Below are 144,179 nucleotides of genomic sequence, written 5' to 3' on the forward strand. Positions count from 1 at the left end.
ATGTAAACTAATACAGAAAGTAGCAAATAATTGTAATATGGTCATGACTCTGATGATTGTTCTAAGGTGACAAGGAGAAAATACAACAGAAAGTAAAAGCTCATTGTCACAAAACTAAATGACTGAAATTTTACCATCAGATTTTGTAGTAATTTTCCGTTATTTTATACTGAGAAGGCCTTTCAGAGCTTTGGGATGTGACCAACTAATCCACTTAATACTTATTTAATTATCTCAGCACTCTGTTTTACAATTCTCAATGAACTACTTAGATGTGAACTGATACCTTCTCATCACAGATCTTAGAATACAACCTTCACAAAATTTAATCAAGGGGAAATTAAAGTAGAACAATCTTAAAAAAATTATGTCATCTATATGCTACTAGTTTTGTTCATTTACAGTTATTCACAGAACATACATGAATAACATTTGACATATGAACCTCAATTTTGTGATACATTTTGAAGATATAAAGGCTCTTAATAATTGAAATCTCAAGCATAATTGTAAATGGAAGATATAGGAAATCATAATGGTAGTAGTTTATATATATATATTAATACAGGATATATTAAATAGCAAAGCTACTTTTTTTTTTAACAAGTATATATTATCTTCAGTATCTTGACCCCTTACAGTTAAATTATAAGGTCAATAGTAAACACTGCAAGAGCACTCTATGAGTGATACTGATGTGATTAACCCTGTTAATATAATAGGAAGTACACCTAATACTGACGTTGAAGAGGGGTATATCATGTAGATGTCAAGTGTTTGACCACTGCTTCAGCAGTAAATGCTGGATTGACATGAAATTACATACACCATGTGCTGAAGACCCACAGGAACTCTATGATGGGGAAGAGTCATCTCAAGTAATGAAGATTCCATGAACTTTTGTAACTGCTGTAGTTTAATTAAGATAAATTATGCATTGCAATGGTGTTTTTAACACACATGTCTGTAAGACTATTCTATCATTCTGTCTTTAGGTAACAAAGAAAATAATCACCTCTTAAAAGTTATATTCCCTGCACCCCTTGTCATCCTGTCTTCATTAAGAACAACCAAGAACATGTAGTTTCAGAGATGCGACCAGAGTCCCATCTAAGACTTTACTTTAAAAAATGCTAAACCCTAAGATTTTTGTTTTAATTTATTTTTTTTATGACTATGAAATTGAAGTTAAAACCTTTGTCATCACTGTGGAAACCAAACTGACTAATTTCATTAGTGAACTACTATGAAGTATTGTTAAAATATAGCATAATTTGCATGATTTGAATATTACTTAGATTGTTTTTCTTCTGTTCACTAGGAGTGACTTGATATTAATCTGGAATATGCAGCTTCAGGAGCTGTTCTTCCGTCTTCATCTCCGGCTTTCAAGAGCCACAGAACTACAAGATTCCTCTATTTGAGTGCATATTTTAGAAACAAGTGTTTTCTACATATTGCTAACAGTTCAAAGTATGTAGAATGTGTATTTATTGATTTATTGATTGTGTTTTTCTCCCCCACTGGTCTTTCTCATACTTTATTTTGGATTTTTTTTTTTTGCCCCCAAAGGAAAGATTCAGTTCATATGTAGATGATAAGAAGTTTAATCTATTTAAACTGGAAATGTACATTGTTCAGATCTCAAATGAATGTGTTTGGTTTCATTATGTAGTATACTACATAATGAAACCATACAAATTCATTTCCCCCCCTTCTTACTGGTTTAAAAATCCTGATAGGGTAATGTTTAGAGTTGCTGGCTGGACTTACTTTTACTCTTGTAACTCTCTCCCAGGGGAGAAATACACCAAGAGGAAATGAGCTGGTGGCTGATTAGGGTTAAACAAAGACAATCCTTACAGAAGGTACAAAAGTTCCTATATCTGCAGATCATCTTTCAAAATGTTTCCTGGATAGTTCTTAGCCTCCCTGAAATCATCATCAAATGCGGGTAGGCGGGCATACTGTAACTCATGGACATAAGTGTATGCAGCCAAAATTCCAATGGTGACATAGAGGTATTTGCTCTGGACAGTATTTTTATCTGCAATTGCCGAAACAGAAGTTGATTTATGTTCTCTACTGTAATAAGTGAAGTCTAAGGTCATGTCTTTTCATACAGGATCGTCAAAATATTTAGAGTAGAAAATTCAGACACTGATCATAAAAAGAAAGAAATTCCCTACATAATCTCTCTTTACAAATCTGTTTTTGTGGTTGTTTTATTTTTATTTTCCTTTATTCCCAGAATTATCCTGCTTGCAATATCCATTGTCTCACAGTCGTTCCTCACTGTGTGGACTGCATGTCCTTTCTTGCCTATATCCAAATGGCGCAGCACTGCATCCGTAAACGGTGTGTCAGAACAACCTTGCAGAACCATAAATGACACTGAACTTTAATGCTAAGCTTTTACTACTGTTTCTTTCATTCTGCAGTTAAGACACCAGCTTTCATTGATAACTACCTCAATCCTGCATGTAAGCTGTCCTTGACTTTTATAAACAAATTCCCTACACTGTGTAATGCTTCTCGTTTGTATGTTGATCAAAATCTTGACCGTAGCCATGAATGTTATCAAACACCTTACCAGGACTTCCCTCATTCCAAACACCTAATTATAGGAACATATCCTGAATTCTGAACCTTTGGGTCTGGTATAACTTTTCATGTTCTTGAGCTTAACAATATGTTTTTTACAGAACACCTGAATAAAAAAATTAACTGATTTTACATATGTCCAATTTTTCTCAATCACATACAATAGGGCTTATATATTTAAAATAGTCTTTAATAAGTATCTGTATTCAACAAAATATCCTATTTTTTCATGCTTTGTTAAAGTGAGAGAATGTCTAACATAGTTAGGCATTGCAGTGGGAGACCTAGTTTTAAATTGAAAGTATTAGACTATGCACCAGATTCCATAATTTTCAAAATTCAAGTGATTTTTTTCTCTTAGTTATCATATGGCACTGAAAGAGTTAATTAAAGCATCGAATTCACTCTCTCATCCTCTGAGGAGAGAATGACATGTCAAGAGAAAGAGTTGTATGAATCTATTTATTTTAAGTGCTTGACAAGAGCTCCATTTAAAAAATAATGAGCCACACGTGCCACTATGTTGAAAGAAAAACTGGAATCTCTTGGATGGGAACACTGGAAACAGACTGTCTACATTTGGCCCCCTGAGATCTATGCATTACTTCAGGCTTGCTGTGCTCATGTTTGAATGATTGTGTGTTTCAGGGTCATGACTCCAAGTGTTCTTTCTATATTTTTCTGGCAATAAAAGTTTCTTGGTAATTGTATGTGATATGGTACTGTATGTTTACTTGATTAAAATCTCGTGTACGAGAACTGAATTTTGCTTTCCAATTTATTTTTTTAAAAAATCATTTAATATTTGAATTGTATCTATTTTTACCTCTTAAATCAATACCAATCAAATGATACAGAGGGATAAAATACACTTCCATTCAGCAGTGTTATTTTATTAACATTTAATTGATTTAATCTTTGTTTTAAAAGTGGGATATAATACAAATAAAACAAATCAAGTATCCTCTCCTTCAGAGAAGAGGCAGTGAGAGAATCATGATGACACATGCAATCTCATTAACAGGCTATCAAACAAAAATAACTTAGTCTCATCTGTCTCAACTGTATGAGTGTGTGGCTAGGGTCTATAATTAAGTTTCAGTTTCTAGAATGCAGCAACTCTAGAAATCAAGAATCAGAATTCTAAGTTCAACCTTCTGATGTGATTTAGCCTATTATGACCACTGCTCGCTAAAGAGATTGTATTCTTTCATTTTCACTCTGGTCAACACTGGTTTATGTGGATAAGATTTTGAAATAAATACTATCTAGATTTACATCCAGTTTTATCTGAATCACTAAAATTTGAGAACACTGGAGAAAGAACAGCTTGGAATTTGTGATGAAATAAATTTTGTCAAAACACATCTATTAATTCAGACTGAAAAAGTTAGTGGGAGCACATAAAATTCAAAGGGTTCTTTTTCTTTTTAAGAAAGCATTTTCTAGCCACAATAAATGAGAATTATAGATAGAGCCTGAACCCTCAAGCATCCAATAGCTTCAGTTAGAGCAGCTAGAGTAAAAGTTTGACCATGTCTTTTATTAATATACATATCTTCACATGCATTTCTTTATCAAAAAATGGAATGATCTCCATTTTGTTCAGTTACTGAGTGAATTGCAAACTTCAGTAATTTTTCCATAACAGATTTTCTGATCAGCCTTAATAAATTTGAAGTCTTTATTTTTGATATACTTCCAATTCAGAGGGTTCTGGAATGTTGCAAAACACAATGGGTGAAATTTGCTTGGGTATTCCTGGCACAGATGGACAGCTAATGTGTCCATATTGACAAAGAGATTATTTTTTAAGGAGAGATGATAAATTCATAGACCATTTGACCAAAATTCTGTTTTATCTGAAACGTGGTTTAAAAAGAAGCAGGAATGTATTCGCTTCATGTTGCAATACATTGACATAAAGGGGGAACATTTTTTTTGAGAGACTCCTATAGACATAGATATAGATTACATATAGATATAGATGATACAGATACAGACATAGAATAGATATAGACATAGATATAGATGATATAGACAGATACAGATCTGCCATTACATATTTTCACTTTTCTGAGAGGAATAGAAGTAGCAGATTACAGTGCTGTAGCATTTTTAGCTAAGACATGTGAATCCTTCAGATTAATTTCCAGCTTTTGTGGAAAAGCCCTGACACTGAAAGCCTTTGTGCAGTGCACAGGACTTGCACTCTACCTCAAGTGTGAGTGGAAGATACACCTGAGCTCAGAGTAAAGCACCTTTATCCTCTGAGATCAGTGTGAAGAATTCTGAGGCTGTTTTCTTCTAGACACTACCTTTATTTAGTTGTTCTGACAATACAAACCCACCCTGATGCTGGGAGGAAAGACATAGTAAAATTGTCCCTTCACCTTGGTGATCAGGCACCTCAACACACACTTCTTTTGCTGACACTAGTGAGCAGCTATGATGGCTTCTCAGCAGCCTCCAGCATGTAATAGTAGATTTCTCTGCCCCACACTTCTACTTCTGATTTTACATCTGTGCCTCTTTGATTACACTTTTATGCCCCATTGAGTTAAGAAGGATCAGTTTAACAAATAATGAACTGTGTCAGCACTTCTACAAGAAAAAAGTATTTATTCTTTATTTAGGGCAGGACAGCCTGATTTTTAACACTATTTTTTTGTTTTGTTTTGGTTTGCTACCTAAAGAGAGAGTATTTGAGACTGTATTTACCTTGGTTGGTTCTAGACTATTTTTTTTTTAAATCTTCGATTTGAAGTTTAGACTTTCTAATGCTGTAGAGACCAATACTGCTATGAAACATGCAGCTTTATGAAAGACTAAATAAATTAGAGAAAAAGATCCAGGAAGAAAGGTTCAGGGTGCCTTTAGCAGAAAAATTACCACCCACCTCCCCACACCCCCATCCACACAGATGTGTATCTAATGGATTTAATTAGAAAAATGTTCAAACTGGATTTCTCAATAGAATCAGCTCTTGACACTGAGATTATTTGAGATGTAATTCTCTGATCAGCTTTACAGTTTTTCAGTACAATTTGGTGGTGATATGAAAGTGCTACCTTGCCTGTCCTTTGAGCTACTGTAATACACAGGTGCTACTATACTCATCTCTATTGCTTGTCCCTTAATCCTACAGGAAGAGTTGATTCTGCATGTCCAATCAATGAGATGACAATTTGAAGCAGGTGCACACACTTAGAGAATGCAGTACCTGTCAGTATAATATTGGCCTAAATTAAAGTTAGGATTTAAGAATTACTTCAAATCATCCATAAACAAATGACAACAGCATGGCAAGAAAAGCCTCTCTTACAAATAATGCATTTCTTACCAGCTTGGTACTTGTGTTTTTTCTTAAAATGCATATAATGATACATCCTCTGATTTTAACTTTCTTTCTATGTTGACATTTCAAAAGAGTGAATAAAGAAGAAAATTGCCAAGAAGAACTTGATGGCTTTTCTTACTGCTGGGAAGTACTAAGTACTTAGTACTTACTAGCATTCTGGGAAGAGAAAATAATGTCTGCTATGTTTCTGAGTAAAATACATCAATGGTGTATTAAAGGCTAGTAGTCAGTTCACAAAAGAGAGGTTGCCTGGCACCTGAAAAAGTGGCTTGATGGTTATGTTTTGGAATTTAATGGAAGAACTCACATTTCCCTGTATTTGTTTTGGATCGGGCAACAGAAGGTCGATTCCTGAAGACATTAGAAATACACAAATATAAAAGAGTCCCATTATATATTTTTTTAATTTATTTAGATTATTGATTTGTTTAGATTATTGATATTTATATAATAGATCACCCCATATGTGTCCTAAAGTAAGGGAGGGAGTATCTCTGAGGCAGAGTACTTAAAAAGGCACCCACGTCTATGGACTCAAAATTTCTGGCTCTCATTTCTGACTTAAACATTGACAAAGGAGTCCTTATCCCCTTACACAAACCCTAAACTCAAATGAAAAAGACAGGTACTTCCCAAAGAAAAGTCTTCTTACCCAAAGCCAGGTATCTGAGACAGAAAAAAAGAACTGGATTCAAACTTTCTTTATTAGTTTTGGAGATCTTATCCAAATGAAGGAAGAAAGGAATTTAACACTAATTATGTGACATAATGAATTTGGCTGCAATGAAATTTTTTCTACCAATATAAATTCATTTATGAATTTAAAAAAGCTTAAGTGTAAAAAATTAATTTCCCCACCTCAGAAAGCTCCATAATAAAAATCTGCAATATATAAAAATCTAAAATGCTTTTGAAATAGGCACTTAAAACATTACATTACCAGTATTATTGTTAATTTAAGTGAATACAGTTTCAGAACATTTTTATGAGAAAAATTATCATAGAAACACACAATAAGCTGAACCAGAAAGGACCCAAAAGGACCATTGGGTCCAACTCCCTGCCCTGCACGGCACCATTCTCAAGAATCACACCTTGTGCGTGAGAGCACTGCCCAAATGCTGACTGAACTCTGTCAGGCTGGTGCTGTGGCTGCTTCCCTGGGGAAGCTATTCCAGGACCCAACCACCCACTGTTGTGAATATCCAACATGAACCTCCCCTGACACTTTAGGCCACTCCCTCAGGTCCTGTCACTGTCACCACAGAGCAGAGATCAGTGTCTGCCCCTCCTCGTCCCCTCATGAGGAGGCTGTAACTGCAGTGAGGTCTCCCCTCAGTCTTCTCCAGACCAAGTGACCTCAGCCACTCCTCGTATGTATTCCCCTCAAGGCCCTTCACCATCTTTGTCACACTCCCTTGGACACCCTAATAGTCTTTCTTGCACTGTGGCACCCCAAACTGCCCCAATGACTTGAGGGGAGGCTGCCCCAGTGCAGAGCAGAGCAGAGAGGGGCAATCCCCTCCCTGGCCCAGCTGGGGATGCTTTGCATGATGCACCCCAGGTCACGCTTGGCCCTCCCAGCTGCCAAGGCACTGCTGACTCATAAAACTTTCCACCATTGCCATGAGAATAAAACATTTTCAGGATTGATGAAGAGCAGTAAAGAGCATGTCTGAAGCAGCATTTTTAAATTCCAGAAAAAAAAATCTGTAATATGACAATAATATATTTGATTTTAATCATTTGGTAAATAACTGGAACATTTGTGTCAAATTTATAGCGTCAGTTGAGCATCACTTTTTCAAAACTAGAACACATTAGACATCCAGCTGGGATAATTTAGTGTTGAAATGGTCTTTTCGCAGTGTTGCTTAAATAAGATAAAAAAATTTTTTTAGAAGCAACATTTTTTAAAAATTATTTCTGTGCTTGAAGATGTCACTTTCTGATTTTTTTTTCTGGTCATAGCCTCAAATGGAATGTTATTCTGGTACAAATTGCAATAAGTAATTAATGAGAGCTGTTAGAATTATGGGAGGGTGTTGGGCAGAGGTAGACTGTCTGCTGAACACCAAATATTTTTTTATCCACATTTACTACCAAACTTATTCTGTAGTTTTCTGGTGGATTTCTGTTCAGCTCCAAACTGTTTCAACGGATGTAGCCTATGTCTCTGACTTTCCTTGAAGCTAGAATTTACAGCCACAGAGAATGTGATATTCTTGGTAGAAGCAAGAATAAACTAGACAATACAAAAGCTGAAGGACTTCCCAAAGTGGTAACGTCCTTGGAGTTTGACTATGGGTTACCAGGAAAATACAAGGACAAGATAGTGAGACCATCTGGATGGTAAGAAAACCAGTCAGGTTAGATGATCACAGGAGATGGAAATTTTTGGTGGGAAAGGAAATGTTGATTTATTCCTTCCATTCAACATCTTCCTAAGAGAGACTGTACAGACAAAGCTGTGAATATAAAATCATTAGAAAGTGTCAACAGCTCAAAGTGGGTTTTGGGATGTTGTGGTTAGAGAGTGTTAAACAGCATTATCTTTGCTCTGAAAATGGGAAATGGAGAGACTGATCTGCTCAGTATTATAAAATGAACCTCTTACTGAATCAGGAAATGAATACTGGTCTCCTGAGGGCAATACCAGTATCTGACCTACAAATCTTTTTTTTTCAATGAACATTTTCTTTTCTTCTTCTGCACTGTTTTAAGCCTTATTACAAATTCTTACACCTTTGGTGTCCAGTCAATGAGGAAATCTGGGTATCTGAATGTCATATACAATCTGGATTTTTGCACATGTGTTCTTATGGATTTTTTGCACAAATATTCTTGTAAAAGCATATTCTGTAAGAAACTAAGAATTTCCAAAATATGATATAATTTGCCTTAAAGCCTGAGTCTTTAACTGGATGACAAGAACTTTCAGTTCCATCAGCTGGAACACTTGGAGTTATTTGAGCTCATGGTCAGCTTAGAATGAAACAATATATTACCCTCCCAGATATTAATTCTGTGGCTCATATTAAAGACAAGTTGTTGGAATGAGACCTTTACTGATCCAACCCATTTTTATTATTCAAATTTTGAGAGAGGATGAAAGGTACAGGAATACCTGAGCCATCTGGTCCCTCAAATGTTTATTAAAAATGGTCTTAATCTGTAGACTCATGAATCTTAGGTTCAACAAGAAAGGATCTTGTTCAGTTTCATTTTCAAATACAGAAGAAAATAAACCATGTATTCATGTATTAATGTTTAGTATTGAAAAATAGTTTTCCAGCTAATCATGCAAATTGTCTTGGTGATTATATTGCCATTGGAGGAAGATAGGTTCCAAATAAAAGTTTCAGATTATATTACAATAAATTTACTTCAGGCTAGTTGTCAGTATTTCTAGATTCATAATTCAGTAGGTAATATGTTCAAAAATGAAATTAAGAATTCTTGCTTGAGGACATCAATACAAAGGAGTAGAAATTCAAAGATGCCTAGGACAACCACCTCTGTGTATTTGTGATTGTGTTTGCCTGAAAAACAAGATATTTTATGGCCTGTATTCAAATTAATGTTGGAGGTTTTCTTCCTTTCAAACATCAGTGCTTCAGAAGCTCTATGCAAGTTGACTTTAGTGACAGAATAAGAGGTTATGTGAATTCAGTCACCATATAAAAACAACTTTAAATACTGTGACTGTGCATTGTCATGATTTATAGATTTCAAGAGAATGGGACTCTTTTTAAGCTCAGACTTTGTCTACTGATGCTCTAGAAATGTTTTATGGTATGTTCTACTGCACAGGGAAGTGTCAGTTCACACTGAATACATACTTGAGCTATACTGGAGATTGTAACAAAGGTCAAAACTCCCTTGCACAACTCAAGATACATCTTCATACATATGCTGTTTCGTTTAAATCTAGGTCTCAATTCATAGAACCATAGGATATGCTGAGTTGGAAGGGATCCATGAGGATCATTGACTCCAGCTTCTGGCCCTCTGCAGGACACCCCAAGAGTCACACCATGTACCTGACAACATTGGCCGTATAGGTTTTCTTGCTGTCATAGGTTTTATTGATAGGGTGGAGAACCTGCATCTTCCAGAATGATCCCCTTGAAAAAGAGAAAGAAACTTCACTCCTTCCTGAATACGACTGGTTTTGGTTTATTACTGATCAACAGTGACATTTCCATGAATTGAAGTATGTGAACAATCTGTCTTCATTCATGAATAGCTGACCATAAGTATCCAAATAGACACTCTGCTATCAGTATCTAGCCCTAGCCAGATGTTTTTTCTCATTTCATACTCTTTACTGCATTATTTTAGACCATGCATAATTTTGACCCACCTTATAATTTTTCAGTCAATGTACCACATAATAGTAGCTTTTGGCCTGTCACATATATGAGCAAAATATTGCAGGTGGATTAAATTATTTTTGTAGGTTGTCTCAAACCTACCTATTCTATTCTATTCTATTCTATTCTATTCTATTCTATTCTTTAAATATATTTCGTGGCTTAGTGTTCTGTGTGCCACACTGAAATTTCTTTAGCCATAGGAAAACCACACAGAACTGAGATAAGATTATCCCTCTGAAAATAAAAGGTTTCCACACTACTGCATTGCTGCATTGGTTACATCCATACAGATGCTGGAGGGATCAAGATAGAGACCTTGAACATTAAAATTGTCACCCTTATCACCTGATGAAAATGAGTAATTGTCCTAGTGTGAACTTCAAGATATCATTACTAGAATCATCTCTTAGATATAATCATATTCACAATGCCTGTATATTGCATAAGTGCTTCACTAATTTCACACTCCAGTACCTTGGCAGTGTGAATCTGTGAAACACTTAGGAACCACGTAATTTTTTATATTCATAATTATTATGCTGTTTTTTGCCAATCAATTAATAGCAGGAAAAAGTATTTTTTGCTTGTTATAAAATCATTCTCCAGCGAAAATTTAACTCTACTATTGCATCTTTAAAAAATTGTATTCTTATGTATTCTTCTGCTCCTTAACTGCTCTACCACATTTTGATAGTATTTAAAGAATTTTATACAGTATTTCATAAAATAAGACTTTTATTAATTGCTCCATTTCAAAATAGCTCTCCTTACATGGGAAACCTCTAAATATTTACATGAACTTCACTTCTGATCCTGGTACTGGTGCAATATGGTAGCATTGGAGCTGCAAAGCAAACTCAGTTTTATGCCGAGCTTGATTTTCAAAATATTTTTATTTTCAAGATTTCTTTAGTTTGGATTTTAGATTGCTATTGTTTTCAAAATCAAAGGACAGCAGTGGAGCAATCAGCACTGAAAGAAGCAGCTATTTCTTCAAGTATTTTTTTGGTTTCTATGCAGAAGAGTCCTGAATTTGTTTGCGTTATGTTTCTCCTTGACATTCCTGACTGAGAGCTTTAGTTAATATCACGTTGAATTCCATGGAAACTGATACGATCAGTACCCATTAAAGTAAAATTTCATGGTTGTAATATGTTAATTTTTATTCACAGGAATTCTTTAGAAATGGCTGGGAACGCTCTCAAACAACTGTTGCATTTTAATGTATGTTAAAAGATCTGAGGTCTTAGAGAATGAGTTCAAAATAGGTTATTGCTTAGACAGCCAGGTGAAACTGAATAATTTCATAACATTATTTTTTAGTCATAATAAAGAGAAACACCTATTATTTGTTCCTTAAAATACAGAAAAAACCATAATGTTTTCTAGAATTCAAAACAAGCATTTAAAATATACTTCATGTGTTTCAATCCAAAGGAAGGAAAATTTGTTACAAGCTGAATGAAAAAAGCTGAACTGAGAAGCAAGTTCTGACTTTACACATTACACTCTTAATATCTACTGCTAAGAAGTAATCTCTGTTATTTGTTTTACTACTGGCTAGAATGAGTCTGTAGATTTTTGTGGGGTTATTTTTGTTGTTGTTTTTGAGGTTTTTTCTTTCTTCTTTTTTCTCCTTTTTATCTTTTTTCTTTTTCAGTTTTTGATGAGTAAGAAGATACAAAGAGCAGGGAAATAATTAATTCAAGTTTGGTTATTTAAATTTGGGTTTATATAGTGGATTGTCATCAGCCATAAATCTCATAAATGTTATTGAATTAAATACTACTCAGGACAGCACCAGCAAAAGCAAAATCTGTGGGAATGATGTATCAGTGCTGACTTGTGGAAGTCAAATTATTGCAGTCAAACAAGCCCACAATTAATGACATAACAAGACTTTTTTTTTTAATTACTGTATGATTTTAGAGAGAAAGAAAAACAAATGTTTTACTGTCTGGTAAATGGATTCTGGTTATCACATTTTCCACAGCCATATTTCCTCTCTGAATGTAAGTACAGACAGCTTATGGTCAAATGAATCCTTTACCTTATTTTGTAATTCTTAAGCAGATTGAACTTCTTGGGAATAGTCACAAAAGCTGACTTCTTACTGGAATTGTTGCTATGCTCTCTATGCCAAAAAAGGCAAAGGAACACTGTACCAGAAAAATTTTAAAGCAGTTCCTTAAGATTAGCTGTAAGATTTATTTCCTGATGCTTAGATACGTTTGCAATGTTTCTTGGTACTTGTTTTTCAATATATGAGTGCCCTTTTTAAATTGAGGAGTACAGAAGTAGCCTTCATATTCCAAGAAAGACAGGCTGAATCCTGCACAGGCCAGGTCTGTATTAGGCTCTTCCAGGCAGAGTAGGTTGCTGTTTATCATCCCCAAAATTTCAGAGTTTTAATTCTTAGGATAGAGGTCCCATTTTACAGGTGTTCTTTACACTGTTGTCCCCAGATACATAATTTTCCTTGCCTATAATAAATAATTGTTTATACCTGATATCTGGTGGATTACAACAGCTTGTCAGCAATCTTTCCTTTTCCTCATTTATCCCTCCTCCAGTTGCTGTGTTATCCTTTTTTTTTCCAGAAATAATGCTGTTATACTGAGGCTGCAAATAAGGCAAAAAAATAAGCCCTCTGGCATTTTTTTAGAACACATGCTCATTGATAATTCTTTAAATACAGTATATTAAAACATACATGCTAGAACATTTTATTCAGTTTAGTATGTATAATGTTGGTGTTTGCAGTTTCTTCTTTGCTAATCAGCATGTTCAGTATGAAACAAAATGACCTATAGAAGTAAAACAAGATCATCAACATCATCCTTATACAAGTTCATTGATAGCTTTTCCTGATCAGCGTACAAGCAAGTTCAAAAGAATGTCTTTCCTATAAGCCCATGCTGATTGCCGTTAATTATATTATTCTCTTTTAATAGGGTATTCATCAAATCCCATATCTCTTGTTCCATAATTTGTCTGGGATCAATGTCAGGATGACAGGCCTATAATTAGATGTCCCCTTTATACTTTTAAAATATTGGCATAACATTACCTTCATTCCAACCCTTTGGAAATGCTCCAGTGCTCCAAGACTTATTGAAAATCATCACTGATGATCAAGAGATCTGCTCAGCTGACTCTCTACAGCACTTGCAGGCAAAATTATCTGGACCTGCTGATTTAACATCTATCATACCATTATTTAGCAACCTTGTTATTTCCCATTAATATGTAAAAAATTTTACAATTTAAATCTCATCCAACTACAAAAAAAATAAAGTTAGTCCCTCGTTCCCAATGCTGTAATTCAAATTATCTGTCTGGTTTTTAGGGTTTTCCCCTTCTAGAATTTTTCTTCTATTCATCTTTTTTTTCTTCCTCCACGTATATATATTGGATATAGTCTTCTAAGCTTTTGGAAATTTACCTAAGATTATGAAAATGATTCTGTAATTCTGTTAGGTAAACTGTGATTACATGCCTAATTTGCTGTATCTTTGAAAAGGCAGATTGACTCTGTGCAAGGAATACACAGGATTCCTGAAATTTGGTTGTGTTTAATACCTCAAATCTAGTAAGTAATATTGATCACATTGTGCTTTCTGCAAGGTCTAATCTGATATATTTATTAACAAAGTTAAATACAAAAGAAAAAAAAAAAAGAAAGAAAAAAACCCCAAAAAAACAACCAAACAAAATTTGTTTTGAAATGTTGTGGATGAGTTGCTTGGCCACTTTAAGAAACATTGTCAATGGTATTGTCAAAAACAGGGTTTGTTATGAATTTGTGAAAATACAGTTTCACAGAGTTCAATGGCAAGGTTCACCACTCTATTGCTTGATACAAATACTAATACAAGGAAAGATCAAATCAGAAGTAATTTTGAATTATTTACATGGAAGCCAGGAATGGAAAAGTAGGTAAGAGCAAAAAGGATTTGGATGAAAAGATAAGGGTACAAAATTGTGTAGGAGCTCTTAACCATTGTGTACAAAGTGATTTACAACATTTACAAAGTGATTTGGTAGATTTCACTACAGTTATAGCAATGACTTAACTATGGATTTGAAATAGTAACATTCTGTCATGTTTAACCTCTGCTGTCAACCCAGCCCCAGGTAGCTGCTTGCTGACTCCCCCAGCAATGAGACTGGGGAGAGAATCAAAAGGGTAAAAGAAATCTCCTGGACTGAGATAAAGAGAGTTCAATATGGAAAGCAAAAGCCATGCACACAAACGAAGCAAAACAAGGAATTAATTCACTGCATACAAACAAAGCAAAACAAGGAATTCACTGTTTCCAAGGGGCAGGCATATATTCAGCCTTCCCCAGGACATTAGGGTACCATCACATGTAATGGTGACTTGGGGAAACATATGTCATCACTCAAAACATTCCCTCTTTTCCTCCTTTTTCCTCCCCTTTACATACTGGGTATATTGTCAAAGGATCTGGAATACTCCTTTGATCAGTTTGAGTTACCTGTCCTGGCTGTGTCTCCTCCCAGTCTCTGATGCAACCCCAACTTCCTCACCAGTGTGGCTGTATGAAAGGCAGAAAAGACCTTAGCTCTGTGTAAGCCCTGCTCAGCAATACAAATATATCTCTGTATTATCAACCCTGTCTTCAGCACAATGGGAAGAATGTTAACTCTAACCCAGACAAAACCAGCACATGTTCATACAATAATCAATTCACAGACACAGAGGTAAAACGACCTGTACAGCTATTTCTATGTGTGGAAAGGTACCTACCAAAAATTCCCCTCAGGTTCAGAAAAACACTCCCCTTACTCAAATCTGTTGTGTTTCCACACAGACAAGGGGGGACATCAAGGATTGTGGAGATGAGGGCAGGGACTATCAGTCCAGGCCTCCAAGTACAACCAACTTTGAGAGCTCTGAGAGGGGTCACAGTCAGAGGGAGGTGATGGCACAGCCTCCTGTGGTCCCAAGGTTACTAGCTTCTGTCAGCAGTTTCTATCCTGGCTAAAATGCAAATTGGCTGTTACTGGGCTTTTTTCCCCAAAGTGCAGTAACAGTGCTCCTCTGAGGCTACAGTTCACAAGGGTGCCATACAACTCAGGCTACAATTCAGGTAAATGGTTTACCAAGGTAACCAAGGATAATTGCTTGTCCTTTGTTTTCCGCCTTGACTGGGAGCCTGATGATTCTGGCTGTTTCCACCTTTAGCATGTAAGAGCTACTGGTCAATCAGGGAGTGACTCATGGCCCAGCTGATCCAATCAAGGGATGCTTCACTGTTCAGTGAACTTGGTCAAGGTTTATCAGGAGCTTCTGAGATCACAGGGCAGGCCCAGGATGTTCTCCACAGACACACAATCTTCATTGGGACACAGAGACTCTGACGCCAAAATGACTGTAATTACACTTTCTGGCACTTGGTCTTCTTGATTTTACTGTTTCCACAGTATCCTCATTTCTTTGTTTTCTGACAGTGGGAGTTCTACTAAAAGAAGCTGTAGACTGTTGTATAAGAACACATATTAGAGGATGGGTTTTTTCCTTATATTCACTAATAAAACAAAACAAACAAAAAACAACAAAAAACCAAAACCAAAACAAAAAAAGGCAAAAAACCCCCAAACAACAAACAAACAAAAGCAAAACCAATTAAAGAAAAGAGGACTTTTTACACAATTTCAGAAACTTCTGAGACAATATTGAAGTAGCTGGAAGTCTGTAGAAGAAAAGGCAAAGTCATTACTAGTGAACTCAATGAATAACAAAAATATTGGTTGTTATACAGACAACTCTGTGCTATTCATCAACCAAATTCACTTGCCCTTTAAGACCTTTAAATGCAAAACAAAGTAACCAACCAACAACAAATGTGGGAAAACTCAAATATCTTTGAAATGTGAGTAGTCAGAAACTACTTTGAATGTATCTATGGTGGCAGACAATATCTTCAGACTATTGAGTCTCAATAAGCAAAAGACTACTGAGTAGAAAGAGGGAAATTGTATTGCCGCATTAGGGAGGTCATTGCCTGAATACTGACTGTGTAAAGCTCTTTAGAGGAAAAATGGCAGATTGAAACAGGTTCATAAAACACAAATAAAAGTATTCATGGTTGGACAGTGACCTAAACAGAGACATGCTTTTCGGCTTATCCAAGAGAATTTTCAGAGGTGACTTCATCATAAATGAAACATACTGAAAATTGAAGTATAACTGGTTTTTGATTTAATGAGCCATTGCAATAACTTATGAAAGACCAGGACATATTCTGTTTTATATGTCATTCATTCAAGAGAACTGAATTTTGTAAAGAGGTAGTATAGCTGAAAGTAATGAATGCATTACAAAAATGAAGCAAAATTATATGCTTTATGCTATGCAACATACTAGATTAGCTGATTTTGTTAATTTCGTCATGATTTAAAATCTGTGAGTCTAGTGAAGAGTTAATATTTGAATTATACAGCTAGAGGGGAGTATTCCACTTAACAGAGAAATAGCAATAAAAATTTTACTTTTCTAGAGATGAGCTTGATACTGGACTGTTGCTGCCAATGAGAGGATTATTTTTGAGTTCAGTGAAGCAGCCTTCTGTGAAGGCACTCATTTGGGAGAAAAAGAAAGATTACAAAGGCAGAGGCTCAAGTAATGATGAAAGGAGGAATACTGGGTGGAACAGAACATAAACAAAGTCAAAGGTAAAATTAGGGAATATTGTCAGCTGCATTGTTTTCAGTTTATTAAAACTAGGTGCTACACTTTGCCTGTGTTCTGACACTGCACATTTGTTTAAGTTTATGCTGTCCATAGTCTATACAACTTAATGAGAAATATTGCCTGCGTTGGATATTGGATGCTCATGCTGACAAGGAAATGTCACAATCAATACCAAGGAGCTAAGCTTGAAGGGTTCACCTCCAAAGAGAATGTTGACTTCTGGAGGTTTGCCACATATAGAGTGAGCCAAGGTCCTGCATTTTCTCAGTGAGAGATTTAACTCTACAAACATTCTGGCAGTTTTTCATAAAAAAGTGTGGTCTTTTTTTTTTTAAATACTTTCCACTCACTTCTGATATAAAAAAATAGCTGCTAGTAATGTTCATGTGCTGCAGAAGTCAGACACAATTGTCAGGCAGTGGTAGCTTTAATGCTTTAATAAAAATTAGAAATTTTCAGGGTGAAAAATTAATTTAAATCCATGCTGCTCGTAATCCAAGAGGTAAATGAGCCTAGCATGCTGATTCAGTAAAAGACTGAGCAGTACCCTCTGTTTCCCAAAAAAGAATCACAGTCATATCAATAGAGAGATGATGAACTCAGCTTAGTGTTGGATGAATGGGAGTAATAATTTCTCCTAAGATTTTGAGAGAAGAGGTGTGAATTTGGTCTGGTTGAGGTTATGATTTTCCACATAACAGCCCTTATAGTGTTCTTTGTAACTGGAAAGGTATTGATAACACATCAGCATTTTGGCTTCTGCTGAATAGTGCTGGCACAGCATCAGCACTGTGTCACCAGCACTGCCCCCTTCTCCATCAGGCTGGGGTTGGAGAAGTTGGTAGATGAGATAGTCAGGACAGCTCCCTCTAACTCACCAAAAGTGATATTCTATACAATGTGCCATTTCTCTGTAACAGACAACATGGTCCATTTATTGGGGTCAGTACAAAATTTTGCATGAATTAGTTTTACCACTACAGCAGAGACATTGGCAATATCCTTGAGATTTTTCTGTGGGTTAGACTATGTGTATATTTATGTGTCTTGGCCTTCTACTGAGGTGGTTATTTTTTTTTTAATGGAGTGGGGATGTTGTGTATCCTAATGAATGTGTGAATACATGAAACATTAACAATTAAAATGAAATTTTAAATTGTTAAGGAAACTTCCCAGAATGACCATTCTGGAGCCTCTCTGGCAGTCACACTCCCAAGGCCAGAGACTTTCACTGCTGGGACTGGAGCCCCTTGGCAGCAGCAGCTCCAGTGCCCGAGGGGAGCCCCCTTGACTCCCTGCACTCCCCACTCCCAGCCAGGCAGACCAGGCTTCCTCACCGCTTCGACCGTGGGTTCCCATTGCAGAGTCTCAGATGTCTCATTCCATAAAGCCATTTATTCATGGTGCAGTGACACAGAAACAGCTCCAGCTGGTGCGGCTGAGGAGGGACCCCCAACAAAGGAACCCCATGGCTTTTACACCCTCACAGTGTCTGCAGGTCTCACTCTTCCTCCTGAGGCCCCTGTCCTGCCTTTCTTCATACCCAACCAGCTCACTGGCTGTCATTCCCTTTCATCTCTTCTGTTACCCAAAAGATCAGCAACTCCAAGCTCCAGCTGTGTGTGCCAGTGTCCATTTACCTGGCTGATGTCACGAGTTTACATGCCCTTTGTTATCTCAAAGTTTGACAGTTCACAGCCTCTTGTCTCAGACTCCCACCCAAGTCCAATCTGCATCTCCATCTTCAGCTTTCAAGCCCAGCTACCTGGACCAAATATATTCCTCAATAAATTGTGTATGAGATTTCTTGCAATTGAAAAAAATCTAGACTTTCTGCTAAAAGTTATTTTCTACAGCAATTCCTGGAAAGCATCATAAGCACAGCAGAAGTGTGCCTGTCGCTTTCTTGGAATCAGTTAACTGTTTGAAAAACAAAATTTGCAACTAACATAGTTTTTGTCATAGTAATATTTTGATGTCGTTTTAGCTTACATGACACATCCAAATGAAAAGAAACACATGCTGTTCTTTTTCCAGGTAAAAAACATATAAGACGTAGCTCAGGAAAAACTCTTGGTACCTCTGACGAATATTGTTTGATGTCTCTGTAATGAAGCAGAAACACTTTGTTAGACATACAGCCTCTTATTTGTTGGAACTACCAACAATACCTAGAAGCTCACTGACAGTTAGGATTGCTATGTAACAGAAGTAACATGGAAGGATGGCCAGAGAAACATTTCTTTTTTTAAAAGACATTTTTGGTATTTCAGACTTTGTCTTCAATAGTAGAAACAATTATATTTTAATTAATTTGCATAGATTTTAGTGAGTCCTGTGACAAAGCTAGGAAAAGTAGGCAGCTCTTACAATTTATTTTACTTCAGCTAGAAGATTTTACATTAGCTAATATTTCTTTTTCTCCCCCTTAGAATTCTTAGCTGCATATGTCTCCCATGTATCCTATTATTGCAACTTCACTGAAAGCCATTCATAAAAATGCACAGAGAATGTCTTCCAGCCTGGTAAACACTTGTTTTATGTAAACCAATCTCTGCTGAGTTTTAAAGTTTTGCCCCAAGGAGCTCAGCTGCAGTTCTTGACATCTTCGGGGAAGCAAGAGGAGAATTATTTGCTTTCTCATATTTAAAAATTAGATTCTTAATACTTTTCTTGAGCGATTCCTGTAATGTCTTGTTTTGATATTCTTGATATTTTTTCCCATGGCTTAATTGTACTACTAATTATCTAGTTGATTTATTCACCATATGAGTCAAGAAATAATGTAATTTCTCATTCAGTAGCATAAACTTTGAAGTAGGAAATATTTTCATCTACTATCACAAACTACACAACTAAAAAATTTTAAAGTTTGTTTACATAAAAAATGCTTTTACTTTATTTACATATAAAAAGAGAGGATAGTTAAGGTGGGGTCTAATGTTTCTTTTCTTTCAAGATGTTTCTCTAATTTATTTCTAATTTACTTTTAATATTCTTCCTATAGAAGGAGTGAAAAGAACAGTGCTCCAGAGTCCCTGGAACTGCTTTTTTTTACAGAGGACTCTCATTATTTGAGTATCAAAAGTTTCTTTAGAAAGTTTGTATTGTAACTTGCTAACAAGTGTTGAAGGTAAAATATGTAAGATAAATGAAGGTAGAATATATAAGACAAATGAAGCAATACTTTTTAATGGTATCAGGGAAGAAGGAAGAAATATGTTCACCTGTGCTCCATATCAAGGTAATAAATCACTTGGCTTTCATAGCAGAATCTTTCACCATTTTAAATGGTAACACATAAGAAATATATCTTGCACAGATTGAAAGGACAGAATTCTTTGAGCTGCTTGCTTTCATAGTGCTGAACTCCTTGAAATGAAGCTCCTATCATGAAACAGATTCTGCTGTTAGAGAGAATGGTTGAATAAATAACACAATTCTTTAAAATAATGTCTGCTTTAGAAAGAATATTTGACCTCGTTATGTATCATGTGACATTTTCTGAGACACTATTGGCCAAGGGAGCTTATTACCTGTGCAGCTTGTTGACTAAGGCATCATGTTTAAATTAATATCAAACACATCTGTCAGAAGTGTTTCATATCTCAGAAAAACAGCATTAAAATGCATGTTCATTCACTGGGAATTGAACATCAATGAAGATGTTTTTAGGAAGGATTTTTTCCTCTATTTTCTCCTTTATCTGTGTAGGATCAAATAATTTTTTTATGAAGCATTTTAAAAACCCCAAATATTTATCTTTCAGAAGACAATGGCCCATTTAATCTCTCTCTGTTGAGGAAGAATTATACAGGAAGAAAAAAAAAAAAGGTAGAAAAAAAAGTAGTTGCAGCTGAAGAAACCAGTGAATTATCATCTCTTCTTCCATGTCCACTATCAAATTTCTCTTAGATGAAGCTATATGCAATAACTGCTGCACAGATTGTTTCACTTCTATACTTTGTGGTTCTTTAAAAATTATTTTGACAATGACAGCTTTGACAGCAACTTTTCTGTCATCCTTTGAGCATGATTTTCTACTTTCATAGGAAGAGCAGCATTGGAGGCCGAACATAAAATTGTCTCCCACCATCTGTTGGAGGCAGACACTGTAATAGGGAGATCTGAACAGGAAGAATCCAGGGAGGTTTCACTAGGTTTATACAGTGGCCTTCCAGAAAAGTATTTATAGATACTGTCCAATATTACCCAAACATTCGTTTAACAACCCTTTCAGGCGTTTTATCCAGAATTTTGATTTTTCAAAAAAAGAGATGGCAGACTTCTATGACTGGTATACTCTTTAGAGGGAAAATCCCAGAATATTTGCAAAATTTCATAAAGTACTGTCCTTGATACAACTAAAAGTGGCATATAGAAATTGGCCTTTATTCACACTTACTCAGAAACACAGATTTTGATGATTCAGTAAGTAGTGGCCTGTTTGCTCTCAAAGCACCTAAAAACTGAGAGTTCCAAAGTAGATACATGTATTTGATGGAAAGTTTGTGTTCTTCTCTTTTATCTAAATCTAAAATAAAAGACTTTTAATTTTTCATTAGAGTCCTGTGGCTGCTCTGGGTGAATGTAAAACTGGACAATAACATCCTTGTTGTGAATTCAATAAAATATTGTCCATATATAAGTTGTTTTAAAAGAATATGATCCTAACACATCTGAATACATTTTTATAGTAAGGAATGGTGCACTAACATCCATATAGATTGTACAGAAATTATCTCGAGAAAGTTATTCTTTGATACAACCAAAAACAGGAGTATGACTTACTGAAGGAAAGCAGAAATGTAAGTGACAGATTGGAGCATTTCTTTAGTATTCAGATAAATATTGGCTGTGTATCTGTTCTTCTGTGAAATCTGACAGAACATCCTTTTTTTACAATCTTTTGTCTTTAAACAACTAGTCCAAAGATGCTGAGCATTCTAATATTAAAACAGCATTTATATTAGGTGGATGATTCTCTTATATCTATTGTGATATGTAAGACAGAGCTTCATTCTTTATTTGTTGCTAATTTATTTTTTATTACATTTTTTGGTTTGGGCTTTTTTTGGCATTGAATTTTCCATATTTTTTATATTGCACAAGATAAGTGAAAGATGTGATGCATGCTCATTCCAGAAAAGCAATTTGCATAATTTTTTTGTGTTTTTCTGTCTTTCTAAAGAAGAATAAGTTAAAGAAACATTTTCATAATATTAATTTTGATTTTTCTAATAGCATTTTGGACAATCTTTTACACAGAAAATTTGGCTACTGCTGTTGCTATTGTCAGTTCTGCTGATGCTTTACTCTCAACTCTAAAAGTGCAGAATGAAAAAGCTTGTAAGAGGGTCACACAGAATTTAGCGAAATGCCTTGTATTTTCTTTTGCTGTTAAACTCATTGCATTGGGTTGACATGGCAAGGGAAGCCACTGAAGGAGTGGCTTCTGTGAGAGGAAGCCTGGGGCTGCCTCATGTTGGCAACAGCAGGTTCCAGCCAGCTCTGAAAGACCCCAAAACTGCACCAAACTGAGCCCATGATCCAAGCTGATGCCCGTCTGTGATAACATAATTAAGAAAGGGTGAAAAATGGTTGTGTAGCAGTTGTGAGAGAGAGGAAAAATAAGTGAACAGCTCTACAGACACCAAGGTTAATGAAGAAGGAGGGAGAGGAGGTGCTTCAAGTACCAGAGCAGAGATTCTCCTGCTACATGTGGAGAAGACCAGGCCCATGGAGGAACACGGGAGCAGGTCTTCTGCCAGGTGCTGTAGTCTTGTAGGGAACCCAAACCATTCCTGAGGAATGGTACTCCATGGAAAGGACCTTTCTGGAGCAGCTCATGAAGTTGGTGGGAAGGATCCACACTGAAGAAATTAATGAAGGGCTCTATTCCATTGTTGAGGAACCCACATTGGATTAGAAGAGTGTAATGAGGAGGGAGTAACAGAGTCAGAAGGTTACGAACTGACTAGAACCCCCATTACCTTCCTGCCTGTGCCACTCAGGGGGAAGACTTAGGAATTCAGTTGAGTCTGAGCAGAAAAGCAGGCTGAGAGGAGGTGTTTTTAATTTTGTTTTCATTTCTCATTATTCTAGTCTATTTTTAATTTATGGTAAATTAAATACATTTCCCTTAGTCTAGTCTGTTTTGCCTGAGTCAGTAGTTTGTGAGTGATCTCCCTGTCCTTATCTCAACCCATGACCCTTTTCAGATTTTTTTCCCCTCCTGCTCTGCTGCTAAAGGGGAGTGAGAGAATGGATGGTTTGGCAACTGGCAGTCAGCAAGGTTAACCCACCACACTGATTCATATTCCTCCTTTAGTTATGGAAGGCTGATTTTGATTAAACCAATTTTTTATGATTTTTGAGTAAGGCTGAAATAGTGTCTGTTTGTGATCTATTTTGCTGTAATAAAGAGAGGCTCATAGGGAAAGGTAATGAATGTTAAAGACAGGTATGTGAAAATTATTTCTGTATAAGCATATCTTCCCCTATACTGCTTACATATGACAGGATTTTATTTTCATTTATAAATACTGGCTGATGAAAATTCTATTCAATTAATATACTAAAGCTTATCTTAAATAGATTTAACATTTGATTTTCTTTTGTGTGTGTAATTAAACTCTTAATTTACGTTAGCATCTGAAAACACTGATATTTGGAAAACAATCTGTTTCAACAGTAAATAACTTGGGAAACATTGAATGCAATTATGCAATTTCTTCTACTACCACACAAATTAACTGCCAAAACAAAAGAATTCTCTACTCATATGAACTATACCAAAGACCTGTTGCTGGTGGCAAGGTTCCAAGAGCTTACAATTTGGTTTAGTTCTTGATATTCCACATATTTTTGCACATGCACAGATTATTTCTCCAAAATTTTAGGACAGATTTTGCAGTCACACTTGAGCAGCACTGGAGAACTGACAGCAACATGAGACAAAGTGAGTACCAATCACACGTACACTTTCATGGATCAGGAAACATTGCCAGCCTCTACAGGGCTGGGCCATCTTGCACAAGGTTAAATTTGTATCACATTCTTCCATCCTAGCAATCAGTATAAAACATGCCAGGCTTAAATGTAAAATGTAAAAATAATGAAATGAGTCAGAGATGCCTGAGATTTGACAAGCATGACCAAATCATCTTAACAAATCTTTTTAAGACTCCCCATTCTCTCTCACTACCAATGTCATACTGCATCCTCAAGGATGTACCTTCAGTTAAGGTCAATAATGGGAATATAATACTGAATTCTCTTTGACTGCAACATTTGGGAGTAGGTCATATGCTCTGGGTTCCTCCATAATGTACATATCTGTCATTGGTAAATGGGAACATTTCTTATACAGGAAAGGAGAAAAAATGTCTGTTCATTCCTCTCTCTCTTTCTCTTTCTTTTTTCACAGTAAGGCATTACAATGTTTTTAGGTTTTCTAATTCTTGAGAAACAGCCTTGAAGTCCAGTTTGAATATTCACAGTTTGAAACAGCATTTTGTTACATATATTGCAAAAAAACCACAGGTATTTTCAACTTCCCTCAGGTGTTCTTGGCATTATATTTTTTTATTAAAAACTATATAACATACATGATTGATTCATAATATCAATGCTGACAAAACCAAATGTTAAACAAAACACATGATCACTGTAATTTTGTTTGTTTCTAATGACTTTTCCAAAAGATGATCTAGGGACAGCCTATAGCACAGCTGTATTTGATTGAATTAGGTTGGTTTGAATTCTAGCACTGTTTTCAGCTTAGTGGGGTTTATGTTATTCAGTGCTGTGTGCTGCCTCCTGTGGATTACCATCACTAGAGCCTATCCTGTCATGGGTAACATCAATGCGTATGTCAATAGTCTTGTAGCCTGATTCAAATTATTTGACTGTTCTTCTCCTTTGCATACACGAGAAAGCAGAGCTAATCACAGGGCATTGAGCCCTGGAACATTTAAGACAAAATGAATGAACTTGCTAAAGTGAATTGCAGTGACTGAAAGGATTCCCAAAATTAAACTTATGGGGGTGCAATTGCCATCACACCAATCCCAAAGGAAGCATCACATTATTTTTGCCTTATGTTTTCACCTGCTATGCAAAAATAGCTTGGTTTACTCTTTCTTTGTTATCAAAATATTTTAAATAAATATCACCATAAAATGAAGAGAACTATTACTCATAAAGATTTTAGAGATTCAAAATAGATTTGCTGATATATATTGTGCAGAAAATGTCAACAAGCTTTCAAATATTCACAAAATTTAGACAAATTACATTAGATAACAATATTTTTGTAAACTGCAATAAAACTGTCAAACCTGAATACTGACCAATCATGTTATTTTATCACATGAAATAGACCTGTTGATAGTGACAGTACTTTGTGCAGATTGCTGGTAGTTTCAGGACATTTTATTCTTAATCTTTGAAGACAATACTTGGACATTATATGATAAAGAACAAGACAGTTTTATATTTACAGAAACCCAGATAATTGTTGAAGCCTGAGAGTAGAAAGAAAATCATTGATATTGACTTGGATTTTCCTCTCAGACCCAGTGATTCCAATTGCATAAGACTTTGTTAAGTGATATAAAAGAGTGATATCAGGATTTATGTCATAAAATATTATTTATATTTATATTTATCAGAAGCATTTTCTTTTAAAGGAGAATTTAATTTGAAGTGTAAGTAGATGAAATGGAGGAAAAATATCTTAGCAGACATGTTAAGAAAATAAAATGCTTTGAAGAACAAAAAATGCGAAAAACCCGACAACTTCTTATGGCATTACTGAAACTTATCACAGCTGAAAGTATAAACCAGCCTTTCAGCTCCTAAGATGAGAATTCTTATATCCTGCAATGTCAAAGAAAATATTCAAGGCAATATCTGCTCTTGTTCTTGAACTTAACAAAATTAAGCCACTGGTTATTGCAGCAGCTTGTGTCAAAGACAGATTTCAGGACTAGGTGAATCTTGTTGAGGTCTTTGCCCTGGTAGTTTCACCCTTTGTCAGTCACAGTGGCTCCAGGTTAAATGCCTCAGCTGGAGCAGTGGCACACAGGTAGTTGCCATTCCCTGCATTTGTAGTTAAAGTAAGGTATATTTGAAAAACTTTGTCTGCCCTTTGGAACATTTTTTATGGAGCACAGTGTAGGAGCAAGAGCAGGTGACCTAAGAACACAGGACTGATATATGCCTTCTGAAATACTCCCATAGGAACATGCAGTCTCATCCTGCCAGACCGCCTCGGTAAGCACAACTGTATTTCATGAAGCTGTGGAGTGCTTTGTATCATTCCTGCTGTGTGGCTTTGTTTTGTGTTCTCTTTACTAAACAACTCTCCAGGTCTTACCCTATGTCTGGAAAAAAAATATTGCAAGTATCAATACAGTGTGTGTTTCAATGCAGGTGACCCAGGTCCCTGATCCCTGATCCAGACAGGAAATGAATGCATCTCACAAAAGGATGGAGCTCTGCAACTCTACACACTACAAACCACTTTAAAAATAGTGATTCGGAGCTGCTGACAGGTTTTTGTCATCTAGAAGCAGGGAAGGCCTAATTATCATCCAGCTAATCCCATATGGAGACATGGTTTAATAGACTATAATTTTGTGCACTTCACAGTAGCTGCACAGCTTGCCTTAGTTGCTCACTAGCTCTACAAAGTAGCTTGCACAAAGCTATCCCCCTTACAATAAAAGCCGATGCCAGCAGAAAGAGAATGAAGAATGGGTTCAGGTGGAAAGGTCTAATCAGGAATGTACTGTCAAGTCCTTTCAGTTATATTCCTCCAAAGGAATTTAGGCATTTCAAGTTAGCTCTCTCTCCAGTATTCATTGCCCTTTTCCGAGCATCTGGAGAAGAGAATTGACAGTTATGTCATGCCACATACTGTGTATTTGGAGGACAATTTACAGATGGAGCTATAAACTGCAAAGGAAGGAGCATTGTGGGGACAGAATGTATATACATACACAACACACGTGGTTCAACAAATGCTCATTTGTGTTTTTACAGTTATGTGCCTGGCTATGTATGAGTTCTTTGTTATCTTTGCTACTAATCAATATAGCTGAGAAAATAAGATTCAGTAAATATAAACAAATACTTATTTTGCTTGATAACATGTGTACATTTGAAGATTAATTTTGTTCATAAAAGCCTTAAAATATTAATTATTTCCAAACTTTGGTGATTTATCTCTGTGTTGTTTTGGTTTCTGCCTCTCAGGGGAAATGATATCACTGTTAAGGTATATTAAATGACTGAAAGTGAGATGACCATAAGATTCAGCTAGGTCAAGTATTTAGTATCAAGATCCATATAAAAATGAAAGTAGATGCATCTGAATAACTTAAAACTATTTGAATTAGTATATATTTTCCCAGTTATTCCCATGTTCTGCTCCTTTGTTTGCCCTTGTTTCACTGCCTGCTGCTTACCCTCTCAGTAAATTTGAGTGCTAGCCTAAGAAGACATTGGAGCTGATCGTGAAAGATGAAGAAAAGGGAATTTAAGTTTAAAAGCAATAAAATAGTATGAGAAAAAAGAAATTGAAATTAAAAAAAATAAGATGTTTTGCAGTGTAGTGCTATTCAGGGAATAATTCTAACAGAATTAAACAGCCACAGTACAACAGGGGCTTGTTTTATTGAAGGCTTTAAAAGATCCTTTAGGGTCTTGAGTGTGCAGTAAATGGGGCCCATCTCTCTCTCAGGAATATCAGCAGGGGTTTTGATGTTGGTATTAGTGCAAGTAGGACTGACCCAAAGAGCACATGGAGGGGAAAGCTATGCTATCCTTTTTAGCAATGGCTTTGATTTAATATTTCTAATTAAAGTCACCATTCAGAAATTAGAGCGTGCATGTAAATCATGGGCTCCCTAGATTCTACCTGAAATATGGCAGCTATGGAGAGCAAATAAATTTTTTGATATTTATCATATCCAAATGAAAGCAAATATCAGAAAACCTTATGTTACTTTACTGATGCCTGCCAGACAAAATGAGAAATTTCTCAGTGGTAAAATGTATGTCTGTAACTCACATATATGGATGGATGTACCAAAGAGAGAAGTTCTTCCCAGGTTTTGGAACTTTATTAAAACAACAAATCAGCAAAAATGAAGACTAGTTGTAAACATGTGTTGGATAAGGGTCCTACAATAAAGGTTTTGAGCAGGTCTCAAATTCCTACTATTTGGAAACTTTTGTTATGAGATATTTCTATGCAGACACCAAGCTTGATCTTGTGACGCTAGTGTTGTGATGAGGCTTTTAAGGGCAGTGTCACAGCTAGTTTTTTCCCTAATCTGAATGAGAAGGCTTCTTGCAACACTTGTCCCCTTAATGTTGTTTGTAATAGGAGTGATATAAAAAACATATATAAATTTGTTAAAGTATGTACACTAATAAAATTATTCTTATTTTTTAGCAATACAAATATTAAAAAATCTATTACACATTGTAGGCCCTGAGATAGCCTCTTGAGATGAGCAATTGCATCTTATTTTAATTTTTATCCCAGGGTCATTTTTGTGAATGAGAAACATCCATGTCTCTGCTGCATAGGTTTAAGGGGTTATGTCTTTCTTTTCACAAGAGACCTGAAAAACTTTGAACTGCACAGTGACAGAAATTGAAATGATCTATAGAGTTCAATTCTAAAGCTATATATCATGGTGGCAGGGACTTCTGGTCAATAAGCTCATGTGAACTTGTTTCCATTTCTAACCTGCATGTACTTACATCATGTGTCCCACTCAAGTTCTTTGTCCTGCTTTAGGGACTTCAACATTAGTTCACAGACAAGATTAAAAAATAAATGTATGCTATGGAATTTTCACCACAGATGCTGGGCAAAATTCCCCATCAAATAGAAGCATGGATCATTTCTCATGATTACAAGGAATGGGTAAAATTAATGAGAAATGTGACATAAAGCTGCAGTCAGATCTATGGTATAATATACTTGTGATTTCTGTAAGAGTTTTAAAATTGTGTAAACCCAAAATAAATGTTCCAAATTTAAGGAAGTGAAGATTTATAAAAATATTGACTTGAGCCTATTCACTTCAAAGTAATAATACATTTATCATTTACAAGTCTAATGACTGAGATAAATGATACAGATTACAGAAAATATTTACAAATAACTCCCACACTCAATAACTTGATACTGTTGTTTAAACAAGCTTCTTTTGTCTTTTTTTTTTTTTTACATAATATTGAAGATAATGGTTCTGCACAGGAAAGACAAATATTCCAATAATTTATTTTGATATCATGTGCCAAATGCAACATTTTCTGAACTGAACAGGTTTTATTTGGATTTGGATTGTATTTTCTGAAATACATGAACACTCAGTGATTTTTTCTTACTCTATATGATGTCTGACATTGACTTCTGAACTCAAATAAAGAGGTGTTTGGCTGTGGCATAACAGCATCCTTTCGTCTGTAGTGGAATGAGATTATGAGGGGACCTTAAAATCCAAGGGGATTTCCTTTATATCAAGTGCTTCTTGATTGATTTCTTATAGAAGACCACAAATTAAATTGCAGTCTAATTAAAATTAGATATATCACTACCTAAACTTCTTGCTGTAATTCAAACAATAAACGTCATTTTAAAAAATAATTCCTTCCAAGATTCACATATCATTCTCCTTGAAATAACCACTACTATATAAAATTTGTGTCTGAATTATGATATTCATAGACTTACAGATACATATAACTTATAAAATTTTTCAGTCTTCATTTTTTAATATCTTTCTTGACATCAAAGTAAGAAAGTTAAAATCCATCCTGCTCTTTCACCACATTTGCAAGCTTTTACAATCCTAAAACATTGTAGGTGATGAGTGTTTTTCTCAGATGGGAATGCAGGTAGTACCACTGGCTCATGAATGAACAGGTAACTCTGTAAATATGTGTCTTCTCTCTCCATGATCTCACACAATGAGCACAACAGGGATTTTTGTTGCAAAACAGCAAGGACCAAACCTTGTTGTAAATGCTCTCATCTAATTCTACCTCTTTCATCCACTTACTGATTTATTGTTAGTGATCAGACTCAGCAGTTCAGCATCCAGCAGCCCCTCAGGGAAAAGTTCTTATGAAGTTACCAGTGGCTGACGGGTAAATTATATGAAAACACCAGGGTCCTATTAATCTGAAGTGGCTTCAAAAGAAGAATGATGGAGTTGTAGACCTGGATTTTCCTTTTCACCCCATGAAGGCAGCCATCTAATAAAATAAATTATTTTTATGAAGTGCTAAAATAAAAGTAGTTGTCAAATACCCTTATAACATTGTTTATAAAACTGATTACAGTTTTTGGTCATCATTCTCTTGTAAGATGTCCTGCTGTAGCAATTATCATTTAAAATATCTGAGGCACTGCCTGTTGGTCTCCTCATGCCAGAGGTATTTTTCATTTATCAAGGACATACTGAGGGCTCAATTCCCAACATGTAAAAAAAGGTCATTTATAGTGAATTGTTGCTGCTACTAAATAGCAGGCCCATTAATACTTCCCGCTGTTTGTCAGATCGGACATTGCTTGACCCATTATTTAATTCAAAGTATCATTAAACTGAAGTTATCAACAGAAAAAGGAAAAATTAAGTGAGAAATGTAGAAAACCTTTTACACTATTTCCTCTTAATCTGGGCATTGCTTATTACTTAGCTCACTAATGAGAAAATTTTTTTTCCTGGTGGAAAAGCTAATCTATGAAAGAGCAGATAAAAAGGGCCTAGTTTCATTAAGTTATTTTGTATGAGCTTCAATTAATTCTGGAATAATCTGCTGACAATGCCGCCTGAATTTTAGAAAGGGTGAGAAATTTAGCTTTAATATTTATTTTCTATTCAACCATACGTATCTATAATATTTAAGCAATATAACATTAAATGAGAAACTACCTCTAAAATTTGAGTATAATTTTGCCCTTTGGAGAATTATAAATTACTTTATAAAATGAAAAATATTTGGAATCTGGCCCTAAATTCATCTCTTTCTCCTTTAGTATGCTCTCTATGGCAGTATCGAAAATGTTACAGGTAAAGTCAATTAAAGCAGTAGCTCATGATACATTGGTCTCAAATTTATACACACAAAGCTATTTTTGTTTCTTTATTTTTTATTTTCTCTTTTCTTTTCCTATTTTTAAGTTATTTTCACAATACTACCATTTATTACATAATATACAGAATATGGACTTCTGACTGGATATTTCATACAAGTTTTGCATTTAAGAGTTTCAGACCATTGTGCAATCAAGGTCTTATGAAGACTTGTGTATCCCATTGAAAATTATTCCTAAATGGAATGAGTCCAAATTTTTGAAACTGATGAAAAATCTTGAAAAGGCCTATGACTGGGATTATAGATCCCTTGGCAATATTCCCGTTTAAATCAGCAGAGCAGAGAATTGCTGGTTTCAGTTTTAGAATAGTTAGTGATAAAGAGTTAAAACAGGAAACCAAAGAGAAATGTTAGACTCTTAGACTCTTGTATGGCATGAATTAGGTGTCTCACACTGGGTCTAACTCTCATCCTCTGTCCTGGGGTCACCCTCCTGATGCACAGTATACAGTTGTAGTAAATTGTGTAAAAGGTGAGCACACAGAGCCCTCTGCTAAGGGCAAAAGCCAATGTCTGTTATAGCAGGAGGAGTTACAGATCTGCCTCTGACATGCAGCTGAAGGAGACATTTTTCCCTTAACCCAGTCGTTAGTAAATTCACAGAGCTATGTCAGGGGGTTCTGTGAAAATTTTCTGTTTACCAGAGGTAAGATGTTGCTTTCAGCTCCTTTGCACATCTCTTGGCACAGGACTTTACAAGCCGGGAAAATGATAGAAGAATAAATAGAGTCTTCTGACTTGTTATCTTGCATTTAGAGGCTGAGAAATAATCAAGGTTCTAGGCTTTACTCTTCATTTTCTTTAAAATCCAATTCTTTAAAATCCAAATAGTGTTTACTGTAAAACATAAATAGAATTAGAACTGAGATTTTCTTAATCTCCCTGTTGAATCCAACATTGGGTTTACCCCTGCATGATTTCTTTTGATTTTTTTGACTGCTCCGAAACTGTTCAACTCCATTAATTTCTCATGCTTAGTTCATTATTTTTGGATATGTATTCTTATCTGTGCAACCTCTGGGGCTTCATACATGGTACTATTATTTGTATTTCCACAGAGAGTGGGATTTGCACTGAGAATGACAACCTGTTATGCAAGGCTCAATACAGCCACATGCTACAGTGTGTTATCCACAGAAATTATAAAATTAATTAACATATTATTTCGATTTGTTACTTCACAACACATGCAACTATGATCAAGCTACTTGAAATATGCTAAGTGTTGATGTTGACTGAATTCCTTTCTAGAAAGTAAGCACTTGCACTGGCAAAAACCCAGATAGACCGATAGCAGGGTTTGGCATACAGTACAGAGTAACAATAATGTGCATGTTAGTAATTGGAAATATATACTCATGCATGACATTTACCTTACCTGATATGTCATCAATGAATATGTAAACCTTAACTTCCATATCTACCCATTCCTCATCTATAAAATTGAAATGACACACATTCTTCTCATAAGAAAGCAATGAAATAAAGTCACTTATAACCAAAGAAAATTTATCTTTACATGTGGCAAAAAAATTGTCCATGATTTAAGAATTGTCTCTCCAAACCTGGTTTTGAATATAGATACTAAATCTCATTGAGACAGGGAAAGGTATTGAACTACAAATAGATAGCAGCTACATACCTACTATTTAATGGACATTGTCCATTACACACGCTGACAGCAGCAGCAAATGTAAACATGAAGTTACAGGTTGTATCATAATTCATAACACGATTGGGAAATTTTTATCTTTCTGATTTATTTTTATTTTAAAGAATTTTAATGTTAAAAATGCTGTCTTAAAATGATCAAAGTACTGAAAGGAAGGAAGCAAAACAACAGGACAGATAACTATTTTCCCTGACCTGTGAAACTTTAGCTATAATTGTTTTTCATTCTGTCTAAGCCAATCTTCTGTCTGAGTATCACTCTAAAAATCTGACTTGAATGTCCAACTCTTTTTCCATGAAGTCTCATTATAATGGCAAGTATTTAATGATGACAGAGCTTAACTCTATGACATTAATAAACTAAAGCTAATAGTAATGGAATTATTCCAGTCTAGTTAAAGCATATACAGTTGTTTCAGTCTGTAGCTTTTTTTTTTCACTCATGAGATTCCACTGGGAATAGTTTGCAAAGAGGGGCTTTTGAGAGCATATATTCACAAAAAATAAGAGGGTAAGAGGAGAATTTTTGCATGCAGTGGGAGACAAAGAATAGGTAAGATAAGTATGTCTATTCATATCTTGCATTCACCCATTCTATTTAAAACAAATGCAATAAAACCCCCACCCCTCTCAAAAGACAACTTCCCATGCTTTTAATTGGGATTAGAGCACTCTATGTTAAAGCTATTACGGTATTATATAAGACTAGAATAAAAACTGTGGGCTCGATTCATGCTGAAGTAGGTTTATACAGGTCCCTTGTGACACATAAAGTTCATTGTTGTTAAATTCCACTACTGAATATCCTGCTGTAATATGACTAATCTTGTGTAGGTATGTCAGAGAAGTACTTTTAAACCTTATTGTTATCACCACTACAGAATATTCACCAAGAGATGTCTGGTTTAGGAAGTCTATTAATGGTGTGAGACTGCTCATAACAATGTTACAGCAAATCATCACATGCTGTACAGAGCTCCCATCTTTCCTTAATCCCTTCTTTCCTTGCTCCTCTTTTGTGAAATTCCCTTCTTTCCTTCCAGTGAAAGAAATCTCTGCAAAGCTATTAAGGGTAATGATGGCAGATTCCTCTACCCTCTATTAAAGAATAAGCAGATAGTCAAGTTCATTCACAGGTACACATTTGCTCCTATGATTCCACATGCATGTTCTGTCAACCTAGATATCTTAGCTATCTGCCTTCCTAACTTTTATTTCAGTGGTCAATGTGTGTTGAGAAGACAGCCCTTCTTGACAAAAAAAAACCAAAACAATTTGCTAAATCTTCAGGTACAGGCAGTGCATGAGAGCAAAGTTAAGGAAAATGGCTGCGCTATTACCTAACTACAAATTTAATTAATTTTTTATGTTCCAAGATTTTAATTTTCCCAAGATTTTAATTTTTCATCCTGGGCTAGGATCTACCCCTTTTACCTGGCCTTACTCTCATCCTTTCAGTATGTCTTTGGGATCTGTGGTCAGGACTTCATTATGCCTCGTGAGCTGCAGAATGGAAAAGTTTTAATGGATTTGGAACATCAAAGGTCTCTCCAGGAGGAACAGGTCATTTATGCAGTGCATGTGAGATTTGTGTGCAAAGGTGGGGTGCATCTTTCTTCTTCAGTTTGATATGCTAATATTTATTCTTAAAGGCATCCTTACCACTGGCTGATGCTTTCTGGCTGATCCTAGGTGAGGGATGAGCATTACCCTCACCATTTTCCCATGCTCAGATATGGAAATGCCCTGGGTTTGCTGGACCCTTCCCATGGAGGCACTGGCACAGTCCAGGCAACAAACTAAAGCCTTTTACTAGAAATGACAAAAAAAGTGGAATTTACTGTGTTACAATTCTGGCCACAGATAAAACTGTTATTTGTTTTAGGTTTTAGGTTCTGGAGAATTTTTTTGGTTTTATTTTTTTTACTCATCTGTTTTTTATAACAAATATTAGCAGTCATATCTTACACTCTTGTAAAAAGTCCTATTATAAAAAAAAATTATTAACATGATAGTTTGTATTTAAATATATTTTAATGATGAGTTTCCTGGAATAGATGAACACATACTACTAAGCTGTTTTTCACATGGACTTGATTCAGTAAATTAACTGGTGGTCTGTTAGCCACACTCCACATTAGTGAAAGAACAACATTTGTTGAAATTAATTGCATCTAGCTTTGCTAAAGAGCATTAGCATCTTTTTTTCCTAAAAGTACTGAGTGCATTGTGTACTCATACATATATATATGGTAAAAGCTTTTTTCTTACCATTTTCTTGGATGATGTTGAATATCACAAATCTAAAAGTGTGATTTACTGTGTAGACAGATCTCTGCTTTTATGTGAATGCATAATATTTATTTTTAATGCTAATGCATCCTCTCTGAAAAGATTACTAGTCTGTAATGACATCTTTCTTTTGGTTTAAAGCTAGGCATGCTTGCATGAGATTAGAGGAAAAAGGTTTAGTATTCTTTTTTTTCATTATTGTTGTTCTGTATTAAAAGGACAGAATACGAAATCCACAAAAATGCTTTATAAAAATTCTAGATTGTGCATTCATAAATTAAGCTGTAAAAGGTGTGACTTTTCTCATTGTAACCAAAAATTATCACAGGAATATGAGATCCACCTGAATGAACTCATGTACAATGAGAAAGAAAAGCTTTATGTTTTTTTCTGTATGCTTCTGACTGATCTTTTGACATTTGGCTTTTGTTTTTAAACACCCAAGCAGTGCTAAACTGAAATTTCAAAAATGTGCTGAATAATTGCTTATAGTCAGAGGTGAAGGATATGTAAGTGATAATGGGTTTTGAATTGTCATTTGAAGCTCATGGCAGTTCATTTGGAAGAGGAATTCTATTGAAAACTGTGATACTTCTGTAGATCATACAAAGACTGAGTATAACAGATGTTAGTTAATTTCTATAATAAACCATATTAGGATAAAAGACTGGAGAGTTGACACATGAGAAAATGGATTTGTGTTGACATTTCATGTGGGCAGGCATCGTGCAAATGACAGAAATCTGAAAGAATTGGTCACTTATCTTAAATATCTTTTTCCACTTGCAAACTTTGTGTAGGTGTGTTTATTGTTTGTGTAAGTGTTTATTGTTGGCCAAGATTCCTATCATTGTAATCACAAGAATGGTAGAAGTAAGAAAAGTATACAATGCTTTTCAGATCTTTCCTTTGGCTTAAGATCTAGCTCAGAATAATTTACTTTCCTGGGTACTCCAAGATACTTATCTCATCATTAGACTGCATGAGGCAATTAATTCTAAAGTGGGTTAGATATACAAAGTGGATAAAGGGTTAAAATTATGTGGGATGGGACTTACTGCTAAGAAACCTCTTTCTTCAAAGGCACCTGATCTAAAATAATTATTCTAGTGTGTATGGAACAAGGATGTTTCAACATTTCTACTGTAGAAAAAAGCTGCTACCCTGGATATAAACAATTCTTTCTCCAAAATTCACATTTAAAGACTGAGAATTTGTGCTTAGAATTTGTAGTATTACATATAAAATACTAGTTAGCTGTGAAAATTACTTGCCTATTGTTTGTTATGCATATTTTGTAAGTATTTTTCTGAAAACTAATTGAATAAGAAAGTGTAAGAAAGAGGTAAGAGTAGCTAAAGAAAAGTTTTGGTTTTTTTCCAATAGGTGTATGCTAATAAATATCTAGATGCAGCATTAATAAAATTGTGAGACTTATGCTTTAGAAACCAAAGCATAAGCAAATGTGCAATGAGAAACATCATTGTGTTATCCCTAGTTCCACTGTTAAAAGTCACAAATTGGGGTCTTGTATTTTTATTACTTAGTATTGTATATCCTTTACAAATATATCCAGCATGAAAACCTTGCCTACACGTAATGGGTGCAGTCTTTTTCTTTAATGTCTTTCATACTGAAGAGGAAAACTGTATTCATTATGAATATTCCAGATTCCTGGAAAACACAGTGTTAGAAATCTACAGCATTTTTTACTCCTATTGTTCTACAGGAATACATAAAAAATAATTTTGTGACTTGCTGTACACATCAGCCCAAACCAGAATAATGCAGCAACTCTCCACAATGCACTTCTTGCTTTAAAAACTCTGTGAAGTCATGAGTAAATTTTCACATGATGAGTAATGATGCTGAGGAGATTCTAAAGAAAGAGAATTGAAATTGTCAAGAGAGTTACCACATAGGAAAAAAACCAACCAACCAACCAACCAACCAACCAACCAAGAAAGAAACCCTGAAAACAACAGAACAAAATCACTTGGAAATCATATGATGTTGATTTACTTTGTATCAAACTAGCAGGGAAAGCAGAATTGTATATTTATATATGTATATCTATATGTATATATTTGTATATATATAAATATGCATACAAGCAAGATCAGAGGTATGACATGTAGAAGGTACTTTGTCTTCTGTCTTCTAGAAATCAGAACTGTAAGTTTGTTTCTGCTTCCTCTTCATCAAAGTATTTAAGACTTTCATATTAGAATTCTGTAGGGTTAGTGACTTGAAAGAAATGGATTTATAAATTTCTAGATAAGCATGTGCTTGTATCTTTGGTTTGATTACAGACAAAATTTCCAGCAATTTACCAGACTAAGATTTTGAGAAACAAAATATTAACATATAATATTTATGAGAAAAGTAAATGAAAGCAGGAAATATCTTAATAATTGTGTGTGTGTGTGTGTGTCTTTCTGTCTGTTCTGTATTAAATGTCTCTTAGGTGTTAGAACGTAATGTGGTCTGACTAAAGTCTTCTGAAGATGGGCAGTAAGAAGGAAAATTAAAGTGGGATGGAAGGATGATAAAATTTCTGTAGTGAAAGTGAATATAGACAAACTATAGGCAATAGCAAAAGAGTACTAATAACCAGCAGTGGGAGATGAGGCATTCTAAATGAATAAAGTAATCTTCTTTTTACCTTAAGATACTTTTTTCTCAGCTTCAGTAACAATAATAATAATAATAATAATTCTTTTCACTGTGTGTGAATGAACACAGAACTTTTACAAGGATAGTCACATGGCTTTGTGAAGATGTCCTGCTGCTTCACTGCTCCACTATTGAACTCTGTGGACCTTTTTTAAGATGAAACTGAGGGGATCTAAAAGATAACATTAAGGGTGTATGCTCAACCAGAGAAAATAAGTCCTTATGTAATTTACATTTTTTTGTGGATTCAAAATAAAAAAAAAAGGACAAAAATTATTAAAAATATTTCTTGAATTTCTGACATTTTCCTCTCTGCCTTCTCGTGAATAAACTGTGTTATTCATATTTTTACTCTGGAAATGTTTGCTTTTAAATCAGTTATAAAAAAGAGAGTTTCAGGAGACTGCAGCTATGTCAGAATAAGTAGATGATTTAAAAGAGCTAGCATTTGGTTTTGGAACAGTTGTGCATCACAAAGGATGTTGCACTGCTCTCATAAATTTGTGTTTCCAAACTATCAGAGGGACTGGCTATATGAACTCGCTATTAGAAATTGGACTTATTAAAATAAATTTGTTTCAAAAGTCTATATAGGTAGTTAAATGGTGTCTCCTTAATCAGGTAGATGTGAAGATTTTGTGTCCCGAGGAAAAAAACACAACCAGCTGTGAGAGCTGCAGAGCTTTAGTCCCATCCACAAGGCCTCTCATACTCCCTCTGAGGCATGAAAATAACACAACAACCTTTTTTCTTTTTTTGTCCCCTCTTAGATTCTGTACCTGGTTATACTGCTTGGGTGCTACACTCTGTGCTGAACAGCTGAACAGTTCAGATAAGTTGCAGCTAAGCCTTGAGATCTTAGTGTTCAAAAGCCCAAGTGAAAGTGAATAAAGATCTCCAAATCTGACTATTGGTTAAGAAGTGCTATGTAGTTAATAATCAAGGGAATTATTAATTTTTGTGCTCCAAACTATCTAGCCTCATTTTGGAATGCTTCCCTGGCTGAATACATTCAAGAGATGTGGCAAAAAATCTCTTCTCCTTCTAATATTACACCCAGGTAACAGTTATTTTAAATGCTGTGTTCAGAATTACAGGAAAAAGTATTTTCTCTCCAGAGTTTTCACTTAATTTATTATGTTGTTCTTGATGAACAATTTCATAAAATAGACAACCATCTTAAGATACCCATACAAATTCAATATCAAGCTAGGATGACAGTAAGGAAAACCTTTTAAGATGGACCTTTTAACAGGGATTTCTTATAGGAGTGTGTCTTGTGATTGCATTCCCAGCCCTTCATTATGCTGAGATTAATGCATTTACAGTACTGTAAATTTTGATAGAACAACGTCTTCCCTAGAATAAACGTAATAAAGCATGTCTCTGGCTTCCATTCCAGGTACTTTTTCATTATTAGGTAGCAGAGTGCATGCACTTCCTCAGAATCATGGGAGATGCTCAGTTCTATCTGAAGTCAAAACTGGAGAGCCTCAGAAAATGCTAATGCATTTCAGAGATTATTGTTTCCTGGCTATGCTCCCTGAACATGGTGACAGCTATAGTGCTGATGCTTCCCATTCTCTAAAGTCTCTCAAACCCAATTAAAAACTGAATTCTGGTAATCCTTGTCCTTTTCAGTGGCAGCTTGCTCAGGAGATATTTATCTTACTTTCTACTTGCTCCAAATAGTCCTTCTGTGTTTACGTTCTGTTCCTCTTCCCATATGTAGACATGGATGTACATGAACACATTTCCTAGAACAAAGAAGACTACCTGCTTACACTGCCATATGTGCCAATATTTCACTATGCTTCCTTTTAATGTAAAGTTAAAAAAAAAAACTAACAACTTGTGATCATCTATTTTCCCTTGCTGTCCTCCTTTGAAAGATTACCTGTTTTTAAAATGTTTTCTGGCAATGCATTCATCTCTATGAGGCTTTTTAAAATAAAATATTTAATTTATGAGTCTATGTTATGATGTTATTTTCCAACTGTTACGATGTTCTTTTCTGAGTTTTCCAATTTCAGAAATTGGCTCCTCTACAGGGTAATTTGGAATATTGCAGATAAACTCCTTCTCTGTATTGCCTTCTGGAGCAGACTGCAGAAGAAGAGTAGGAATCTTGGTCAATCATACTGATCCTCAGATTAGTTACCTTTTTCAATGGGATCATTGTCTTAATTTTGCTGGAATCAGTAGAATTTGGTAATTTCAAATTACATGGAAGAATTAAGACCTCAGTAAGGAAATTTGTTGAGTTCCTTACACTTCAGTGAAATGTAAATTCCTCGGTGAAAACAATAATTTAATGTTTATTTTAACAAGATGTGCAAAACATCAGATGCTGAGAAAAGATTGTGACAGCTTTCCTTACAGTGACCATGAAGAATGCTTCTGAGTTCTCTGACTTCTAATACAAATCTAGTGTGCAGAACTCCTTTCAAAATTACTAAATATTGCCTATATAGAGTCACCAAAGAGAAAAATACCCAATATTTTAATTTGGCTTTTTTTTTTAATTGCTGCTTTTGAGGAAGTTCTTGGAAGGAAAATATACTGAGGCATAGAAAATACAAAGAAATTACTTTTAGCTCAAGAGGTTACTCTTCCTTGAATAATTTGAAGCTGTGAAAGTGGTGGAAATAAAATGTACGCATATACACAAGAATTTGAAGTATTTACTTGCAAAATGAGCTGCAACATGGAAACTAAAGGAGTATTTGAATGAGTAATAGCAGTTAGAAGTGTCTGAATTTTGCTATAAATTTAACAGTAATGTTTATGGTGTGAAATATTTCTACAGAGACATTTAATAGATCTACTCCTTTGCCTTGAAATTCAGCATTTCAGTAGAAAACTCTTAATATACCAAAGTTATGGTATTTCAAAATTTTAGATAAGATAACCAAGTTCAGTTTCAGAAGAAATGAGTATTCAGAGGAATGTGGAACAAGATTCTCTCTGTTAATGTGGCTTGTCTACAATTCTGTGTGTTTTGTGGATAACACATGGAATGTTAACAGTGGTAACTCATAAGTATATGCATATTCCACACTTAGCTTATGCTTGTTATCAGCCTACATTTTTAAGCACTCTGGAAGAATTCTTCTTGATTTATCTTCATTTTCTTGAAATGTTAGAAAATGCAACTGAAATAGCTAATTGCAGAGTTAGAATGTAGATTTGTTTAAAACTGTTTATCACTTGGTAGCTTGTGAAGATGGCTTTTTTATTAATCTGTTATAAAAGCTTAAGAAGACAGCCAAGATCTTATCAGGAAGAGAAAAAAATAATTACAATTCATCCAGCATGGCTCTTCTTTCTATACCAATTTTACTCACACATGTAAAGTTGGTAGGTAAATATGGAATTTTATTCCAAACAAAATTTGGGATACTGTAATTTTCTTGCTAATGATTGCAGCTAAGTTGGGAGAGAAATTTTCTGGAAAATAGAAAAAGTCACTGACAAACCGGTTGTAAAACAGTATGGTGTTCTGGGTGAATGTTATGCCCCAGTCTTCTTGGCAGTTTTAGGGGAAGGTTGGTTGATTTATTCTAGGCTGTGAACAGAAGAAACAATAAAATTCTCAAGAGGTTCAAAACCACACTTCTACTTGCAAACTTTAGAACAGTATGGTAGAATAAGGCACCTGGCAAATTTTAAAACAACACCCAGACAAAATAAGGCATTTCAAAAAATTAGATAGCCAAATTTATACTTTGCCACTTTAACTTATCCAAAAACAACACAACACTCTTACTAAGACATTAACTGGAATTTTTTAGCCTTTCTTATAATATATTTTGAGGGGAAGTTAAGAGAAGAGAGAGAGAGGAAAAGGAGACAAAAAGGTCTCCACCCATGATCTAGCAATGAGATTGGCTGTTGCAATTTCAATGTCTGGTTGTCAAAGTGATTGTCGCAGTCTTGATCCAACAGGGGTGGAAAAAGCCCACAAAACATAGAGTTCAATAGTTAGAGATCAAGATCTGGTTCCCAGAGAGAATATTTAAGTTACATCTGAGAAATACTCCCTTAAGAAGCCTTTTGATCTCCATATACAAGTCTAAGGTGAATAAGAGGAATTCCATCAAATTTATCACTCACATCAAAAGTCTATCACAGTGCAGCCTATTTCATACATGTATGATTTGATTTGATTACGTGCCAAGATATGTGAAAGAATTGCTTTCTATGGGCAAAAGCAGGAATTATTTTTAAATTTAAGGTTGAAAAATAGTTCAAACCTTTAAGGATTTTTTTTTTCTATGTTGTCAAGAAGTTTATGTTATTTTAAACTATGGCCAGAGAGACTTGGTCATAGAAAATTGGCACCACTAACCATTCTCATGGCTATGGAATTTTCAGTATTGTTTCCTGTGCACAGACTGGGTATTGGCAGAAATAGTAAGAAAAAATCATGTTTGAATGTCTAATTTGCAGGCAATACCAATTACACTAACACAGCTTCACGTTAGTATGTGACAAAATATGAGATTAAATTAACTTTTTTTTTACAAAAGCAAGCTCAAACAATGAGAGCTTATTTGGTCTGTCTGAGCTGGAGTTCATTTTCCCCCAGCAGCCCTCACAGTGCTGTGCTTTGCCCTGGTAGCTGGAAAGGAGCTGAAACCCTCCAGGGTTTTGGCTGCTGCTGGGCAGAGCTGGCACAGCACCATCTCCCCTTCCTCTCCCTTCCCATCAGGGGGCTGGCAGAGGGAATATCCTGAGACACAACCAGGCCAGCTGACCCAAATTAACCTAAGGGCTATTCCATATCATCTGATGTCAGCTCAGGTATGAAAGGTAAGGGAGGAAGGAAGGACAGGGGATAATTGTTATTTTATAATGTTTGCCTTCTGGAGTAACTGTGGGACGTGCTGAAGACCTGCTTCTCAGGAAGTAGATAAACTTCACTCACTGATGGGAAGTAAAGGTTCAACTTTTTTTCTCTTTGTTTATGTATATGCAAGCTTTTGTGGTTTTTTGCTTCTTATTTATTTTCTGGGGTTTTTTTGCTTGTCTCAATGCACAAGTTGTTTTCCATCTTATTTTTTCTCCCCTGTCCTGCTGGGAAGGGGAGTGATGGGGTGTCTTGGTGGGTACCTGCATCCAGCCAGGGTCAACCCCCTAGAGAAAGCAAATATAAAACCTTGAAAAAACATCACTGGTAATCAAGGTTTAGCAGAAATTATAGGTGAGAAGACTAAAGAGCAGATGAACCACTTTTGCAACACTTTTTTTTTTCTTTGCAAGGGATATTACAGTAAAGAAAGAATTCAGGTTAAGAAGTAAATGGCAATCTGACCACAGAAGGAAAGAAGAAAATAATATGAGGGTATAATCCTTTGCTTATTTTCAGCAAAAAAGATCGATATAACTAATTGTCTCTTCACAATTGTCTCTTCACAATCAGGTATCTTTAGTTTACATTGAAAAATTTTAAAATTATGAGTGTGATCATTAGCTCATTTAAGACACCTAACTTTCCCATTCACAAGTACTGAAAAAAGACTGACTATAAAGATGGAAATTGATATAAAATGAGGTAACACCATCAGAAACATGGAAGAAAACAGCTGCACATTCTATGTCACATAACTAAACCTGACTCTCAGGTTAAATTAAGTATTATCAAATAGTCTGCTGTAGATTAGTCTCTAGACCTCAGGAAAACACTTGCCAAATGTCCTTGAGAATATCTTTGTTCAATTAGACTTACTGATTGGCTTTTAAAAAAGATCAGCATTGAAAGTGGGTCTTAGGAAGTCCTCTAGCTCTTCTACTGTGTTATTTCTCACATGATTTTTATGAGAGCGCTTAGAGCAAATACGTCACATGAGAAACCTTTATGAAAGGTTCTGGCACAGAGTAAATTTGGAGACAAGAGTGTTTAGGGCCTCTGAGAAAAATATTACTGCTTAGAAATAAACCCTTTGGCACAAGAATAGAGCTCGTGCCCAGGCTAACAATACTCTGGGGGTCTCCTACTCCTTTACATTCTATACTTAAAATCTCCCTGGAGAAATTATACAAATTAAATTTTGTGGGGCAGTACTTTTAATTTTTTAAAAAGTAGCAATAAAAGCCTCTCTGGACCTTCTGACTTTAGGGATAAAAATCTGAAGTAAGCTTTGTTACCAAATAAACTGCATTAAGACTAAATGTTGATACTTCTACTTACAGGTCAGCATAAATTTCATGCTGATTTTGGCACTGCAGCACATGGTGCCTTGCTGCCACATTACCTTTTGAATTTGTCATTATTTGTGTTTTTCATTACATTTAATAACAAAAGAGAATTCAAGAGTTTGGAAATAAATAAAAACATTATCTTAAAACTATTGGTTTAGGAATGTATTTCACTTTGTTTTATTTATTTTATTATTCTGGAAAGCAGCTCTGAAGAGAAAAACCTGAGGATCCTGATGGATGACAAGCTGCTCATGAGCCAGCAGTGTGTCCTGGTGTCCAGGAAAGCCATTGGGAAGAGCACTGCCAGCAGGTCAAGGGATGAGACCCTGTCTTTCTATTCAGCATTAGTAAAGCTGCACCTGGAGTGCTGTGTCCAGTTCTGGGCTCCTCAGGACAAGAGAGATGTGGAGATCCAGGAGCAGGTCCAGGGGAGATCCAGGAGCATGTCCAGGGGAAGACAGTAAAGATTAGGGAAATGGAGCATCTTTCTTATGAGGAAAGGCTGAGAGAGTAGGGCCTGCTGAGCCTTGAGAAGAGACGACTGAGAGAGGAATTCACCAATGTCTATATTTGAAGGGAGAGCATTGAGAGCATGGAGCCAGGCTCTATTTATTTGTGCCAAGGACAGGAGACCACGGACACAAAAGAAAATACAGGAAGTTCCAACTAAACATGAGGATGAACTTTACTACGTGGTTGACTGAGCACTAGAACTCTTGCCCAGAGAAGTTGTGGGGTCCTCCTCACTAGAGATATTCAAAAGCTTCGTGGACACAAACCTGAGTAACAAGCTCTAGGATGAGTTTGCTTGAGCAGGGAGGTTGGACTGTGTGACCTTCAGTGGTCTCTTCCAACCTTAACCCATTCTGTGATTCTGTGATTTTCATGCTCTTAAAAATGATGCATAGATAACTCATGAAGAATCATAGAATAAAAAAAATCACATATTTTGTCAGTTGCCTTGCTTTTAAATAAATTGGTAATAGTGTCTCATAGCTCTGTGATTTTTTATTAAGTGTTTTTGAGAAAGAAAACTTGACGGCATATTTGAAATTACTTTTCTTTAAAAAATATCACAATTTGTTGAAAACTGCAGATATTTCTGGAAAAATTCTTTGGGTTGTTTTGGACAAACAGTGGGTCACAGGTAGAATTCTGAGCTGCAGCTGTTCACAAAAATAAAAGAAATGTCTGAAAGAGAAGACCACTAATTTCTCTATTCCTACTGGGTTTTTTTCTTACTGTGTATTAAAGAGACTTTGGGGCTTTGAATGTTTGAGGGATTCTTGGGCCTGGAACTTCATGCACTTTCATCTATCTGTTTCTTAAAAATCTACCACTTTGGAAATACTTTGCAATAGAGTTGAAGAAGTAAATGTGTTAGTATCTAAATGATATAATAATATAATTGACAATAATATTGCTATTATTATTGACAATAATATAATATTCAAAGAAGTTACAGAAACAAGCAAATGCTTTCGCAATGGAAAAATAAATAATGTGATTATTTTAAAAAAAAAGATTCTGCTTTTGAATCTTCTTTGGTTTAGTTGTTCAGGAGCGGTTTTTGGGTGATTTTGTGGTTTAATTCACTTACTTTTTTTGTTCATTTGTTTGTTTTGTTTTATTGTTTGGTTTCCACCATGTTTGCAGGTAACTTAGAAGAATCCTAATTCTGTCCTGATTTCTTTTTCTATCTTCTTCATTCCCTACCCAATCTGTAAACAGGAGAGAAAATAGAATTGAGGAAAAGCACAGTCACTGCTGATGCATGGTCTTGTCTCCCATGTCTTTCCTGATTTACTACTGCCCTCATTGAAAGGTGGGAACACACACTAAGTCCAAAGAGAGTTTCAACAGGAAAGCAATTATCCATCTATTTTAAAAATGAACCAAGTCCAGCTATCCTACTGGCTTCATAATATTGTACCATGTTTTATGAGGCAGAAAGTGGTGCTGCTATTGGCAAGTTTTGCCTAAAGCTGAATTATTAGAAAAACCAGAGAAATAATATTTTTCTTCTAAGATAATTGGCTAAAAAAAGAGAAAGACGATTTAATTTTTAGGCTCAATTTAATGCAGGATTGGGTATATAGTTTTGCTTTATTTAGTTCTTCTTTTACAGTCTGTGAAATGTAAATGTGAATGCAATAGAATCTAAATCTAAAACTGTCTCTGAATATGAAAGTTCCAGTGAATTCTGTGAAAAACTTATGCAAGCAAAGATTTTTATATTTATTGAATATGTCTAATTCTGAAAACTATGCATAATTTTCTCTTTAACACCCCAGTATTAAGGTCTTTGTAACATGTGCTAGAGTTTTTTCCTTACTAATGAATGCTTTTTTTAATTTTATTTTCAGTTAACATAATGTCTGTTCTAAAAGCTTTATCCTTTCATCCTTTTATCCTGATGCTGTAGCTTATTCCTCATTAAAAGCTAATAATGTTTTACAGCCTCTTTGCTTCCCTCGGTTTTGTCAACTAAACCCCTTCTATTTTGGCATTGCTCAGGTTTATATCACAGATTATCATCTTCACTGTTATTAATAAACCCAGCCTCCTGACAGCAGGGGTTAAATGGCTCTGCTGATAACTGTGTTGAATACATAGTGAAGCTGAGAATTGGCATCAGAATGTTGTTCTGAAATAACATCAATGTGTTCTCTGTTAAAATATTTTAATAGAAGAAATGAAATAATTTCATAAGGAAATCAGCAATAATGTATGTATATGTGCCCCAGCTTCTCTTATTCCAGGTGATTGGCTTTTCAAATGTGAAAGAATAAAGAGTCTTTTGTGTTGTCTGTAATTTTATATTGAACTTTAATGATCTGACAAGGAGAAACTGAGTAGGAAAAGAGTGCATTTTCATTTAAGAGCAGTGGTGTCCAAATATCTTTAAGGGTATTTATACATGCAGTATCATTATAACCTACATTATTGCTTCACTTTGCATAAGTCAATTAGTCAGTCTAAATAAAATCTTCTTAGCATTCATGTTATATTTGTTTTATTTTACATTCATGAGACAAATATGAATAAACCATAAAAATTAATTAAATTCAGACCTAATCCATCATTTAAATATGTTATGCATTGTCTCATTTCCTTTTCATAACCCTGGATTTTAATTTGGTCTATTTAAGCATTTTAAGGTAAGTATATATTTTAATAATCATTAAGAAAAACACATTTCAACTCCATTTTACCATATTCTATTTTCTGTTTTGAGTTAATTTCTTTAACATTAATGATGGGTTTTTTGTCATGTATTATGTTTCCCCTGTGTATAATTTTTTAATTATTTTGCCTCCAGCTTACTGAAAAAGCTGTTAGGGAATTTCTATGTTCTTTCATGTAAATGACATATATGAAGTTTGCAGAACTGATGTCAGCTAAATATCTTTATTTAGGCTGAGGAAACAAGTAGTTGCATAAATGGAACATATTTCAATTTGTCCACACCACATTCCAATTTAATTCAGAGTCAACATCTGAGGCAGAGTTGAATTCTCTGTTCACAATTCACAATTGCACACAGCAAAAAATGAAAGAAAATCTTGCCTGCAAAAACAGAGGATAATAGGAAATTTTTGGTTTCTCATAAGTATGGTTATATTTTATTATTTACTGATTTTTAGACTATTTCAGGGTGTGAGTTTTCTAAATTATTTTTATATGTACATAGATGCAAGTATACTTAAGTGTCAGCTGAACTGGGATTACTTGGTGTCACAATTTAAATTACTGCAGGTACACATCATTGAAATACATTCTTATGGAATATTTGAGATTATAAAAATTGAAATTAATTAAAGACTACATTGTGTTTAAAAAGGTAAAAAATATTACTCTGTGTAAGAGAATAAATATTTCAAAAATGTTTTTTAAAAATTCAATCTGTCACATATGCTACAAGAATATGTCTGTCCAATAAAAAATATGCTTTTAAAAAAAGTACTGCTAAACTTAATCACATTTTAGAAAATATTTCTGTTACTTCTGTATTTTAGAAGATACCAAAAAAATATTATTTTCCTCTAATATCCCTGTTGACCAATGCTATAAATTAGTTATATAGTTCTTATCTAGTAGGTCATCTGAGGGACACTACAGTGCTGCCTGAAGTGTATTGGATTTTGTGTCAAATGCACGCTCCTCTAAACTGGGATGGTTTTGCTAATAAAGAAATACTGTTTAAAAAAAGTTCTGTTTTTTAGAGCATTTTCTGCCTTTATCTTTTCTGAAATCTTTAGGCATCCTGTGCATCCCTGGATATGTTCTGCATGCCTTTTCGGTAGACTGTGGTCCTTCATGGAAACTCCTACCCCTATGAGACATAGGATGGGATGGCATCAGGTGGATGAAGGGAGGGATTCCAAGAACTGTCTTGCCTCACAACTCTCCCACTCAGATACCTGGCCTCAAAGTACAGCCAAGCACACTGTGAATACACTTATTTCCTCCCAACTTGACCCTGTGGTTGCATTGAATTCCTCCCTATCTGTGGCCCTAAACACTCCTCTTATGTCTAGGCATCCTTCACCTTCTGTCTTTGTGAAACTCATTGGCAGGGCTGTACCAGGGATGAGAGAACACAGATGGGAACATCCTGTGGCTGGATTGTACATGGGCTTTGAAGGAATTGAAAATTCAGGACATTGGGATTTGAAGGAATATGTGCCATGTCTGGAAGGAGGAACAGGGAGCCTTTGTTATGAACGCCGGTGTTGGATGTACAACACATGTCATGTGGGTATTTTGATCCTACTAATAATTGCCTATCTTTATTTACAAATATACATATATAGATATGCATTATATACAAATTTCATGTTCCTTCTTTACTGTTGTCTACGGTTCACTCTGCTTTTTGCTTGACAATCCCTGTAGCACATTCTGCTTTCAATCTTACTTGAACTACTTTTCATTTGTGAGCACACTTTATCCTCCTTAAATCCTTTCTTCTTTAGACTCCATGCCTTAAACCATCCTTCCTGCTTGCAGATTTAAGGCCTGCATCAGCTTTCACTTGAATCGTTATGCGGATATTTGTCTCCTCTTACATTACAAGTGAATTTTGTTGTAGAGTTGCTGAGTTAATATATGTAAAGCACTTTTGTGCTCTGTTCAATTTGCTTGAATCCTAAATGGATACGGCATGCTGGTTTCAAAGATAGCGTGCATAGGAAACCTGCTATTAACCTCCAGCCATCTTGCATTCTACAACTTCAAAGACACAGGCACTAAGGCACTATGCATAATGAATGTGAAGGAGTGATCTATATGGCTGGTAGCTTTAGAGGTGTTATACCTGAAACATGTGTGATGAAATATTATCAAAATTCTCCCAGTTCACCTTTTAAAAGAAACAGGCTTGTTCCCTATGTAGTGATTCATTTTTTGTACTTCTCTAAATATTTTCTTTTAAATAATTATGTCTGTTCACTGTCTCAATGATTTTGTGTTATCCAAAGAAGAGGTACACATATAGCTTACACTGCACTGAAACTGGTTTGGGATTTGAAGTGAGTTGTGAGATATGCATAAACCTTCTGGTGCACTGCAATACTTAAGGCATGGGAAATATTTATGTAAAATTTGAGTGCAGTGCTTTACCTCCTATCTGAACCTTCAGGATAAAATTAAGTATTTAAGCTTACTATATTGTTTATGAGGAGAAGATGCATTTCAGAATGGGAACAGGTATTCCTGTTGCTATTTTTTTTTAAAGCACTCAGAGGAAGAAGTTAGGTTTAGATGAATTTTAGGCACAAATCTATAAAGAGTCTATTCAGCTCATTATACATATTCAATGCAAATCTATAATACTTATCATACTCCAGTGGTCTGGCTAAGTACTTGTAAGAAAAGGTCATTATGTATTTTATTAGCAGAACTGTTTTGCAAGAAGAATTAAGGAAGTCTCACATCAAAATACCTAATAATCCAGTGTTTGAACACTCTTTAAGGCTGTCAGACACTCAACTCATGTCTCTGCATCATTCTCATGACTTGCTTTCTCCTTCATGACATAATTCCTCCCACATAACAGTGGAATTGAGGGCACCTTCAGCAAGTTTGCTGACAACATCGAGCTATGTGGAACAGTTAATGGGGTAGAGGGAAAGGATTGTATCCAGTGGGACTGTGATAAGCTTGGAATTTGTGCCTGTGCAAACTGCATGAAGTTCAACAAGGCCAAGTGCAAGGTCCTGCATGTAGGCCAGAGCAGTCCCAAGCACAAATACAGGCTGGGTGGAGAATACATCAAGGGCTGACCTGTGACCTGAGGAAAAGGATTTGGAGATGTTGATTGACAAGCAGTTTAACATGATCCAGAAATGTGCACTTGCAGCCCAGAAAGCTTAACATGATCCAGAAATATGCACTTATATGCCAAATGTATTCTGGGCTGCACCAAAAAAAGCGTGGCCAGTGGGTCAAGGGATGTGTATCTTCCCCTCTACTCTATCCATGTAAGACCCTGTCTGGAGTACTGCATCCAGGTCTGGGGCTCCTGATACAAGAAAGACATGGACCTGTTGGAGTGAGCCCAAAGGAGGACCAGAAAGATGGTCAGAGGAATGGGGTACCACTCCCATGAGGAAAGGCTGAGAAAATTGTGGTGGTTCAGCCTGAAAAAGGGAAGGCTCTCCAGGGAGAGCTTCCAGGGAGCCTACAAGAAATCTGAAGAGGGACTGGTTACTGGTTACATGGTATATAGTCTCAGGATAAGGGAAATTACTTTAAACTGAAAGAGAGTAGGTTTAGGTAAGATATTAAGATTAAACTCTTTACTCTAAGAGTGGTGAAGTACTGGAACAGGCTGCCCAGAGAATCACAGAACTATTATTGGCGGAAGGGCCTTCTAGAAATCATCTAGTCCAACTCCCCTGCCAAGGAAAGGGACAGGTGGGTTTTGATCAGTTGACAGAGGAATGTGTCCAGGTGGATTTTTAATGTCTCCAGAGAAGGAGAAAACATGACCTCCATGGGCAGCCTTTTCCAGTGGTCTGCCAACCTCAATGTAAGTTCTTCCTCATGTTGAGGTGGAAATTCCTGTATTTTATTTTCTGCCCATTACACCTTGTCCTGCCACTGAGCACCCCTGAAAGAGTCTGGCACCATCTTTTTGGGTCTCAATTTTGGGACATTTAAAGTTGCGGATACCCCCTCCCAGGAAATGTTCAAAGCTAGGTTGAATGAGGCTTTGACCACCTGTTAGAGTGATAAAGTCCCTTGCTATATTATGGGGTTTGTAACTAAATGATCTTTAACCTCCTCCCTACCGAAACCATTCAGTGATTCTGATTCTCTTCTGCTCACAACTATACACCTATACATCTGCTCTAACAATTTAATGGTACAGTTTTCTGGTAAAAAGTGCTCTTCCACTTCTTTGGGTCAGTGGAGGCTGTTTTCAGAGCTATTAAGGTTTCTTAAATTTCAAGGCCACTGCTAGGTAGTTTTGCTCTTAAAAAAGAATCCCACTGGCTAAGTAAAGGCACAGAACTAAACAACAAGTATTTGGGTGAAAACACAGTAATCAGACTAATGATCATATATGTGATAGCTAAAGATGTGGGATTCCTTTAAAAAATATTTCTAAGGACCTATCACTTCCCAGACAGGAGAAGAGAAGAGAAACATATTATGCATATTACCATTTCTTGACCTTGCTGATGCTAATGGAAAGGGACAAGCTGGTTACAAAATTATCTCCATCTTTGGTCCACAGAGAATTATTTCCAGTAAAGGAATAGCCCTTTGTATTTGTAGATTTTGGCATTTCTGTTATTCCTATTTGCAATATCTTAAAACTTAGCCAAATATACATTTTGCATTATTGCAAGTTTTTAACGTGTGACACAAAACATTTTTTGAGGGAAAAGTGTGCTTCATTATTAAATCCTTGAGGGTTGTCCTGTTTGTACTGTCAGAATAAGATTTAGCTCTTCTTCAAAAAATGCCAGGGAAATTAAGCAATTTAAACAAATACATATTAATCTGTATAGTTTCTGATTTCCCAGCAGTAGCTTCCCTCTGGAATGTTCATAGTTTTCATTTAATATTTGTGTCTGAATAGTAACAAAATAATTTCCTTTGCTTTTCCCTTTCCTTGTCTTGCCTCCTGCCGTTTCTTCTCTCTTTGAACCTAATAAAACATAATTTTCTGGTTTAAATGGGATCAGAACTTTTTTTCTACATTTGAATAAAATATGGAATGAAACACACAAAATAATGAAATACACAAAGCATTTACAGTGCTGGAAGAAAATTGACTTAGTGCTCCATATATACCTATATTTCTGTGAAAGGTTGCACTATCCATTTCAGAAATAATAAAAATTCTTTACAGTCCTGAGAGAACAGACAGAAATTCAGAGATATCACACCAAAAAGGATGTCATGGAGGTCATCTTTGTCTCATCTTTGGTGGCAGGAAAAAGTTTATAAGGTTACAGCATCCTTAATCCCAATGTCCAGAAAAAAGCCCTGCTTCCGAAGCAGAAGTGTGGAAACCTCAGTCATCTATTTGCCGGTGGGTTGGAGAGCATTAAATGTTTTTTTTCCAAAGGAAAACCATAAGTATTATATATATATATATATTTATGAGATTCAGTTTATACAAATGTATGATTTTTATTTAATATTCCCTTTTCTTCTATACCATCTGCCAGCTTTCTACTTAGGCATGTATTTTAAAATAAAGAACAATTTTTCCACGAGTGACACATCCTTGGAATAAGTTAAACTAACAGGTAGAATTTCAGGAATGCTGTTAAATTTAAAAGCTATATCAAACCTGCAAGCTTCTTCCCTGGAATAAGATAAAAATTGCCAGAATTCACGTCGTTCTGGAGAATCACTGGCAGAATATCAGCCCAGCCCAAAGATGTTGCATAACCCTCTTCAGAATAAACTTTTTTTTCCCAAAACTTTTTCCCTGACTTGTTATGATTTCACAATATTCTAAATATATGCAAATCTTTTACATAGTCATGAAACAGAGGGAGGATCCTTCCATCCATTAGATTTCAGACTGCAGTTGATGCCTGCTTCAGCTCCATCTTTATGCAAAGAAAGTTTTCTCCTCTTGTTGATCCATGAAGCAAATGTTACATTTCAGGAAGGGAACAGCACAAAGACTACCCACAAGAAAGAGGCCTGTTAAGTGCAGAAGTCAGGGATTTTTTTTTTTTCTTGTCTAAGAGCTTTAAATCTTGTTGACTTTCTTAAAGTAAATGTGTAGAGACTAGTGCAGTGAAAACCAGATAACTTTTAATATTGGAAGAAAAGAATGAGGGAAAACATTATCAGTCAAGGAGCTTTTCACATGCTGAGGAATTAAAAACACATTTTGTATCTTTAAAAATGAGTCAAGCTATTCTGTCAAGTTGAAAAAAATAATAAGATGACTCAGATAAAAATGAATTTTAAAGCGAGCCAGATGCCATAGTGTAGATGATTCAGAATATAGTACTTCCTCAGACGTGTCTTCCAGTACCAAAATGTTATTAAATATTTTAATGCATGTGGGTAAGTTTATTGAGTATCTTTGAGTTCCTGTCAAACATGTTTTAGAAAAGAAATACAAAGTTTATCAAAGTACTCTCACATGCTCATAACAAAGACATTCTAAATATAAATATTAATACAAGACTATGCAACTGGATTTAATTTTAATGTTAAAAAATAACCTTTCAATCAAATCTGTAAATGAGAGTTTTCAGAAATCAAAAAACTATTGGCATTAATGAAACAGAAATAATATTCCTCTTCAGTGGAATACTTTCCTAATGAATTGTGTCTTGTATACATTCCTGTTGTTCACACTCAAAAACACATTTAAAATACCTTAATAAAGGAAATTAATATATTTTTACAAAGTACACTATGATTCTATCCTTAAGGTATAGATACTTTATCAGCATTGGTTTTAGGCATTTCCTTGGCTACGTTATTATTATTTCTGCTGCCTAGTGATACCTACCCCTTTAAACAAGTAAAAAGCTCTTGTTCTGTGGATTGTAAAAGCACCATAGGCATTTTGGATTAGATTCTTGAAAGATAAGGTATTCTTTCTTCATACAGACAATATGAACTTCTGTAAGGATTAACAAAAATTCTGTCATTTGCATTATATTTCAAATATTCATGCTTTCTTCTTATTTTCTTAGAGGTCTTTGAAAAGATAAATTAGAAAACTAAATGATACTTCCTTTTACTTGTCTGTCAGGCAGAACACAAGTGCTCCAGTCTGAAAACTTAAACTCAAATTGTCTAATCTATTTTTCAATTGACAGCCCTCAGCATTTTCTAAATGTTACATTAAATAAGTGATAATACCATATGTATTTAATTATTTCATGTCATTTCTTAGGTAGAAAATTGCCATACAAAAAAAAATTAATGTAGGATTTTCTGGTCCCTGTTGTAATTAAAAATCTCTTTTTGAGCAAAATATATGAAGAGATGAAGAGATCTTATTTTTTACACTCCATTATACAACAGCCTCAGTTTCAAGGGAACACTCTGCTCTTCTGATAATAATTTCTTAAACAACTCAGCATGTTTACATGCTTAAAGTGAAATTACTTAAACAAGCTATCTTTAGAAACACTGCATTTTGTTACAGGAAGACTGAAAAAACTTGAATTCTGAATCAATAAAATGAAAAACAATCCATGTAAGTAATATCAGTTACTGCAAGCTTTGTGACAAATGTCTGGACAGCAATTTTGATGATCATACTTATTCAGAATGGAAATCTACTGCCTCATTTTTCCAGAAAACTTAGGTATTTATCTGTAAGTTACCCCTCTGGGTTTATCAAATTCTATCTGTGTACGCAGCAAAAATTTATCTTATTGAAAGGCAGGGTTATGCTTTCATGCTGTTTGTTTTTCGAGGCATCAGGACTTGCAAAGAGCAAAACATAACTGGGATGACTGTTTCCACACTGAAGTTCTTCTGCATGGCTTCTGTTTCTCAGATTCTCAGAATTTATTTCAATTCAACTGTTCATTGCATTCCTACAGAAATATTCATATTTTAGAAGTTTGACTACATGATGACAAGTGGAACAGCCCCAGCAGAGATCTGAGCTATGTATACTTCAGCAAATTATGTGGTTGAGTTGGAATGGATTTATGCACTGGAATGCTTGGTGCTGAGAATCTCATGTGCATGTAATTTCTGAGAGTATACTTCAGGTTGGCTTCAGTGCAGACTCATGGGCTGACTGATTTATAATCCTGGATTTATTGCATTTTCCAATTTAATTTCATTGGTAAGAAATTCAGCAGATGTAGTCTAAGAATGTTCCATAATGTGAACTGAGAAGTATATAAGTGCATTTAACTACAAGATTCACATTTGGAGAACACTTTTGATTTGAACTAGGAAGAATTAGTACCGCAGATGCAGAGTCCTGAATTCTGAACATGAAGACATTCCTAAATCATAGGACATCAGTTAAAAATCACTGTCCTGAATCACAGAATAAAGAGTATTTAAAATCTTGTTACAACTTTTAAGTGAGCTATTGCTCATTCTGAGATAGGGCTGTGTGGGTCAACAAGATAACTAACAAAACAGATATATGGAAACAGCAGTTTTATCATGCTTGTTTATGACTTGCATGGCGAAAGTTATGAATACTTAGGAACATTATGTTCCTTGAAAGCTCATGTCCTTGTGATGATTTGGTTTGTTATATGGGTTTTCTTGTGGTTTTAGGTTTTTTGTTGTTTGTTTTGTTTGGGTTTTGTTTGTTTGGTTGGTTGGTTTTTGCTTTTGAATATATTAAAAGAAATTTGCAAATTCTACTTGACACACAACTTTCAATTCTTAAATTTGTGACCAAATACACGTGGAAAACTGCCAGCATTATTAGAATTCTCTTGTGGGCATCACCACGTTCTGTTCATCAATCTGCTATACCCATTTTCTTAGCCCTCACTGGGAAATTAAATAATCCTGACTGACAACTGACACATTAATTGCCTTTGAGGGAGCACACCTTTAAAAAGCAGTAATTTAAAGTCTTCTGCTTTGGTGGAAGAACCAATTTGCAGCATCATCAGTCAGGGTTTTGACATGTAACTTTGCACTTGCCATTTTGTTAATAAAGAATCACACTTGAATCCTGAGAGAGTGTTTCCCTAAAGAGAAACTTAGATGTCTTTGTGAAATTAAGATGACTTTGATAGGGACATGTAATGAATGTTTAAATGAGTTATTAACCTTTCATGACTTCAGTGAGTGTTACTGCAAGACAATTCATCATTATATTGTCATAAACTGCAAAAAGGTGAATATCACAGTAAGATCCATTTCTTTAAAAGTTTATTTCTAGATAGTTTTATGAATAACAAAACCATGTTCTTGTGTTTTTAAGGTTTAGCAAACTGCAAGAAAGAAAGAAAATCTTGATAATAACATTTATGATATATAAGTAAATAAACAGGAAATTTTAAAAAATCATCCAGCAATTAATATTTTCAAATATTTAATACAGATCAAATTTTTCCATGCATGGTTCTTGTCAAGAATAGTTGCATCATGTTCCTTTCTATCAAAGATAGTCTCTGTATGTAAAACAATTTATCAAAAAACCCTTACTTTATATTTTATCCTATGCAAAATATCAATGAAATGGAAAATTTTAAGAATTTTATAATTTAAAATTGTCAAATTCAACCACATGTTCATATTCAGAGTGCAGAAAATTTTCAATGCTGTAAGGTCTTTTTTTTTTTTTAGATGAGTTGGGTGCGTTCCAAATTAACTTTTGAGGAATGAACAAACTTTGATCAGTTTTGTCTCATTTACATAACCCTCAGTACAAGGCAGTTTTGACAAATTTTTTTTTAAATCCTATTTAAAAATGGTTTGATTACCTTTTGACTTTGAAAATGGGGGAAAAAAAAATAAATTCTTTTCAGGAAGTACAGTCTTCCATGAAGAAAAAAAATCTACCCTTACCAATAAACTTGTTCAGCTTTTAAGTGTATTTAGAATAAGAATTAATAGCAGGCAAACAATTTCTTTCCAGTGTTCATAAAGCATGTTATGTCTTTAGATCCTCTGCTGATATATCTGCAATTCTGTGAAATCAGATATGTTCTTTGTAAAGGTAAAATTGTATCTCACAACAATAAGATTGCTTGTTTCTGGGGCAAGCCACACATGCTTTTATTGTCATTATACTGGTGGAAAAGTCTCTTAAGTCAATAGTTTCTTTTACTGACTAAAACCAATTAATACTAAGACATCCTTATATTAGAATTAATAACAAGATATTATGGATTTTTTTATTCCTTCATTTTCAAAATAATATTTAAAAAGAAGTTGAGAAATTGCTAATACTTAGAGGATATAAAAGGCTGCTTTTAGAAATACAGTGTAAGTGTAAAGGGAAAAATTATTGGGAAAAGCAAGTGATGTGCAAAACACAATATTGAGAATGAAAACTTTAAGCAATAACATGAAGCTTTTAAGACTGGAAATGCACTTCTTTGTGTAGGTGACACTTGCTCCCCAAGAGCTGTAAATTATTATACACAGTATGAAACTGGAATCGAACAAAGATACAAGATTATTTTCCACAACAGGAACTATATGTCCTTTTGACACAATTCTGTGACAATTACAAAAATAAACATGTGCCCTTTCCTGTAATGTGTTTGCTCTCATTATTTGTCTTTTTTGTTGTCATGTCAGCAATTTCAAATTTGAAAGTTAAATCATGGCAAATTGTCACAGTGGTAGTTCATGCAGTGTTAGAAGTACATTTATGTGATTGTTTTAGTAAATGGCTCATTGAAAAAATATTTTCTGCTCAGTTGAAAGTTTTGCTGCAGGGATTAAAGCATATGAATCTGAAATACAAATTCAAGTTATTCATGTGTAAAAATTGACCTTTCCCAAATATATTCTTAATAAAAATATTCACTAAGTTGATTATGAGCGGGAATTTTGTGTTGAATTCATTTTACCTTTGGCAATGACATGAATGCAAATTTATGTAATTTAAATATTTAACATTAAACTAAACCAGAAAATTTACATAAGTAAAAAACCAACTACTTATATGTTATAGAAATTATTTTCTTTAGAAATTTTAATATACATTTCTTATGGACAGTGTTCTCATAAGTGTTTTTTTCTGTTTATTCTAAAGCAAAACATAAAAATAAGGGAAAAAAACCCAATATTTCTGTCTGAATTTTAATAAGATTAATTTTTTTACAAAGTAACTGTGAATGCATAAATAGCTATCCTAGAAAAATTGAAGATACTTTAGTTCACAATTTCATATGTCTGAGATCGTCATCAGAGACATGAAAACTCCAGGGAATTGTTTTATCCCTACTGTTTGCACCTGTAACAAAAAGTAAATAAACAGTTTTTTCATAGATATGCACATTTTCATATTCAAGATAATTTTGATATTACTATCATCTAACTGCCCCCAGAACTCAAAGGCTATTACAAATCATTATATGCAAAAAAACCTGTCACAACATTGTCACAAGTAATCCAATTTTCTTCTCTTTTTTTCCTAGCTTTTCCAAACTGTAATTAACTTGCATATGAAATGGAGATTTAATCTTTTAAGATATCTTCAAAGCTGATAATGTGCAAAAAGGTTAAGCCACTGCATTAGTACAGAAGAAATAATGGATTACAAAATATAGTGAACTCTGAACCATTAGGCTCATTTTGGCAATAGACACAGAATTGTCTCCTACCCACAGCTGTGACTAAAAAAAGGGAAACACTCTTTTGTTTGGGGTTTTTTATAAAGCCACTATCTAGGTACGTCAACAGGATACCTAAAACGGGGTAGGATCTAGCATCTCCAATGTAGCGTTTCAGAGTGAGGTTCTTAAAAATCACAATTATTTGTGATTTTTGTCTTGATAATTGGCCAAGACACTAGTAAAACACTGCTTCCTTACCCAGTCTACAAGGAGTTACCAGAGATAGGACACACTGACTACTGCCTCACCCTGAGTGTTGGGGCTCATATGTGAGAGCTGCTGCATACCAGAAGCCTGAGAAAGGAGGGGGCAGTGTGCATGTGTGTTTGGATATGCACAGGAGCTGCAGTTTCAGAGCCATCATTTTCTCTCAAGCGCATTCTTGATTACATGGGAGGATACTGCTTCCCTAAAGGGGTTCTTTTACTCACTTTGTAGGAGAAATGTGCTTAAAAAGCTTGAATTTATTTTCTACAAGGAACAGGAATCTTCTGGTTCTTAGCACTTGAACACTTGCTTTTGCAGCATCAATAATGTATTTGCAATACAGCTTTTTGGATGTACTTTCATATAGGTAAGTCTCAACAGTTTTAGGACTCCAACTCAAATCATTGGGTTGACAAAAATTATCTACTTATTTGTTTTTGATGGGGGAATAGACAAAGAACCAACTTCTTTGGTTCTTTGGAGGTCTGGTTCTTTACACAGATGAGAAGAAATTCTAATTTATAGTTTACTGCCAGTTGGCGTCATGCTAGAGGTTGGAGGACTGTACTTACTGCAAATGAAAGCACATGCTGTTGCATTAAACTCAAAATTTTTGTTTGTAGAGATGACGTGAATTTTTATTCTGTTGCTCATAGGACTCAGGCAAATCAAAGGTAGTGACTCTTGCTAAAATATTAAAGCTGGAGTAGCCAACAGGAGTAGGTTAATGACATCATGGTGTCATCATGGTAATTCACCAGTTAAATTATTTTCTCACAATAAATTACTGAACAAGACAGTCGTTAAGGCATCCTATCCCTAGGACATCTCCAGGATATCTGCAGAGAATGAGCTCAGTTCTCTTATGCTGAAGTAGATAGGAAGAAAATGGTAGCATAAATGATCTCAGCAGATTTTGAGTTTAGAAGAAAGGAGCACTAATTCTTTACTGTTCTATGAGACTTGTTTTCATATACTTTATCTCTCTCATGCTGTTCATTTTCCTGTAGTATGTATTTTCATTAGAAATCAAACACAGAGACAGAATATTACTTCATTGATGTTGGCGCATCTTCAGCAAAATTGTACAAGAAAAACTTGGTCCAATAACTCCAGAAAGCTTTCATTAAATGAGAATTTACCCTGTAGCAGATTTGCAAGCTGTTCAAATTTCTGCTAAGTTAAGTCAATCAATCTCCATAACAAGAAGATAGTTTTATGGAATGCCTGAGGCCCTCTGATTCCCTGTTGGTTTCTACAAGGCAAAAAATCTTAGGTTTGGTCAACTTGTTCAGAGGAAATATCTTGTTTGCTAAGAGTGCTCCACAACAATATAATCAGAATTCCTGACATCTCTGTCTGTGCTCAGGGAAAAAAATAAAATAACACTTCCTGCTACTCATTGATGAGCATAGGTCATGTTTGAAGAAGATGGAGGTATCATTAAGGTGGTTTTGTTGCTGCGCATATCAAGACTGGCTCTCAGTGCAAAATGAACACTTTTATTTGGTTTCTGTATGAGGTCCCTGATATCCTGATTCTTTTGTCAAGTCACTTCCACTTTTATTAATGCAGAAATCAGTGGGTTTTTAAAATTTTCTTTGTTCTGTTTTTGTTTTCCTTCCCTCTTCTCTTCTTCCCTCTTCTTTTTAAAATTTTTTTGCTTTCTTTCTCTTTCTCTCTCTCCCTCCCAGCACTCTGTTAAAAATACCCAAAAGCCATCTATCTGGTAACTTCCTTATTGATAGATACATAATTTTACTTTTCCATTTCTCTTTCTATGTGTAAGAGAAAAATTTGGTATATTTATTAGTCTTCAAAGGACAAAGACAAGACAGTAGCTAGTTGTTGTTGTGTAGGGTTTTTTTAAAAATTATTATTATTATTATGCCTCCTTTCTCTTTCCACTATGACTTTAAACAGTTTTAAGACATCTTCAGAGTATGCCTACAAAGTCCATAGTAGGAAGTTAAAGTCATACATTCCTTTCTGGTCTTTATGATTTAATTATTTTTCACCTCTAATTAAAGCAATTTTGAGGAAAACAGAACTGTTAACTTCAGGTTCTTATTGGAAAATTCAGAGAAATGAGGATCTTCCTAGAAGTGGATGACTTTGCCTCAGCTAAGAATTCTCAAAAAAACCCAGCTGACCAAGTAAATAGCTGAGATTGAATTTCATTCTTGGTACAGTTTGTATTTCCTATGCTTTTGTAGTTAGAGCTTTTTTTTTTTTTTGGTTGTTGTTGTTGTTTTTGGTTTTTTGTTTGTTTGTTTTTTGTTTTGTTTTTGTTTTTGTTTTTTAGTTAATACTGGAATTTTGTCAATCCAAGAGCAAAAAAAGGCTTCTCTGTTTCTCAGATCATTGAAGTGACATATTTGGGGAAGAAAAACTATAGCAAACTATAGATAAGGGTACATGAATTTCTCTTCTACAAATTTTGTAGCTTGAAATGTTTACATTTTCTAAGAAAGAAAACCCTTATGTCATTTTGCAGGGATGATGTTTCAGTTGGTTGTGTTCTTGACTATGTATATTTAGCATGCATTTTATTCTTCAGTGTAATTATTTTGTGGTTTTTTTTGTCTCTGAGTTTAAGACCGCTTTAATTTCAAATCTTACCATGAAGAGGAAAATTAATTTGGATTTCCTACTTTAACCAATAAGGAAAAATGAACTAGCAGTACATTTTCTTTTGTCTACTGTGAAATGAATAAGGATAATGAATGCCTTGCTTGTGAACCTGGTGGAGTGTTGCTGAGAACCATAGGGCCAGTCATTCCATAGTTTCAATAGGCAGGTGTTTTAGCATGTCTATGAACACAAAAAAGACATAAGCCCTTACTGAAATATCAGATGGATGCTTAGGTGTTTTAGGAGGAGAGAAAAGCTGCAAAATGTCTTTTAGGGGATCTCAGTTTTGGTTGAGATCCCTGCAGAGGCAAGTTTTATGATAAAAGACTCTGATCTACATGTACAGAGGCATGCAGAGGCACAAGGATGGGCGGAGGAAATTCAACAAAGTTGAGAAGAACCAGTCAGAGAAAATTTCCATTTTTGGGTCTTCCAAGTGTGTCCCAGGAGAGTTTCTTTGCCATGGACCAGGTTACACCCCACCACCATAAGACAGTGGGAACTTCTCTCCAGGTCACCTTTCACACTGAGCTTGACTGCCTATGTATATGGCATCCACAGGAAGAATATTTTGGGAATGTACAAAAATTTTTACTGTATGCTTTGAGGGAGCATGGTGGATTGACTCTGACTGGATGCCAGGTGCCTACCAAAGCTGCTCTATCACTCTCCTCCTCAACAAGAAACAGACTCCTAGGTCAAGATAAGCACAGGGATAGATCACTCAGTGATAACTGTCATGAGCAAAACAGACTTAGGGAATTTAATATAATTTATTACCAATCAAATCAGAGTAGAATAATGACAAATTAAAAAACAAATCTTAAAAACACCTTCTCTCATCCCTCACTTTTTCTTCTGCTCAACTCCCCTCACAGTTTTGTCTACCTGCACTGCCTTCCCAGCAGCACAGGGGCATGAGGAATGGGTTCTGTAATCAGTCCATAATACATTATCTCTGTCAGTCCTTCCTCTTCATGGGGAGGACTTCTCACACTCTTCCCTTGCTCCAGCATGGGGTTCATCCCATAGGAGACCATCAGAAACTTCTACAACACAAGTCCTTTCCACAGACCCTGCTCTACATTAACTGCTCCAGCTTGGGTCCCTTCCACAGGGTGCTGACCTTCAGGAGCAGACTGGTGCAGCATGGGCATTCCTTGGGATCACAAGTCCTGCCAGCAATCCTGCTCCAGCATGGGCCCTCCAGTCCAGGGGGCCACAGGTCCTGCCAGATATGTTCTGCAGTGAAGGCTTACACGTGTGTTTATCTATGTTCTTGGGGTTTTGACTGCCTGGGTGCCAGCAGCTGGGAGAATGAGAACATAAGGGCTCTAATTAGCACATAAACTCAAAGGCCAGCTCCTGGGGAGACGTGTATCACACAGACACAGACACAATGTCCACAGAGATGTACATAGACATGTTTCTCACTAATGCATCTTCAGCCCGCTCAGCCTGTGAGGGAAATAGGATAAGGTTGCTGATGCTCTTTCCACTTGCATGAATGTTCTGTTTTTTGTCTGTGCTGATCTGTGTGGCTTGCCAGAGGGATACATATGTGTATAAAATACATGCCATTGTCTGTGTGCATATTGAGAAAATGTGCCCAGTCTTGCTGCTGAAGCTGAATCAGCCTTGGTTTTCTTGGGCTACTCAGTTCAGCAACCCTAGCAACCATATGACTCTAGCCAGAGGGTGTCAGAACTATAAATGTTTCCAGAATGTGACCCTTCACTAAAACCATAGAACACTTATAGGATTCTTCTTGACTCCCTTCAGGTATGGGCTTCCTACTGTGTAACACATTTTACAGGGCTCCTTTGTAAAGTCTTTCTCCTTTGATACCCACACCTTTAAAACTGAAAGTACAAAGAAAAAAGGAGTATTTTTTAAACAATGTTTCGAATGCAATTTCAGCTGGATGGCTGTATTTAAAATCAGAAATTGACAGTTTATGTTGGCTAAAAGCATATCCAGTGGAGAATATAAAGTCTTCAAAGGCAGGAGAATGTTACAGACTTTCTCTTATGATGCATTCTCAGCTCTCTGTGAGAACTTCTTTTAACTATCAGAGATTTCACAACACTGTTACTAAGTGTAGATGCAGCCAGGCTTTTTTATAAATGATGCACTTATTCCTAAAATGAATATGGGTTTATATCCATTTCTCAGTACAAAATACACAGAGATATGATATGGGGTGAAATGTAAGATGCAGTCTCATCCTACTCTGATATGTTTTACAAAATCTTGCCATCTCAAAAGTGTTGCTTTTAAATAATTTTAAGTTAGTGATATTAAGTGCTTTCCCTTCTCATGGTTGTGGTTGAATTCTGTGTGGCAGCTAAGCACCCTGCAGCTGCTTGACTGGTGGGGAGGAGGAGAGAATGCAAAGAGTAAAATTGAGGTAACTCAAAGGTGGAGATGAAGAACAATTAAATGGTGAAGCAGAAGCTAGGTATGTAAGCCAGTCAAACCAAGAAATTAATTCACCAGTTCCCATGGGTAGACAGGTATTCAGCCCTCCCCAGGAAAGCAAGACTCCTTCAAACCTTATGTTCACTGGGGAAGAATTTCTTCCTCTTGCTTCTTCTTGCCCCAGCTTTATATGCAGAGCATGATGCCATATGTTCTGGAACATCCCCTGAGTCTGTTGGGGTCAGCTGTCTTGGCCGTGTCCCCTCCCAGCTCCTTGTAGAGCCCTGGTTTCTGTGCTGTCAGGGTGGAGTGAGGAGCAGAAAAGGCCTTGACTCTGTGCAAGCACTCTACAGCAATAAGAAAAGCATTTCTGTGTTACCAACATAATTTCCAGCACAAATCCAAAACACAGACCCACACTAGCTACTGTAAAAAAATTAACCCTATTTCAGACAGAGCCAGAACACATTGGCAAGTGAGGGTGAAGGCAAGGAACTTTAAAATGCTAAAAAGGCTTATGCAAACTACAAACCTTTCGACTATTCTTGCACAAAGGGAACTAGAACACACTCATGACCACAAATTAGAGAAAGGATGAAATCATGATTCTTTTATAAACTTAATTGGAATGTCATCATGGAAAATTTTATATAATTCATTACTTATTAACTTAAATTAGAAATAGGGACAAGTCACAGAACTGAAGCATGAAAAGTTCTGTGACTGCTAACTCCACTTCAGCCAGTCACTCAATTTCTCTTATTTTGATCAGATCATAGTGTCTGAACATATATGTTTATACATCTTCTGTATTTTCAATTTTCTCATTAATCTAGCTTTAATATTCCCCTAAAGAGAATTTGGAATATAAAATGGATGCTCTAAACACTACAATGGAAGAACTAAAACTGTCATTTATTTGTGAATTTAACAGGATAAAATTTAATGAAGAGAGGCTGAAGGACTTGGCTGAAAAGAGAGGCAGCTTTAAGGGGGTTGAATAGAATCTTTCTAATATTAAAGTCACCAAGTAGACAGAGCCAGGCACATTACAGCTGTTGAAGGCAGGAGGGGAAGAGACAATGGATATTCATTGAAGTGAGAGTTGCCATAAACAGGAATGTCTAACCAGATATAAGAATAAATGCTTTCATATTTATAATAATAGATAATAAATGTCGATTATAGAGCCTTGAAGTGGGTTGTCCAAAGAAAGATTTTTTTCCCAAGTTTCCGTTCTTAGGTGTTTGCCCAACTATATATATCTCTGAACAATCTGATTCAATCTCACAATTCTTCCCTGATTTCAGAAGTTTTGACTGAAGTCCTCTTCAATCAGAGTTACCCTATAATTCTGTGAGTTACACTGAATTTCTTCCCTGAATATGTGAAAAACATTTTTCTCTCTACAGAAGATTGGGTAAGGGTGTTTTGAGCTTTCATTAGAGAGTGTGGAAAATGCTAGAGTTTGGGTTTCATTGTTTGGTTTGAGTTTTGGTGTGTGTTGGTTGGGGTTTTCTTGATTTTCTGGAATTTTTTTTTGTTTGTTTGTTTGTTTGCTTTTAGGGTTTCTTTTTACTTTTTTTACATTAGGAATGCTGTGATTTGTGAGATCAGGTTATCTGCTGGTGAATTTATGTGATACATTGGATCAGTCTGTAACTGCTCATTTGTGCACAAGCCTCAGAGCTGCGATTGCAAAAAAGACACAATTACCAGCAGTCAAAGACATCTTACATTATTTTGGAAATCCTAGCTTCTTGTTGGACAGCTGTTTATGCAAGAACTTTCATGGTCATGGACAAAAATCTTGCACTGCTGGAGTTTAGGGCACAATCTAAACCAAGATTTTAGAGCCCAAATCACAATGAATAGACCAGCAGGGATGGACCTGTAGAAAGAGAGGACAAGAAAGTCTGTGTGTTTCTGCTCTCAGCAGTACTAGCAGCAGAAACTGCTGGACTGAGTTCTAGGTAGAACAGCTGATCACTGTCCCTCTCCTACTGGTTTGCCGCCTTTACATTTTGCTGCTTGAATTGCTGCCAGAAGGAAGTCTTTCAAGTGAAAGAGAATGGAAAAAAGCATTTGAGATCCTAATCACTGACAGGTGAATACATTTTATATTAAATATTGAAAAGCAGAAGCAGTCATGGAAACAGAGACGACATCACCAGGCGACTGTTCCATAAGAAGTTTATCTTGTATGTTGTATTCTCACAGAATAAATCTTGTTTGTTAATCTTTACCATTTCTTTCTTCATTCACAAGTCCCGTTCAAATGATGATGTAAGATTTAGATGATAATTAAGATTTTAACACTGCACTGCTCAGTACAGTGTCCCCATAACAGGACACTGACAGACTGGTCAGGCACAAGTCTCACCTTTCCTGGGGCACTGACAGACAAATCCAACCCTAAGGGTCAAAGAAATCTCCCCATTTCACATGACAAACAAGTAAAAATGTTTTGGTGAGAGGTCTTTAACAACATGAAAAATACTTGGAATTTTATATTTTTGTATGTAAAAACTGGGATAGAATGTAGCAGAAACTTTCTCATCTTTGTCAAACACGAGAAAAGGATTTTGTTGCCTATATACTGTGCAGGGTTCATCCTTGAATAACTGTATAACACTTTATTTTGTTGTTTTGTTTATACACAGCTAAAAAATGCATAATCTATAGCGCTGCCAAATATTTGTCAGCGCATTTTGTTAGGATTAACCTCCCAGATGTACTTAAATCTCTGAACACTGATTGAAGTTTCACTTGAACCACACACTACAAGAAAGTAATAAGGAAACAAATAAAAACCAAGAGAAAATTCTGCCCTCCCAAACTTAGGAAAGTGAATATATTTTTATCTTAACCTTTCAACGTGTGAGGTATCCAGTAATATTTGAGTTTCTATATATATATTTCATAACTCTGTGTTAACTTGAGCCATTAAAGCAACAGGTCATTTTAAAAGTCCTGAATAAAGTTCTTTGTGTAATAGTATCTGATTTTTTCAGTCTGTTAAGGTAAATACATTTGCAGCTGCAGGATTGTTGACATTAAATAGAAAATAACCTTTATTTTTAAAAGCAATATTTGTAATACAAGTGTGCAACTTATATTTGATTTCAGATATTTTTTGATCCTACTTTTAATTTTTTTTTGTCTTTCAAATCCTAAATCTAGAGTTGGTTTCCTGTAGGAATTAATGAATTGAGAGTTTTCCCCCCGTTTTTAATCTCAGGACCAAAATTAAATTGTGTGATTAGAATTGGCTTCCCATTGAGTTTTATTAGGATGAGTTCTGATTTCTCTGTGAAACCCTGATGTTCTCCCACATTCAATCAACAGGATGTATATTTTGGTGGCATTTTGTTATCACACAGACTTGTGTTAAAGTAATTATAAAGACATATAAGTTTAGATTTATTTGAAGCAAAACCTCAGAACTACATTAAGTGCCCTCTGAAAGTGCAATGAAGTTGCTGCATGGTAGGGGTTGACTGAGGGTATCAGATTTTCTCTGTGGTCATTGCTCCAGGCTGCAGTTTTTTTCCATGCCTACTGACGATGGATAGTGAAGGAGTGGAAGAACACTCTATCAAAGCATCTACCAGTAGGTGATAAACTGCCTTCCCAGATTGCTACTGGTTGCCCCTAGGTTGTCCCAGTTCCTTGCCAAACTCTTCTCCAGTACAAAGTGTTGGCTGAAATATTTTTGAGATTTGATACACAGTAGCTCAGAAAATACTATGTATAAATCACACTTTACCTGTGCATTTCCTGATTGCTCATTCACGGTCAAAAATTCATATTGCTCTTTAGTGAGATAGAACTTTTCTTCCCTCCCTTTTCTTTCCCTCTCTGCTTTTTCTATCTGCTTAATTTTTTTTGTTCTCATTTAAGTCAGCAACAGAAAGGATAATTCAAGACATGATTATGCCCATTTATTTTCTTTTGCTGTTACTATTAAAAAAAAAAAGAACAGACTAAGGTCACATTATTCTGGAGAACTGCATGACTAGCACTTGAGAAGGTACAGTACTTAAACATATTTAAAATAAGGATATCACCAAGGTAAAGCAGAAGTAAACAAGAGAGGCAGTACTTTAATGCTATTTCTGGGACATAAATACCTCAGATTTACAGTATTTAAGTTGCTTGCAACCCTAAATGACCACAGATAATTCCTTAAACAAAACATGAAAAACAAGAACTGCCATCATACATGGCTGTTGAAAACTCTTCTTTTGATATGAAAGATTGTTTGATCATAAGTCTCCAGAGTGCCTTTCTCAGAAAGACGTAATGAGGTCACAAAAGAAAGAATTTCAGAAGGAATTATCAGACTTAGAGGAACCTGAAAAGGAGGTGCTTTCAGGAAATAAATCATGCAATCAAAGGGTGACTAATTGCGGCACATAGAAATCCTCTCAGGGGTAGGTGTTTTAGATCTCAAACTGCAAATGTTGTTCCTTCCATATATTCTTTGCAGCAGTTCTTAAGAAGTGAAAATGATCCAAACAGTTCCAATACTAAGAGTTATTCAAGTGTTACTCATTCTTTCTGCACAAAAACACCCTGAAACATATAGCCAGAAATTTTACTTATTGAGACATCACATTCCAAACACACTTTCCAGACACTGAAAATATTTTGGAGATATTGCAATGTTATAAGCACTCACCAGCAAAAGTAAATCCCTAACCTTCAGTTTCAGCCATTTGTGTACTTCAATACCTAAACTCACAGTTAGACACACAGCATATATCAAGCAGTGAAATAGGATAATTACAGAGTTTAAAGTCTATTATATCTTTGCTGTGCTCAGTAAGTTCTTTAAATATTAATCATGGCTTCAGGAGATTACCAGAGGGATAATTCATAAAATATAGTTCTTCTAAGGAGCTATCAAATGCAATATTAAATTATCAATTCAGCAGAAAAACACAACAAAAAGAAAAAAAAAAGAGAAAAAAGAAAACACTGGTATGGCAAATTTTTAGCTGTAAAATAACAAAACAGTATGGAGAAGAAATAATGTGAAGAAAAAAATAATTAAATGCAGGGAAAAGCAAATATTCTAATCTCATTCAAATTACAATGTCCTTACATGAAATTAAGACATTACATCTCTATAAAGTGTAATACAGAATTTTGACTGGAACATAGATTTAAGTACTTGTGTCAGTAATAAGGCCATCTATATACAAATAGAATAAGATGTGTAGCTTACTAAGTTCCAGTCAATTAAAAAATACTTTAAAATATATTAAATCCGTGTAAACTTTAAACTTTTTAGTTTGAAGGCTATTTACATTAAATAACATTAAATTCTGTTCTACCGACTGAGGTGCTAAATAGATTAATCTCTTTTAACTAAGTGCATTTTCTGTATCTGTGCACTGACTGCACAAGGCAGAATTGTATTAATTTTGCTAAGAAATCATACAGAGATAAATAAGAAACAGATTTGTGAACTTCATCTGCTTTTAAACAACTTATTCTTGAAGCAAATAAACATTTTTTCTTGACTAAGGCAGAGCATTTTTAAATTGTTTCCTATGGATATACTATATGTGCCCCATGTCCATGAATAAAATTAGGCTGGAAATTAGAATAAACTCTTTCATTAATGTGTTTATGAAATTCTAGAATAGTAATCCAGTAGGTGGCTGTTTGGATCATAATCCAGATACTTTTAAGATGCTTCCATTTTAATCGTTATGCTGAGTTTATGTGACACTGTTTTGGTAGTGAGAGGCATCAAGAGATTGTTTCTGTAAATCAATGCCAGAAGCTGTCCCCATGCCTCACAGAGCAAATGCCAGCTGGCTCCAAGATGGATCTTCCAGTGAACAAGCTCAAACTTGTCGGTGACAGTGGTAGTGCCTATGAAAATGTAGTCAAGGAGAGGAAAAAGTTACAGTGAAAGAACAACTGCAGCTGTAGGGAGGAGTGAGAATATATTAGAGAAACAGCTCTGTAGAGACGAAGGTCAGTGGAGAGGGAGTAGTTCATGAAAATCTGCCCATGGGAAAAACTTAGGTTGGAGAAGTTCATGGAGAGCTGTCTCCTGTGAGAGGGATCCCATACTGGAGCAGGGGAAGGGTTTGAGGAGTTCTTCCCCTGAGGAGGAAGGAGCAGCAGAGACAAAATACCTTGAGGTAACTGCGTGTCCCGTTCCCTGTCCCCTCATACTGTTGGGGATGGAGGTAGAGAAATCTGGAGTCAAGCTGTGCCTGGGAAGAAGGAAGGGGTAAGGGAAGGTGTTTAAAATTTTAGTTATCATTTTTTATTAAATTAGTCTGATTTGATTGGTAATAAATTCAACCCATTTCCCCAAGTCTGTTTTGCCAGTGATGCCAACTGTTCAATGTTCTCTCTCTGTCCTTATTTCCACACAGGAGCCTTTGGTTATATTTTCTTTCCAACCCAGCTGAAGAAGGGAGTGATAGAGCATCATTTGTGGGCACCTCGTGTCCAGCTAGGGTCCACCCACCAGTGCCAAACTATTTTTTAGGGGTTCTGAAATTAGGAATATACTACTTTAATGCTCTTTAGCCAGCTTCTGTATTTCTTCTTTCTTTCCTATTGAGTTTTGATATGGTACTGCAAAAGATTATCTGCATCTGCAATGATCAGAGACCAAGATCCTAGCTGCATTTTTTTTTTATATTTTTCAACTGATCCTATGAATATATCAAAAAATACCTCTCTCCTCTTATAAATTGAATAACTGTAATAAAGTACCACATCTTGTTGTTAGTTACAGTTTTCTCTTTCGATAGAGTAAAGCAGAAATAGCTCTCACAATTTTTGATTGTCAGTTTTAGAGGATTAAAATCTGCGAAATAAACCAGTGCATTAAAATGTACTACAAAATCTCTGTTGCCTAATATCCAAACAGGTACCCTGTGAATGATAAATAGGAAAAATATCTCATGTGAAAGAAGAAAATGATGGTCAGAGGATTAAAATCACAGAATTATTTAGGTTGGAAAAGACCTTTGAGATCATTGACTCTAACCATTAAACCAGCACTGCCAAATTCAGAACTAAACCATTTCTCTAAGTCGTCATCTGCATATCTTTTAAATACCTCCAGAATGGTGACTCAATCATTTCTTTGATTAGTCTGTTCCTATGCTTGAAATGTTTTCACTGAAGAATTTTTTTCCTAATATCCAATTTAAATTTCACCTTATTCAACTTGAAGATGTTTTCTCTTTTCCTATCACTTGTAATTTGGGCGAAGACACCATCCCTCACCTCCTTAAAGGTAGTTGTAGAGAGGGATAAAGTCATGCCTGAGTCTCCTTTTCTCTTGTTGGAAGGTGTAGTTGGTCAGATGACAAAAGCTGAGCCATCCCTCACAGGATAAACAGAGAGAGCTAGCAATTACTAGAGCAACAGATTGAAGCTCATTATAACTTCTTCCTTACCTCAGTCCTGATCTGTAGGCATTGTAGTGCCTCTATCTGATATCTTTGGACAGCATTTTCATTTGTACCCCTCTTCCACTAAAGACAGAAAATGAAACTGCTGAATGTAACTCAGCAATAGGCCTGGTTACGTTACAGATAAGGGTAGGAAAGCAGGAGTACACAGTTGTGTTATGGTTCTATGATAGAAAATATTGTTTTGGACACTATCCTTTTAAAGCAGCTTAGAAAGCTATAAGGTATTTTTATTAGACTATACATGATAATCTAAGGAGATGGAAGGAGTGAATGTCAAATAAAATATATGTTACTCTGGGGAAGATTTTAAAATGACAAACTGTAGTGCATTCCTGTAACGGTCAGCTCTCTTCACTTTAATAATTTAATAACATCTACTCTTATGTAATGGAACTATGGACATGGAAAACAGATTTGAAGAATGATCTAGGAGAGAAATATAAATTACTACATATCACGTTAGTGAAAATATATTCTGATTCTCTCATGATATTTGGATGGGATTTCAGTTTCAGTGTAGAGTTTTTTCTAGTCATTAGATGGATAAGAACAGAGTTGATGGTCTTCCATGTTGTCTCAGAGTATAAGGAAAAAACATCAATGGAAAAGATGGCACCAAACTAAGCACTGTCATCCCCAAAAAATATTATTGGAAAACAACTACATAAAAATGTATTTTTAATTTACTTAGCTTTTGAATGTACCAAATTTAAATCATAAGCACAGTATTGCAAAATGTAAAACCCAGTTTAACATGATACTCATTCTGATCATGAGCATCAATAAGATTCTGGGCAGGAGTGTGACAAAATGAAAAGTGGTCATCCAGTTCCAACTTAGGCTGTATTTCCATTTAAGCTAAAAAATACCCCCAGGTAATGGTAAAGTAAGAAACCACACTTACTTCCTCAGGTAATTGATTCACTACAGGAATCTGAGTTCACTATAGGAATTTGATCTACTTCTCAAGAAACGCTGCAAAAGCTTTCTTCAGTTACAGGTGGTTTTTCATGAGGTCTAACATAACCAATATCTGTACCATTATCGTGTAAAAACAGTAATCAGTATCCACACACTCCACTTGTGATTAGCAGGAAGAATATAGGAATTGATATCCCCTGATCATACTCAAAAACTATGCTGTTTCTGATACGGGTGACTCCATCGAGCCGAAAGGCTATACACAACATTTCTATGCAGAAATTTTTTCTCATTTATCCCAAGACAAAGATCTTTTAACTCTAGTTTTACTTTTAACACTAATTATGTGTCAGTAACTTGCAAAGGGCTCGTGTATTCATTTTGAGACGACTTAACTATAGAATCATGTGATAATTGAAATCATACTGATTTTGAAATAGATCTCTGGACACCATTTGGTAACAGCATTCTTCCTTCTGTCTTACCCTCCAAAACAAAGGCCAACACCATTGCATTTAGATAATTCACCAGGAGTCATTCCACCCACTTCATAGATGGCTTCTTAAAGAACTCATTATTTGCATCCTTTTCATCTGGAAACCTGTGAAATCAGATCTTCCTCAAGGATAGAGAATGTCAAGAATATTGTAATATCTTCCATATCTAAAGTCTTCTGAAGCTGAGCAACAATACAATCAAGTTTAGACGATGCTCAAATTTAGTGAAAGAGAAAACAAAGACTCATGAGGCCAAATCTGCTGGAGAAAGATCTTGTGTTCTTGTTTCACTTCTCAAATTCTTTTTTCTAGAAAGCGAAAATTACACCTTTTCCTCTACAAGCCATATCAACTTACTTTTTTGATTACTGCCATATACTGAATGAATGTCTTCAGTGAAATGATTATGGTTTGAAATTTCTCCTCAGTAATATGCTGTATTATTTATTTATTTATAAAATATAATATGATGATGAGCCATGGTGGTACATTCTGCTTCCTAAAGACACTAGTTAAAACAGCAAGAGTCAGGAAAAAATAAAAAAAGGAAAACAATGTTGGCTACTTCAAAATAATCCATGGTGGACCTTATTTAGGAAAGCTCTATACGACTCCCAGACTTTCAATGCTAGTAACACAAGTCCCTTTCTGAGGTAACTGACACAGCAACGGGCTATGTGACTGCTTCAGAAAGTCAGGTTGTGTTGTTATTTATCATACCCATATGCTGTCAAACACATTAAAAAAATTGTTCTACATAATAATCCATAAGTATCATGGATTGGAATAAAGTTTAATTCATATTTTACATTCAGTGACCTTTAATTAGAACTATTTCTGCATTAATGATGCCTGGTAGTAAAACAAAGAGAATGCGTATACTTCTATGATAATTGTGCATTACACAAAAACTAAAGATAAAAAAACAACAAATATGAAATGCACAAACAGAATAAAACTATCTCAAAACCCAAAAATCATTGTAGCAACATAAGAAGCACTTTAATATTCTACAGTGTAATTAGCACAAATAGGTATAATTTGTCACTGTGTAGAAAATAAAACCATTTGATTTGGTATTAAATTATTCTTCCTAGCTGCATTCAGTAAGAAAACCCTGTTCTACTGAACCACATAGGAGAATGGAAATACTTAGAGGAAACAGAGAAAAAAAAAAGAAAGAGAAAGAAGCAAAAAGCACAACAGGCATCAGAACTCTATCTTGAGCCAAATTTCACAAATGTATTCATACGTCATTTTGTCCTCTGTGAGATTTGTTTTGTAGTGTGTTGGTCTGTTCTTCTGTGACAATTCATACATTCTCATGTGGAACACTGAAAGGAATTTTGTAAGACTGACATCTAATACAGGAAGCTAAATTATACACTAGCCTTGCATTACAGTGTCATATGCTGATAATGTAAATTGGTATGGAATGTTATTTATTCCAGTACTGCCTTTTCCTAAAATATTTTGCACATGGTACCTATTTCATATGAAGTTTTCTTTTTTTGGCAGGGCAGGTTGGGAATAGCAAATTGCCTTGCAAACAGTCATGCGTTTTCTTGCCAGGGTTGATTCAGGAGAGTCTGGCAGACTTCTGCATTTCAGGCCTGATTTTGTTCAGAGAGTTTTCATAACAGTAAAAGTCTTTGGGCTTTAACGAAATTCCTCCTCAGCCCACGCTTTCTCATAGAGGGAAGAATGAAGCTCTTCTAACAGTTTCTTGAATACCATCTCCTCAATAAGATATATGGTCTTTGATACATATTCTAGATGAAGACTGAGGGACTGTTGATCTAAAATCTTTCTTGTAGACTTGTTGAATGGGAGTGAATTCTGTAAAATTTCTGCTGACTGCTTAGAGGATGGAAATTTTTAATTCACAGTAATGCTTTTAAAATTTATTGTTATAGCAGAAAATGAAAATATATTTACAGTTTAACTAACAAAATCAAAATAAGTACCTTAATTATTGTTAATATAAACAGTATGGACAATACAAAAAGAAAAGGAAAGACAAACAGTCCCGAAATGAACAGCAAGAACAAACCTGAAAACTTTATTTCAAGGTATTTTGGCTTTGACTGACTTTGGCTCTTTTTTCTGTTAAGGAAAAAAAAACAAAAACAGACCAAAACCATCCAGCCTCAATTTACTATTTAGTATGCTTGGAAGGAAATTCCAGTTTTCTAAGACTGCATTTCTAACCTGTGAAGGGCATAAAAATACTGAGTGCTTCACACTTTTTGTTAGTGATGAAGCCAACAGTTAGGCTGGGAATATGATGGACTTTGTAGAGTTGGCCTAATGCTGGTACCCTGGTCTTGCGTTCAAAACAGTCCTGCATACCCCAGTTCTGTCACTGATCAGACAACTTTCTGTCATGTCTGAATCTGCTGTTAATGACATCTTTGGGAACTTCTTCATGTTTCTTTCATTGTTGTATCTATGGTTCTTTCAGGTTGTCCATGTCAAGCCAAAGTCTACATTTGAATCATATGTGTCTTCAGGTGTCTGAGATACCTGTAGAGCAATCACACCTGTCATCCTGTCTGCCAGAAAGATGGTGCCTACCCTGTCATTATTGTAGCTTTTAGAGCGGGGTCCTTTCTAACTATTCCTTATCCTTCATTGCCTACCTTATCAATTATTTTATAAGGGTTTTGAAACTAGGTGTTGTTTTATATTGCTTACATAGTACCTGCTAGACTTAAAGATTTGGTAAAATAATCAATTTGCTCTTTCTCAATGAAAACAGTTTCTGCTAAACTGAAATTCCAGGGGCTTGTGCATCCTGTTTAAAAAAATCTTAGTAATGTTAAAAAGGAAGAGATGTAACATCCATTGTCTGCAGAAAATAAATTTTTGACTAAATAGAAGAATCTGCAGCAAGTAGAAATTCCCATTGAAAATTTCTAAGTCTAAATCAAGATGGAAACAGACATTGAGTAAAACGAGACCAGTAAAATAATGCAGACACTGCTTTCCATGTCTGTTAAAGACCAGCTGTTGAGTTGTAAAGCTACGTTTTGAACACAATTTTTTTTCTTTTGTAAAGTCTTTTATTAATCTTGAGAATGAGTATCAGGAAATAATTCCCTTTGATTTGATATGCAGGTCTAGGTGTATTCTGAAGCACAATAGTTGATAACTAAATCAATATGTTATCCATAAAGTAAGGTAAGCTAAGCAAACTTGCTTGGGATCGGTGAAATGTAATAAACACAAAACCCCACAGAACCATTTCATAATCATTTCTTTGCAAAACTACATTTTAATTTCTCATTCCGTCTGCTATTGCACCTCCATAAAGTGCTTTGAGATGCATTTTGCATGAACAGTATTAAAGAAAATTTAACTCTGTTTAACTCAGCTGTAGGAGCTGCAGATGTCTATCCACAAAAGAATGGCTGCATTTTGGAAGACGTTTCCTAATGGATCCTGTGCAAAGTGATAATCTGAAAATATTTAATTATATGTTTGGTATGCACATTTAGTTATAGATATATTTGGTGTGCTCCTTAAATTTTTTCCATGTTGTCAAATATCCACATTTTTTTGATTTATCATCATTCCTTATCTTGCATTGGATATAAACCTAAATATTAGATACTCAGTTGTCCTCAAGTTGCTTAAAATTAAAAGGTGGTGAAAACCAGATTAGAAAAATCAAAATAATAAATTTTTATTGTAGCTATAGATCTATGTAAAATAGGGTTTACAGTGTATCTGTGTCTATATATACAATTTAACAAATAAAATTAACTTTGAGAAAAATTGATTTTTCTAGTATTCATAGAATAAACTGACCAGATTTCCAGATTGAGGGCTACTTTTCTCTTTCCTCTGTGAGGACAGAAAACTATTATTTAGAACTTATGAAAGATACATATGGAGTCAGTAATAAATTCTTCTTTGCTATTACTGAGGTTTCAGGCCTTGTCTGGACCTGAAAATAAGTTAATGATTACAAGATAGAATATTGCAAATGTGCTATAACCTGTGTACTTTAATTTTTGTACGTGTTTACTAGTGAATTTCTTAGTTTGAGCTATTTTAATAGTTTGCACTTGGCTTCAATTGCAGGACCAAGACACTCTCTGTCATAGGTAACAAGTGCCTACCATGGAACAGAGCCTGCAGTTGTCAGAGTGATTTGCTGGAAGTTAATAACTGCTGAATCCTAAAGCAAATCTTCTCCTCTCTTACTTATATTCACTGATTCATAACCTCACCTGTATGAACAAATTACATATACATACATATACATATACATATGCATTAAAATGAATTAATTAATACAGTGTCTTCGTCTGCCTACTGATTTGTTTGGTAAAGCAGAATTATTTGTTTGCAGTTGTATAAAAGATGCTTTGCTGAGAGGAATTTCTTGATCCTGAAGAATTTAAAACCAGAATACATGGAACAGCAGGGACTTGATTGCACTTTTGACTACACAATGACATTAGTCTGATTATTATAGACTAAAATTATCTAAAAAATCATAAAAAAAGATTGGTGGATTGTGTACAGTCTTCCACAGTTTTCTGGAAAGGACTGGTGTCATGACAGTAATTTCCCTATCTTCAACCATGTACCAGGCTTTTCATTACAGGGCCTTCAGTTTTTCACTGTCTGCAGCATCCAAGTGAAGACTCTGTAGAGTGAACTCCTTAGTTGTGGTTGAGTCTAAATATAAAATGAGCATATTTGTAAATCATGCAAAACCACAGTGTTACAGAAGATTGATGTTTGAAGTTTCATCAGCACCTGAGAAATATCAAGGTTTAATTAACAAGCCATACGATGGTGTATAGAGCTTTGAATATTTATGGTGTCATTATAATTTTTGGAAGAGACTAGAACAAGCATGACATGAAACTAGGGAATATTTCAAAATGTTTTAAACAAAAACATTTGCTAGCGGATTCAAAACAAAAAGAATTGAGGCCCTGATTTAAAAATTAAAAAAAAAATAGAATGACCGATGAACTTTTAAGTGATTGAAGTTTGTTTTCTTAGTCAGTGTTTTTGGGATTTATCTGTTTTATGTTATCAGACATATAGTGCACGCAAATCTACATTCCTAAGATTTGATTTGTTCAATTAAGCACGCAAAATGAAAATATATACTCATTAAGACTGTAAATGTATCCCTAATTCCACTTCCAAGTGCATATTGTTGAAGGGTAGATAGTCCCTGTAGCTTGTGGCAATCTGTGTGCATAGTGAAAAAACAAATGCAAACTATCACTGCCAAGTCTTTTTTATCCCATAGAAAAATTTCAGCTTTATCCAACCACAACCCATATTTCTCCACATGAATTATGTCTTGTTTGCTGGTTTAAAAATTCTTCTTCTATCCTGTACAGAACTGATTGTCTGACATACCTTCCTCTTTTGATTTTAAAAGTGTAATCCTATTTTACATGAGAAAAAGAAAATAATCCATGAGCACTAGGGGAAGAACAGACTGAACAGAAAACAAAAAAGGAGTTTCCTAGATTACTTAATTTTTCAACCAAATCTTAGTCTTTGGGGGTTTTTGACTTCTCACAAGTAAAATGGGCTCAGAAATAGACTTAGTAAATGTTTGAAATAGATTTTGCCTTTAAATATTTTGGAGTCAGAGCACATGTAAATTCATCTTTTGAAAGGCAGAAATGTGTTTTAGGTAGTCTATTTATTTTGAAATTTTATTCAATCTGAAATAGTGTTTAAAGATTTTAAAACAGATATTTATGTTCATGACATTAAGAAAACCTGTGCTATACTGCCCCAACAGTCCAGATGATTTATTTTGCCTCTAACAGATATAATTTACTGATGATGCTATGTAAGACATATTTTACTTGAAAACCTGAGAGATTTTATTCAGAGAAGTTTCTGGAATTTGATTGAAAGAGTTAGTGATTGGTTAAAGCAAGAAGGAAAGGGGGGTGGAGAGGGTAACAAAAACTAACAGAAAAAGAAAAAAAAAATCCCACTCATAATTTTAACAAAAATTTCTTTCTACTTTTTCTTTTCAGATCAAGATATCCGTAGGTATCCTTCATTGTATCAAATGTCATTGTTAACAAAAAAATATTAGCTATTGTGAACACCCAGAATTGAGAAAACTGTTTACTGCATTATAAAATTAATTATGTATCTCATGGCAACAGTTCCTGTTTTCTCTTTCACTTTAACATGGCTTTTACTAACTATGCTCAAAGAAAAAAAAAAAGTACTCTGAAGCCTGATTCCACTTTCCCCAACAGAAAACACACATGTGAAATTAAAAGACAATGGAAAAGATAAAGCAGATAATTTTGTTCTTGAATTCTACTTTCCCACACATCCTTGCTGTGGAAAAAGACTGACATATCATCTTATCTGTTGCTCAAATAATTTAATTTTATGGCATGGAATTTTTGAAACCTATTATTTTATATTGCCTTCCTAGGTGTAAATTAGAGATACTCTTACAGAAGATGAATCATTTTACTTGGCAAAATTAGATGTTTTACAGGGAAAAAGTAAAAAAAAGGAGGCAAACAATAGAATTAGTAAAAAGATATGTAGAGGAAAGAAAATATCTTCAGGAAAGACAAACAGCATAAAGTTTATGTCCCTAGCCAAAGTGGTACTCAATAGTCATGTAATTGAAAAGAGTATAGTGATGTAATTCTATCTCCTCTCAAACTGCTACTGTATATTTGAACTTTTTTTTCCCCTAACAATTCTAAACTGCAAGGTTAATTGCTCTTTTGCTTTTCTCATTCACTTTGGAAGACTTAGGATCCAGGAGAACCTTGATAAAATTCCACAATTCCCACATTAATCATGGTAAGCTGACAGTACTGTGCAATGTTCAAATCCCTGAAAGGATTGAAACCATAATTTCCAATACAAATTAAATAATATCATGAACTTTTGGAAGGTACTGAATAGCTTGAAAAATGGTCTTCGAGTGAATTTTAGTAATGATTGCCTACATACTCTCGTAAGCAAGCATGTAATTTTATATGTATATATAAAATTTGAATAATAAATATTAAAATATTTAGATAATCCTTCTTAATGTTCAGAATTGTAAGAAATATAACTATTTTCAGCTCTGATAGTCAGTGAATAAGAGACTGTACCAGGGACTTCAGATACAGCAGAAAATATTTACCTTTACTCATGTGACCTTGAAGAGGTAAAAGTCAGGAGGACATCTCTGGGCACGAGAGCTTAAATTTCCAACTTTATTATACCTTCACTGCACCCTTACTCTCCACAGTTCTTCCTTATTTTCTTGGTGCTGCAGACACTCTTGCTGGATTTTTTAATGGACCAGTTCAAATGAGATACAGTTGTTACCTGTAACAAGGCAGGGCGTCTTTGCAGACGGAAATGCTGTCCCTGTTGTAGGTGGCAAACAAGACTTTACAGGATGCTCAGGTGACATGGAATGCTGAATATTTATCATCAGTCTTTATTATATTTTACAGATCTTTCTGAATGATATAGACCATAGCTCTCTGTAATTCAGATTTTGTAAGGCCATATATATGCAATTAAAGAATGGATTGATATTTTTCTTTTGTATTCTGAAAGATAGTGTTAATTTTCCACAATTTAATGCAAGATCTCTCTTGGCTTTATATCAAGTAGGGAGTTAATGATTAATTTTCTTTCTCTTTTTTTTTTTTTTTTTCCCAAATGTGAAATTTTGGATTTACATGGTCTACATGTAAAATTTGCTTCCAAAATTTAGTAGCTGAATATTTGACTGCCTTAGAAAGGTGACAGACAAGAACATATTTTCTGGTCTACCAACCCAAGAACTGAGAGAAAATGGAATTATTTCACTTTATTTCACCTGGTATTTTATTTTGATGACGTTACTATGAACAAAATAATCCAATATTTATGTGCTATTAGGGAAATTGGATTCATTCATGTTGATGTAATTGTACTTCATGTAATATTATGTGCTATTAGGGAAATTGCATTCATTCATGTTGATGTAATTGTACTTCATGTACTCTAGGAACTGAACACTCAATAAAATATTTATCAAATGTCTAACAAGGTATTTTTATATAGCAAGTAGTTACAAAAAAAAATCTCCTTCAGATAAAACAGTTAACTTTTCTCCTGTAGTGTCTGAAATCATTATCCTGGTTCCAGAGTTTAGTCATGTTTTACAGAATTATTTTTAACAGAGTGTTGCTCCTTGCACTTATACTTAAAAACGTGGTGTAGACTCATAAAAGCCAATTCTCACAACTGTGGAGGTGTCTAATTTAATGAGAAATTTATCAGCTGAGGGATGTCAAGCAGCAGTATCAAGTGACCTCCCTCAGGAATGAAATTTGGCACATAAAGTACAGATCATTTTTAGCACAAGGGCCTTGTTACATTTTTAAATATAAACCCTGCCTATTCACAAATAATTCTGAAAAAAAGATGTAAGCAGTGCTGAATATAGAGAACCTGCAAAAGTAAAAATGTGAGAAAACAGGGTCGGAGACTGTAAAAGAGCTGTGTGCTGCACCTGGACTGGGCTTAAGAGATTTTCTTTCCAAATATTGCTGCAACTGAACAATTAGTAAGGTCTGATGGCAGCTAATCAGAAGCTATGGGGTTGCAAAAGTGATGAAGAAATGAGGTAAAGAATTCCTTCAACTCAAATCTGCTACTTAAAATGAAATTATTTCCTTCCTTCCCTCCTTTATTTAGCTATCAGATCTCTGTATGTTAGATGTGCCCAATGTCACATTTTGTATTAGAAAACACTAAATGTTGTTGTTCCTCTAGTTTAATATAGTTTGTTATGCTTTGTGAAAATTTTTATGGCCTTCATTTTAAATATAAAAATAGTGGCTGCATGTCACTGAAACTTTGCATGGAAATATCCACACAAATACATGGACCACTCTATGATCTTTGCCACCATAGTATCTTAAGCAGGAAGACAATTTGAGAAAACAGGGTGGTTAAAATTCCTATAAGTTTTCATATGAAATATGAGAATTAAATACATTTGCTTTTTTGGGAATATAAAAATCAATGAAGGATACAAGTAGTTTATATGAGTAGACTGGAATTTATTGAGAAGCTCATGAAGTAGGTTTAGTTTTGAAAGATAAGGAAGTTTTAATAAGAGATTTATAAGATTAATTTGCTTTCATTTGGAGGATTTTGGTATAATTTTGAGGAAGTTATTGTAGTTCCAAATTTTTAAATAACTTTTTTAATTGTTTGCCTTTAATCAAATTACAGATATAAAGGATACAACTACAAATTAAAGTACATTCACGAAACACACCAAGGGTTCTATGAAATATGTTAATATGCTAGAAAAATGAAGAAGAAAAGAATCAAATTAAGGAAAGAAAACCTAAGACAAATATTCTGTCTCTGCATGTCAACCTCTTATAGCAGTTTTTCATAAGGAACTCTAAAACAGCTCAGAGTTAATATCCAATATTTTTCTCTTATAGTATGGGGAAAATTACACAATCCCACCCTCCCATTTCCTATATAGCATTTCCTAGTGTCTTTCTCAAGAAGTAGTAAGCTTTTAGTAGCCTACTTTTATACTCTCCATGAAGAATTAGCAGGACTCACAAAACCCTTATTAAACCCTCTGGTGTTGAAAAAGCACTAAAAAGGTTTGTTGTGAGGCACATCAGATTTCCTCTAGAAACCATTCAACTAAATACATCTTTCATTATCAGGATGGTGTAGAACAATTTGTACCTCAGGTGCTCGTTTTATCGTTGCTTTCAATCACATCATGTGTGGAGTCTCTTAAAACTCTATACTCATCTGTTTCATCCTTACCCATGTCAAAGTTACTTTTCACAACAACATGTTTTTTCAGATTATGACAGATAACTGATTGTCTCATCATGTGCTGAACTTTTAATAAGCCACTTTATCAAGGGATTTTTGAGTAAGTTCAAAAGATATTTGAGTAAATTACCATAAAGTCCATAATGCAATGCATCAGCAAAATATCTTTATCTTTTGAATAAAATTTAGATTGCAAGTCTATTATTGCAGCCAAAATTTAACGCTCATTGTACCTCTATGAAAATTTAATAGATGTGTTATATTTTTTTCCTAGGCATAGTGGTCAGCATACATGAAACTATAACTTACAGGATATTGTTAAACTTGCACAACAACACACTTACATAAACCCAAGAGCTATGTGAAACACCCTGAACTATGCTCTATACAACCTTAGACACAAATACACTTAATAAACTATACTTACCTTGAGAGAAGATTTCCCAAAAACAGGCTTCCAACAGATCCTTCTTCATTTCCACACCAGAGAGAAATGCCTTAAATGAAATGGGCTGTCCAACATACCAGATGTCCTTCAGCTACATTTGGAAGTGAAATGAAATAAATACTATTCATGAAATGGTGACTACCTCTTCCTGCTGTTTGAAACAAATGACCAAATGGACTTAGAACTAGAAAGTACACCTTCATTGGTCCTTTTGAATTAATTTCTTAACTTGAACAGTAGAACATGTGTATAAGAATCCCATGCCCATAACATAGTCCTTTGTGTCTATTTATAGTGTTTATATACAACGTATTTGTTTATACTGTTGCATAATTAGATTTACATTAGAGTGGTTATTTGAATCTCTTCATATTAAGATGCACACATACTATGTTTACACAAGTTGAGCCTGTAATTGTGCTGACACTAATTTATGGGAACTAGGGTTTCAGAGTATTTGAAAATCAGTCTTAACAGGTTTTCCACCTGTTCTAGTTTTCTATATTACAACAGTCAGGAGATTTGTGCTGTACACTGTAAATTTTCCTATGTCTTTCTCCTTATAATACAAGTAAATTTTCTGATGGAATTACCCAATGAGAGGCCTAATACATAGTCATTTGAGTGTTTTGTATGCAAACACACCGTTGTAAATTGTACAGTAATAATTTCTTATTGATGTACAATTTTTTGCATATAAAATTTAAAGAGAAAACTTCCTACAAATGAATTTTGAAATAATTTACAGAATTAAATGAAACTCTCATCCTTATCTCCTTGAGGTATAAAAACCAATGTAGTATACTGAAATACGCCCTATCATCCAAAGATTTGCATTGTGCTTTCAAAATTATTATTCAATGAAATTGAATTTTTTCTTTATCAAGTATTCAGCAGATGCTTCTAATACCTTTCTAATTCACTATGTTCAGACTCATATTATTTTAATGTAAAAACTTATAAAATATTTATAACGAGATGCTGCAAGACTACTTTTTAATTATGTTTATGTCTTTCTGCTCCATTTAAAATATTTATTGCACCATGAGAAGGTATTTAAATTTGGAGAGAGAGAGCAAGAAATATAAAGACTTTTTAAAGCTTATATAGATTATGCCAACATCAATATCTTAAATTATTTTATCTAATTAAAGTATATTGTGGAAAGTTAATAAGAAAAATCCTTGTGGGTTTGTTTGTTTGTTTTGGTTTGTTTTGTTGTTTTGTTGGAGGGGTTTTTTGGTGTGTTTTTTTTTTTTTTTTAATGAGCAGTAAATCCAAAGGGCGTTGGCATTATTAGACAAGAAATCAATTTTTTGTTGCTCTTTTCCTCTTGAAATGTTTGTGTTCTGTAAGCTTTTAACAGAGTATTTCATCAATGATTTTTCCTGTCTGTTTCAAAAGTGTAAAGAAAATTGAGGATAAATTGAACTCCTATATATAGAACTCCCTTCAAATTATCTCAAAATTCCTGCAGAAGCTTGGATTCCATGGCTTCCATATATCTTTTATCAATGGAAGACATCCAGAAGTAAGGCAGATCCCAACACACCCAAGTTGCCAAATTAATTACAGGTTTACATTTGGAACTAGAGCTCTTCTTTACAAATAAAATATCATATCTACATCTTACAACTGGGTCATTTAAATACTGAAAGAACAGAAAGTGCATTTAAAAAAAAAAAAAAGGGCTGGTCTGTTTTGTTTTTTGCCTGGTCCCCTGCTCTACCAACACAAGAGGGAGGTTAGACGTATTTATGGTGCTCCACCCTATGAAGTTTTGAGCAGCATGTGTCACAGTCATGACCAGGGTTACAGATTATTGGAGTCACACTTAGGAGAAGGCTCAGCTGAGAAAGCCCAGTGTCAGGGCAGGACACACTGAAGTTGGGAAGCTGAAGTCAGAAAGAGACATTCAAAAAAACCAGGATAAAAGATAATTGAAGTCAGTACTTCAGCAAGAAATGGAGTCAGAAATCCTTCCAAGAAAAAGGGCAAGAATAAGGACTCCAACTCTGACATTAAATTGTAAGGATACTTCTTTTTCCCCCCAGGCACTCATATGGTATCAGTCTAATGATCAGAAGATTTTACTTGGTGTTACACTATTTTCAAGTGAAAAGTTGCATGGTTGCTGCTCTCTCTCCATGACTTCTGGAGAATTTTATCAACTACCAGGTAATATATTACTCTGGTAATGCAGAAAAATTCATATTCCACTGTATTTTTTTTTTTTCCAGTGTGGAAAAGGATGGTGTGAGAACTTTGGTAGCCATATATCCTTCTATTACAGTTTAGATGGGAAGATATGAATGAAGGTATTTTAAAAATCAATTGCATTTTACATTCAATAATTTGGTGTAAGCTTTTCTTCCTTGATATGATTGTACTTGATTAATTTAAACATTTTAGAAAAAACACTGAAGCTTTTTCTTTTGAAACCTGTTTAGTTTTGAGATCAGCTGTCAAAATGGGAAATATATGCCAGTTGTTTAAATTGGGTTATTTTTTGAGACTGAACATGCTTTCAGGTAGGATTAATTGGAAATAGGATCATGCCTTCAAGAAAGTGATAGAGAAAGTTCTCTTCCAGAATTCTTGGAACCAAGAAGCACTTTAAAGCAAATAGATACACCTTACAAATAAAATTCTGACTTCTAGACGTTTGAAGCTTAATGGATGTTGGTAAAAAAAAAGAAAGCTTTATTTTCAAGACAGAAAAGGAAGCTTAATGGATGTTGGTAAAAAAAAAAAAGAAAGCTTTATTTTCAAGACAGAAAATAAAGGAAAAATGAACTGATCTTTAAAAGCCAATTCTACAGTAAGCCAGAAAGACTTGAGACTAGACAATAATAAGGTAAGCACAGGTTATCTCAAGAAAGATCATCTATGTGAGGTATTAGGAAAGTTAAAGTGCTAAATTCAGTTTCATCTAATTTGTGTATTACTGGCATTTTTAATGTAAAAAGTATAATAAGTCTATATGGACCAGACTGACTGGAAACTGATATTTTGTGTCACTGAATTAAATTAGGTGATTCAGCCAAATGCATCAGCAGAAAAAGTAAATGTGCCTCTGCAATTCTTCAAGTTTCCAAAGCTTGATGTTACCTTTATGCTACATAGCAATCCACCCAGACTAAATAGTAGTTATAGGACAGCCTCTCAAAGTTCATTGCCCTTCAGAGATGTTCCTCTAAATGAACTTGTTTGGAGAAAGAAATCACTGAGTAAAGGAGATCTTGAAGACCTCAGAATGTTTGAAGGAAAGATGAAAAGAACTCTGCTGCACCTCAGCACCGCTTGTTTTCACCTGCTTCCATGGCAGAACTCATTCTATTGGCACTGGCCCTCACAAAGATGTGAGTGATTATATTCTGCCACTGTCTTGGGAAACTGAGAGCTCTGAGGGCATAAAATACTAGGAAAAACTTTTTAAATTGGTAGAAAGCAGATAACCACTAGAGGCCACACAGCAGTTTCCACTTTGCTGTTTCCTCTGCACTGATTACCCTCCCTTCAGTCAGATGAGAAACTCTTCAGGATCAGGTATTTATATGGTCGTATATCACAAATTCATGTGCATCAGAGCTCCATCCCCCTCTCAAAAAATCAAAAGTCTAAAATGTGCCTATTATTTCAGCTCTGGCAGTCAATGTCAAAAGCAAACAGATTTTTAAGGAAGGAGGTAAGGGAAAAATCAGTATTTAGCAAAAAGTTTAAATAAGTCAGTCATATGTTATTTTCTCAAGCAGAATGATCTTGAGCCAATTTAATGAAGGGAAGTTACAATTGACTTTGAAAGGATTAATTTATACTCTTGAGTCTTCTCAGATGTAGAGCTAATAGAAAGCTGTCTGAGTACTTGAGTTTTCACACATCTTGCAGCTCCACTGGAGATTCAAAAGCTAAATCAAATACTCTGGGATACCTGGAAGGACTCAGAATGCATACAGCAGTGAGGTGATTGTTCTGATCAGGAGGGTTTTATTCCCATCTATAACAATATTGATAGAGATCCTCATGTACTCTCTGTTAATGTTATTCTAATACTCAGCCAAACAATTCAGTACAAATTAATTATATTAGTTAAATGTTACTAATTTTACCTTTTCAGAATCCAGTAATTTCACAAGAAATGGAGAATTATTTGCAGTATTTATGGTGCCTTGTCACTGCAGTATCACAGCTCCTGACAGTTTTTGAGACTATTAATCCTCACGTCATGTCACTTGATGTAGAATGTGATGGGGGAGGAGGAAAGATTATCTGGTCTCTGCATGTATATTATATAGTAACAATTTCTCTGACAAAAAGCAATTTAGAAAAAAAAAATAGACCTCAGGACTTCCTGTGGAGTGCCTTCAACTGTGGCTCAAGATGTTGCTCAGTTTTGTTCAGGCTGTCTCTGATCCTTTACTAAAGCATGCCTTTAGACTGTGGTCCAATATACCTGTTCACCTGAGGAAAAAATGGCTGGTTGCCACACCAGGGAGTGGCAGCTGCCCCTTTAGAAGCAGAGCAATCCCACACCTCTAGCCCTTGCACTGAGTTTCATGGAGGAGGTCAGGACACTGTACAAGACTTCAGTCAAAGGAACAAACACAGTGCTGTAGACTGCATCCATGCTCTTGCACCTTATCTGTGAGCTTGAATTTCAGACAAGAGCCCCCTCACTGTCCTAAGAGCATGTGAATTATTAGCACAATTATGAAGAGAGCTAATGGTGACCACCAGCTGTTTGGAGAAAGAAGTGTGACCTCTTCATATAAGGTATCTGTTATCTGCTGTGATTTTCAACAACTGAATTGCAAACAAAATGTTCAGAATTTTTATTGTCTGATCCCAGAAAAATATCAATGCCCCACATATTCCATTATGCAGCTCTCCATGGCAAGATTTAGGAAATTTGTAGCATTACTTTTTGTAATTTCCATTTGCTTTAGTCCTTCACTATCAAAGTCACTGGAAGTATTTTTCTGTCACTGTTGAGTCAGGAGCCGATAATAGATGACACAGCCTCTACATCAGAAGGCTAAGAGATTAGAAGCCCCCAGTTTATTGGAACCTCTTCTTTTATACACTGTTCTGATACAGGTGGACCTGACTGGTCATTTAATCAACACATATCACATGATTAGTTAATTAAGAAGACACCCATTGGTAAACATCTTATGAGAAAATCAACTTATTATAAACACCACTTGCAGATAGTTTACCATTTGTTTACCATTCTTTTTCTCTGCCTCCCTAAAACTTCTCAGATCAATTAATGGGAAAGATTATCTAGCTTTCTCTTTCTCTGACCAGACTGTCACATTCACATTTTTCTTCTTATTTTACTTTATAATGGTAATGAATTTCTGTAAAGCAAATGAGCTGCATGACCCAGACTATAGTTGGTGAGGGATTGGAAATACATATCCCAATCCTACCCTAATAGTTCAGTGATGAATTTTGCTGAAAAATGGCAAACATAAGGTTAACGTTGATGTCAAGATTTGGTACCTAAATAGTTTTCTAAACTCATAGATTCTGATAAAGTACTGTTTGCTATTTGTTTACATGGTTTGTTTATTCAAAGAATTTAATTGAACTGGTTAATGCCATCTGTACCTCTAATAAAACACTATGGTCTTTCTAAATACTAAATTAGAAGTGTAATATGATTTGCCTCAAATGTATAGGTAATTCTTTAAAGTATTATTAGTCCCAGCATTTTAGAAACACAAAATTTCTAGAACCTCACTGGCTTGGCAGAACTGCAACTGGAGGCAAAGATTGCTCAGTATCTTTTCTTGGCCCTGAGATTTCCAGAAGCAGCCAAACTGACCTTGAGTATGAGGCCCTGTAAGGCTGACCTAATTTGCAGTGTAATTGGTCCTTAAGCAAGCATGTACCTAGCAGGGGCTTAAAAATGCATTTAAATTCCTAAATTTGGGAAAACAACTAGACAAAGGAGTTTTTTAATCAATCCCTTGTTGACAAAAGTGTCACTTTAAGACCAATTTACATTTCTCTGACAGTGCAGTGCAGCTTTATTGGACCAGGAAGAATAAGACATCAAATACAACTAAAAATTTTAGGACATAAATTCATATAGCAAATGTATGACTGAATTTTTTTGCTTGCTTCTTCAAAAAGCTCAAGCCTGAAAATGTAGTTAAAAAATACTTCTTGATACAAGTGAACTTTTCTGGAAGTTACCAGACTGCAGACAGAAATATTGCATGAAACTTTATACTTCGGTTACAGATAGCTCCATAAATTATTGTTTATTAGCCCCTTTCGTCCTTCCAATCTGCAGAAGAAGAGAGATTTCTGTCTCCTGGTGACCAGTTGAGGGGTATAAAAGGCTTAATTTCATTCTACTTCCTTTGAAGAGTTTGATCTAAATGCAGGGTTAGAACAGTCTGCTATATTGTTTCTGACATCTTTGTGCTTTCGCACTCTTTTGCATAATGCTCTTTATGTCTTCATCACTTGAGTCAGCCATAACTATTATGCTTTCTGAAAATCAGCTTTCCTGGCTGAAATCACAGTAAAAAATACCTCTTGAATGCATAAGTAGCAGTCAATGTTTCTAAGCTATGTTTGTACCTGAACCTGCTGCATACTCATTGCATGAACACAAAGCGGAATTTGTGGTGGGGCATAAGCAATGAAAGATGAGCTTTGTTAATGAGGGATGCCTCACTGACTCTGCCTTGATTAATGTCAAAGACTGCTGATCAAAAACTCTCATGTTCTCTCACTGACTGATTTCTAAGTGTCAATTAAAAAAAATCTCATGAGAATGGTATTAATAATGGTGTGAAATTCTGCCTGACAGAGGTCCAGTAACAGAGCCTCCGATTCACCTGAGTCTCAAATATGGGTCTTGAGTGAAGATTAAATTGAGGCTATAACTCAGAGAGCCCTCTGATTTAAAATTTGCTGTATGTATGTATTTTCTTTCATTTATTCATTATTTTCCTTCAGAATACAACAGACAAGTCCTATAAAGATAGAACATTATTCCAAACCCATCAGAAGTTATTCCAGGACTTTGGATTCTTCTCACAGCATTTTCCTTATTCTCTTTTCTTTTGTCAACCAGAAAAAAAACATATAATGGAAAAGTATTTGTGAAGACCCAATTAAGTGTTGAGGATACATGATAACAGAATTTTTTTTGTTATTATTCTCTGAATATATTGTTTGCTTCCAGTCTTAATTTCATTTCAGGTTCTTTTCTCTGTGCATGCATGGAGGATACCTGATAAACCTTGAGAAGACTTATAAAAGTCCTATTTCTACTGAATCCCTGCATTGGTTTCAAAATGCAGGTGCTATAGCTAAGGAGGAAGGAAAAGAATTTATTTTCTCTGTCAACACTAACTCTTCTGGTGAGAAGACAAACAGAAATGAATCTTCTTTAGCTCACTAATATATCTGTAAACAGCCATTCAAATATGCCTCCCTTTTCCTGTGTTTTGCTGATTGACAGCTTATGGGCAGAACAATCAATTCATTTGAGCAACTGAGAAGGAGCAAGCAAAACATCACCAAGTGGAGTCAGAGCACTGACTCCTGATGCCCTTCAGCTGTGCTGCTAAGGTGAAGAAGAAAGATGCTGCCATGGCCTGGGAAATAGGGAATAAATGAAAGCCATCTCTCCTTCTTTGTGATTATTGCCTTAATCCTGGAAAAACAGGACACAAAATGTTAAGAAGATGCCCAGTTTTTCTGTAGAGAACAAACAGGGCAGAAAATATAATGTAGAAAAAGCAGATTATTGGAAAAAAATAGCTCAGAAGGCAGTAAGTCAAAGGGGGGAGTTAGGCAAGAAATGCAAGAATTATGCACATTTTTAAATGCAAGAAACAATAAAGACAGTTAAAACGTTTTTAAAAAGAGAATATCAAAAATTTAATACAGTGCTTTGACAAATTATCCACTTACTCTTATTATTTTTTGTCTTGGGTCTTTCTGTTTCTACTGTTTCTATCTCTGCTGCACTCCCATAAGATAGTCTGGTCATTATTCACTTTTGTTTTCTCCTAGCTAGTCTTTGGACTACTGTTTGCAAACTCTGCCTTTACTATATATCTAATGAAATTGTCTTGACCCCAGATAGATATTGTAGAGTGTTCTGGTAAAGTTGGTTGTTTCAAAGACAGAAAATGTGTGAGAAGCAGACGCAGGACAGAGAAGTTCTATTTCCACCTTTTCTGTTTACCAGTGTGCAGCTTTCGCAGCTGGAACCCAATGCAAATTTGTTCAGCTAACATGAAGTTGCTAAGAGCAAAAGCTTTTCTCACTGGTGTCTTCTGGGGCGCTTCTTATTTCCTGTTTCCAAAACAACCAGATGCTTTCCATGCCCAGCTCTCCTAATAGAAATTGCTAACTCATAGTTCAAAAACTCAGAGCCAAATGTATCTGCAGTGTGACTCCATAGCCTTATATCTGGCCCTCTGTTCTCAAAACTGCTTCATGACACATTCAGGCTCCTCTTTGTTCTGCATTAGCTGGCATTCTTTTGGAACTATTGCACACAGGGATATTTCCGGCTGGAAAGCTCATGCCAGCTTTCTGAAGTACTTGGCAGTAGCAAAGGATCATTTGTAAAATTGGTAGCTCACTTTTATCTGTTCACTTACAGCATTATTTGGTTAAGTGGCCCATTCTCCGAGAAATATAGCTGAGTACAATTCTGGTCTTTGTTACAACAATTGAGCAGTGCCAAAGCTTTGCTATTGAGCATAAATGCAATGCTACGAAATATAAGTACTCTGCCATGGAAAATTTAAGACAATGCATTTTTTCTCCTCAGACATACTGTTCTTCTGTTTAATTTATCCATACAGCACAATAGTGACTGATTTCATTCTCCAGAGAAATCTGCCTAATTCCATTCGTCTTGGAACATGCAGGAACAGAATTCAATCTTGCAGACTTTAGACATCTAACCTGCTTTCATTGTAGGAACAATTGTGTACCTATTGAGTAAAGTAAGAGAGAACAAATTTCCCTCTTTTTAACTATTGCTTTCAAAATAATTTCTATCCAGATGTCCATTACCAAGTCTTAACATAAAAATTTCAATTTCACTTAACATTTCAGCTTTATACTCATAATGAATAATGTTATGCCTTTAAAATTGTTACTTTTTACGGTATTTGCACTAGAAGTATCGTAAGTACCAGGCTTAGCTTTATATTCTATTTGAGCAGCATTGAAAATTCAACTTCCATTTGCCTCCCTCAAGGTCTGCCTTATCTGAATATACATTGTGTGCTGAAAAAAAGCAGTAAAATATGTTAACATGACATTTAAATAAATACACATATTTTAATAAGGTTTGTTAGGATATTATGATCAAAAATATCCTTGATAGTCCCAATGACATCAAAAAGTTATTTTAATGATTCAAACATGGTAATCTTAATGCTTACCAAGACTCTTACACCACATTTTGTCTGAGAAGAGGGGAACTGTGGCTAAGCTGGAGGCATCATGCCTGGTCCTGACATTTGTGGGCAGAATACCCACAAAGTTGCTGGCAAGATCAAATGTAGCTACTCTTTATAGTACAATCCCTTTGCAGTATTTGCCATTCACTCCAGCCTTGCAGGCCTGTGGGGTATGCAAGGGGAGAAAGAGGCAGTTGCAGGAGTATGGCTGTTACTACACTTCACTTCCAAAATCTCCTAGGCCTGCTGAGTGCTGGTGGCTCTATAGGTCCTCAGGAATTTTGATCATTTCCTCTTTCACATATAATTCCACAGAAGAGAGTTTGTGGATTTTCCTAGATTCTGTATTACTTTGGGAGAAAGGGAATTAAATATGGAAAAATTATCAAGTAGATAGCTAGAACAGGATCATCAAAGAACTTTTGGACTCTTGACAGTCAGTCCAGGGCAATTTCTTAAGTACTTTCTCAGGACTCCAAGTTTATTTTCAAAGTAGAAACAAAAAACCTCTTATAAATATATGCTTTTAAATATCTGAAATTAAATAATAGAACATTATCATTTGCCTTTTTTTAATATATTAAAATACATAATTAATGAATGCAATATAAGAATCTGATGAAGTCTATGTGCTGCAAAAGCCCATCATGTTCTTACCACTATTTCAGTTCTTTTAATAAAACACTGAGATTTCTGGTGTAATCCACCTGACCAAAGACTGTGGAAGCTGATCCATAGGAAGCTTCCATTTGGTAACAACTTTTTGCACTATGTGAGTGATAGAGATAGAAAGACATTTCTGGAAAATTCTAAATTGTTTAAAGATCCCATCCTACTATCTTAGTGCAGGAAGAATGGTTGACTGCAATGGAATGTTCCATCATAAATGTTGAAGAGCTGGGTTTTGAGGTAACTTGCTCACATTGGAGAAATTCAGTGCAAGGCACATCAAATAACAGTACTGAAAGCCATGCCAGGTGTTTTCTGCAAATGTCCCCAAATTACTCAAACAACTATAAGATGGTGTCTGCTTACACACATTTCCTACTGTGCAAATCTGTTCACCTCATGCTAATTTCCTTCTACTGTGAATGAGCAAAGGCAACCATTAGCAGCAAGATGATGGGAAAAGGTTTTCATAAACAAGTAAGCTACCTCCAGCAGGGGTGCCCTGATTCATTGAACCCACAAAAGAATTCTGAAACACCTCATGAGAGCTAGAATTGAGTTTTTTAAGAGCTATTCCCAATTTTAGTAACTGTGAATGCAGGTTATTCTATTGCCTATTGGCAAGAAGTTTAATTTCCCATCCCTCAGTAGAATGTAAGATCCAGCTACATGGAATTTTTTCATTTTTATTAATACTCATTTCTTCATTAAATTGACTCATGGCTTCTCTATTAGTTTTTTGGTTTTTTTTCCACCCATGGAGAAACTAGAAAGTTCACAAATCTAGCTGCATGCAAAAAAAAAAAAAAAAAAAAAAAAAAAAAAAAAGGAAGCCATAAGTATTCAAGTATCTTCCATTTGACAAATTATGTTATTAACAACAAAAAAAGCTGTTAAATCCACTTCAACATCGTGAGTCTTGCTTTCTTGCTATTGGTTGTCTTGAAGTTTGTATAATGAAGAACAGTTTTAGGCATTGTATGCACAATTCTTTATTAATAATTATAAATATTAATCTAAAATAACATATTTTAAAGTACTTGCATAATAATTTTATTTATAAATAATTAATATTTCACCTTACGACCATATGGTAACACAACAACTACTTGTTTTCAGAACCAGGACATCAGCTCTTCAGTTTGACTTTGGAACATTTGCATTTACTTATTTTACATTTTCTTATTTTACATTTCCTTCAGCCTCCACAGCATTTAAAAAACCCTGATCTCCATCAGTAAAGATTCAGAACAGTGAACCACAATTGCCATTAATAATTTCCTCTCTTGGAGAAGCTGCTTGGGACACAAACCCAATTAATTCTTACAATATTTCCCGTGACAGATTTTACTTTTCAAACCAATCCCTTTCAGACCTTTTTCATCTATGTCTTTTATGATATGAAACAGTTCTGTGGATTCATTCAGCCTGACTCAATTATAGGAAAGTGGGTGTTTTTATTATCTCTTACTTTTTACTATCTCTATCTCATTAGTGCTGTACATTACTAAGCAAGTCTAAATACAGTCTTGGGTGTGGGTTAGCAATAAAAACTAAACTAAACTAAACTAAACTAATAATTCCCTGTGGTTTTGTTCATTCTCTAAGTGACAAGTACTGATACATAACCACCCAGAAACAATTCAAAAGTGGAGGAGGTCTGTCTGACTGAGCAAACTCAGGAAAAGCATTCTGCCTTAGGCCTGCAGCAACTGAGAGATTGTGAGGAGTATATGACAAATATATCTGCTTATTTATATCAGTGGGACTTTGATAGGACATTGTTTCCCTTGGAAAAAATTGATTTTTCACAGCAGTAGTGAATAGAATGTCATAATGCTATGTTTCATAAAATTACTAAAGCACTGACACCAGCCATTTCATGAAATGCCTGACGCTTTTAGACATTTCATCTAATGACTCTGTGGAACAGTTAAATAGTGTAATAGAATGCCTATAATTCCAGGAATGACTTTCAGTCATATCATGAAATGAATGATTTCTCAAGATGACTGCAAGGTATTTATACAATCTTCACTGTGAGCTATGAAACAGGTGCTGTAAGCTGGGAGTTTGCCAGTCAATGTTCCAGGCCAAAGACAGATTGTTTTTGTGAAGTGGTATCATAGATTTGACAAATGGTCTGAATTAAAATGTCCCTTTTGTCATTTAACCTGATGCATCTTTTGTAGAAGAACAAGCTTCAGATAATAGTAAGAGCAACAAAATCAACGACAAAGCTACTGCTCACAATACCTTTCCAGAGAAAATAAACATTCTTATTGTCCAGGAAGTTGGCTGAAATATTTCTGGGAAATGCATTTTTGCTGAAAAATAATTTTTAAATGAATTTAAATCTTTCAGGAAGCTGTATTTCTTGCCAGAAGATTGCTGAGGTTCAAAGTTTCCAAGTCACCTTCTAAAGTGTACATGTCTGTGTGTGTGTGTGTGCATGCATGTGATGGAAGCAAAAGCATAAGAACTGCTTGCCTGACCTTTCTGGGCAGAAACAAATGACATATGATATACTCACTTTTTTAAAGAATATTTGGCAAGTCCTATCTTCATTCTCTCATGAAAATCAAGCATGTTTAATGCCCTAGGGTAAACCTAGAGACCAGAATACATACCTTCCTGTCCATTTACACTGCTTACTCAAAAAAGGTGAAATTCTATCTCAGTTCCTAAAAACTCCTGCATATTGCTATGGTAGGATTGATACCAACACACCTGCTTGAAATTGGTCTGGTTGGTCTGTTGGGAGGAGGCATACTTTTATGACACCATTTTTTTAGAGATGTGATTTAGAATGTTTTCAGTCACATTAAAATGTTCACTTGTGGTAGACACTGTTACTCTGCAGAAATCATAGCATCAAATGTTTTAATCAGTTTCAATCAACATTCAAAAGTTTCTAATCTGCACACGTCCAAATGAAACATTAGGAGCTTGGATATAAGCAACACTATTCTCTTACTCTACAGTCATTGCATTCACTTTAGTGGAATTAGACCAGCATAAACATGGAATAACAGATAGGAAAAATAACCCCCTGTGCTTTATTATCATAAAGAAAATCTGGTTTGGCTCTTCCTTTTAAATAAAAATTTCTATCACAGCATAGAGAAGCAATGAAAGGAAGATCCATACTCTGAATTAAGGAGTTTTGTAATGAGCAGCAGGGCTAGAAATTAACTAGTATGTTAAAAACATTGGTGGATTACAATGTGGAGTGTTTTTCCAGTTCCGTGGAAACAAGTGAGAGGCAAATTCACCGGTCTTTTAATGAAAGAAATGAGACTAATAAGATTAAAGACTACTAGGGACTTGCAAGAATTGTAGGTGATATCTCTGATGGATAATATTTTATTTGCTTCCGGGCAAATTTAATAGAATAACTTTACTTTTCTATTGCTTACAATAGAAAACAAAATATTTCAGAACTTGATAGATAATCTTGCTTAGGTAGATATACATAATACATTGGCTTTGCAACCATTTGGAAACACAAAAATATTTATTGAAAATCTCTTATGGCAGTAATTAATGTAACTGAAATGAAAATGATAATGCAAAAGCCCACACTGGTATTGGATCACATCTAGATTTTAGAGGAAGCCTGACTTATTTACAACATTGTCATAGTACAACAGCAATGTAGTCTTATTAAGAAATTCCATTATTTCTGTAAAGCTATAACTAAACAATGCTAGTTTTGTAATATACTACTGTTTTTCAAATATAAAACCTTTGGAACAAAACATTGTTACTCCATATGTGAATGTTCTCAGTAAATTAATTTTACAGATTTGCTGATACTTCACTGACTTAGAGTTCTCAATTGAACTTTTTTGTTAGTGTGATAGTATCATGACTAATGTCTTTATTCTTGGTAAAGGAAAATTGATATGCACACAAATTCAGCCTTATTTAGATTTAAAATCTCATGTCTCCTGTTCAGAATGTTGCCAGATCTCTCCACATCTTATTGTATTAAGAACCGCATTTGGTATAATCCTGATCTTTTTGTGAAAAAACAAAGGGAAAGAATAATTAAACCGACACAACTCAAATATGAAAAATTAGTGAATTGCATATTAAAATCAACATTTATGTACACCTTTCCTTTCTCTACAGGGAGATTTTATCAATAATCTCTTTACATCATATTCTTTTGCGTATTAAAGATGACATCACCACATTTATGTGGGTAATTCAAGAATTTGACCTTTGTATTACCTATTTCTTCTACTGCCAACTGACAGAGCTTCAGTTTAGAAATTTGAACACTAAACTAGGGCAGATGAAACCATCCTCAGATATCTAAATTTCATCATATGCACCTAAATCTACTTCTGGATAGGACTCTGTGCTTAACATCTCCTGCATATTAAATTTCTCTCATAGATTGTTCAGTCTTTTCTTTCTTTGAAACATGTAATCCAAACAACCCTTGTCTTCAGACTTCTCATTGATCTTCAGTATTCTGGTATGCTATCTATTGTCTTCCACTTATTTGACCTGATCATTGCTACTGCCTGAAAGATATTTCTTCCTCTCAACAACCTTTTGATAACATCTTTGAGATAGGTCTGGAATGTTTCACTGGCACATTATTACCCTTTGATAATCTGGAGGACTAAAAAGGTTTTGTTTTTACCCTGATCCAGAGATGAACAAAAAAATTAATAAGTTATCTCTTGTCATTATAATGTCTACATGGTAAATTTTTTTTACACTAATTTAATTGGACTAGTTGTCTTTTCAGTCTTCTAACTAAGCACTATCATGATTCTTCGTCTATGGAAATGTTACATATTTTGAGGAAGTGTCATGTAGTGACATCATTATACTATGTGAAAAAAAACATTTTTTTTCTTTGATGTTTAGATAAATGTGTTATTGAGACTAGCCATAAAAGTTATTAACCACTTTGGGGTGTCAGCAGTTTTAAATTTAAATTTTAGAAACTGGAATTCCATGCACAGCAAATGTTCTAGAATCACAATTTTTTCCCATCTTCATCTTGTTATGATCCATCACGAGGGACCAAGATATTCACAATGAATTCTCATCAGGCTGAACAGACACTGCACCGTGTGTCATGGGTCTCTTATGGTATTTATGCCAAGGGAAAGCAAGTGAAGGGAACAAAGACTATCACCAGTCCTTAGATCTCAATTTGGTACTGCGTGGATGGTTTGGAGCTGGGGTTACAAGACAGAGAAAACAAAAGAGAGAAGAAAGCAAGAGAAAATATGACATAGAGACAGTGGAAAGAGAGGAAAAAGGGGGAGAAGGAGAGCCTAATAAAAAGAGAGAGAGAAAAGAGAGAGAAGTGGGCCAATCTACTCCCTTTTTAGTTTACCTGGTGCACACCTCTGATGTAAATTAGACTTTTCAGATATTTGTTCACACAAACACAGACAGCCCTTCTTCAGGAAGTGAACTGGAAGGGACTGGAGGACAACACTGAGAAGAAGTCTCCAGGTGGAGCAGGATGTTGGCTCAGAACACCTCTGTCCCACCTCTCAGGACCCTCTCCCTGACCACTTTTCCTGCAGCAATACTCAACAATGTTTGAGACAAAACATGCATAAGTCTGGTCCTTTACACAACTGTGCAATCTCAGTTCCTTTGTCACTTTTATCCTACACATCTTGTACACCATTTTGCCTGGCTGCACAGTAATGCCCGCTTTTAACCTTTCTCCTGCATATTCTGAAAAATCTCTCTTTAGAATCTGGCCCCATCTGCTACCACCTGGCCAAACTCTGTTTAATAATTTGGCTTCTGGATCTCTAAATTAATCTCGGGCTCAGACTAAGATCAGTGCGTTTGCTGCTTGAAAGATCTCAATAGAGAGAATTTTGATAATTTTAGAAGCCAAATGTTATGTATGTTACATTAGCTTCAATTTTTGAGATGTTCGCAGAGGGGCTAATATTTTATCTGCCTGTTTATACTCTTGAAACCATGCAAAATTCTGAGCCTTAGTACAGAGCTTCTCTGTTTAAGCACATTATACCTGATGTAGCATTTTTTATTCCTTGCTGGTTGGTAGATTATCATCCTTCACTGTCAGGCTAAAATAGTTGGAATAAAGAAACGGGATAGAGTTTTCAATCATAAACTGGGATATGGATATTAGGACCCAATTTGTTATATTTGAAAGCCCTAAGTGCACTGTACTATTTACTCAGCCTATAAATATGAAACTGTTGTCTATCTCGACACAACACAATAGCTGTTTTAGTTAACTTATAGCCTCCAGAAGAAAAAAACAGTCTATATTTAGTTACATTACTTGATTTTCATAGAACATTTTTCTTCATTTCCACTGACTCTGACAACCACACAGCACCTACACCCAGTGATATGAACTATGACAATTTAATAGACCTGAAAATTTTAACAGACTTGTTTTTCTTGCTACTCTGGTTTAGGGGAAGATGCACTCCACTTTTCACCCTATAGGAAAGTAAAAATTCTGAAAGAAAAATATTTAGATAAGATAAATGGAGAAGAAACAAGCTACATTAAACAAATCAGTGTTCTGAAGTTAAAATTTTCAATTAATTTAGAAGACCAGACTTTATTTATCTTCCATATTGACTAGGTGCCATGACCTGAAATAACTTCTATCAGTAGATTTCAGTTTCTAACATGATACAAGAAAAATTCAGAATAATTTTCCATAGTTTTCATCCTCTTACAGAAGAACAGAATTTTTCTTCCTCTTTAGCATGAAATTTTCTATTTCTGGAGGAATATTTTTCTTGCTTCCATTCCCAGAGGACTACGCAAATATGTAAAGAAAGTAAAATTTCCAATGTCTCTTTGCTGTCGCACCTTGGAAATATTTTCTAGAGATGACTGTGGCTATGTTTGGAGAAAGAGTGATATTTCTTTCAAAATGTGGGCTTACTGCTGATGGAAAGATGAATTTTAATCAAGGAATGGGGTACTTAGTTGCTCTTTCACTCTATGTCATGACACACCTTTGACATGTTTGTTGTAGATTTCCTTTTCTGTACAGGGTGTGATCAGTAGGTGGTTCTCTTTTCTGGTCTAGACATAATTGCTGTAATTGAATCCCTCACAGACTAAGAATGATCTGTCACTGCTTTATACCTCAAATATCTTAGCAAAAAAATTAATATAAAGCACACCTAATAAATTGCCTGCTCCTCGATCTCTAAAGAATTTAGCAGTATTCTGTTTGCTATAGCTTGAAAAAACTCACAGCACCTAACAATAATTACCTAAATTTCTACATCAGCATTTAATTTATTCTGCAGGAAGCAGTCAGTCTAGTTCTGCAGAGCTTTTCCAAAATGCTGTTCTAGTGTTAGCCTTGTACTGCATAAAATTCTGTTCAGTAAGTATATACTGTAATAGCACAAAAGTTACAACTCCACAGGTAAACAATTGTCAATCCATCCTCTCTGAAACATTCGGTTCAGCAAAAGTCTCTTGTATGCCAGATAATCTGTGTTTAGGTGCCTTATGGTGTTATCATTAATTGTAAAACTGTTTATTTCTGTATTGATTTGGTTTAGGAGCCTCTGGCAATAAACTTGAGCAGGAGTTTGTGCTTATGAGACAGTCACTAGAGACAGTTTCTCTCACTCCTACTCCTCTTCCCCTCCTGGATTCTCTGATGTCCAGAGAGAGTATTTTAGGATGTAGTCTTAACAGATAACAAGCAAAAATTCATTTGATTCATTATTTTTGTTCAGAAAATGTCTCATTGCTCCTTTAGTTTTTGGGGGGATTTTTGTTTGTTTTTTGTTTTTTTTTGTTTTTTTTTTTTGGTTTTTTGTTTTTTTAAGGACAAAGTTTTTGAGTCTGTGGGCTTTAAAACTGAAATCGGTACTAACATTTAGCCCATGTTATTGTCATATTTATTCAGAAGCAGAAAAACATCTACTGAAACATCTCCTAATCCTTCATGGAATGAAGAGTTATCTGATCAGTCCTGGTGTTATATGCTTGCTAATTAAAAGATTTGATGAATGGAGGAAGTTTTCCCCAAAGTACTTTTCTCTCACAATTAAACCAAGAGCAGGTAGCTAACCTCGGGCTTAGACTCACCAGCCCCCCAGCCCAGACATGAACTCCAAGTTTGCTCAAGCAGCTAGAAGAGTAGTGGTTGAGAAAGATGCAAATTCTAATTTAATAACTTGTTTTTCATGTAGCATATGAATTTGACAAGAAAACCTATAACTACTATGGAAGTTCAGAGGAAAGAGATAAGGCTTATGATTCCTTTTTCTTGATTTCTAAGCATTCAGCTGTTTGGCCTCGCATATAAGAGTCTACTAAACATTAATTAATCAAGAGATCCAAGAGGGAAAGTTTATTCCTGTGCTAAGATTAATTCAGTTTTTTTCTCTTGCATTTCAGAGGATTTCAGAATAAATAGATGGTCTTCAAATACTGGAGCCAAGTAATTATTTTCTTTTAACAAGCTTATTAGTTTATTGACTAATGTTGAATTGGGCTTCCCAGTTATTATATTTAATTTTGGGAATATTATTTTTGAAGAGTGGTAGGATTATTAGTATCAGAGTTTCATAATTTGGAATACTATAGACAGGGGCTTGCCAGCATTTACATTTCATATCCCTTTAGTTCAAGAATGGCTTCTTCCAACTTATCTATTAAAAGAAATTTTCCCTGCTGGCCCATGAGTCTGTCATTCAACAAATTAGTATAAAATTATTTCTGTAAGTCTCATTAAGGATGAAAGAACTTCTATCATTTTTGCAATATTTTAATATAAGCAAATCTTAGAGTTTTGATTGAAGCCATACTTCAAACAGCATTTTAAAGGAATAAACAATATTTTAAAGGCAAATATCTAATATGCATGATAGGTATTTGGATACTTCATATAATAAGGGGCATAGTTTATATTCTCCTTTCTAAATATCAATGAAAACATGTAATTTGAAATAACTTAAAACTTGTCAATATCATTATGGCAAGGACTAAGGTAATGAGAATTCAGAAAAGTTGAAAGCCTTCAAAACATACATAGGAGTAGCCTACCTTGTGTTTTGTAGTGCATCTTACCTAAAATGATGTGGTCTTGATTCTTGACTAACATGTTTATGGTTTCTTGCAATCTGCAGGCAAGAAGAAGAAAATTTTCTGTCTCTTATAGCTGACTCACATTCTCATCAAAAGCAAAGACTCTGATTTTTCAATGCAGCTATTCAGCCACTTACATTCATACATTCATGCATACGTTCACTGGTATTACCATCAAAGGGATAAGTGCCCGCTCTCCTGGGTTGGCCTGCAATACTAAAGCTGTAGTTCCCACGCAGCTGAGCCAACTATGACATTCATCACAACTGAGCAACCATCTGCCTGCATATAAAACAGGTTTTTTTACCATAGACTAAATGCTGTACAGGAAATTTGTTAGTTCTCAAAACACAGTCTGAATGTATTTAACTTAGCCATATTTAACGTTGTTCTGTGGAACTGAGCAAGCGTAGCTGTAGCCTAATACCCAGTTGGTTTGGTTTTTTTTCTGACAGGAATAAATGTTAGGAGGGGCATTTATCCAGGGATATAAGACATGTGCATTATTTAAATGCACAGGCACTGGTTATGTGATATGGAGAGTGCAGAGGCACAAACATGACCAGCAGGTTTGTTACCTGTTTTTCCAAAGACTGTTATTTATGTTTCTTTTCCCAGAATGGATGAAGAGAATTCTTTTCTCGGAATGAACAGTTTCTTTATCTATAAGACTGAGTACCTGTTACAAATCTTCTTCCCTCTTTGTGAACAGTTATGTTTTCATCATGTCATGCTCTTATAGATGAATCAAGGTCAATCAATGGGAGAGGACACAAAAAAGAGGTATTGACAAGGGTTAGCAGGAAAAAGTATTAAACAAGACAGAGAAATGATGAATAGAGAGACACCAGCAAAAGCTAACAAAAGAGCATTGGAAGCAAGGCCACTGCTGTGCCCTTTGGACATTGAGCTAAGACCACTGTAGTTTTGAGGCCATCTCTACTCTCTGATTGTAAGCTTTAGGAAGACATGATGCAATTTTAGGTCCATTCCTGACTCTGAGACTAACTAACGATCTATACAGAAGCCAAGGTGGCTTCTTAGCAAAAGTCTTTTTTTTTTCCAAGGTGACATAAGTCTTTTATTTGTGCCCAAAGTACATTTAATGTCTGAGTTACTTGTTTTCCCTTTTTTTTTTTTTTTTTTTTAACTTTCAGCAGCTCAATAATTTAGTGAGTACAATCAGCAGATTGGGAGATTAGGATCACAGAAGGTTTAATTGTGATTTAGAGCAGTATTTAATGAGCTTGCAACTCATCAGAGAACCTACTACAGTCAGTACCTGCTGATTTTAATGTTGAATTACAAGGAAATATAGTATGTAGTATGGACAACTTTCCAGAGTGTTGATGTCCAGAGTGAATTAATTCATCCAAGTCTCAGAGGTGTCAAATTGCCCCCAGTCCAGGTTTTTCACTGTAGCTGCAGTGCACTCACCACTTATTTCAATAGTGTTATATAAGAGCCAAGATCTTTGGAGCATTCATAAATTATTATTGTAAATGAATTCTACAGGCATTGTGAAATTTGATTCTAGGTAAGAGAAAATTTCAGCAAATTTATATTACACTGATCTTTTTCCCTATGTTTTTTCTTGGTTTAAAGAGTTAGATGATTTTCCATATAATTTTATGACACCATACTCTGTAATAATAATTTAAAATTGAAGTACATCTACATTTAATGACCCATTGAATATATAGCTGTTAATTTTTTAAGTCACAGTACTTTCTAGAATAGGTGTGCACCAACTACTCTTTGCCTGCTTGCAAATCCAGTGATACAAAGCATAGCCAAAGGGTTCTGCCACCGCAAAATTGTACAAATTGATCTATTCTTCAGATAAGTAAGATCAATATATATATAAAATTGGTATATCTCCATTACCTGCATCAGAAGCTGTTATGGCCTAAAGAGCTCGAGTTTGAAACCTGCTGGCTTTTGCCTTGTTTGTTATCATTCTTTTGCAAGGCAGCATGATGAGGTAGTTGCACCTTTGTCATAGATATATAGTTAAAAACATCACTATCACAAACTGTTTCAGATGATAAAATAATTTTCTGTGACTAAGTAAAGCTAAGATTTTGGAACCTTTTGGATTTTGTATTTTTTCCTTGCACATGGATGTAGTGCCTTTTCATCATGTTTGAACTTCATTCCTAATTCTCACTGCTATATTTTCAAGGTGTAATTAATTTTAGAATGCTAAATTAGGTGGACAAGAACTTTTTCTCTATTACTTCACAAATATTTTCCTTTTTACCTTCTCCATAAGCATATATTCAGGAAGAATGTGCCCCTAGAATCTTAAAATTTTGGCACAATTTAGTTACCTAGCTTAGATTTGAATCCTTTCTTCCAATTACTTTCTCTTCCTTTTTGCTTTGTCTAATGCTTGCCTCTATAGACAGGCTTAACTAGCTGAGAAATGTAATAGAAGTAGCCATAACTTTGACAAACGTATACAATACAATAACTCTCCCACTCTCCACAAAAGCCACCAATATCACCAATATGTTTTGTTTTCTGGGAGACTGATATTTTCTATGTGTCCAACTGATAATTAAATAAGCAAAATATTTACATTATATATATATATATAATATATATATATATAAACTTTGCAAAATATACATCTCTTTAAAATATGTGCTTTGATTAATCAGTGTAATAAATACCAAATTTTTGGTGAAAAAATGCCTTTCAGTCTCTACTGAAGTAGTATTCAAATGCTATGCATGCCTGAAAAGCTTTTGCCAAACAGATACTGTGAAGCTACTTACCACAATGCTTCTGTTTGTCAGTATTTTCATGTGCCAGTCAGACTCATTCAGTGACGAGCTGTAAAGATTAATTAATATTTGCAGTCTTGGTCATGCTACACATATAAATCTAACACGTGCTTTCAAGAAGAGAAGAAACATCTAGCAGGTGCAGCTGTAGATATTGTGCTGGCACTAGATAATATGATTATTTGGAGAAGAAACATTCTTTAGAAATAGTTGAGAGAAATATACTATGGCACTAATTCAGTTTTTTAAGATCCTGTTTATCTGCTATGCCCTATGAATGAGAAGTAGTGCTTGAGAGTTGTAAAATGCTTCATGTTTACATGCTGTTTGATTATTTTGGCTTTGCATTTTAAGAAGATTAACACCAAGGAATGCATCTTACCAGTAATTTTTTCAGAATTGTTATAGTGTACATGAAAACTAACTTTGAAATTTATTTATCAACAATCTTATTTTAAAAGGAAATAAATAGCAATGATAATTTTAACTGCTTATATCCCTAGAGACTCTGGCCACTAAACAATAAGAGATTCATTTATCAACATAACACAGTTCTACAGAATTTTAACTCTAAAGTCCCTTATTTTCTAGGTGTGGAATGGGAAGAATAAAAACAAAACAGTACAAGTAGGAGAGATACTGATTTAGACTCAGGGAGATCAAAGTTCAAGTCTCAGTCCCACTGGCTACTTAGGAATTTAAATTAAATTGAAAGAATCCAACAGAAATGTTAGTTCTGCTAACAAATTTTTGCTGGGAGTTTTTATATGCAAATCTGTACATCGAATAACTTCTCTAGCCTCTAGGGTTATTCCAGGGGCTGAGGGGCTCTCTTTGCTTTATACCGAAAAATCTTTGGTTCATGGAGAAGCTGGATCGAAAGCTTTCAGATTTTTCAGAAAGTTTCACTTCATTAAAAGTGGTTTCTTTCGCAAATTTACATTGTAAATGCCCAATTAGCCAATTCCAGATTTGAGTTTTACATATCAATACTCTCTTGTCTCTCATGACAGAAAGGTCTATGCCAGGTGCTATGAAATCATAATTTCTTCAGAGAAAAAAGATATTTCTCTATTTTGGTTGAAGAAAGGAAGAGTGTGAAATGAGATATGCTAATTGTCATGAATACTTCCATAGATCATCACAGCTAGGATATTAAAGACTTTTTCTTCAATCACTTAAACCAATTATGTAGATATAACATTTCAAAAGTCTTTAAAATTTCTTTTCCAACTTGCCATTGTTTTCTGCTTAAACTTCCTTGATTCGCATTTGATGAGAAATCTGTTCTCTCCAACAAGAAATAATTACCTTTCCTCATAAGGAAGGTTGCTTATAAACATGGATTTTTTGAGAGTAGCTGCAGGGATTATAAATTATCTGATATTCATGAAAGCAATGATCTCTCTTGTAAATTGCCATCAAAACAGGGATTTGAGTCCTGTTTGTTTGAAGCTACTTAGTGTCCGTGTAAAACTAATGTAAGTTTTAAATGCAAATTTTCTATACTTCAAGGAAACCAACAAAGCTGCATACTAAATTTGACCAATAATCTGTTCTACCAAGTTGCTACTTTCTCTTTGATATTTAACTGGTCTCAGAAGCCATAATTACATTATAATCTGATTATAAGACAGTTTTTCAACTATGAATGTTCAACAATGGATTCTAAAGTTGAAAGATTTATATGTATAATAACACTTACTTCTAATTATATTATAGAAGTTTCTCTTTAGATTCAGTCGGTCTATCTTTTAATCTTGTTAAACACTTAGCACTACAGCACTGGATTCAACAAGTTTTGCTCAAGGGAAAGTGCATATTAAAAATAATAACCTTATTTTAAATTATCCAACTTTAAGTTTTGTTGAAAATCAGCTTCTTGTCATTGTAGGACATGTGACAGATCTGACTGAGTTTCTGTGTGTTAAAAGAATAGAATATATTTTTAAGATAAAAAGTAGAGAGATATTTTTACTAGTAAATGTAAGGTACTCATGTACTAAAATGGGAAGCACTACAGATTATATGGCTTGTTCATGGTGTCCAATTTATTAACTAAAAAATCTACAATGTGGTATAAATACATGTATCTTCAACAATGTCTAGAGATGAAACCACTGTTCTTTTTACCATATAAAATTCCACAGAACACTAGAGAAACAACATGGTTCTCTTGACATTTAAATCAAGCAAATTATGCACTTTTCATTTTTTTATCACTGTATACAGAAGGTAGAAGCTGTGACATACTACAAAGGATAAGTTAGAAACATTGCCATATCATGTAAGGAGGGTATTAGGAAAGACCAGGCTCAGTGACAGATAAAGCTTGGAAGGTACATGAAGGGCCCTAAGGAGCTTCAACTGGTACATTAGTAGTGAAAATATGAGCAGGGAACATGTGCACACTGAGGAATGAATTAAGGGATTTATTGGCAATGAACGCAGACAGGTCTGAAGTATTCAAAGTGTTCTTTGCCTTGGTCTTTGTCAATAAGAGATCTCTGCTGTGACCTAAGAAATGGTTCCAAGAGAAGAACGAGCATCTGTGAATAAAAGTCAAGTCCAGGATTGCTGGAGATGGCTTGACTCATACAGGTCCATGGGACCCAACAGCCTGTAGGCAAAGGCATGTCCTCACAAGGCTGCTCTCCATTATATCTGAAAAGTCATGGAGGCTGGGGAAAGGCTCCAGCAACTGGAGAAAGAGAAATACTTAAAAATCCGTCTTTAAAAAGGTCAAAATCTAAAGGCCAGACAAACTCACCTTGTTAACTAGGAAAATTCTGGAACAAATCCTCTTGGAGCACATTTCTAGGGACATGAAGGAGAACAGAGTGTTTGGGAGCAGTCAGCATAACTTACCAAAAGGTAAATCATGTCTAACCTATGTCATTACACCTGAGGGTCAGAAGACTGGATTTGTGCATGAGGACAGGACCTTAGATATAGTGTATAGGGCAAATTTTTTTACACATTCTGCCACAAAATAAAATAAAATCCAAACTGAGATATCACACTTTGTATGGACAGGTAAATAGATAAGTAAAAATTTGATATCATGATGAAGCTCCATGGTTAATGGGGCTCACTCAAACTTCAGGCTGATAAGTGGGATACCACAGGGGTCTTATTTTGGGATATGACTTGGTTAATCTCTTTATTAATGACTTGGAAGAAGGAACTTTAGAGTCCGTTGTACACTCTCAGTCCAGTTTGCAGCTGACATCAGACTGAGATAACCTAATTTATTTGAGGCAGAGGGACCTAGACAAGTGGATGAATGAGGAGCAGGAACCTTGTGAAATCAGTAGAGTCAAATGCAAATTCCTTCACCCAGGCAGGAAGAACTCTTTACAAAGATACAGACTAGGTAGAGAACGTACCTAGTCTGTATCTTTGTAAAGAGAAGCTCTGTAGGAAAAGCTTTGGAGGTTTTTACAGAGATGAGATAAGCCAGCAGCATCCTGGTAGCAGAGAAAGACAACAGCAACCTGGACTATATGAGCAGGAAACCAAAGATCACCAGAAGCCCACAGCACGTGGATGCTTCTTCAGGGTCAGGTTTCCTGCAAAACCATATCACACACAAAGCAGATTCAAGTTTGTCACTCTTTTGTGATATACCATGTAAAATGCTTAATGATTTTAAGTTCTTCAGTAAGCAACAATGAGAAAACCAGAGTCAGAAGCAAACAAAATATATCTCAGAAACAATTTGAAGATCATTTTGAAGTGGACTTAAAATTTTTATTTGCTCTGGATGGATGTTGTGTCCCGATCATGGGAGGAATGGTGGCTCCGGTTGCCCACACGCTCTGATCCCCTTTCTCTTTCGACGCACATCAGGTGTGGCTGCGTCCTGCCTCAACCACGGCAGGCAGGATCACGGTTCGGCCACTGGCTGGGATCCTGGACCAATAGGTGTGGCTGATAAATGTGGACCCACGTCTAAGGATCGAGTCAAAGGGAGAAGGAAGGACTCTTGACTTGCTTCTGCAAGCCGTCTTTATTCTTTCCCGTAACAGGAGCAGCGCCGGGGCTACAGCACCACAGGTGATGCAGCGCCGCACAGGCTCAAAAGGGGGCAGTGACAAAAGAGCAGGAAACAAAGAAAAACAGCGGCATTTACAGGGAGGTGGTTTCCTGGGAGGAGACCATCTAACGAATCAAAGAGGAGTCTGGGGGAACAAATGTAAACATAATACCAATAGAAAAGGGGACAGGAAAGGTGCAGACCAATGAGAGTAGGGAAATAAAACTGACAATGAATCTTCTGGATAAATGAGTGTAGCAAATTATGATAGGCAGGCTGCAGGGGCAGAATTTTGGAGAGTAGACAGGGAAGAATCTGGAATTATCATAACTGCGATGGAGAAAAGGCGGGAAGACAGGTGGTAAACAACTTTAGGGAGAGACTAAACATATAATCTTCCAAACCCCACTGCCACACTGGATGTCAGATCCAGAGCTGATGGGACTTAAGGTCTTTCATATCTTGTTCATTATTTTTCTGCTAAAGATATTTTTTAACACCATCATGACAGTTGTATAACTTCATGTTTTTGCCTTGCTCTTCTATTGTGAACTGTTAACATCAAAGCTTTGGAGACCTGCTGTGACTCTTTTCTCATATATTTTCTCCAGGCTGAAATATTTTATTACACAAGATCTATAACTTAATACTTGCTTTTTTCCCTTTAGGCAGCCAAAACTGTTCATCATCCATCAGATGTTCAAATTATTTATTTAGTTTGGTACAGATTCTAATTTTGTAATTTGTCTGTGAACTTCTTAAAGCAGAAAAAAACTCTGGTAAATTAGTGTTAGAAGTCAGCCTTCTATTATAAAGGACAAACCTTTATTTTAAGATGTACCGATATGCATATACACCATTATTTTGTGTGAAACATCAAGTGAATTTCTAGAGATTGCAGAGGACAAAGGGGTATCTATAATTGGAGAAATTATCTGAGGTAGTACAGAATTTTCTCATTTTGGAGTGAGCAACAGGAAGTCCTGCTCTTCTAGAGCTTTCTGAAAGGCAAAATAAATCTATTGTGATGTTCCCCAAGGAAGTGAAGGTTATCTTTTTCATGGGGTAGCTACAGGCAGCTTTGTGTATTGGAGTTTGACATCCTGATTACTTTCCTAAGAGTTCCATATGTGGTCATTTGAGAGTAACACAGATTCTCAAATGCAATATTAAGAATAAATGTGTGGTTTATATACAAATTTCAAATGTATTCATTATTAAATACTTACTGTTAAAACTTGAAGAAAACTGAAAAAAAAGTGATTAAGATACATAATGAATGTGGCAATTAAGTAGATGAAGATCAGATAATAAAAAATATGGCATGCACTGTTGTTCTACTTACATCTAGATTTCCATTCTTACAGATATGTAAGCTGGATATTTTTATTTCTAATAAATACATTAGTTGATTATTAAGAGCACTTATGAGCAATCATAGGAGGAACTTAATACAAATTATGAGGGCAAAATATTTTCATTCTCACTCTGTTACATCTTGAGTTGTTATCAGCCACAATTTGTTGTTTATAGAAAAACAAAGTAGATTTCTAAGAATTGTCAGCTGAATTATTATAGTAGTGATATAGTTTTTAGCAGACCATCTTTTAAGAAGAAAATAGTAAAAATATTACTGACTCACAAATAATTTTAATTTTGGTGTTTTGATTTCAGAGGTGTTCAGTTGCAAAGGACAGGTTTTATAGAAAAGGTAGATTCTTTGTTTTTTCCCTGAAGGTTAGCTTCAGTGTGGCTACACTGAAAGTTCAAACTCACTAGCTGTTTCTAAAACTTTTGGTTTGAGAACTTTATAGGGCAAAATTGTCTGCCCGGCTTCAGAGGAACTGTTAAAATTAGATCATGCATATTTATGCGTCTGTGCTAAGGCACTCTCTCAGGATCAAGTATATATCAGATCTGAGAAATATGACTATTTTCACTTCTAGCCAGGGCTACAAAACCAGTAAAAGGGCATTCAAATCTTAATAAAAGTTTTTATTAGAAAGAGTACATTATAGTAAAATCAATGGGTGGAAAATACCCCTACATATATGTAGCTTTACTGTGGGAATATTGCCCTGGTTTAAAAACCTTAAAAACCTACTAGAGTGATTTTTGTTCCTACTTCTTTGAATGACTTCACAGATTGCAAGAACACTATTCTGTCTTCTAGCTGTTCATAAAAAAAAAGGTCTCACTTTCTGCTAACTTTCATATGTTGCTTTTTACTTACTTCTGCTTAACACAGAAATGCTTCAATCAACATTTTTCCCCACAGGCTATCTCCTTCCTGTGAATCTCAGACTGGTTTTTCTCAATATACTTAATCTAATTTAGCTATCAGTTCTCTCTAAGGAGGACTCTTTTGCTTTTCTACTCTCTTCCTATTCTGATACATCATCTTCTTTTCCCCTTTGCATTGACTTCAGTGCATGTCTGGCACTCAGTTGGGTTTAGTTCATGACTCTTAGAGCAGATGTAGCAGAGGTGGGAACGTGCAGCTGGGCACAGAGGCAAATCTTTTCAGGAGCAACCTGAAGTTGGATTTCAAAGTGAAACATCTCCTTTATCATCTTTACATTGCACACCTAATGTTTTTCCTAGTGTGAATTTTTCATTGTTTTTGGGAAAATATCATCCCCACCTCTGTTCAAGTGATTGCACCTGACCCTGAGCCAGAATAGAACCAGCAGCCAGCCCCACCTCTGCTGTTCACCTGGGTCCTTTTGACAAAATACTAGCATGAAAAGGTTTTTTATATTTTTCTTTATTTGGAGTAAGCAAATGATTGAAATAGATACCAGATTATACCTTGAATTTGAAATATTAGGATGTGGGTATCTTTCTTTTTGATACACCCCAATAACAGGAAAGGAAACACTAATCACAACTATTCCAGGATATAAATGGATTTTGTGAACATCTTGCAGGCACCTCGCCTTTGTAGCTGCAGGAGAGCTGTGTTATGGCTGAGAGTGGCTATGGCTGCCACATCCCTATTCTTATGTTTCTTATGTTGTGCAAAGACAGGTTACATTAATGAATATCAGACAGCCACCAAAAACTCAGCAGCATTTATGTGCTCCCAATTAGCTGGACTATTCTCTTTCCCACTTCTGCTCTTCTTCCCCCACCCCACCCCCAGGTCAAGTTTCACTCAGAAAATGACAGGGCACACTCAGAACGAATATCCCTTCTCTTCCTCATATGCAGGTAATCATTTCCTCTTTGTTTATTTTCTTTCTTTGACTGCAGAGTCCCAACTTTTCTTTCCTTCCTTCTGAAAGAAAACCGTTTTTTAAACCTTAAAAACTTCAGCAAGTTTAATCCTCAGGGGTGGAGATGGGGGAAGCAACAAGCAACTAATTTTACAAAAATATTTTCTAGAGCTAACACAGGAAGTTGCTTTTACATCATAAATCAATATTCTTGATATTTTTTACCTTTCATTTTGTTGTTATTACCTTTCAGCTTAATATAGAACCAAGTCCAATAGGAAATGAAAGTAACGTAGCGGAAGGATGTTCTTTCAAGATGAGGGAAATTTCTGAGAGGAAGAACAAGTACAAACATGTTTGAATTAAGTAGGAAAGTTGCAACAGGAACAAAAAAGAATTTCAGATAGTCTGAGAACCAGCCTGTGTCAAAGAAGAATGCTTGGCTTTCCAATTTTAAGAAAGAATGATAGCTGTTATATAGGATTTTTGAATTATTTTATGACAGCTCTATAGCAAGAACTTATTTTTCAATTTTATTCTGATATTCTCTGAAGGAAATAACCTGAACCATAGGACACAGTTGGTTGACTTCTTCACTCATCTGTCAGTCAGGAGAAACACCACAACATTCTGTCTTCTCACAGCTGGAATAAAAATGACAGTGATATCCCCTTTCTTGATCCTCTGTCTGGGAAATGAAACATAGTGCTGCTGCTTGCTTGTAGCTAGTCAGATGAGAGAAAGCAGTGATAAACAGCTGACATGACATGAACATTTCTGACATATCTAGAGAAAAAGATGTTTTACATATATTATACAACTATGTGTTTCATATCCATGCTCCTACATTCCTAAATTACAGTTTTGGAAGTGGTTACTCTCTTAGTAATGTGATTATTGAGACTAATGAGGTTTTTGATCATTGTAAATTTAGGCAAATTAGTTTATCTTCCATGGCACAAATCTTGGCAGTCCTATATTTTCTTTTAGCTTCCTATAGATTTCTGCCAGGAAGCAATACTCTGCTTGCATGGCTCTCAGTGCAGGGTGAAGCCTTAATATTTACTGTATTCCTATGTGAACACAGAGATGTAAGACCTAATTGGAAATCACACTAGGACTGGGATTTTAGGTGACTCTTACTCTATGTTCTTCATTAGCAAAATCAACTGAACTTGACTTTGCTTGATTTGGACTCTTAAAATCTTTAACCCAGTTGGAGAAAGAATGATGCAAGCATAGTTTAGTATGCTTTGGAACATGTCTTTCTGATGAAAACTTGGGAAATTTGTAGAAATAGTGATAGTAACTACTGAGATTGTAAAATCTCCTTTATTTTAAATAATTACTTTTTTCATACAAAATTTGAAGTCCTTTCACTCCTTCCTTCCCACAGATGTTTTAACAGGTATTTCAAGAGTTTGTAGTTAATCATCAGAAGAAGGGTAATACCTAAATTTATTAATAAATCTTTGGGAAAGAGGAGGATAATTTTTATCTTTCCAGAACTTATGAATTATTCTGTAAGTGTAATTAAATGCAACAATAAGTTTCATACATTTCATTAGTCCAAAGATGGAATGAATCCTATTGTTTACAAGAAGGAATTCTACTGTTTACAGTCAGTCAGGCATAATAAACTCTGTGTACCTGTGAGGTGTAGGCTCTGAGACAATTTTAGAGTGTATGTTTTTACATTTTCTTAAACTGAACGTTTATGTTAGGTGACGACATTGTAATCTTTGTTTTAAGGTGCATGTCTTACTCACTTGTGTACTCTGCAATGTGTTTGTAGTCAGAACAAGCCTCAACATCTGGAACTATATGCAAAAAATTCTCTGTTCGTCTGCTTGGAGCAAGTTCAGGATGCCAAGGGAGCACAGCTGAATTTTCACAGCTGAGACTATGACACAGGAGTGTTGCTAATATAGCTATGTACATTTTCCAGCTTTTCCACAGATTTATTTTTTACTTGATGGAGGGGCTTATAAATCATGAAAGAAAACATGTTCGTCCTCTGTAACTAACACTAGTGAAAGCATTTAAATATCAATATCTGTGGGAAGTATTGCCATCTAGTTTACAGATTATGTGGACCAGAAGGTCTCTTTTGGATTTTCCATGAAGCTAAAGACAATAGAAGTTTTATAATATAGAAACTCAGGGACTTATAAGCTTTGCTGAGTCCAGTAAATTAGATAACACAAAATCTTTCTGACAGAGTTCAGCAATACTCTAGGAAAGTTGGTTTTTGATTGTGGGGCCAAAATGACAGATTGTCCAATACAAGCAAGTAGTTTTTGCTTTAATTTCTGAGTTGTTTTCAATTCCTCCTACTCTCTGTTGGTTTCCCTTGGTGTTGACAGGAAACAAGCAGGAACCAATTGATTTTATTATGCACAAGCTATTCCCCTGCCCAAAAGGCAGTTGCAGGGATATAAATGCTACATGTGTTAAGCAGATGTATCTCTAAATTCATTCTAGGTATTAGCAGTTGCTAATTTAATGGAAGGAAGAGAAAAGAAGAAAAATACCACAATATGTAACATCTCTCAAACATTACAGCACGTATTTTTCTTTCCATGTTTTGTCTGAAAAAACAAAAAAAGTCATCCCCCCAATCCCCCTCCAGAAAAGTGAGAGTGGTGTGGGTGGTGATCCATCTATGAATTGTAAATGGATGCTGTTTATGCACTCTCTGCTGGTCACGCTCTTTAGTGTTGACACTTTGAAAGATACCACAAGTCCTAGTTCTTAGGTACTTGGCATCCTAGAGATGATAGATAAAAAATGTACCAGATCCACAGGTAGGTGGGAATTTTGAACGGGGAGACACACTGCAATAATATCTTTTTAAATTATCTATCTCTGTGTATGTGAATAATTTAAATTAATCTGGCTGCTTCTTCTCTAGATTTGTCAAGATTTTAATTAAGGTGTCTTGAGTATATATTCTGTCTTGGAGGAAGCACCTGCAACAGGTTTTCACTCTCAAAGATTTAAAAGTTTTTCTTATTCTGGCTATCTTTGTGTCCATGGAAAGAAAGGAAAGAATGAGCTTCCCACGCTCAACAAAGAAACATAATTTTTTTTCCTTAATTCATTATTTCTCAATTCAAATTCAAAGATAGTAGGTGAGATATAGCAATACTTAACTTCCTGATTTTGGTAAAAATATAATTAAAATATTATTGCTGCTTTAAGCAGAAGCATATTTATTCTCAAAGTTACTGTATGAAGAAACTACCCCATTTTTGAGAATCTAGAATTTGACTTTATCATTGATGGCACATCCAGCAACACAAAACACAAAACCCAGCTACCTAGGCTGCACTTATCCTGATTAAGGCAATATTTCAGTACATAGCTTTATTTCTGAAAAACAAAATTAAAAAAAAACCCAAATAAAAATAATGAAAAAAAACTCAAAACAAAACAAAACAAAACCTGAAAAAGTATAAACAGCAAAATTTATTATTGACTTTTGATAAAAATTGAAAATTTTAAGCTATAAGAAGAAGATGAAATTTCTATAATGTGGCATTACAGAGAAAGAGAGGTAAGATAGATGCTTAAAACTCCTGTCACTCACTGAGTCAACAAATTCTAACATAAGTCAAAACTGTAAAATATTTTTGTTTACTGGAATTTTTTTGCTTATAATTTAATTTATACCACAATTCCTACATCAAATTAAAAAAAAAAAAAACAACCAAAAAACCCACAATCTACAGTTATTATAACTCCAGATGACAATATATCTCGATCCTCTCACTAGTAAGGGTTGCTTTTATCTTTCTTGTCATCATCACTATTTCATACAGTCATTGTGAGAAAAAGAAAATCATCTCTGTCGTTAGTAAATAGTCTGAGAATAATATCTGGTTACAAAACTAGATTTCCTGTGTCCCACTCTCCTGCTTTGGTGACAGCTAAGACCGTTTTGATTTCAGATTAAGTTTTTCCATTGACAGTACTAATACTGTGCTTGGGGAAGTAAGCCTTGCTAGTTTCTTATGATTTTCACCCCAGCTGTGAATCTCTATCATTTTCACCCCAACACATAAACTGTGTTTTTAATGTGTATTTGAATGCCTATATAGTTGAATGTGATAGCAGGCAAAAAATCTAAACATGGCCTGAAGTATAAGAAGTATATTACATTTCTTGTGTATTAATATTGAAAGGTAGTTCCAAACCCAGCTTTAGGAAAAAAAAGTAAATCTTGTCTCAGTCCTTGTTGCTCCTTTCTACTTAATGTGTAATTTCATTAAATTGCTATGTTAATTTGTTAAACTGGGTTATTGTAATGTAACTATCACCATGCCCCTATTCCTAATTGTCAGAAGTGCTTATGATGTCTTAATTTAATGTGTTTTTACTGTATTACATAACATATCTCAGGATTTGAGCCATACATTGCATTTCTAGCTAGATAACTCACTGAGTCATAGGCTGTAGTTGTCATTTTTCATGGGCACAGAAAATACTGGCTGTCACCCAACATAAAATTCTGGTAGACTTCCACAGTTCTTACATCTTCTTGCTCTGTTTGCTGACACAAGTGTTGTCTTCTTTGTCCAGACATTTCTGTACAGAGTTTTGTTCAGTTACTGAGACATCTTCCACAGTTGTTACATCTTCTTGCTCTGTTGTCTTCTTTGTCCAGACGTTTCTGTACAGAGTTTTGTTCAGTTACTGAGACAGAAACTTTAAGAAACTTTTACTACTGAACATGCTTTACATTTCCTCCTCTGACTTGATTGAAACCCTCTCCTAAATACAGCCTATTCATATGGCTTTTTTCTCCTCTTTTATTCACTTCTAGTTTCTCACATACATATTTATTTTCATAAAAAACCCTAAACTAAGAATAATAATGAAAATATAAACTTCCTCACCTCCATTTGTCATTTCTTCTCTTAATTGTTCTTCCCCTTTTTTTCCTCTGCATATTTATTTATCTACTATATTTAATTACTAATTTAATCAAATTTGCAGGTGAAAAATATAGATCTTCAGTATTCTTTTAGCTCTCATTAATCTCCCTAATCTACAGTTTACAAATGGTGTGTAATTTTCATGGTGTTGGAATTTGTTGCCTTCAACTCACTTGTCTTGCCTAGAGTGTCAAGATACATTACAGTAATAAGAAAAAGTTTTGACTACTGAGACCTGCCATTTGTATTTCATAACCCTCTCTCAAACCTCTAAAATCTTTCCCCATACTTCTCATTTTGTTTTCATGCAAAATATTTTCACACCTGTAATGCTTATCTCTGCTTTTGGGTTATGTTCTCTACTGTCCTCCCCAAAGATTATTTTTGATGGAGGCATCTATTTCTTGTTTTTCAACCTTGTTTTACTTAAATTTAGTTTTGGAGTTTTGGTTTAACTTAAGCTCTCCATTTACACTTGAGCAGTTTATATCTATAGTATATTTCTGCTTTTAGTAACTATTTGCCTGCAATCTGAAACAATCCTAAAACACATCCCATCCTACATCTGACTGCCAAATTAAACAACAAATCATGACTGGGCATGAAGTGAGCTGAGATATTGTCATGTCTGCAATTAGTGGTAGGAGAAGTGTGTAAGTTTAAACATCATTATTGCCACCTGAGGAGTGCTGGTGTTTGAAAATAAAACACACTTTATTCTCTCTAGACATACCTTAAACAATAAACATAATATATTTCTGTTATCTCTCAGTGCCATTTTCTCTGAACTATAGAATTCTAAATTTCTTAGCCCATGTCATTTTTTCCATTTATCATCCCACTTGCCATATGCTGAATTTTCTCCATCCTCCCTAACTGACACTAGCTATACCAAATATATTTTTCTTATTTGCTACCAAAGCACCCCATAGAGCAAGGGCAATTTCTGCTTCTGTAGAGATCTGTAATAATATAGAATAAAATGGAATGTCTCTAAATTTGTACCATCATGTGCCACAGAGGATTTTATGCCTCAGCAACCATAGAGGTTTCTTCATTTAAGAATAGTCTTATGAGCGCATATATAGAAAAATTGTTTTGTGTGGTGTAGCAAGCTTATTAGCTGCATTATAACTGCAAGCACAGAACTAAGTGTATGCTAAGCTGTCTTGTTTCACTTTAATTCTAGTAGAGATGTACTTCCTATACTATCAGATTTATACTGAAAGATTAGAAGGTTACAGTGAGCAACTGGTATTTCTAAATTATTTTCTTAGAATCAAATCTGTTTTGTCTGAATTTAAAGGTTTTTCCTCAGGTTAACAATCTAGATTTTTCTTGCACTCTACCATTCAGTTGGATGTAATCACAGCTGAACATTTGTAAACATCACTGAAGGATCTGTTTTACATTGACTTTTTGCAATTTACTGTCACTTTTGAATTTACTTTATTTAATGCCTTGAAAAAAAACAATTCCAAAGTGAGCTCAAATTTCAAAACATGCACTTGTCAACCAAGAAAATCAAATAGCAAAGTATGTCAAAGTAGGTTCAGAGAATGAATAATAACAACGCTGTGAACAACAATACACTCCTGACAATATTCAATCTGTTCTTTACAAAAATAAAGTATCCTTAAACCAAAGAAAGTGTTAGCTTCAAAAATAGCGTTTTCTTTTTTCTTCAGAAATAAACATTGCTACACACTGCATATAACCAAAAGACTTTGAAACATTAAAACAATGCATGTGACACACAGAATTTCGGAAACCATGGTTTACAATAGCTGTTATTTTTTTCTGAACTCACCCAATATCATATGGTATTTTACTTACTTTTCCATCTGTCACTGAATGGAATGACTGCGTCTGATGTGTGATATGGCACTTAACAAACCTGTCATGCAACACCTGGTTCAAAAATATAATGTCAGCTATTAGTTGTTCTGTCAAAAATATCCTATAGTTAAATTTCTTAAAGGGTCTGGAATGTTACAGAACCCTATTAGTCCTGAAGTAGAATTGATTCATACTTTCTGTAAAGTGACCAGTTTAAAAGCAATAGAAACAAGGTTTTCTCAAAAGGTCATATTTCTTAAAAAAAAATAAAAAAAATAAAAAAAAATTAAATGGAGCTTAAAATTATTGTATAGAAATTGCAATAGAAATATTCTTTTAGCAAATCGTGCTCCTTTGTGCTATGCCGTTTAAAAATAGGTCCCTTCTTTCAGGTCCCTTCTTTCTCTTGTGCTTTCAGTCAAGCAAATTAGATGACATTTTGGGTTACAGCAAAAGTTCCTTGCAAGATAATATCTTAATTCTGTTATCCCAGGGTGTATCTGATTTTCCACCTCTATTTCTATATTTTTCCTGGTTTCTACATATGCAGTAATTTTTCAAGGAACAATTTAATGGTTTTACTTTTATTAGGCACTGAAAACTACATTGTCAATGTTTTTAAAGATATTTCAGATGTTACATACTCACATTAAAACCAAGGAGCTAATACCAGAATGTCTTTGAAAGCAGGATCATTTAAATAATTTGTATGCAGATTATTGGGAAGTAAGATAAATGTGGAAAATGAAACATATACCACATGACATTGTGTTTGTTGGTGCTTCTCAGAGCAATGCCTCAAGACCAGAGATCATTCAAACCAAAGTTATATGGCAATGAATAAAATAAAATATGCATTTAAATCAGTGTAACATAACACTTATGCTTCAGATTTCCCTCAGACATTACCTGATTTGAAAAAGGGGAGAGGTCATATAAACTCCTCAAATTTAATCAGGAAAATTTTCAGGATTGGAATATCTTATTCAACAAGGACTTTGGAAGTGATCTCTAAAACTACAGACTCATAATTGAGTATTACTTAGAAAAAGGGAATTAAAACTATCAGAAGGAAAAAGACAATAGTGGAAAACTGAATAAATAAAGTGCACTGAGAGAATTCTACATGGCAAAATGAAAATATATCACTCATCTTTTTGCGGTTTTTGATACTGTATTTGCAAGTGCTTTTGCAAGTATTTTTACTTTCTAAAGCACTGAGACTGTCTCTCAGCAGAACAAAAATATAATAGAGGACTATAAATTCACAAATTGTTTGTAAAATGTGAAGACATAATGATAATGCTCTATTTCTCACAGATTGAAAATGTGGGATTTTTCCAGTAAATTATCAGACAGATGGTGTAAAACATCTAGAATACATATTTATTTATTTATTTACTTATTTCCTTTTTTTTTCCTAGTAAACAGCTCAACTCTGGTACTCCCTGATTAGGTCACAGCTCATAAGAACTAAGCAATGGAAATGGAACTAACCCATGGATGTGGACATCCCTAAACTCATACGCATGACACTTAAGAGTACATATCATGGGAAATACCACTAAAGATTCCAGAATAACTCAATATTTCTTCTTCAGCAAAAATCTGTGGGTAATGTCAGAATATAAACCAAAACTGGATTTCTAGTTGAGCGCTGTCTGCCTGATTTATGCTTTCATCTTACTATCCAAACCAATGCAAGACAAATATTTTTAAATATTATATATATATTAAAGAGTAAATACTAGCTTGCAAATTATATACTATTGAACATTTTTTGAACTGTGTACAGGATAATCTATCTCTGCTGTTTTGTCTAATTTTTAAGAATGGTGCTGCTTAAACCGGAGTTTTATGAAATGCACATTAGCTTTTTGAAATCTGTTTTATTTAGATATAATCAGAGAACAAAACATCTAAATTCAAGGTGTTTTAATCTGATGTACGAACCCATCCTTTAGGATTAGTGTTTGATATCTTCTGCTGAGAGTCCAGAAATGATAGAATTTCATTGTTGCTTTTATCCATTTTCATCCTGGTTCTCTTTCCTGCTTTGCAGCAAATAAGATCTATGTAAGAGAAATAGAACAAGGCTTAGCTTTACTTGTTGCCGGTGCCAGTGGATGTGAATAAATGGGTATATTTAGTCTCAGGAGAATTGGTAATACTTGCAGGAAACAATTTGATTACCTGTGGCTCAGTGGTGAAGGTTTTATTTTGATCCAGTGAAGCTAGAAACTAATTTAAAGCCACTAAGTAGTCCAGTAGAATTTATCAGAAACATTTCAGACTACAGGATTAATTTTTAGAAGAGTGTTTTTTCACTATTTTAGGTGCCTTTCTCATCTACCTTCTCTACTTTCAAAGATTTCACATCTCTTTCTCTTACTTTTTCCTTTAGTCCTATCCAAAATGCTTTCTCATGCAAAATAAGCAGTTCTTTATAGAATTTTATTGAAAAATATATCTTCTGAACTAAAACCAAAGTAGTTTCACCAATACATGTTGTCAGCCCCCAAGACTGCACAAATCTCTTATGACATATACTAATATTTTTATGTAGAAAGGAATAAATAAATGGTCATGATCCTGAAGCTTTCCTTGTGACATTTTGCAGAGAAAGGGCTGCATTATATGAAACAAAGTCCTGTGGCAATTTCGGTGAGAATTTTTTCCTTTTTAATACACCTAACTCAAATTTAATGTTTTGAACTTTTGTCTCCTGTACATTTACATGAAACAAAAACTTTTTAAAAATAGATCAACCTATACTATCAGGAAAGCAAGTATGTAAATATTGGAGCCCCCTTGATACATTAAAATTTTTATACATTCTTCCTTTTATTACTATAGTTACACTTTTAATACATAAAGTTCCACATTAAATCAGAACATCAGCAATTATCAGAGCAAGTTTTAACATGTTCTTTGCCTGTTGTTTAATTTCATGATCTTGTTTTATTTTTTTCACAAGATTATTAGCCTACTAATCATGTAGTTACTGTCAAGGCATGCACTGTACAGATCTTCATTATGTAAACATTGTGTTAGTGAACACTGTAATATTTAAGATGTTTGCAATCTGATCTACTGAAAGAAAAACTTTTGTGATATTTGTTTCCTTTGTTTCTTGGTATTAGTTTCCTTTAAACATATCTGCTTAATTTGTCTGGCTCCATAATATTCTTACAAAATTTTTGCTGGTACATAGTTCTCAATTTACTTCTAAAATATTTTCTTCTAAATTGAAACACAGAATTTTATGTACAGCTTTGTTCAGCCCAAGATCTGGGAAAACTTTCAACACAATATTTTTGTATAGTCAAATTGCTGTATTTCCCTTCAAGCTTCTTAAGTTGGGATCAATATATAAGAAACAATATCTTATCATCAAGTATATTAACTAGAATTCAAATTAATTTTTTGTCTGAAAGACTCATTTATTTATGCATTCATCAGAGAAGCAATTAACTGGTACACTAATTTTTTTGTCTCAGTAATTCTTTATTAGTGTACTGTTTGTCTTCTGAAATATTTCTGGTTTTCTTCTTTCAATATTTCTTATTCTAGAGGATTTATTTGCAAATATTTTTTTCATCCCTTTATTTATTTTAAATATTAGGGAAATGCATTCTTGCAAATCGTGGTAGATATAAACCACATTTAAGAATGGCTGTGCATTATACTGTGCATTATACAGTAAATCCTACCAAACACAATTTGATAAGATTTTGAGATGTCTTTGATCCTTATTTTTGAGGAAAAACAAAATAAAACAAAGAAAAACTTAACACCAAAAACAAAGCCCATTAAAAAAACCCCTAAATCTCAAATGAGAAAGTTTATTTCAATGCTCAGTTCACACTAGGCCAAGTGGAAAAAAGACTGGTGAATGTAAAAAGAGTGCTTAACCCTAAAAATATAATGTGAATTCTTCAATTAATTTGTGCTCTCTCGACAGATGAAAGGGTGAAATTGAACTCCAATTTCTCAAAAGAGAACTTCAACCATTCCTCCCCAGTTGAATCAGAAGGGGCAGGAAAAAGTATGTGTGTAAGAGAAAGTGATCAATAGAAAGTCCTGGAAGTAAACAAACCCATACATCAAATTATATTATAAAAAAGATGCATATACATAAAGTACTTGAAATACATGACATTTCTAAACTTCCATATGATTTCTGCCTCCTCTTCTGTTACTTTTTTAAGTCAGAAAATTCACTTCTTTACTGCTCAAAGTTATATTTGAATGTAATTTATTATTTTATATTAATTGATTTGTTATGTAATTCCAAAAAGAAATATTGGAATTGTTGTAAAAAAATCTTTTACAAATGTAATTGTACTTATTGTACAGCTCAGAAAAAAAGTCATAGTGTTGTAGTTAATCAGTTTTTATGTTTATTTTTTCTTTCTGTTAATAACATAAGAGTTCCCTTTATGATGAACCATGTTATCATTACTAATGGAAAAAATCCACATCAAAATTTCTGTATGAGAAAATGTTCAAAAGTTTTAATAAAAATTATGATATATTGTCAAGAATGTTATATTTTGCCCAGCTTCAAAAGAAGTCCAATAATCTCTGCAGAAAACCCAATATAATTTTCTAACTGGACATCTTTGACATAATGTCAGCATCCAAAATGGGCATGCTATCATCTGCACAGTTCTAATTACCTTTTAGATGGCTTTGCCTGCTATTGATTGCTGTGCATATTTCTGAACAGATAATAGTGATTTAAAAGCATAATTCCTGATTAGGCCTGTGAAATATTTGTCTTCACACTTATTACCCTAGTTCTTATAATTAAATGACATGATGTTGAATTTGTATGCAAACTTACACCAATAGAAAGCATAAAATAGGTATTTACAGAAAGCAACTCTATATTTATGGCTTTGATATGACGATAACAAAGGATGTAGGATCCTGATGAATCCTCTGGTGGAGTCAGTGCAGGTTTGAGGTCTGGGCAGGAAAACTGTGCATCTATGGGAATTTTTAAAATGTGTATTTTTATTTTCATTTCGTGCTTATATTATGGAATGCCAAATGGAGGGAGCTTTTTTTTTCCTATTTAGATTTATGGATTTTAAAGAGAACACAATTAGAGGCTTGGTTTTACTGAAGAGCATAGGTTAGCAGGATAGTTCAAGGGTCTCTGCTGTGTTTTTTCCAGATCCCGTGTGTAAGATAGGTATAGAAGATTTTTTATAGTGGCCAAGTAACTGATTATAATCATGTCTAAACAGCATTTGTCAAGGAGTTTATAAAATTTTGAGCAGAACTACTCAGTTCTCTTACACCACTATTGTAATCTAAACGATTTTACCCTTTTGTTCCTATCTGCTTATCTCAGGTTCAATAAGGATTCTTGTCACCATGGTATCCTTATTCTTTTCCCAAAAATGAAACAAAAGTGTTTCTGAATTATCAAAAAGCAAGCAGCAAAACAAACAAGTATAAATTCTGGCATATAAAAGGAAAATCTAGCAGAAGAGATAGAGAGAACATATTTTTCCTCTCTGTGTTGTGATAGTATAATGTTTTTACGCGTTTATGATTTTTTCCCAAAGTGGTTGGATTGATCAAAATCATGCCATAATTGATGTTAATGTAAGCAAAATTTCCATTTTTTTATTTATCAGGTTGGCCTTGTAAGACCTTACTTTTTATATTTCAACTTTGGTAGAAATTTTGGTGAAATGAATAAACAAAACTTGAAAAAGAGCAACCTGGCTTTGTGTTGTTTGCCACAAGAATACAGAAATGCTTTTTTAAAGCACCTTGCAATGTTTACTCAATGAAGACTGAGACTCCACATCATTTAAAGAGAAGTCTAAGTGTCCTATTCATTTTCTGATTTATTCATACACAGGAATAGGGAGGCATGTCCAGTTCTGACATAAGAGATAACAGAGTAATTAAAAACCACTGTACACCTTTTATTTTACCACCTAAATGAATTGTAGCCACCTGGTGCTTGTCAGATTTGGCAGCCGAGCACGTTCTTCTAGAAAGCAATGCTCAGAGACTGTTGGAAGAGACAGTAGGACAGAGTGGAATACCTTTCTTAGAATTTTCTCTTGATTGCTGAAATCACACATTTTTGTAATGAAAGGGAGGGGGGATTGAACTCATCCTGGTTTGAATGACAGCAGTAGTTTTTATGCTGTGGTACTACTAGGAAAAAACCCTACTCCTCTATCCATAGGATAAAGGAATCCAATGGAGAAAAATATGTACGATTCACATCCTGCTTTAGTGTTTCACGTTGAAACTCTTGCTCTCTATCATAGATTTAACTCAGAATTGTATGTACTTATTTAATGTGAAGACAGGGATTTCACAGACATGAACATGTCTGTGTGCAATCTATAGAGCATATATAGGGAATTCAGCTCTGAACACACCACATTTGCTACATCTTCTTTCTGTACAATCTTGTATGAGCTAAGCTCAGCATCCCTTCAAAGACCACTGGTGTTTTGTAGCTTATCTGATGCATCTCTATAGAGCATATATAGGGAATTCAGCATGTTCTGAACACACCACATTTGCTACATCTTCTTTCTGTACAATCTTGTATGAGCTAAGCTCAGCATCCCTTCAAAGACCACTGGTGTTTTGTAGCTTATCTGATGCATCCTAGGTATGTTAATCTCTTGCATAGTAATCATATTAATAATGTAATTATTATTACATTTATAATTAAAATTACAAATATAATTACATTTATACAAGAAATGTACAAAAAACAGTGAAATTCAAACATCTTCCAGATCAACCCAGTCAAGATTTCTTTGTAAAAAAAAAAGGTGTTAGTGTTAGAATAGTGTAATCTTATTACTATTATAGTTCTAATGTCAACTACAGCTACACGTGATCATGACAACACATCCTGGCATGCCAAAACTTCTTAGATAGTACAAAATGTACATCATCCTCATTTTTGGAATTAAAAATGTGACTAAGTAAAGTGACTATAGATAAAGAAAAAATTAGGTTCTCCTTGGTGTCTCTGTGTGCTTGTTTTCCAGTGCGTTCATAAATTTAGCCAAATGTATAAACTCAGACCCATGACAGAATTATAATTTTGTCATTGTGATGGTCTCTTTAGTGCAAAACCTTCTATATCTTTTGGAGGAATTGAAAAAGAAAACACGAAATTTCGATTTCCCTTTTTAATAACTCCTTCAGTTTCTGAAAGTTTCAGATAAAAGATTCTATTTTATTTCTGTATTTATTTCTGAACTTGGAGAAAGCACTTGTCATAGCCTTGGACATTGATCAGAAAGAGCTAAGAAAAGTTGACATCATGGTGAAATTAAATTCCTTGCCATTTCTTGGCAGAAGGTGACATGCGAGCAAATACTTTTTTTCCAGTTTACCTGATGAAATTTGTCTGGACATTGTAAGGATCCAACTCACAAAGAAAGTTCAAATTCAAGCTGCTTAAGTGAAAAGAAAAAGCTGAAGGTTAAGTCATATGAGTTATTGCAAGATGTTCCATGTTTCCATTTAAGTATTTTCCATCAGCTGATTGTATTCAACTGAGATGTTTTTGTGCTCAATCGTTTGTAACAAAGGACAAAATGCATTCAGGTGCTGAGGTTGTTGACACTTGACACAATATTCAGGAGATTTTATTATTTTTCATTTCCAGTCTTGAACTCTAAAATTTAGAGATATTATGTCCTCTAACCCTAAACTGATCTATATGACTGAAAAAAACGGCTTACAACGAATCTATTTGGTTGTATAAATTAGATAGTCATATGATTATTTTCCTTGGAAAGTAGAGGAAATAATTATATCCTTCCATAAGTAAGAACATAGGGGTATATGTGTCAAATTCTTTGTTTTACCAGTGCCTACCATGTGATTAATCTTCTGTAAGAATAATTTTTAAAGGGAGGTTAAAATGGGAAGGATAGTAAGAAGAAGAAGTAGAAAGTTATGCCCTCTGAAGTGAGCAACCTGTTTCATGAAGTAAAACAATAATTTAATTTTTTATATTATAGGCTAGCAGCTTTTGCTCAGTTACATGCCTCAGCTGACTTAGATGTAAATTATTATGCTTTAATAACTGGCTTACTGCCATCTATGTTAAGAGATACGTCACCATTATACTTAACATGCTTTTCAGGGGAAGTACTTGTACTTACTAGATACTATCAGCCTTATAATAACTCATTCTTAGTAAATCTGAATAGTAATTGCACTCTCTGAATACTTTATTGAAAACCAAGACAGTGTGATTGAGACTGGGCCAATCATCAGCAAATGTTATCAACATCCAGTATAAGGAAGTCATAATTCAGTCTTTACTAAAGTGTGTATGTATCATAAGATTAAAAAAAATCTGATGCAAGAATAAATGTAAAGTTCACAAATATTTCCTTGTTTCACTATTTACAGAAAATGTCTGCTAAAGGGACTTTTTTAAACTGATGTCTCAGAGAATGACTTTTTGTGTGCTACATTCTTCCTCTGCAGAATCAAGGTGTGACAGCATGCACTGTCTTAAGTCCAATTCACCTATGCACAATACTAGCTTCAGTTCACCTTCACTGAAAGTGAATATGTAAGGGAATATGTAAGGAAATATTTGTAGGTGTGTGACACTGGAGGGGCTGTTGGCTCAACACATTTCAGATGCATGTGTGTGGGGTAAGGGGAAGGTCAGGCCCTGCCCTGGTGAAGAGCTGCACTGCCCTGTACACCCCAACCCTTGCAGCCAGGATCCCAGCATGGCAGTGGCTGCCAAACCTGGTGCAGCAGAGCTGATACCCCACACCTGCCCCTGGAGCCTCTAACCCAGCTCCTGTGTGGCCAAATAATCTGAAGACCCACCTGGGGGAAGACCAATGGGTATTTAAATTGAAACATGCAGCAACCACATGTATTGACTCTACCCTCACTTGGAATCTCTACCAGCTGAACAGTGCTGGAACCAGAAGAAGTAGCAATGTTAGGTTTTTTCCTATAAATTTCCTCTTTCCTCTTCTAATTCCCTGTTCTTGGAATTTTTGAGTGACTTAAAATCAAACAGGCTTCGAGTTTCCTGAGTTGAATGGGTTAAGTTACTGCTTTGAGAAATGTTTCAAGCTGACTGAATGCTGCTCTAAACTTTTTTCTCAGTTCTCTGATTTTCCAAAGTTTCTAGTAAAGTTTGTTGTTGTTTTGATTCCTTGAGAATATCTCATTAGTATTTCTGCAATGTATTTAACTCAGAGTACATGAACAATCATAAGTCCTGTTAAGTGTCTCATCAAGTGACACTTAAAAGATTTGGGGCCTAACACTAGGAAAGAACCGTGTTTATTTGCAGTTCATTCTTATCTACAACCTGCAAGGAGACTTGCTGCATCAAATTAAATGGAAATCTTATTTAAACCCTCTACTCCACAATCTCACTATGCAACCTATGCCTGTTACTCTGACAGTAAAAAAAACCCAAACCCAACCAAACAAAAACAAAACAAAACAAAAAAACAAAAACAAAACAAAACAAAAAACCCCAACAAAACAAACAAACAAACAAAAAGAAACAAACAAAAAAACCAAAAAAAAAGTATTTTCTGATCTTCTGTATTAACCCCTGAGTCAGTACTGACCCATGAAATATACCACTAGTTACTGGTCTCGCACTAGAAATTATGCCAATGATCATCTGGACACAACTGTTCAGTCCCTTTTTAATCCACTTCACTACTGTTCACCCACCCCATAGTTCAACAGCTTATCTGTGACAGATGTATGGTATGCTCAGTTTGCTGAAGTGTTCTTCAGTATTTGTGTTACCTGGGATGAGTGAAAACACATAAGCAAACATATAAGCAAGAAAGCACTGTGGGAGGTTGTTCTGGGGTCTCTGTCCCCTCACTTGACGGCTTCGTTTAAGCTCAGGCCCCTGCTCTATGTCCTTGTGTGCCCAACACTGTACCCACTGTCCCTGATATGGTATCACTGACTTGGCCTCCTTGCCTCCTTGGGTCATCGCGTGGTCTCAGACTGGCATTCTCACCATGGATGTGATAAATGTTGTCTGACTTGCTGGTCCTTGACTCTTTATAAACACTTCTCTTTAGCAGCCGCTTTCAAGATTTGTAAAGCTATTGTAAACAAAATCATAAAAAGAGAATTGATGATGCACTGGGATTGTGTTCTTTAATAAATTTTGTCTAGATGTTTGAGCATTCAAGTACTGCTTTTACATTCTCTATGGAAAAATCCCAGCAGAGTGGCCATTCATGAAAAAGTACAACATTTCCAAACATTCAGATGTCTCATTTAATTGGTCAGGTTTTGAAAAGTGTATGTGAAATTATATCAAGCACTGTCCCAGCATATAACCACACAGTTCTATGACAGATCTGAAATTCAGATCTTTTATTAAGGTGTCATTTAAAGTATAATACCTGGTTTGCTTGAGTCAGCAGCAAGTATTTTCTGCCTGGCACTAAAGTCATATTGCCCTTCTCAATTGAAAGTTACCAGCAACACTTCTTGATAAAAGAGAATCTACCTGGCATTTAATTACAAAGAAGAAGCAACAGTTATAAGAGTGAATATTCTACTTAAAGTACTAGAAGGTCATTGTGATTTCCTCCATTTTAGTAAGGGAAAAACCTGAAGCAGAAAACGACAAATAGTTTGCTCAAGGTTATCTGGCAGTTGCAGATATACAAATAAGCTTAAGCCTTCTTAATCTTAGAAAAGGTGAAGAAGACAAGATTGGTTTCCTCATGGAATGTCTTGTGCCTTCATTCTAACTATTTCTGGAATAAATGAGAAAAAAGAGTGTTAGAAATTATGCAGCAATTTTCCCCTTGCCCACTCAAATATTCTTGATATTTCTGAGTACTCAGTAATTATTTTTTTTAACTGGTATTCTCTCTCAGGATTTTTTTTGTGAACAAAAAAAAAAAAAGAAACCATTTTATATTTAAAAGATTTTTTCATTTGCCATGTTATGTTTAAGAGGAATAGGTTGCACTTGTGCCATTTTTATAAAAGCTCTTCTTGTTTATATAGACATATATAGTGAAAGTGTCTGAAAGAGCCTTAATTTTTACCACTTCTCTTGTATTTAGAAGCTCAGATTATAATTAATTATAATTTCACATATGCTTCATTTTAATCTGATTTAAATCTGATTTTAATCAGGCCATTATTGCTAGAAACATTTTCTTTATTCATGATGATCTAAAGAAGATTGCTTTGGAAGCTGAAATAATTTTTATTGATACTGATTTAGTACTTGAAAAAAGTATCTGTTTTGGATCTGATGAAAAAATACTTAAATCCATAGTCTGAAAAGTGATATTTTTAGGGCTTTGTATAAACATTTGGACTTATTTTTTGATCTGAATTAAAATTATTTCTTTCCTGTCTGATTCTCTTTCTACCTCTCCCATATTAACCATCTGTTCTGGTTTCTTTTCTTCATCCTTTCTCACATACTTTATTTTTCTACCACAATGTTAAGCTTTTCTGTGCAGTAGCCAACTGAAAATGTGAATTTCTTTCAGCCGTATATCAAGGACCACAAAGTTTCTATTCTTACAGGCTTCATATTTCATGGCATTTAAGTCCAGTACCGTTAAAGAAGCTGTGAAAAGTGTAAGATTTGATTATCTGAAGGTGCTTGGAGATATTGTTTTAAAATCATGCTCAAGATTCTTGCAGCAGAATAGCTTACAAACCTGAGGTAGTTTCTAGCAAAAGTTTGTGGATATGCACTACACCACACAGAAATAAAAAACTTGATCTTGTGGGAAGCATAAGATTGAATATGAGTTTATTAAATATTCACGAAATGTCTAGCATGTGCAGATCTTTGATAAAGATGCTTGATTCACTGGGCATGCACTGAAGTGTTTCTTCCTGCATGGATAGTGTGTATTTGGAATTATTGCATGGAAACTCCAGTGGAAAAAATGTGAGATAAATACATTGAAGACTTAGATTGCTAACTGAAGACATCTACTTGCAATCCTCACAGCTTTGGGTGGTAACTGCTTTTAACTGCCTTCTCAAAATGTGTGTCAAGTTCCTAATGAGATAGAATTTCCTAGGTCTGAATAAACTATATGTTGGGATCAGCTTACACAACTCGCTTTGTGTTTTGAGTTTCTCTGACATCTTTATTCTTTTTTTCATGTGTCTCTACATTATCTAAGCAAGAAATTTGTAAAGTCCTACTTGCTTCAACAGCATCTGCCCTATCTACTGGTAGGACACTTAGATCACTGAGACCTCCAGGCTTCTCTGATTCTGCAGTTTCTGAGATAAATACTACATGAACACAATTCTTACTGATTTGTTTTATCAGAGCTCCCAAATGAGAGTATTATTTTTTTTTCTCTAAAGTCCTTTGTGTATCTGTGATTATGTCTTCAAAACACTGAAAGCAGTATTATCGGTTAACAGGAAAAGTTGGTCAGAGGTAAAATGATGAAATAAGACACAGTGAAAATGCTGGAGACAGGTGATGATCTTAAGGTAAGGGCTAGTGAAGGTTAGAAAATAAACTTTGAGTACCAGCAGAGATTTAGGGGAAAATGCATTAAGCTGATAATATCAGTTAATATTTCACTAGTATATCTCCATTGCAAATTGAAATTTGCTATGCAAATGATTGCAAAGCATATAAGAAAAGCATACCCAAACCAGGAAACTGTAAACAAGTAACTTTGTAATATAAACTAATTAATAGTACTTATTTCATTGTGATTTCAATGACAATGAAGTCCTTTTGTTCCTTTCAAGCAGCTGAACTTCAAGACCCTGGCAAATTGACTCTGGAGAGGTTGTAATGAGACCTGTACTGTACATCACTGTTATAAGTTAATTGAGCAGTTACTGGAAGATGTACATCAGTAGGCAAAAGTTTTGTTTCTGGAATAATGTGAAATGTGTGTATTATTGCTGACAAAATGTAGGCAATTTTTCATGATGATTAGGCATTAAAACCATTTAACTAGTCATTGAAAGGTGAAACAGAAAGATCTATCCAGCCCTCAATTTTTTTATTAATAGAGAAAAATGAAATAAACAGACATTTTCCTATCAATAGTGTGTTTGGATTTGTTCACTCAATATAGACTTTCAAACGCCCTGAGGAAATGAGACCACTTGTGATGATCTCTATTTTACATCAAGCCTGACCACGTTCTAAATGATTCTTCTATAGTACTTACAGATAACATGTTGCTGGTTTCTATTAATATAGTGTTTTCAAATGATGACATAGAAACATTAAAATTCTGCAACTTCTCCACATCTCCGTGAGACCTGTGATAGTGGGCTGTTTTCATTCACTTCAATTTTCTGTTTTAACCAGAGTATACAAGGTATTATGAAAAATGAAAATGAAAAAGTAATACAACAGCATTGTTTTACTTGTTTGGTTTAAAGCTCTTGTTTACTTTTCATTATGTTGAGCAGCTTAAGGAAAAGAGAGGAAAAATACATAGCTCATGTTAAGGTTTTGCAATTACTATCAATGATATTGTGTTCTTGCTTAGGTTCAAATTAATCTGAAAGAACACGTAAATTTCTGTTGAGGATGAGAAACTGAGAGGAAATTCTCAGAGAATTCCACTAAAATAAAGTATAAATATTCATGGAGTGAAAAGTTTTACATTGCTGATATGGATCATGCCATGGTAAGCATTCATCAGAGCTTTACATTTCCAAGACTACAGACAGCTTTTAAAGATGTGAGATAAAGCATGATTTTGGCTTCCTGTATTTTCATTTTTATTTTGTTTCCTTTTGAATGATTTATAGCTGTAGTACCAGTCTGTCCACAAAACCAGCTTTACTGAATCATACACATAACTGTAAGTGTTCACAGAATCAGACTTACATTAGCAAAACACTTTTATTTCCAATAGCTTGATGCGATGAAGTAATTTATTCAACCCATGTATAAATGAGTTGACCAAATTCATCTCAAGTATAAGTAGGCATAAATCAAGATAAGTCATTGGAATTGCACCAACTTTCATCAATGCTGAATTTCTCTCACTCTATCAAGGAGTGGTTAAGTTGACACAGAGTAGGTAGTTTTACAGCATTGATCCACCTAAGATGAATAACACATAATTACATAGAAAACTAAGAATATGTCCTGGTTTCAGCTAGGGTGGAGTTCATTTCTTCTCAATACTTGTTACAGTGTTGGATTTGGAATTAGAATGGTGTTGATAACACAGTGATGTTTTGGAGTTTTTTTGAGTTGTATTTTTCCTAAGTCAAGGACCATTCCTTTCCTTGTCTCATGCTCTGTCAGTAGGGAGGTATGCAAAAGAAAATGAGTGGAAGTACAGCTGGGACTGGCAACTCAAACTGACCAAAGACAGAACATAGAGACATAGAACAACATGCCCAGTATATAAACTGGGAGAGAGTTATCCAGAAGAATGGACCAATATGGTTTCAGGAAAGGAGACTTGGAATCTGTCAGTGCATGGTGGCTAGTTGTATTGTGCATAATTTTTTTCCTCTTTCTACTATCATTATTAGTATTAGTATTATTACTGTTATTATTATCGTAATTTATTGTATTTTCTATTATTAAACTGTTCTTATATCAACATCCAAGTTTTACTTTGATTTTTCTCCCCATTCCACAGGGGCAGCGGGGAAGAGAGGAAGGGTTAATGAGAAACTGTAGGGTCTTTCATCTCCCGCTGGGCTTAAAATCACAACAGAATACTTGCAGAATTATTGGTTAATATTTTAAAATTCATAGGAAAACACATGTTTACCCATAGCCATCCATTTTACAGGCATTTTTCAATCTTAAGATCACATCCCGCACCAAAAAAAGAACGCCTTTACACTTTTTTTTCTATGTTGAAAGTCTAGGATTTGCAAAAATAAGTACCTATCAATTATATGTGCTATGTTTTTTTCCTAAGGGTGTTTAATTTTTCCTCTTTATATTCTCTCCTGTGATATACACTGAAATTGTGTCTGTGCATGCATTATGCAGTATGAGAAAATTTGTCTCAGTATTTAGAGAATTGGGACCACAGTGGTGGAATTTCTTTTAGAAATGGGTTTGGTTTAGAAGGGTATCTGGATGTAAAATTATAGAAATAGTTTAATGAACTATTGGCCTTGAATATGGAATACTGCTAGCTATAAGAAATCAAATCTGATTTAGTTGACAGTAAGTAAATTCATCATTATTGCACATATTTTTCCCTAAGGGAAGAGATACTACTCAACTTTCCAAAAATAGATATAATTTGTATTCCTATGTATTCAAATTTCAAACCAAGAGAGATTTCTTCTGTGCTTTATGATAGGAACAAGTAGTGCAACAGAAACAATACAAAGGTTCTATACAGGGAGAGAAATCATCTGTGCATGTTAATGTTAGAAGCATATATCAGTTCACTCTACAGTTTTTCCAGATGTATTAATTTCCCAGATGACATCGTTAGATGTTTTCTATCACTTGCTGAGGAAAGCCAGTAGCTGAAAAATTTATTTACAGAATTTGCATTGAAGAAATTTTCTTCCTAATATTGTAAAGTAATTACTTCTTGTAATTAAGCACGTCTTGAGGCAGAAGTCTCTAGATATGATCCTATGTATAAAGATAACTGTTGTTTAGCATGAAATATGCATTCATTCTATTAATGTAGAGTGGTAAGTAAAAGAGAAGTCTATCATAGTAGAGGCAAGGGGAATATTATATAATGCACTTGTATACAGAGACAAAGTAATTGTATTGCATGCATTGAAAGCAAGATTTCCCTCCCAATTAGAGAACCCTTCTATTACAGCATTCTGCTTACAAGCCTAGAAAGACATAGATTTTGTTAAATATCTAGCAATAACATATACTTGCACTCCAAAAAATATTGGACTGGCAAAGAGCTGTTGGCAGGGGATTATGTGCACAGTACTGATCATCAGAGGCATCCAGGAAGAGGTTTCCACCCCTGTTTTTAGCAACATATCATATTTTTTCTGCAAGTTCAGTGACAGAGCAGAAGGGAAAAAGGAACATATATTAAATCAGCCAAAGACAGCTCAAAGATACAGAGAGTGAATGTGTTTACAGTACAGACAGGGCAGAGAGGTTAATTTCTTCCCCAGCTGGAAAAGGAAGCCAAGATGTGGAGATGGTCACATGAGAGGTGCAACATATATCTGTGAGAGGCCAATGGGAAGTCTCACAAATTTTCCTGCAAATAGTGTCAGGTTCATTGGAATAGATCTGGCCATGTAGGCTTGCATTCTCAGAGCTTTCTGTCTATAGTGTTTTCTTACCAGGAGTTTCAGGAGTAAAGATGTGAAGCTGAGAGGACAGTGTGAAGGAATGTGGCCATGATATTTCAAAATGAAGTGACTGATGAAATTGCTAACTACCTTTTTGCTTTTAATATGTGTTCAAGAGACAAACAATGTCTTAGTGTTCCCTGAGTCCTCCATAAAATAGAATACAACCACTTGCATCACAGCAATATTTAGTGGCATTGTCGTACATCCATCATAATTATCTTTACACTGTAGACCTGCATGCAACAGTCAGTTACAGCTCAGATGTCTGGTGGGGCTGTGTTGTATTGTGTTTTTTGTTTTATTAGTAGGTTTATGGTTTGATTTGTGATTTGATGGTTTTCCTTGGTGCTGTTTTCCTTTTGTCTCCACCTTTTCCCAGTTATTTCATCAGCTGGTTTCTAGTTTCTATTTCTCCAAATTTTAGCTGTTTATTGGAACTGCTTTTTCTCCCTTGGAATTGTATTGGTTCACTGCCTTTATCTCCGCCTAGGATTTTTACTCCCAACTCCCCTGATTTGTTGAAAGTTGTGCCTACCCCTGACCTCCCACCAAATATAAGTCTTTGTTTGTACCTTGATCGGGGTCCCAGGAGAGGAAAAGGGGAAGTTTACCATCAAATAAAGTTTCCCTGGGACCCGTGTGCGCTGCCTGTGTTTTATATTGCGCCAAAACAATTGACAACTGGGATTCAACGGAGCTCCAGGGGGACCCTGCCACCCTCTCCCTCTTATCATCAGCTAGCCGGGGAAAGAGAAGCGGCAGAGCTGATTTCCATGATCCTTGTATGAATGTTGAAATAGGATAAGGAGTTACAAGGCCTGCTAATCACTATAATATTAAAAATTACAATTTTTCTTTCTTTAATTCCTAGATCGATCCATTCCTCTGTTCCAAGGAACATGAACAAATAATATATATCAAAGAACAGTTGCAGGTGTTTATGTTGATCAGGTATTTATGTTACTTTTGAGGTGGCTATGTTATATTTATACTGAGAGAAATCCATTCTCTCTTTTTGTTCTTCCTAATCATTATTTTAATCTATTAATGTGAACGTCCAACAACCAGAGTCCATCTTCTCTATGAGCAATCATCACCACAATTCCTCATCTCAATTACACACTTCTGGCTTTTACTGATTGACATATATAAAATACAAACTTACTTTCCTGGGCTTTTAGTACTTTCTAGTATTATTTTTAGGATTTGGTGGGAAAATAGCACAGTACTTTATAACCAAATCCTCCAAGAACAAGCTGTGAGAGAGGCTTGTTAACATTTGTTGATCTTCTTTGTGAAGAACTGGGATGATTCAGTGCATCCTCTGCTGTAAACCATCTCTGAATGGGTAGAGTAGAAAGATTTGCTATGGAGAAATAGGATTTAGACTGTAGACCTAGAGGCACTAAGAAAGCAATCTTAGAGGCAGAGAAAACTGGGAGGAGATTTGAACAGAAATTTGTTGGGGTTTTGTGGATTTCTTTCCTAGTAATATCTCAGTACAAAAAGAGAATAAGAATAGATTTTGGTTACCACAGGAGCTGTAATTTTAAAGCATGTTAGGAAAATTATCTTACATGACAGATATGCCATGGAAGTATTATATTTTCTTACATATTACTTTATCAGTGTGAAATAAATATAGATTTGGGAAAACAGAAGATTCCCTGCAATCTTCTTTTTAAGGTCTTTTTTAATATCTTCTTTTCTGTCCCTTGTATCAACACCTGCAAGTCAAACATATGCTATTCTATCCTGTAAATGCTGAAGTCTAAGTCTTCTATTCAAAAGATGATAGTGTAGTTGCACTACAAAGTTGGTCCAGGCTCAGTGCTGTACTCCAGAGGGGCCTTGTTTGAAGTATGTTTATCAAAAGTGTACCTCCTGTCCTGTAGCTTCTACATGCTCATTTATATAACCCATTATGGTGTTTCCTTTTTTCACAGAACTGTTGACTCAGCTTGTGGTCCAGTGGAAGACTGACTGTTTTCTGTAAAATGTATTCGTATACAACTCTTCCAATCATGAGCCTAGTAGTCAACTACTGCTGCCCACTTTTTGCAGTTGTACATGTCGCTGTTAAATATATTTTTCTTCGTCTCCAAAGAGAATATTTTAGTCTTAAAATCTTGTTTCTTTTTTTTTTTTTTCTTTTTGCTCCAAAGAGAATATTTTAGTCTTAAAACCTCATTTCTTGTTTTTTTTTGTTTTTTTTTTTTTTTTTGACTGTATGGACTAGATTAGCTCAGAAGTTTATGTAATGAATATAACATCTAGTTGTACTTGCTATCATCCAGACCATTAGCAAAAATTAGCAAAAATTCCAGGTCACATGGGTTCTGGGTGAATCCCCATAGAACTAGACGATGAACAGATGTAAAGTTTTTGTTCAAAATTCCCCATTTCAAAGTCCTGTACTGTTTCCCTGTGATCAAAGTAATTGTTTTTGAGAATGTGGGTCACATTTAATACACCCTTGGAACCCCACCAAATTATTACAGTGAAGTTAATATCTTGTTCTGATGCTCTAAAAAGTTATTACAATCAGTTTTTACACCACAAAAAATTCTTGTGGTATCACTAACTCTCTTTCACAAATTTGGAAATTTAGACTCAGGTAGATAAAGTTTGAGTTCAACTTGAAAATCACTCACAGAATTTTAAATATGATTCTTATCTCCTCTCAGTCTTCTGCTCAGATCAATGACCCTAAAAATAAACTGTTTATTGCCACTTTAAAGGTTCTAGAAATAAATTTACTAAACTCTTGATTTATACTGGTAAATCGGAGAGTTAATTGGGATGTTATTGACTGCAGTATCTTGTCCGTAAGTGTCAAGTGGAACTTTCATTGAAAATATTTTTTGAAAGTGGAAAAGTTACTTGCATTAATCTAGTCAAATTCTGCTTTGTAGAGTATCCCTTTTCACTTTAATTTTATTCAGGTTTCTGTAGGTAACAGAAAATAATTAAGTCCATTTTATCTCACTTTGAAATCTCTATGTTCTGCATATTTGGGTAGCTATTTAGTTCTGCTCACAGTGGAAGTAAAATATTTACAGTAGTGATTGTAAAAAGATTATAGTACACACATTTCAGTGTGTGATCATGATACTACTTTATTAATTCTGAAAGGCCTAGTTAGAGACAAGAACAAAACTCTACCCACCCCAAAATAAATATACAGAAATGAAAAATATGTTTATGACTGAAGTTTAAAATAAGTTCTTTCTATTGAAAACATTTTTTATGATAGTAACAAGATCTTGAGTCAAAATAGTGTTTATTTTATTAGGTAAGAAATGTACTTTCACTCTTCTATAATATGTAAATAAATAAACATGCATGTTGAAGTTAGCAGTGCTTAATTTCTTTCCCAGTGCTGAGTGACAAGTTTCATTTTTATCATAGAATCAAAGGTGACTTATTTCTTTTTTTCCTCTTGACAGGAAAATAATTGTTTGCATTATGAATATCAGTTGGGTGCTGACAAGTGAAAGAAATTGCCAGCTTTCAGTAACTCACTAAAACAAAACCAGAACTGTCCTTGAAAGATGAAGATACTAAAATAGAAACTTAAATATATCTTTTTACTTGACTAAAACTGCATTGTCTTTTTCATGATAGACACCTGTATGAAATCTGGCTAAATAAAGGCTGTAAAATTACTTTAAAGCACAGACAGGTCTTAGGAAAAATATTACTGTGTGACATGAATGCTGATCTAAACCCTTTTCCTTAGGAACTTAATCATCTTTTAATATTGTTAGAATTGAAGTAGTTCTGAGGTTGCTCAACCCTATAAAAATAACCCTGTTGACTCTCCCTCATTAGGCACAGCAGGTTATACAAGATTTTTTTAGTATTTGTTGTGAAGAATCATGTTGCTGGATTCCTATATGGTAAGAATTCTTAATGGAATTTGAGAGATAAAAGATAACAGATCCAGTACTGTCAAAGAAATAGATGGAATATCACTTATTGGATCACTTTTACAGTTGCATTCAAGCTGCAGAAATTATTCTGGTAAAAAGAAATTGATACATAAATGCAGTCTTAAGAGCAGAGGATTTTTTTTTTTAATTTTTCTAATTCCAGACCTAGTAAGAATTATGGTCTTTTTTAAGTTGCACTGTGTTTCATGGAGGAGTAAGCTAAAGCATTGGTTTCACAGCTGTCAAATTTTTCTATAGTTACCAATAGACCTAGACTCTTCATTGTAGTCCATTTTACTAAAAGAACCAAATAAGCTGTTCCCAAAGCAAAATAAATATATCACAGATAGGTGATTAAACTTTCCTGACTACAACAATGAACAACTTACAGAAGATGACCCAATAGCTAAATAAAATACTAAAGCATGGACCATTTGCCACTATTTCTAATTTTTTCAATATGAACTTGAGGGAGAAAACACAACCTTTTGTGTACCTAGTTTCCAAGAAAATAACAAAGCTATAAATTTCGGGTGTTGTCTGATTTTAATTTAGCATAATCATAAGTGGTATGTCTTAATGAAATGAAGTAATGTAAATTGATTTAAAGTAAATAGATATCAATTAGGTTTCCTTTTAAAAATATGATATTATTTGAGTATATTCAATTCTTCTTTTCCAACTCTAAAATATCACTTTTTATTAATTTCAGTATTATTATTGTCAGGTTTCTTCCTGAGAAAGCTTTAGATGAATCTTACATAAGTTCCTTTACTTCAGATATTGTGGTTTGGTAATTTAGAAGAGTTTTTAGAGATAAATGGTATGCTTTGAAAAAACCCAAAATGTTTCAGTGAACTCCAAGAAGCAGCTGTCCATTAAGTTAAGACAGGCAGAACATCTTTTGTCAAAGCTCAAGGTTCCTGCAATATTGACAGCTTCCTGTCCTTTCCTCTTCCTTTGTGCATCTCTGTCTCCTACAACAGCTGTCTAGGCGTGCTAGTTCCCAGAACCACCAACCCCTTTTCTCTCTGCCAAAGCTGTCTTGCCAAGGTAATGATGGATACAATGGTCTTCATCTTCATTAGATGTAATTTGTCCGAAGGAATTTGCAGGGCAGTCTGGCTACTGACAATGAGATTGATGTCTACAAAATAGGTCTTGATTCTTAGACGGCTAAGACATGCTAATACTGTTTTATGGATGTAAAACCAGATTTATAAAACTGGGTTTTATCCAGACAGTTGAGAGCATGAGGAGGGAGAGCCAGTTTGTCTGCAGAGCCAGTTTGTCTGCAGGAATTTGTACAGACGTGGTCACAGAATGCAGAAGTGAAAACACCACCATTATCACTGAGCCCTATAATACCTTCCAGTCATCATGGATAGGCATAATCCATCCATACAAGGATAACAAAGCCTCCTAAAATCCATTTCTATTAAATCCTCCAAGTAATGGGGAAAAATTTGGAAAAAAAATTGCATCCCTTCTTTATTTAAATTGTTGAAGGAATGTTTTGCATTTGTGCAGGCAATAAACATATTTTTTACACTTACATCTGCTTCTGGATCTCTTGGGTTAATTTAAACTCAAGGTAAAGTGTTTCATCAAGCAATTTGGTGGACAAACAAGTTACTATTTTAGAATATTTGCTAAATTATCATTTTACAAGCAAAATTGAATTCTTATGATTTCTAGGCCATTCTATTTACTTGGAGATCTGTGAAACAGTTACACTTAGCATATGGGAATATGCTGAAAGCACAGGAAGCTTACTAAAGGGAAAAGAAGGAGCAAAGGGATACAAAACAGCAATTGACCCAGTTAGTGCACCAGATCAGGTCCAATGTTACTAACCACATCTCATAACAGTTTCATCTGTTCACTCTTTAATACTGCTGAGACAGAAGTAAAGCAAGGGAAAGAAATTATTTTCTCCAGTAAAATACTGATTTTATTGGATTTTGTGATAATAATCAGTTCTTTATGAAACAATGAACCACCTCCACATATATAAGTATTTCACATCTCAGTAACAAAAAGAAACATGTTACTTAAAACATGATGCAAGAGGAAGCCGATTACCATATTTTGCCACATAATGCAAATTATGTTCCCACAAAACTTTCAGTTACACTGAATTATTCTTCCTCTGCAAAACAGGTTTTATTTTACTTTTCTTCATGGCATTTACATACCCTAGAAAGCATGGGACTGGAGACTAAGTTTACAGAAATTGTGTCAGCAAACATCTATGTTACCTTGTGGCATTGCTTACTAATGACCTAAACGTACAGAACAATATTTGTTTGCAAACACCAAAGTGTCTCTCCTGATTGTCCTAGGGTAACTTTATGATTCTTATATCCCCACCTGTCTGTTCTGCTTATGCTGGATATTGAGTTTTGCACCTTTAACATGGATTCCAAGAGCAAAGGTGGGGAGAAGGAGCATGCAGTTTGTTTGCAGAAACTGCACTTGCTCCTCCACATTCCTTCTCACACATGTCTGCAGCACGGACAGCAGGACAGAGCTCTCCTCTGCTTTTTGTTTTTTTAGCTAGCTGAAGCAACAAGTTTCTGGACCTGCTCTGGACTGAAAATCCAGAAAAATACTGGGAGCTCATACCTGTGGCCCACCAGGGCCTTGGATGAGGCATTTTCCAATGCAAGAAGGACTGACAAAGGACTGAGTGAGCTGAACTCCAGCCTACAAAATAGACTCCTTCTCTGAATTTGCTATGTCTTCAGAATGAAAAGAGGTTTCATTGTTTAATGTTATTCATTTTTCCATGTTTGTGAGTACTTTCCTTATTAAAAAAAAAACAGTTTATTCCACTTCTCTTGAAGGAGATTTTCCTCATGAACCAGTTGGGGGAGGGGGCTGCTGAAATCTGCTTTTTAGAGAAGATCACTTCAGAAGTTTCCTCCCTAAATTTGCCCTAAACTAGGACATTTATCTACAGAAATCTATCACGCAAAGAATTATCTTGCTACAACCCTTTTCTAGATAGCATGAAAACAAGAAATTTCTGACCTGTTAATCATATTGCACTACGTGTTCATATCCAGGTGTTGGTAGCAGGGATGCTGAAGACATCTCTAAGAGGTGGCCAGATCTGTCCTGTGCTGGACATATCTGGTTCCAAAGGACCCATCACAAGACACAGCTAAGCCCATCAGCTAAATTGGTGGTGCATCTCTGAAAATATATTTAGGAAAGTTCAAAATGCTACCTAGTCAGTGAGGAATGAGGGAAAACGTGTGAGATAGGTGTGCCTGTGAACATTATGGCCAGAGAAGATGGAAGATGAGGGGGTGTTCCAGACATAAGATCCAGGGTTCCCTTGCAGTTTGTGGAGGACACCACAGTGGAGCAGATCATGAAGGACCCCATGATGAAATGGGTGGATATGCCTTGAAGTAACTGCAGCCCATGGAAGAAACATGTTGGAGCACAATAAAAAAATGAATGAAGAAAAAAAGGAAATATTATGGACTGATAACAGTTCCCCATTTCCCATGCTTTCTGTGACAAATGACGAGGGAGCTAGAAGAGTCAGGGATGAAGTACTTGGCATGGAAGAAAGCAGGGATAGGGAGAGGTTTTCATTTTGTCTTTGTCAGTATTCAACTCTATTTTAACTGACAATAAATTGAATAAAGTTTCTCCAGATTTAGTCTGTTTTGCTCATGACAGCATCTCCTTGTATTTATCTTAACCCAGGAGTTTTCTATCTCATTATTTCCCCCTACCCTATTGAAGAATCCAGCATCTCCTTGTCTTTATCTCAACCCAGGAGTTTTCTATCTCATTATTTCCCCCTACCTTATTGAAGAAGGAAAGTGGGAGGACAGCTGGGTGGGCATAGCAATGCTCAACCCACTGCACCTACAGCAGATTCTATTGTACCTTACGTGTCTTGTTATTTTTTTTTTCTAAGACTTTCATCCAAATTTAGTCTTTCTAGTGGTTTCCTGTATTCTGCTGCAACCTTCTTCAGATTATCAGCAGTATTCACCCCATCAACTACAAGTTTGAAGGGTAAAACAGTCACTTATATTTCACAACACTACTTTCATCAGGCTTTTAAATGCCATTCAGGAACATGTTTAAAGAACAAAGTTATAAATCGGATTTTGAAGGTGAGACAAAAGAACATGATAATTTATTGAAATAAGATTCAAAAAAATATTTTATTCTTAAATATGATTTTAAAATGTTGATTTTATTTTTAATAATAATGATGATATCAAAAGTGTAACATTTCTTTATTTACTGTGGAGATATTATTTTCCCTAAATCAGCACTACATGATAATCCTGAATTGGTCTTGCTGACAGTGAAATTATGGTGTTTCAGTGAGTTATAGAAACAGAAAACTATTTTAACTGGGCTTTATCTTTTTGCAACAAAGATTATGAAAACAATGTACTTACACTATAGGAATTTGCAACACATCTGCACATAATGGCAAACACTTGAAGTGGTACATGGAAGAGGAACACAGAACTGATGCAAAAAACACTGATCTCCAATTCTCTGATATGTAAACATTAATGGCAAAGAATCAGCT

This window comes from Passer montanus, unplaced genomic scaffold, assembly GCF_014805655.1.
Source record: "Passer montanus isolate IOZ18808 unplaced genomic scaffold, ASM1480565v1 scaffold6, whole genome shotgun sequence".
Lineage (NCBI taxonomy): Eukaryota > Metazoa > Chordata > Aves > Passeriformes > Passeridae > Passer > Passer montanus.